General features: G+C 48.7%; 4 protein-coding genes and 1 non-coding gene across 24 annotated transcripts in view; 2 read left to right on the top strand and 3 right to left on the bottom strand.

Annotated features, from left to right (window-relative positions):
• Nucleotides 1–4,395: 4,395 nt before the first annotated feature.
• TRNAK-CUU (transfer RNA lysine (anticodon CUU)) lies at nucleotides 4,396–4,468 on the top strand. The gene has a single exon. It is a non-coding gene; the product is annotated as a tRNA-Lys (tRNA).
• A 16,610-nt stretch (nucleotides 4,469–21,078) lies between these two features.
• Nucleotides 21,079–43,564, top strand: SDCBP2 (syndecan binding protein 2). 9 transcript variants are annotated; one of them, XR_008289167.1, is made up of 10 exons: nucleotides 21,079–21,728; nucleotides 29,367–29,439; nucleotides 30,097–30,151; nucleotides 30,838–30,938; nucleotides 35,772–35,930; nucleotides 36,515–36,690; nucleotides 36,768–36,939; nucleotides 39,054–39,145; nucleotides 39,962–40,136; nucleotides 40,509–43,564. XR_008289167.1 is itself a non-coding variant. In XM_053200148.1 (9 exons), exons 2-9 carry the CDS (start codon nucleotides 29,386–29,388, stop codon nucleotides 39,999–40,001), a joined length of 849 nt encoding a protein of 282 aa, XP_053056123.1. In that variant the 5' UTR covers nucleotides 21,079–21,728; nucleotides 29,367–29,385; the 3' UTR covers nucleotides 40,002–43,564. The 9 variants fall into 9 exon arrangements, 8 of the variants coding, with proteins under 8 accessions (XP_053056123.1, XP_053056124.1, XP_053056126.1 ...); XM_053200148.1 differs by having other exon boundaries at nucleotides 39,962–43,564; XM_015084199.3 differs by lacking the exons at nucleotides 39,962–40,136; nucleotides 40,509–43,564 and adding an exon at nucleotides 39,385–39,594 and having other exon boundaries at nucleotides 21,098–21,728.
• Nucleotides 43,565–43,682: 118 nt separating this feature from the next.
• Nucleotides 43,683–76,474, bottom strand: SNPH (syntaphilin). Of its 7 annotated transcripts, none has more exons than XM_053200143.1 (7): nucleotides 76,332–76,474; nucleotides 75,979–76,086; nucleotides 75,418–75,549; nucleotides 52,266–52,362; nucleotides 51,457–51,663; nucleotides 47,885–48,034; nucleotides 43,683–44,857 (listed from the first exon to the last, which is right to left on the bottom strand). In XM_053200143.1, exons 4-7 carry the CDS (start codon nucleotides 52,313–52,315, stop codon nucleotides 43,687–43,689), a joined length of 1,578 nt encoding a protein of 525 aa, XP_053056118.1. In that variant the 5' UTR covers nucleotides 52,316–52,362; nucleotides 75,418–75,549; nucleotides 75,979–76,086; nucleotides 76,332–76,474; the 3' UTR covers nucleotides 43,683–43,686. The 7 variants fall into 7 exon arrangements, with proteins under 7 accessions (XP_053056118.1, XP_053056121.1, XP_026925545.2 ...); XM_053200146.1 differs by having other exon boundaries at nucleotides 51,457–51,564; XM_027069744.2 differs by lacking the exon at nucleotides 75,418–75,549 and having other exon boundaries at nucleotides 52,266–52,908.
• Nucleotides 76,475–84,476: 8,002 nt separating this feature from the next.
• On the bottom strand, nucleotides 84,477–111,159 carry RAD21L1 (RAD21 cohesin complex component like 1). 2 transcript variants are annotated; one of them, XM_053200141.1, is made up of 13 exons: nucleotides 110,562–111,155; nucleotides 108,835–108,964; nucleotides 107,035–107,128; nucleotides 104,695–104,801; nucleotides 100,884–101,054; nucleotides 99,359–99,454; nucleotides 98,068–98,175; nucleotides 96,289–96,515; nucleotides 95,951–96,050; nucleotides 94,978–95,102; nucleotides 92,480–92,575; nucleotides 90,097–90,174; nucleotides 84,477–86,371 (listed from the first exon to the last, which is right to left on the bottom strand). In XM_053200141.1, the coding sequence occupies exons 1-13, from the start codon at nucleotides 110,703–110,705 to the stop codon at nucleotides 86,183–86,185; spliced, it is 1,665 nt and encodes a 554-aa protein (XP_053056116.1). In that variant the 5' UTR covers nucleotides 110,706–111,155; the 3' UTR covers nucleotides 84,477–86,182. The 2 variants fall into 2 exon arrangements, with proteins under 2 accessions (XP_053056116.1, XP_014939664.3); XM_015084178.3 differs by having other exon boundaries at nucleotides 84,479–86,371; nucleotides 98,068–98,178; nucleotides 110,562–111,159.
• Nucleotides 111,160–122,749: 11,590 nt separating this feature from the next.
• The window catches only part of CA3H20orf202 (chromosome A3 C20orf202 homolog), an 18,554-nt gene continuing 11,034 nt past the window's right edge, over nucleotides 122,750–130,269 (bottom strand). For 2 of the 5 annotated variants that reach the window (XR_008289163.1, XR_008289165.1), the window contains 5 exons: nucleotides 128,375–129,164; nucleotides 127,356–127,874; nucleotides 126,759–126,872; nucleotides 123,832–124,733; nucleotides 122,750–123,694 (listed from right to left, as the gene is read on the bottom strand). Coding sequence is in view for 1 of the 5 variants with exons in the window: in XM_053200139.1 (XP_053056114.1) it covers nucleotides 124,500–124,727 (228 nt within the window). In the remaining 4 variants the exon portion in view is untranslated. Of the gene's footprint in view, nucleotides 125,614–126,758; nucleotides 126,873–127,355; nucleotides 127,875–128,374; nucleotides 129,165–130,269 lie in introns of those variants that run through there. The other 3 variants (XR_008289164.1, XM_053200139.1, XR_008289166.1) reach the window with 3 other exon arrangements.

Here is a 130,269-nt window from a genome sequence, read left to right as displayed (position 1 = left end):
CAGCGGATAACTGAAATGGGGGCAAGGGTGGAAACAGCACACCAGTGAGCCAGCTGTTGGAGTCGTTTAGGCCAGAGATGATGGAGACTGCTAGAAGTGAAGACAGTAAGTAGTTAGATTCAGGACACATTTTATCAGTGTAACTTTGAGGCTGGACTGTGAGAGAAAAGTCAGTAGAAAAGCAGTGTGGCTCCTTGCCTGGCTGTCCTAACTCCGGATGGCTCCCTAGAGACAACTATTTAAAACTCTTCCCTCTCTCTTTGACAATGAGGGCCATATTGCACCAACTGCTTATATTGGTTCGGGGAGGGTTGTTTTGTTTTGTTTAATTTTTTTATTTATTTTTGAGACAGAGAGAGACAGAGTGTGAGCAGGGGAGGGGCAGAGAGAGAGGGAGACACAGAATCCGAAGCAGGCTCCAGGCTCTGAGCTGCCAGCACAGAGCCCGACGCGGGGCTCGAACCCACGGACCGTGAGATCATGACCTGAGCTGAAGTCGGATGCCCAACCGGCTGAGCCACCCAAGCGCCCCTGTTTTTTGTTTTGTTTTTGAGAAAGAAAATAAGATCAGGTCTTTGAATTGAAAGAATCTTCTTTAAAAAAAAGACATCAACACAAAGGAAATTGAAAAAAGATTTTTTAAACGTTTATTTTTGAGAGAGACAAAGCAGAAGCGGGAGAGGGGCAGAGAGAGAGGAGGAGAATTCAAAGCAGGTCCAGGCTGTCAGCACAGAGCCCAATGCAAGGCTCGAACCCATGAACCACGAGATCATGACCTGAGCCAAAGTCGGATGCTTAACCGACTGAGCCACCCAGGGACCCCGAAGGAAATTATTAACAGATGTGACCACCTCGAAATGCAATAAAAAACCAAAGTTTCTCTACCCTGAAACACACCATAAACAAAAGATAAGCCATAATGAAGAGAAAATATTTGCAAAATATAAAATAATCTCCTGCCCTAAATACATAATAATATGCAAACAAGTATAATAAAACACATAAAGTAAATATATAAAATAAAGAATATATAAACAATTCTAAAGAAAAAGACAATAGAAACACCATGAACTTGCTCCAAGAATTTCACATCACACTGCTGTGTCTTGATGCCTCACTCTGAGATATTTTCTCATGTGGCCTCATCCTCCAGTAGATGTGCCCAGCTTTCACAGCATGGTGGTCTCAGTTCCATTGTGGTCTCTAATCCAGAAGATGAGAGGAGGTCACTTCAAGGTCACTCAAAGAAGATCGCTTTAACCTGGAAATGGGTCCTTTAGTCTGGAAGTTTTTCTTGCATTCTTTCTTGGAGAGCTAAATTTTCCACAAATATATTTTCTCCCAAAACATATTAGAAGGGTGGCATTTCTCTGTCTCAAAAATAAAATAAACATTAAAAAATTAAAAATAGGGGCGCCTGGGTGGCGCAGTCAGTTAAGCGTCCGACTTCAGCCAGGTCACGATCTCGCGGTCCGTGAGTTCGAGCCCCGCGTCAGGCTCTGGGCTGATGGCTCAGAGCCTGGAGCCTGTTTCCGATTCTGTGTCTCCGTCTCTCTCTGCCCCTCCCCCGTTCATGCTCTGTCTCTCTCTGTCCCAAAAATAAATAAAAAACGTTGGAAAAAAAATTTTTTTTAAATTAAAAATATTGCCAACCTTGCACTGGTAGAAAACAAAACTTGGCTCTGTATTCCTGTATCAAAACCACTTAGCCCGTCATTTGTGAGTCTGAATATAGAGTATGTGAAGATAGCAGTCAGAGAAATCATGAATCCACTTTGTACACGTAACTAACTAGCCAGGAGAGAATCTGTAAGGTCAGGTCACCCCCACCCTCCCCACCATAGCCAGCGTGTCACTTGCCATCACAAAGTGAATCAGCCACCTGGAGTACCAAATGTCTTCTACCGAGGATATGAGTGCATGGATTGGACAGAAGACATGAGGGTGTGGATAAGAGCATTGGTGAGGTACCCAACTCATCACAAGCCACCAGGAATTCAACACGGAGGGATGGCATTAGTTAGGCATCCCTGTGATCTGGTAGTTATTCTTGCATAAAATGGAGAGCACATTCATACTCCTATTACTAATTCAGAGGACACAGACAGCAATGTAAGACCGAAGTTAGAACCCCCTAAACTCTGCCAAGTGAGTGACTGTTTTCATGTACTTTGGTCTGAGCACGTGATGAGTAAGTACACGACAGATCGATGCAGGTAGATCCAGAAGAGACCATCCTTTTATTCTGAAATCGTATCCTACCCATGCCTTGAAGTAAGTACTAAGTGACGGATCTCGTCTTCCCTTGGATCAAAGAGAAGGAGCTCTGAGAGCAGAAAACACGGCAGGAGCTACTGCGGTCCATTGGCTCTTGGGGTTTGCCAGGTAAGGGCAGAACATGGCGACAGCCCAAACAAAAGCATACAAAAATATAATGGACTTCTCCTTAGCAATAAAAAGAATGAATTGCTGTTACACCTCGTGATAAGGATGAATCTCACAGACACACTGAACTAAAGAAGGCATCTCAAAACTAAATAAACATTTAAAAAAATGTAGGGGCTCCTGGGTGGCTAAGTTGGTTAAGCGTTCAACTCTTGGTTTCGGCTCAGGTCATGATCTCAAGGCTTCGTGGGTTTGAGCCCTGCATCGGGCTCTCCGTGGGCAGTGTGGAGACTGCTTGGGATTCTCTCTCCCTCTCTCTCTCTGCCCCGTCCCCACTCGTGCTGCCTCTGTCTCTCTCAAATAAATAAATAAACTTAAATAAATGTATAAGGGGGGTGGCACCTGGGTGGCTCAGTCGGTGAAGCATCCAGCTTCAGCTCAGGTCATAGTCTCGTGGTTCGTGGGTTCCAGCCCCGCGTCGGGCTCTGTGCTGACAGCTCAAAGCCTGGAGCCTGCTTCAGATTCTGTGTCTTCCTCTGTCTCTGCCCCTCACCCTCTTGCGCTCTGTCTCTCTCTCTCTCAAAAATAAACATTAAAAAAAAAATTTGTTTAAGGCAGACTTTTATCAAAGAATATGTTCTTTGACACGTTCGATTTTATCTGAAGCTCTGGAAAAGATAAGTGTAATCCATAGTGACATAGATCAGTAGTTGTCTGAGGCCTGGGATAGGGGAATTGATTGGGAAGGGGCACAAGGGAACCTTTTGGGGAGATGGGAATGTTCTATATTTTGACTGTGGTTACATGGGCACACACCTTTGTTAAAACTCATGGAAATGCACACTTCAAATGGAAACATTTTATTGCATGTAAATTATACTTCAAAAAGTTGACTTAAAAAAAATATGCAGGGCTTCCATTTCCAGACAAGATGAGTCAGTCGATTCCACCCTGTTGCTTCCACTTAAAACCCAAAACTTGACAATATATAGAAAGCAACTACCAGACTCCTTTGACGGTGGAAAAAAGGTGAACTGGCGAGACAACTTGGATCTCAAGGGATGACTTAGCTGGGAGTCCTCACGGGCTTTACTACTTCCTAGATCCCAGCCTGAGCACCAGAGAAGGTGAAACCGAAAACCATTACCAAGCACAAAGTCCCAACAAAAGCCCGCCTTCCGGAGTCAAAGGGCTGGGAGGGACAGCAATGAGAGACATTCCTTTTGACAATGTTTGCCTTTCTCCAGGTGAACACCATGAAATAAGCCACAGCCCTCCCTCTCCCAGCAGGCTTTGGGGAGACAGACTGGTGTGGGGCTTGTCCACCACCCCTGCTGTGCACTACCGGGTAGGTAGTCCTCTCTCTCCTTACCGGTGACGACTGTGATGTGGAGGTCCATCAGTCAGCCCCATTCTGCACAAATGTGATCAGCGAGGATCCCCTGCCCTCCTTCCCCGTCCCCAAGGGAGTGTTGTGACTGAAGGGTGGAACCCTGTTGCTATCCTTGCTTAGCACTAAGCAAAGCCAACAAAGAGACAGTATCCACCCCCACACAGCTAGATTGTGTGGGGCGGGTTTCAGAGAAGAGGGAGCTGTAGGAAGAGATCCTTTGAATTTGCGTCTGAGGTCCAGGGCATACCCACAAGTGAACCCCCCTCCCCCCAGAATTAGCAGCAAAAGCTTTGAGAACTGAATTACGATGTGGAATACTGTACAGTTCCAGATCGGCCTCTGGGTAGCACACAGCAGGACAGACCAAAATAGTGCCGATTCAAAACTACATTGGTATTACATTGACATTCAAGCTCACAGACCACAAGAGTGAGCAGTGGTGTTCATTCTGAACTTGAACAAGTTGAATGCGTACTAAAATAGATTCAAAAGGGAACCAGTGGGAACATAATACCCAAAAAGTCCAGGATAAAATAAAATATTATGCATCATACCAAAAGCCAGAAAAAGGCTGAACTGGAATGAGAAAGGGCAGTCAACAGATGCTAACATCAGGGGCCTGGCTGGCTCAGTCGGTAGAGCATGTGACTCTTGATCTCAGGGTCGTGAGTTTGAGCCCCATGTTGGGCGTAGAGCCTGTTTAATGAGAGCAAAACCAAAAACCAGATGCTGACATCAAGATGACACAGAAGTTGGGATTATCTGACAAGGATTTCAAAGTAGCTATCCCCAAAAAAGGAGAAGAAGAAAGGGAGAAAAAGAAAAGCTTCAGCAAGCAACCATGAGCATTCCAGAAACGGGAAAATAGAAAATTTCAGCAAAGAAAAAGAAGATATAAAGAAAAACCAGATGAAAATTGTAAAACTAAAAAATACAGTAACAGGACCAACAAACTTACTGATGGACACTGTGAGCCATCGGAGATGACAGAGGAAAGAAGCAGTGACCTTGAAGATAGAGCACTAAAACTTCTACAACTTGAGCAAGAAACCACGAATGAACAAAATGAACAGAACTTCAGGGGCCTGTGGGAAAATACCAACATCCGTGTATGTCACTGGAATCCCACAAGGAGAAGAGAAGGAGTGCGGTGTAGAAAATAGACTCAAATAATAGCTGAAAGCTTCCCACTTTGGGCAAAAGACATAAACCTACGGGTTTAAGAAGCTGCGTGAATCCCAAACCAGGAAGTCATAAAAATCCTAAAATAGTGTGCACTAACAGCCAAGTAGAGTCATAGAGACAGAGTTTCCAAGGTTGGGGGACGAAGGAAAACAGAGATATTTGGTCAAATGTTACAAACTTCCAGTTACAAGATGAGTAAGTTTGGGGGATCTAACCTACAGCATAGTGACTGTCGTTAACAATATACTGTATTGTGTACTTGAAAGCTGCTAAGAGAGTAGATCTTAAATGTTCTTTGCTAGCCAGAAAAAAAAAAGTAATTATGCAAAACGATGGAGATGTTTACTAACCCTATTGTTGGTAATCATTTTGCAATATATAAGTATGTCAAATCATCACACTGTACACGTTAAGGTTACACATTGTTACATGTCAATTATATCTCAGCAAAGCTGGACAAAAAAGTGAGGTGAAAAGTAAAAAGGTAAAAAAACCTAGAACAGAGTATCTAGGAACTGTGGGACATTTACAGAAGGTGTAACGTACACAAAACAGGAAAACTAGAAGAGAAAGCAGAAGACTGTAATGGCTTACGTTTTCCAAAATTAATGATAGATACCAGACCACAAATCCAGAAAGCTCAGAAAGTACCAAGCAGGGGCACCTGGGTGGCTCGCCGGTTAAGCGTCAGACTTCGGCTTGGGTCATGATCTCACAGTTCGTGGGTTCGAGCCCCGCGTTGGGCTCTGTGCTGACAGCTCAGAGCCTGGAGCCTGCTTTGAATTCTGTGTCACCCCCTCTCTCTGCCCCTCCCCCACTCACTCTGTCTCTTGCTCTCAAAAAATAAATAAAACATTTAAAAAATTAAAAAAAAAAAGAAAGTACCAAAAATCTACACCTAAGCATAGCATATTCAAATTTCAGGAAAAGAAGGGTGTGTGGCTGGCTCAGTCAGAAAAGCATGCAATTCTTGATCTCAAGGTCATGAGTTTGAGCCCCACATTGGGTGTGGAGACTCAGAAAAGTAAATGTTAAAAAAAGAAAAGAAAAGTCAAATTGCAGGAAAACAAAGAGAATATCTTGAAAGAAGCCAAAGTTGGGGGGGAAACGCACCTTACCTATTGAGGAACAAGGATGAGAATTACATTAGACTTCTCATCAGAAACCATGCAAGCAAGAACAGAGTGGAATGAAATATTTAAAGTGTTGAAAGAAAAACACCAGTCTAGGAGCACCTGGGTGGCTCAGTGGGTTAAGCGTCCAAACCTTGACTTTGGCTCAGGTCATGATCTCAGTTTGAGAGATCGAGCCCTGAGTCGGGCTCTGCGCTGACAGCCTGGAGCCTGCTTGGGATTCTTTCTCTCCCTGTCTTTCTATTCCTGCCCTACTCGTAGAGGATCTCTCTCTCTCTCTCTCTCTCTCTCTCTCTCTCAAAATAAACTTAAAAAAAAAAAGTAAAAACTTCAACTTCGTGAAAGAATGAATGTTCTTCATTCTTTCTTCATTCTGGTTCTTCATTCACCAGAAACAGCCAAAATGTTCCTCAATTGGTGAGTGGGTCAACAAACTTTGTTACAGGCAGACAATGGAGTATTATTCCCCAATAAAAAGAAACGAGCTATCCAGCCGCACAAAGACCTGGAGAATCCTTCAATGCCTCGTGAGCTTGGGGAAACAGAGATCTAGGTCATCGGAGGGCTGGAAACAGAGGTCCTGAAGCCTCAGGAACCAGGGGATTCAACTTCAGTAAACATTCCTTTTGAGGAACTGCCTACATGGTGATGTCCATTCTCCTGGAACGAATCCTGAGTACAAAAGACTTTCCGGCACAGCAAGAACTCGGCCTTTTTCCTCTGCTCTGGAAGGATCCTACCTACTCAGAGAAAGTAGCAACTGGGAGGCCCCACCAAGAACCCTAAGGAAAGGGCGAAGGGGGGCCACCACCTCCTGTGCCTGCTCTTCCCCTGGGGCCACCTTGCTTCCCCGAGATCTACCCTTAGCTGAATCTGTAGGAAATTAGGGTGTACGTTTGAGTCAGTGTGCTGTTCCAGGGGATCCGGTGTTCCCACAGCCCTGCGGCGGCGGGTTGGAGAGCCATCAGCTTGAAACTGGGAAGGGAGCAGAGGTTCCGGACAGGGAGTGACGCTGCTTTCCAACCAAGCTCTGCTGTAGCACAGCCCATCAGAAAGGAGACGTCTGAGTGACAGGCTTGAAAGATGTCACTTGGGGCCCCAGCCGGGGCTGTGGGGCCTCTGCAGCAGCTGGACATTAGGAAAGCATTTCTTAGAGGCCGGACACGGGGTGGCCACAGTGGCAAACACGAGGTAAGTCCAGTGGTGGGAGTCACTGGGAGTTGGGGGCGTCCAGAGTGCTGGAGTTGCGCCCCTTCGTGCGAGGGGCCCCTATGGAACATTCAAGGCCTAAGGAAAGCTAGGCAGCCGTAGCAGCAGGCGAGGTGGGTTTGACTCCTAAACAGGGGCCCAGGGTTGGGGCCAGCCATGCGTTTGTCACGTGCTTCTGCCTCTGGGCCTGACATCTCTATCCTCCGGGCTGAGTAAGGCTGGGGGAAGGATGTCCCATCTCATCTGAAGCCCAGAGAAGGTACAACTTCCCTAAGATACACAGCATGTTATACTGAGTTAGGCCTAGGACTCAGAAGGCATGGCTCCCTGTTCCAGGCTGCCTCCCTCCTTCCCTCCCTCATTCAACCCTTCCTGGGGATGCCCACTGGCTAAATCATTATACGACAGCTTGTCCTATGATACACACTGGGTTCCACACGGAAGTTAGTCCAGAAACCTCGTTCTACGCCTGGCTCCCAACACAGCCAGACTCCACGACAGGCATTTGCTTCCTTTTTACCAAAAAAAAAAAAAAAAAAAAAAATTAATGTGACTTAGCAGTATTAATTCATTACTGTTTTCCTATTTACAAAAGTATAATTTTGTAGCATTTAGTTTATTTTTTTTTTTTAATTTTTTCGTGTTCATTTATTTTTGAGAGAGAGACAGAGAGAAACAGAGCATGAGCAGGGGAGGGGCAGAGAGAGAGGGAGACACAGAGTCCGAAGCAGGCTCCAGGCTGCGAGCTGTCAGCACAGAGCCCGACGCGGGGCTCGAACTCACAAACTGTGAGATCATGACCTGAGCCCAAGTAGGTCGCTCAACCGACTGAGCCACCCAGGTGCCCCGCATTTAGTTTATTTTTGACTGCCACTATTATATATGTGTGAAGTCCAATAAAAAATGTCACAATCTGCTTTTTTTTTTTTTTTGCCCATTTCCCTTATTATTCATTTTATTTCGTGATTACTAAGGTCAATAATTATGTTGCATAGGGGCAAAGGAGGGAGGAAATGGCTGTTGCACAAAGGCTCTATGCCAGGTTGTGATCAGCCTTGACCTTTCCAGAAACTTCACGCTGACCCCATGAGATGGGCTTTTGTAGCCCGTTTTACAAGGGAGGACGCTAAATGGCAGAAGGGGGATTCAAACCCAAGGTCGGCCCGACTCCAAAGTGCACATCCAAAATGCCAGCAAATGTTGAGATCCTGCCGGAGCAAGGTGTAGGGAGGTGGGTGGTCAGGGACGGCTTCTCGGAGGATGTGGTGGCGGGAGAGATGCCCACAGGGGAGGGCAGTGAAGCATGAGGACATGTGAAGAGTCAGGGAACGGGCACTTCCAGCCTGAGCTGTGTCACTCCCTGGCTACATGGCCTTGGACAAGTCCTATCTCTTCCGAGGCCTTGGTGTTTTCTCTCTGGAGTTTTCAAAGGCCTAGGGTTCCACAAATCAGACCAAGACACTGCGTGGTCTGGGCAGTGAGCTTGGCTGGTGAGTGAGCTTGACATTACCCTGCCCCATGTCTAAGAACTGGGCCCCCAAGTCCCCCTGGCCCAGCCCAGCCTACACCCTTGGAGGTGACCTAGGACACGCCCCCTTCTTGCCTCTGATGTCAGGGTCCTAAACCACCAAGTAGGATTATCCTGTTGACCTCCAAGGGTAGTTGTGAGAACTAAAATATCAATAGCTGATACGTATCGGACAATCCTTATATGCCAACGCTGTGCTAAGAGTTTTACACTGATGTTTCTCAATAAATCTTCCCAGCACCTCTGTGAAGTTGTTATTCTCATTGACAGATGTGGCAACACAGAACCAGAGTGGTGATAGTACTTGCCCAAGGTCATATCTCTGTCCTGCTTAGCTTGGTGCCTGTCCCGCAGGAAATGGTAATTCCATCAGAACTAGTTCTGACACATGGGCCCCACGCTGGCATCTTAACATTTCTGGAATGAGGATGTTGCCCCACAACTGATGTCCGAGTAACATGTGAGTCAGCGGGCGGAGGGGGACCAGGGGACTTCGCTGTCTGCTGTCCGGTTGTTCAGGGAGCTGCAGTCAAGCCTGATGGAATTTTACCAGATTGGATCCTTAGATGTCACTTGACATGACTTCTAAATTGATGCCGCATGGAAATACAAGGCCATGAAGTATACAGAAGGCAATCGCCAGACAGGCAGTACAATTAGAAGTACAACGTGCCGAATGGACCCAAAGAAAGTTTAGACTCTGGATGTGAAGAACTTTGACCCGATCACCAAAGGAGACGATTTCATAAATAAAAACATACTACTGTCAGTCTTTGAAGGGCTTTGATACGCTTTTTTCATCAAAAAAGCTCTTATTTAAATGGGTATCCTATTTGCCTTGAAAAAATTATCTTCCTATTGATGGCGCCATAGAGTCAAGAAAAATCCAACAAAGCAGTCATGATGCTTCCAGTTGTGAGCAACAGAAAACCCACTTCAAACTGGCTGGAAGTGGCAAAGGCGTATTGGCTCCCGGTCACGAAAAGCCCAGGGCAGTTGGCTTCGGGCACAGCTGGACTGGCGGGAGGAAGCGAATGGCAGCAGGTAGATCTCTCGGCCCCCAAGCTCTGTCTTCTCTGCCTCGGCTCCAGTCCCCGTGGGGGCAGAACGGATGCCAGCGACGCCAGCCGCCAACCCTCCCAGGTTTTACGCTTCCAGACTCCTCAGCATTTGGGACCAAACCTGAACCTGACGCCGTTGGCTGGCATTGGGTCACATGACTACCCTGGACGGCTCAGGGAACGGAAGGTAGGCATTGCCCCGTCTGGTCACCTTCCTCCCAATGGACTCGGGCATGGAGTCCACTCCACTCACTGTACCTGGCCGAGGTGGAGGAGGGAGGCTCCTCCCAAGGAAACTTGGGGGCTGCTACCCTAAAGACGGGAAAGTGGATGCTGGGTGACCCCCGAGTAGCAGCCGTCCTTGGAAGGCAGTAATTACCGGTGAAAGGAAATTTCGGAGAGGTGACTTCTACCCGATCATCCCCCTGACAGCTCAGGTGACCCCGGAAAGAAAAAGCACCACTGCCAGAGCCCCCATCAGAGCGCGAAGAGCCCTTGGAGGTCCCTGCCGAGGTAGGATTGGGAAGCTAGAGGGGGGGAAGGACTGGTCCAAGGCCATAAGACGGCCCATAGTTGGGAATGAAACCAGAACACAAATCTCAGGTATCCTGGTTCCACACCCAGTGCTCCCAGCTGGCCTGTGAGGGCCAAAGGGGGCTCTGGAAGGGGACCTCAGCTGGTTCATCACTCTTGGATGAGAAGCCCCTCCACCTCTCCCGAGAGTTTCTCCCAGCAGCCTTAGTGGAGTGTCTTTAACAAGTCTCCTGGGGCACCTGGATGGCCAAGTCAGTTGAGCATCAGACTCTTGATCCCAGGGTCGTGAGATCGAGCCCTGAGTTGGGCTCTGTGCTGAGTGTGGAGCCTGCTTAAGATTCTCTCTCTCTCTCTCTCTCTCTCTCTCTCTCTCTCTCTCTCCCTCTGCCCTTCTTCCCCAACTCGTGCACACTCTCTCTCTAAAATAAAAATAACAGGGGCGCCTGGGTGGCTCAGTGAAGCATCCGACTTTGGCTCAGGTCATGATCTAGCGGTTGGTGGGTTCAGGCCCCACATCAGGCTCTGTGCTGACAGCTCAGAGCCTGGAGCCTGCTTCAGATTCCCTCTCTGCACCTCCCCTGTTTGTGCTCTGTGTCTCTCTGTCTCTCAACAATAAATAACTTTAAAAAATTAATAAAATAAAAATAATAATAAAAGTAAATGAAAAATAAATAAAAAGCCTCCTGCTCTCCCCCCACCCCCACGGCACTGGGGTCTCCTAGTCTGCCTCAGATGGAAGGGTGAGAAGTGCCCTAGATTTGCTCAGGCATTCTCAGTCATCGATGGTGCTGATCTAAGCCCTTGGTCTTACGTAAAATGCAGGAAGCACAGCCCCTCTTCCAGCTCCAGCTGTCCCATCCTTTCTGGAGCTTCTGGACCCCCCTGCCACCCAGCCAGGCTGGGCCTTTATGGGTTTTCCGTGGCCCTGGGCCGGACCCGATTCTAAGAAACCTTCAGTGTGTCCATATATTGTGTTCAAAGCAGGACACCTGGTGAGCATGAACCCACCAGCCAGGCTGTCTCCAGAACTCCTCTGGGGGAGGGGCTTGGGCGCAGCAATCTCATGTGGGTGCAGGAGGGGGCCTGCCTTTAAGCCTCCTTTGCATAATAAGCAACTTCTATCCAGAAGATGCATCTGTTTGGCTGGCAGAAGGGCTTTTCTGATGGACATGAGGAGGGGGTTAAGCACCCATCCGTCCACCCCTTGGTGCCACCACGGTCACCATCAATTTAGATTAGAGGAAGCCTACCTTAACTCGATGACAGGGTGCCAGTGGTGGGAATCCAAGTCCCTTAGTGGGTGGGGAAGATGGGGTGGGGCGGGGTACAGGACGAGATCTTCCCTAGCACGTCAGGACTTTGAACAAGGATCGCTGAGGGCTGTATTTATGACACAGAAAGCTGTCAATCATGTAAGTGAAAAGGAAAAATATGAGAAAGTATATATATACACATATATACACACATATGTATATATACATATATGTATATATACATACATATATGTATATGTGTATATATACATGTGTGTATATATGTATATACATGTATGTATATATACACATGTATATATACACATATATGTATATACACACATATATGTATATATACACACACATATATGTATATATGTGTATATATATATATATATATATATATACATACCATGAGTGTGGGTGTGGGTGTGTGGGTGGGTGTGTGTGGGTGTGGGTGCGTGCACGCGCGCGTAATAGCTAAGAGCTCAGGATCTGGAGCCAGATAGTCTAGGTTCAGATCTCACTTTCACCTCTTCCTTACCTTGGGCATTTTACTTAAAACTCTGTGCCTGCGTTGCTTCATCTGTAAACTGGGGCTAAATCATAGGGGTAAGAGGAGGATCCCATGAGATAAACCAGGTACGGTGGAGGCAGGTCCCGGAAGACCGTAAGGGCTCAGACGGTGGCATCCGATAATCTCGTTCGTCCCCTGAGCAGGGACCCCGTTCTCAGAGTGCCGGTGGCGGGGCGGGCCGCACCCTGGCTCCGGAACCGGGGCTCCCCGCCGCTGTCGGCCCCCCATTGTTGCGCCTTCCTGCTCTGCGGATCCGCCTCCGCCGGGGGCAGCTCGGGGCCGGGGCAGGGAAGCATCCGGCCCGGGCGCCCTCCCCGCGCCGTTCTGGGCGCTCCGCCAAGCCCCTCCCGCCGCCAGCGCCCGGGGACAGAGCACTGGACTGCGAGTCCTGGGGCCTCAGTCCTACTCGGCCCAGCGTCTCTGGCCACCCAGAAAACAGCGGAGAAGCCCACCCTCCAGGGCCGCCCGCGGGTTAAGTGAGATCGCGGGTGCACCGGGCCGGCACCTGGCCTGGCTCCCCACCTTGAGCACGTCTGTCCTCAGATACTGTCTTGCTCGCGTGCACTTTGAGAATGCTGCTCGCCCGCCCCCCGGGGTGCAAGGGGGACCGATGCAGCTCCTGGTGTCTGGGCCTGAGTGAATTTCTCAGAATATCCTGCCTCTGCTAACCCCGCTCAACCTCTCCCCGGCACAAGGCAAAAAGTGGGTGAAAGGGCTGGGCAGCTTTCCCAGGCTGGCAGCCGGCAGAGACCAGGATCTGGAGTCCTTGCATCCTGGCTCTGCTGCTGAATTGCTGTGTGACCTTGAGCAAGGCCTTCCCTCTCTGAGTCCCAGCCTCCCTCCTCTAATGGCACGGGAGGACAGGTGTGGCCCCTCACCCTGGCTGCCCCTCTGGCTGCCTGGGGCACCACGGGAAAGTAGTTTGATCCCCTGGGCTCAGTTTATCTTTTCTGCAAAATTGTTATGCCCACACAGATTCAGCAGGTAACACCTGATCTTGAGATGCCTCTTTCTGCTGCCCTCTGCCCCGTTTCTCTGCTCAGAAGGCGATTTGAGTCTTCCAAAGGGGAACCCCAGCCTCAGGATTGTCCCTCTGCACTGGGCAGGACCACATCTGGCTTTTGATATGGGTTCTCCCCACCCCCCGGCCCCAGGAGGCAGAGGGGCTTCTGTGGCCACAGGTTAGCTTTCAGTGCTGATGGTGCAGGAGTGAGCCACCCGTCAACAGAGGAAGTTTACTCGGGATTTAAGGAATGAGAAGGAATTGGGGCTTTCAAAACCTGTTCCTAGAGTACCCTCTTGCTGCCTTCCTTCCCCCTGCTCCCTTTTCTATCTGCCCCCTGGTCTTGTGGACTGCCACAGAAACCCCCAAACCCTCTCTGTTACGCTGAACGGTTGATCTGTTCCCAGTTTCTATGGGGCAGCGGGGGTTGCTTGGATACCCCCATAATCGCCGTCAACCCTTTCAAAGCCGTCCCAAATAAAGTCACTCCCAAAGAAATCTTAGGAATATATTGTGCTTTTGTAACTGCCCCCCAGAACGCCTCCCCCCAAGCCACTCTCAGCCGAGCTTCTGTTCTCACATTTACCCTAATTCATCAAAGGGCTTAGTAGGGCAAAAAGTTCTTCCACCAAAAAAGTATCACCTTCCAGGGACAGCCGCTGGGAGTACAAAGGCATATTTCCCCATGTGATCTTCACTAAAATTCCACCTTTTGGGAAATGCTGTTCCGATTTTTGCAGAAGTGGCTGGCACTGGAAGGTAGGACTGTCAGGCACCACAGCCCCGGGCTCTGGAACGTTGTGTCTTTCCTTCTCTCCAGCTCCCTCTCGCCCTAGGTAGGTTCGGCTGGGCTGTGTGCCGCACCCCAGGGCACAGCTGCTCCCCCTGCCCGAGCTCTGGTGGTCACAGCTGCCTGGCAGTCACCCCAGACGGAGGCCTGAGGTCCTTGTTAATGTCATTCTCCATACTCCTTCCCATGCTCTGCCCTTCATGCATGTGGTGGGACTACGCATTTCTGTCCCCTGAGATTAGGTGGGGTCATGTGACTAGCCATGGCCAAGGAAGCGTGAAAAGTGACATCTGTCACCTCAGGGTGGGACATTATTGCCAGGTGGAGACCCCGTGACTACTGACAGCTTTTGAGATGGTGGCTGCTCCATTGCCCTGGGCCCCGGAATGGGAAGCGGGTGAGAGCCCTCCAGCCCTATGTGGACATGCCATATGCATGAGAAATACTTAGTGTTAGGAGCCACTAGGATATGGGGCTGTTTGTTAGTGCAGTGTGACCCAGCCTACCGAGACTGGCAGAAATCTCCAGAAAGCAAAACCAAAGTGGAAGTGAGAAACAGTGTGGGGGGCATTCTGTCCTTAAAGACCTGTTTTGTGTTCTTTCACAAGATGGTCAGTCTGGTGAGAACACAGAGGAGACTTGTTATTTATTATTATTATTTTTTAAGTAATCTCTACACCGTGTGGGGCTCGAACTCACAACCCCAAGATCAAGAGTCGCACGCTCTCCCGACTGAGCCAGCCAGGCGCCCCAGAGGAGTTTCTAACACTCACAGGTCCTAGAGACAGGAGGCAGGAGGCACACAGGCCATGCAGGACCTCGTGGAAATACACCAGCGTAGGCGGGAGGCAGAAGACAGGAGGGGGTGTGGCTTGGGCCATGGCATTTATTGGGATTTCCGTGGGAAAGGCAAGACAGGGCAAGGCGGACAGTTTAGGATTGGCTAGTTTGAATGATTTCGGGGGGCTCTGAGCTGTATGGGTGGTCTCTGTTTGCCTGATAGCTGGCTCTGGGGTGATCGAGGAGACGAATACTGCCTCCTGGGGCTCACAGGCCTGAGAGAGGAGGTCTGGCGCGGGTCTAGAATACCAAATGCCCAAACCGACTCTACGTGGTGCCCCAGGACCGGCAGGGACCGGGGTGACACTGGGCTGGCCCTTTGTTGGATCTTAGCACGTTGGGCATGAGCGGCTGAGACGGATCGCTGCCCACCCAATATCCATGTTCCCCCTTTTCCTTCATAACAGAACCCCAGTGTTACCTGGCAGCGTGCCCAGCCTGCGGACTCCATTCCCAGATCCGCATGCAGCTGTGTGGCTGTGCGTCTAGAGTCTTGCCTAAGTAAGTTGAGGTCTGCTTCCAGGTGGGCTTCCTGTAGGAAGCTGACCCAGCGGGAGGTGTCGTTCTTGTCCCGCCCCCTCCCTCCTGCCGTCTGGACTGTAGCTGTCATGTCCGCAGCACTGGCCGCCATCCTGGACAGTCATACGCAGTGAGCGTGAGAATTGTGAAGGGCAGGGAGGCGTGGCATAGGATGAATGCTTCACAAAACATCCTATAAAAACGGACTCCCCGGGAAGGTGAGCCACATGTCTCACGTGGTTTGGGGCCCAGCTAGAGAAGGCCCGCGGTATCAGGTACGTCACAGAAGGGCCTTGACAAGAGGGATCTCTGGGCAGGTTGAGGGGACTGAGATCATTTTCTCCAGCCATGAAGGAGAGCAACTGGACAGCCCGGGGAGTGGGGCTCTGAACATGCCTTCTAGAACTTTCTTCACCTTCATTTCTGCCCCAGTCCCCCAGACCTCCACCCCACAGCCATCCCCAGGGCTACTGCTCTGCCAGGCCAACATTCGTTGTAGGGGGCGGTTTCCCCACCTGGGTTTCCATGCAGCCTGCAGACGGGCGGCCAGGATGTGAGGCAGAGAGAGCTGCCCAGTGGGGAGAGACCCCAGCTGTGCACTGACTCCACCGTGAGCCAGATAAGCACCCCAATTGTACTCAGGTTTCCCGTCTATAAAATGGGGCAATAATACCAGCCCCACGCCCCTCCCAGAGCACTGGGGGATCATCCTCCTCTGTGCGAGGAGGCAGGCTGGAGGCAGGGGTCAGGCAAGCGTGCAGTCGGGCTTTGTGGGCTAGTCTCAGTCCCAGGAGGCACAAGGCAATGACACATGCATGGGTGGTCAGGAGCCCTGGCCACGTGTCTGATGGACTTGGGGTCAATAGTGTGACCCACCACTCGCACGAGCCTGAGCTTTCTCACGTGTAAACCGGGCATTATTCCTGTAGACAGGGATTAAAGTAACGGATGTGAACCACTTAATGCAGTGGCTGGTGCACAGAAGCCCTCAATGACTGGTGGGTCAGCCCCACCCCTGGTCTTAGTGGACACCTGTCATTTTTATTGGCTGCCCTATTTTCAAAGTCCCTTCCCGTATCAGATGAGTCCCCCACCTAATGATGCTTCCAATAGAGGAGCCCCAGTGTACCAGCATGCTTTGCGGTGAGGGCCTGGGCACATGACCCAGGTGCGACCAGCCACAGTCCCCCGCACAGACCTTTGGAGGAATCCGTGACCCAAGCAGGCAGGGGCACATAGGCCCATTCTGGTGGTGCCTCCGTCCAGTTTCTGGAGTCATCAGGGACAGAGGTCTGCAGGGACTGACCACGGCTGGGTGTCAGCGGGATGGGCTGCCTGGTCAGTGCCCCACCCAGAGGGCCGAAGCCATGAGAACTCCAAGCTGGGCCCTCTGACTCTTCTAGCCCGTTGGCTCCCCAGTGGTGTTCGGTAAGTTCCTTTCCTGCTTAAGTAACCTGCGGCCGGTCTCTGCTGACCGCAACCACAAACCCCCGCTGGCTCTGCTCCCCGTGCCCAAGTACTGACCCTCCCTTTTGAGGCTCTTCCCTGAATTGCTGGCCTTCCCTTACCCCAAGCTCCCTGTGTGTTTGGTTGCTCTCTCTGTGCCTCCAGCCAGAGCCTGGCTGGAGCAAAACCAGCTTTTGCTGGGAAATCCCAAGAGGAGACCCAGGCCCAGATCTAGGGTTGGCACCAGCACCTTTGAGGATACACATTCGCAAGGGGAAAGCATGCAGGTTCTGGGTTCCAATCCCCATTCTGTGACTTCCCGACGGGGTGACCCTGGCTCCACGGCCTACTCCTGAGCCTTAGTTTCCTTTCCTGTTACAACACTCCGGAGGTCGCTTTTTGATAGGTTTGGGGGGTCAGAGGAGGTCGGGGAAGGGAAGCCCCGCACCCAGCGTGTTGTTGGCATGGGACTGAGAAGAAACTGGGTCAGGAAGACGTGGCAGAGGGTAGCGTTCGTGTAATTCATGTCAGAATCACCTGAGAGGGGAGTCAAAGGCAGATTCGTGGACCCCACTCCCACAGTTGGATGTGGTGAGGCTGAAGGGGCCCCCGGGATCTGTATTTTTAACACATGTCCCCCCCTAGAGGTCTGTGCTGCCGGTGGCGGGGGCCACTGCTCTTGGGAAGCAGAATGGAGGGTGGTGAGGGCCCATGTGGCTGAGCCAACACAGTAGTGGGGCCCCTGACATTGGTTTCACTCTCACCAGAAGCTTCTACAGTAACCTGCTCAGGCAGAGTCCAACTTGGACTTATGTTCCCGAAAGGATGCAGGGAGTTTCTGCAGGGTTCATCTTTGATCACATTTACAACAGTAATGGATCCTTTTCTCACTTCAGCAAGGCAGTAATCCGATAACATAGATACTAGAATAGTCCAAGTTTAGTTAGCCCTTCCCATGAGCCAGGCATTATGCAAGTACTCTATCTGTGCTAATAAATACAAGGTGAGATTTTTCTCCTCATCTCTCAGGTGGGGAAACCGAGGCCCAGAGAGGTAAAGTCACTTGTGTAAGGTCACGTGGCCCGAGTAGGGATTTAAATCCAGGCAGAGTGGGATTCCACATCCATACAATAAGATATCACCTTGGGGTAGTGTGAGGGCGTTAGAGGTTGGGGTCTCCGGCAGGTGCCTGTGTTTCCAGGAAAGGGGCTGAAATGGTGGGTGGGACCAATCGGGGTACAAGTGCGAGGGAGTGTGGGACATCAGCCCCCTGGGCCTCTGACTCCCTAGGGCCACCAGCTACCACCTCGAACATCTATGGCCAGTTGCTCAGGAATGGGAGACTCTGGGAGACCAGGCAGCTTTGTTCAGTTCACAGCCAAGGTCTGGCCTTACCACTCAGGCTGTGTGGCCCTGGGCAAGGTACTTCGCTCTCTAAATCTGGGGGCCGCTGGGAAGAATCAGAGATGCCCAACATGCAGAGGAGCTCCACAGACAGCTCTGGCAGCCAGCATTCAGTGGCGTGGGTGCAGCGGCGGGGCCCCGCCATCCGGAGTCCACGCAGAGGGTAGGGGCCCACAGCTGGTGCTTCTGTCTGCTCAGTAGCCATTCCTCCTTCTTCCAGGAAGAGAGAGCACCTGCCTTTTCACTTGAGCCAGATGACTTGTGTTCCGGTAACTTACAGACCGATTGTGTTCCGGTAACTTACAGACCGATCCCACGAGGAAGTCAGAAACTTAACATGTGCGGAGCGAGCTGGGTCTTAGGCTGGCAACATCTAACCCTCAGGATGAGCCTGTAAAGCAGGTACCGCTACTTCTATCGGTAGATGTGGAAACAGAAGCTGAGACAAGTGTACTACGTGCTCAATGTCACAGATCTGGGCCTCGGATCAGATGCCCCAAGGCAGCCCATCTGCTAAATAAGGGTGAGCCACTGCATTTGTAACTGATGGAGGGGGCATTCGTTCGTTCGGCAAATACTTCAAAGAGCCTACCGTGCGCCAGGCCCAGGGCTGGGCCCTAGGGACAAGAGCCCCACAGGCTGGGCCCCTGCCCTCCCGGAGTGCCCATTCCAGACGGCACAGAGGTTTCACCCCACAGGCTAAATCCAGGTGGCAGTGGCTGTCTGCGACGTCTAGGCTCCGCGGGAATGGCCGGCAGGGCGCTGTTAGGGGGTTTCTGAGCGTACCGCTGCGTATTGGGATACCCGTGTCTTAGACTTTTGAAGATTGTTCACACGCATGTGTAACAGCGGAACTGTATCCTGGCCGGAGCACAAGTTCCCATTTTTATCCTGAAAACAGCCGCTATAGATCTAGTAACTAGGCCCTGTCCTCAAGGAGCTTTGGGTTCAACTGGCAGCCTGACGTACACAGGAAGAGTCTGACCCGGAGCTCAGAGGCTGGGAAGGCCCCACGGATGCGGGTGACCAGGGTGCCCTCCTGGAAGAGGAGTGGTCTGGTGGGGCAGGGGAGGCGTTCCAGAAGTAGCAGGCAGGCACAGGTACAGACGTGTGAAGTGCACGTGAGACGGGGGGGGGGGGGGGGGGGGGTGGGGGAGGGATTCTGCCTGAAAAGGCAGTAACGGGACAGGCCGTGGAGGCCCCATGTCCGGTCTGGGAGTTCAGTCTTGACCCTTTGGTAGGGAGCCACTGAAGACTGTGGGCAGGGGCATGACCCTGAGAGATCCTCCTGGGTAGCTGGATGCGGGGAGACGTGGGAAAGGGGGGTGGCCAGAACACCGCGGAGCGGAACGAAGCCCCTGCATGCAGGTGGGGGTGAGAGGACCCGAGTTCTTGCCCCAGCTCTGTGCTGACGTGCTGTGTGACCACAGGCAAGTCCCTTACCCTCTGGGTTGGCTTCCTCTCAAAGACCCTTTCAGACTGTGACCGAGTGAACTGAGATGTGTGTGTGTGTGTGTGTGTGTGTGTGTGTGTTGGGGGGGGCGGTCACGTGGTTCATTTAGACCCGCTATTTCCTACTTTTCTTTGGCCTTGAAGACCTGGCCTGGTCCATCCCCCATGGCTTATTGCTTCAGACCCATATGGCTCGGCCCTCAGGTATGTCCACGCCTCAGCTTCAAGTGGCATTTGTCTCACTGAAAAGAAAACATGACCTTGGAGCCATTTTCCAGCTGTGTAACTTGAGAGGCACTTTGCCTGTCACACCTACTTAGCAGGGAGGATATGAGCCATTGAAACGATGCCTTTAAAACGCAGGGGCAGTAAGTGCTCGATTAGTGGCAACTGCCTTTCTTGCTCCGGTTCCTGTTCCGTTTCCTGTGTAGGACTCTTGGCTGTACGTCCCCCAGAGGCTGGCAGTGTCTCCTCCGTGGGGCTGAACACCAGCTGGGTCCCCAGTCAGGATGTGACGGACGCCCAAGGCTAGTGCAGCTCTGCCCAGGCCCGTCATGGGGACTGTGACGTGAGCCTGCCTGTCCTGTGAGCGGTCTCGATACTCACCCCACCCTGGGTGGGTGCCCTGCGTCATTCCTCACGGGACTGCCCAGCACGAAGGTCCCCAGGCCCTCTCCAGGCACCAAATGTGACAGGCACCTGTGTCCAACCAAACCCAATAGGACCTGAATTAATTTCCTCCCACTTTGCTATGTGATTTTATTTGACTGTTTGGGGGGATAGGTAATACAGTCGGATCTTTCCAAATTTAAGAGGTACCAAAGAGTGTACTAGAAAAAAATCCCCTCCCACCCCAGCACACGGCTTTTGTTGCTCTTTCTGCAGACAACCTATCTAAATTCCTTTTTATTTTTATTATTTTGAAAAGTTTATTTATTGTTTAAAAATGTTTTTCTTATGTTTATTCAGTTTTGACAGAGACAGAGCGCGAGCGAGAGAGGGGCAGAGAGAGAGGGAGACACAGAATCCGAAGCAGGTTCCAGGCTCTGAGCTGCCAGCACTGAGCCCGACGCAGGGCTTAAACCTGTGAACCTTGAGATCATGACCTGAGCTGAAGCTGGAGGCTTAACTGACTGAGCCACCCAGGCGTCCCTAAATACTTTTTTAAAAACAAACTTAATTTGCTCCCCGCCTTACAAAAATCATGAGCATTCAAAGCAAAAACTAACTTTAAAAGCAAACCCACCCCACCCTCAGCACCTTGGAACACATACCCCGCCATCCAGACTTTCTAGCATTTTAGTACATGTCCTCCCAGACTGTTGGCAACGCATATCCGCTTTTCAAAAAAAAAAAAAAAAAAAAAAAAAAAACCCGAAAACCAAACACAAGATCAGAATCACATTGATTTTTCAATATCTTGCCAGTGTCTCAGGAACATTTCCTTGCTGTCTTCCCTTAAAGGACATTAACAGCTTTGTGAGCTTCTGAAAGCATGGATGTGTTTAACCAGACCCCAGGGATGGGCATTTGGGATTTCTGGATTTCCCTGTGATAAGCAGTGTGGCGATGGGACCTCAATGCCTAGTTTATTATAACACATTCCTAGAGGGGAAACGCTGGGTCACAACTCATGGCCATATTTTAAGACCCCGGATACCCATCAAACCGTCCTCATGTTCAGCAGGACGGGACGTCCAATCCGATTCCGATTTCCTCAAGGCCCAGAAGTCTTGGTTCCTACCCCTCCCAACAGCAGCTGTGTGCCCCTGACCCCGCCTCCACATCTGCACTAAGGCCCAAGTCGTGCTCTGGGCCTTGTGACCTGCCTGGTTCACAGGCTCACGGGGCTCTTACCTGGGTCCGCCCGGCTGAGTCAGCTGACAGGGGGGCGGAGCGGGCACCACCCTTCCCAGAGCCAGAACCTGGCTGGGACAAGGGCCACCACCCTCCAGGGAGGGGAACAGACTCTTGGCAGTAGCCGGAAAAGGACGTTTGGCAGCATCTGGCCGGCAGGTAAGAGCGGGGGGGGGGGGGGGGGGGGGGGGGGGGGGGCCGTACTGACTGGGACCGACTCAGGCTCGCTCTCCCGCTATCCTGACCCTCCTGGGTTCCCAGGCAGCTTCCTTTCAAGGTGCCTCCCTCTGGGAGCACAGTGTGAATTGGCGTCTCCTTCTCTGACCCCAGCCCTGGGTCAGTTCGAGTGCCCAGTGATCTTTATCCATACACGGTAAGGGCTGCAGGCTCCTTCTGACGGCCTGCGCCAGTGTTCGAGAGATGGGACCCCCCCACCCCCCACTCTGTTCCTTGAAGTGCGCTTTTGGAAGGCCAGGCAAAGAGTGGGTTTCCACAAGGCACTGGGAGTGCAGGCCTCGGTTTCTGTTACTTGTTTTCTCTGTCTGAAGCGGTTTCTAGCAACTTCCCTACCACGGCAAGGAAAAAGCTGCTGGGGAGCTGGGCCAGTGGCCTGACCTTCTCAGAACTGGTTTCTTCCTGTGGAGACTGGGAACCCCCCACCCCCCACACCGTCGGGAGAATTGAATGAGCTCATGGCCGTGAGGGGAGAGTCTGTGCCCTCCGCACAGCACAGTCTCAGAAAATGGTGCTTCAGACGAGGCTGCCACACTGGCTCGTTACCTGGGGCGGCCCAAACTAAAACAATTCTTTTTTGTTTTCACCTAGTTTTTCTTTGTCTAAAAATGTTGATTTCCAAACCAGTAACGATTCTGACAGCACCATCGCTGCTTACCGGGGCTCCCTGCGTCCACCCCTGCCCCTCTGGTCTGTTCTCCAAACGTTGACAAGAGGGGGGCCTGTTAAAATTTAAGTTGGACCATGGCCCTCTGCTGCTCAACGTTCTCCAGTGGCTCCCATCTCAGCAGAGTAAATGCCAAATCCTGGGGGAACTGGCCTGCTCACTCCTCCTGTGACCTCTTCATCACTGCTCCCCCTCCGAACGACGGACTCCAGTCTCACCAGCCAGATGACCTCGAAACAACAGGCATGCCCACCTCAGGGCCGCTGCCGCAGTGGCCACACCCTCCACTTCGTCACTCTTCCTGCTCTTCCCTACCCCTTTAGGCTTTTACACAAGTCACTTGTCATCCCCACCTGGCAGTAAGGCCCTTCTGGACACTCCACCCTCCATCCTGCTTTATCTTTCTCCCCATCACTTCCTACCACAGCAAACACACTTATCCAGCTAGAAAGAAACCCTCCTCAAGGACAGATTTTCCTTTTGCTCCCTGCCTCAGTACCTAAAACAGCCCAAGGACGTAGCTACTCAGTAAAGGTCCTGAATGAATAGCTAATGATGACTGCATGCCCTTTACATGCCAAGTTGCACTCTATACAGATCTCTCTTTTTAAGGATCTTTAATTTTTTTTTTTTTTAACATTTATTTATTCTTGAGACAGAGCGCAAGCAGGGGAGGGGCAGAGAGAGAGAGGCAGACACAGAATCCGAAGCAGGCTCCAGGCCCCGAGCTGTCAGCACAGAGCCCGACGCGGGGCTCGAACTCACGGACAGCGAGATCATGACCTGAGCCGAAGTTGGGACGCTTAACCAACTGAGCCACCCAGGCGCCCCTCTTTTTAAGGACCTTTACGTCCCCACGACAACTCTGTGATGCAAGTACTGTCACCCTGTTACCTGTATCACAAAAGGACACTCAAAAGGGACTTGTCCGTGCTTATTTGCACCAGCGAGAGGCAGCAGTCTGAATCCAGTCCTGCCTGCCTCCCAGGATTTGCTCCTGCTCTGCCTCTCCGGGGGCCTGCATTCGGGAGCACCTGCATTCCCTGTAGACGTTCACAGCTTTTCTCCAGCAGGCGGTACAGCCCTGAGGGGGAGGAGGGTACCTGCTGGTGGCCTAGCAACAGCCTCTTCCTTTCTAACTCCCCACATCCCTGGGCTAATCTGGCCTTCTAGGAGCTATTCCTCTGACACTAACCCACGCTTCCCTCCCGCACACACTGTCTTCTGAAGGGTGGATGAGCTGTCCACAGGAACAAGTAGGAGTCCTGTAGTTTCAGCTGGTTGGAACAAGGTGTGCCAAAGGAGTGTTCTCATCCCAAAGTCCAAAGATGGAAGCTGACGCCCTTGTCAGCCCTCTTGATCTCCAAGGACCTGACTGCTGGACTGTTGTGGGTGGTGGTATTGCTTATATCCAAAAAAAGCACAGAAACTCAGGGATGGAAATTCTGTGAAGTGCAGGGGGAAGGAAAATTCCTTTGAGAGAGATGGGTTATTTTCCTTTCAGAGGAGCCAATTAATTGCAGGAAGCCGGTACTGAACTGAGCACTGTCAGATCGTAGGAGGCAGCCTTTCAATCTACCTCATCAGGGCACTGGTTTTTTTTGTTTTTTTTTTTTTGTTTTTTTTTTTTTAATTCCCTTTCTAGGCCCAGGGTTTCTCTTCAAAGGACTTTTTTGGGCTTTCTCTTCCCCCTCTGTCTTTTCCATTCCTTTAAGAAACAGTAGCTGGATGCCTGCTGTGTGCCAGGCACTGGGGAGGGAGATAGGCAAATACAGCACAGCACAAATCCAATCCAGGAGGGAGGGAGGAAAGAGGGAAGGGAGGGAGGTAGGAAGTTGGTTCAAGAGGGTGGAAGTGGAGTGTGCTACTCCAGGGATAGGGAGGCCCAGACCTGAGGGTCCAGCTGCCTTCCAGATCTTTACTACCTCATTTATTCCTAGCTTTGCTGCCCTCTACAGCTGGCTACCAAATCCACTTCGTGGCCTGAGCCAGAAATCTGGTGTGAGTTCACCTCAGCTTCTGCGCTTGAGAGCCATGCCCAACTCCTGCCCTCAGGATAAATCTCTAAATTTCAACGTGGAATTCACATCTCCATGACCTGACTCTTGGTACCATCTGTAGTCACACCTCCTCACTTTCCACACTCACCCTGCATTTCATTCATTCCAGACTGCCTTCTGATACTAAAACTCACTCTGCTAGTTCATGCCTCCATGCCTTCTCAGGTGCTGTTCCCTGTCTTGAATGCCATTCATGCCTTCTCCCTCCCCCTTGTTCCTCTGGTGAACTTCAATTCTAAACTTTCTGTTCCCTCAATTCTAAGCTTTCCCCCAAATCCCCCCACACGCACAGAATTAGGCAAACCTCTCTTCTCTAGACCACAGAATCTCATATTCACCTATTCATCATTCATTTCAAACCATCGGGCTTTGCTGGTTGCCTTAGCCTTTTGTCCTGCATCCCATAAGCCAAACTGCCCGAATCCCTTATAAGAAGCGGTGGGTCCAATTCGGCTGTGGGAAGTGATCTGCCCGGCCAAGCACAAACCCCTATCCTGGGTAGCGGGGCTCACTCAGCCACTATCGAGTGTGATCCCAGGGTGAATCTGCGTAGGGGTGGGGGGACACCTGCAGCTAAGCACCTGGTCAGAAGTCAGCGCCAGGCAAGGAAAAAACAAAACAAAACAAATAAACGGCGAGAGAAAGAGTGGGAGGGCCGACGATGTCACAACAGGTAGGAAATACTCGAGAACTGACTGCTTCGGCAGCCTTGGCGAACAAGAGGGACCTTCTCCAGCAACAGGCAGCGAGGAGCGGGGAGCGGGGAGCGCAGGAGTGTCTTTACCCTTTTCTCCCTTCCCACAGCTGCCTTAGAACAGAATCTTCTCAGCAGGAAACGGATCAACCGCCTCCTCCCTCCTCTGGAGGCCGTGAATGGCCCTCTGGGGTCAGCGGCGTGGGGTACGCGCGCTCCTTTTAAAAGCTCGATTTGAGCCGCGCAACCTCCAGTCCAGTAAAGAGGGGTCAAGGGGCCCGATCGAGCCTTCCCATCCCTTCCTCTGCAGCTTTACCTGATTTCTTTTTGTGGGTGCTGGCGCCAGCCATGAGCACCTGGATAAGGCGAGAGGCCGGCTGGATTCTAGCAAACCAGCCAGCTTACCACCCTCGCAGACAGAGGAGGCCGCCATTTTCCACCCCGCTACCGCGGGGCAATCTGGGAGCCATCGCGAGCGGCGCGCGGGCCTGGGTGGGTGAGGCGCATGCGTTCTAGAAGCCGCAGCGAGCCTTCGCGGCCTGGCGGGGTCTCTGCGCAGGCGCGTAGCCTACAGCGGCCGCGAGGCGTCGCTTCCGGCCCGGTTTGAAGCGAATGGTGCGGTCGCGTGGGAGTAGTTTGGAGATGTTTGAGCGGTGTGACAGATTGGGAAACTGAGGCTGGGGTGAAGAACAGTCCCTCGCGACCAGCGGGGCCTTCACCGGTCCCCAGTGCGTGGAGTTTGTGCCTACCTGCGGAAGTCGGGGAAATTGAGTCTGAGCGAGGAGGCGGATTCGTCAGGAACGGTGGTTCCCCGGGGGTGAAAAAAATCAGTATGATGCCCCGTATTTGTTATAAAGGCGACACATGGGCAGTGAAAGTAATTTATAGTAAAAGACTATGCACCTCACTTTGTAAAGGCTGGAACTGGATTACACCAGGTGATGTTTGTGTCTAACGTAAAATGAGTAAGTTTGGACTTGAATTTTGCCGACAGTTTGTATTTGACTTCTCGAGTCAAAGGCTAGATACTTGTATACAAATGTGTAATTCGGATGACAGCCACAATGCAGACACACATGGGCGTGTTCTGGTGACTCACCGGTGGTGACTGACACTGATTTTCCAAAATGGTGAACAAAACAGAGTACGACCTCCCTTGATTAGCCTGGTATATGCATTTCTGGATAACATATTGCATATTAAAACCAGGATAAACTCACTGTATTTTTTTTTAAGTTTTTATTTTTGAGACAGCAAGTGGGGGAAGGGCAGAGAGGGAGGGAGAGAGAGAGAATCCCAAGCAGGCTCTGCACTGTCAGCGTAAAGCCTGATGTGGGGCTTGAACTCACAAACCCTGAGATCATGACCTGAGCCGAAATCAAGAGTTGGTCACCTAACCAACTGAGCCACTCGGGCACGCCAAAACTCATCGTATCTGTATATAAGATAGGTTGCAAGCAGGCTTTTTTGCCCACATGAAGGTTTGGAAGGACACTGGGAAAATTACGCAGGATGGAGGACAGTTTTTTATGGTGAACCATTCTGTGCCTTACAAGAGGTCCAGGTGTCTGCTCGCTGTGTCTTAAATGTTATTAGTGTCCCCTCAGTCTTGTGACACCCCCAAATCCCCACACAAATTTCCAATCTGTTCTTGGAAAACCACTGAGTTATTCAAATAACCGTTTTTGCCACCATGCATGTGTGGTGGGGAGGCACAGTGTGGTGAACAGACACAGCCCCTGCCCTCACGAGGCGGGGTCTAGTATGAGAAAATACCCAGATGTTAATCGTGTAATATGATAAATAGCTTGATGATAGAGGCAGCACAGGTCAGGGTTAGGAACACATGGAGACCCAGCCAACTAGCAGGGGGTCCGATGGCCTGAAAAAGACAACCTAAGAAACAGCATTGGAGCTAAGCCTTTAAAGACCACCACATAGGAAAGGGTGGTGTGCCAAGCAGAGGGACCAGGACGACTAAAACAGGCCCAGGGTCCCCAGCACGCGGTAGATACCCAAATGCTGTCAGTGGATAGAGGGATGATTGAATGAGACACAGCCTATTTGCTGGCTAGGAGCCATTCCCCGCTGTATCATAAACTGTTAAAAGCTGGGGGAGTAGCTGCTTCTCGGTTCTGCCCAGAGCCCAAGACTGAGGTGGGGCTCGCAGAAGGTGGCAGTGGCAAAGGTCCCAGACGCAGAGAAAGTGTTGTGTGGTCCTGGCCTGGGGGTGACTTCCAGGAAGTGCATCTCCAATTCTGCTCTCCCAGAGGGCAGCCACTAAAAATATAACTGCTGTGCTGCTTCAGTGTTAGAAAAAGCAGGGCAGGGTTGGCCTCTTACTTTCCTATCTGCTCTTCATGCATGATCCTGGAAACAGTGACTTGTTTTTGACAGATGGTACCTGCTGAGGACTGTCCCAAGATAAAAATCTCCCCGAGTGTGTGCAGGGGAAGGCCACAGACAAAGGGGTCTGTTCCCCCAGTGGGTCTAAAGGGGTTCAGAGCCCGTCTCCCTCTCCCCCTGGGACAATCCCTGTTCCTTTTGGGGGTATCATTTCTGCTCCAAAGACTAGACTAGGGCAAGGGTCTGGAGCAGCCTGCCTTCAGGAGCCAAGCAGGAAGTGTAAATTGCCAGCTGGAAACTTTGGGAACCAAGAATACACAGGCAGCCCCGTCTAAGAGGCAGAGGTTGCAATGCGGCCTGGACTGGGCGTTGCCATGCACCATCTCTGCTCTCGCGTTGCCAGCTGTTTTTGATTTTTTTTTCAATACAAATTAGAAGTGAAGAATCTTATTTTCCCAGACTTTAAAAGGTCGGCCCTAGCTCAAACTTGAAAAAACAAAAAACGAGACTGAGAGGTGAGCGAAACATATTTGGGACCCCTGGTCTTCATGTCCATCCTAGGAAGGTGGTGTCATCAGGACATCAGAACAGCTGTACACAGTAAAGGGGTGCCTGGGGTGGTCACAGGAACTGAGCGGGCTGTGTGCCAGGGGAGATGGGACACCAGTCCCGCCTGCCCAGGTGCAAATCCTCTGGGCATCTTCCCTGAGTGACCCACAGGGGCCAAGGTCGTCCTCATCCATCACTGCTCCTTCTCCTTCTGCACCTGCTGCCTTGACCCTTCACGCACACCATTCCTTCTAATTTGCCTTCAAATCCCTTCTCTCCCACATCCCACCCCTAAGCCCCAGGCTGTTGTGCAGACCTCCCCACCTTCCCGCCTCTCCCCAGGGGCTACAACATCTGCCAGTGGGCCTTGCCTCCTCTCTGGTTGTTCTCCACATAGCAGCCAATAGGCCTTCTGCGTGAGCCTGGGATGTCTTACCCCTGCTTCAAGCCCCCTGGTGGCTCCCCACTGCTCTCAGTATCTAGCCCACATTCCCTGAAGTGGCCCACATGGACTTCTGATTCCTCCAGAGGTTGGAACTGGTAGCTCACAGGCCAGATGCAAACAGATTTTATTTGACCTTGCAGAGTAGTTCATACATTCAAATTGGGCTACTGCCTAAATGCAAAACTCAAGACACTGCATTTCATGAGATCAGAGGTTTACAAGGAGAAGAGTGGAAGCCCAGGCTAAGATCAAGGCTGGAAATGGGTGGTATACAGTAGGAGCTCAAATACCTAGAGGTGAAGAGGGGTGTGGAGGGTGGGGGAGGGATTCGCAAGGACCCTGTTGCCTTTCTGTTGTAACTAAGACCCCACCTACTTTAACACTGGACTGAATTCTGTGTAGCTGTGGGATGGTGTTGTGCACACCCCTAACAAAGGCCAGGTATGCAGAAGGTACTCACTATGAACCTGCCAGATTGAACTTGGATCCTGAGTGATCAGACCTCATAAGCCCGCCTGACCTTTGAGACATGACTGGGAAGGACTTGGCCCCTAGTCCTCCTCTTCCTGGCCCATATAGCCTAGAGTCAGGTGAACATGGTGGGATGGAATTTTGCAAGGGCGGCGATCACGGGCTTGGGAACAAAACAGACTTGGGTTCAAACTCAGCTCCCCCATCTCTAAAACGGGGACAATGCCTTCCCGATCATCTTTCTCATCCTGAGAGTCCTGAGTGTCACACATGGATGGGAGGTAGATGCCCATGCTTCCTGTCACCCCTCCTCACCCTCTGTGCCCTGTAGAGTGTTCCAAGGAGCAGCCATGTCCACGCTGTACCCATCTCTGGAGGACCTAAAGATGGACCAAGCCATTCAGGTAAGCCACCGGGCGTGTGTTAGCCTAGGCCCCCTGATGGGGCCTTTGTGACTGCCCCAAGGTAAGGAAGGGAGGCTTGCTTGTCTTGGAAGGCGTTGTGTGTTGAGGGCCCCTGGGCATGCAGGTCGCCACTGTAGGGCCTGCTGGTGGACAGGTGTCCAGAGGTTAAGGGAATGGAGTTACAGCAGGAATGGAAGAGTCCAAGCAGCTGTAGCAGACAGGCCTCTCTTGTGCCCACTCTGTCCCAGTGCTTCCTCCAATTGGGTACAGGTAGACTCCATACTGTAGACAGGCTTCCAGAGTAAACCCCAGGGGTCTGGCGTTTTGCCAGCTCATCCACAGAAGCTCCTCTTCTTTCTATCCACCTGTGGTTCCAGTGGGTTTTGGGAATTTGGGACTTCTTGACTGAGAATTTGGTTGGGAGGGGCCTCAGTTGTTCTGACTGTCCCAGGTAGTACTTGGGACCTGACAGTTGGCGGGTCACAGGCTGTGGGGAGAACCTCCCCCAGAAACAGGAACACCTAGAGAGACCGCATCTACATACCTCCCAGGTTCATGGACACCCCACCTTAGGCCCACCAGCATAACCAATGCCCTGACCCTCAGCCTCAGGGAGCCCCAGGCCACAGCTGACCAGTGCTCCCCACCTGTCCCCAGGCCCAGGCCAGAGCTGCGCCCAGGATGCCCGCCCTGCCAGTCTCCCAGCCTTCAGGTGAGTGAGCGGGGCAGGGGTGTTCCTGACTGACAGTGACCTCTTGTGGCCACTTCCAGGCACTTGCCTCTTGTCTGTCGCTGTGCTGTGGGCTTCCTGCACATTTACTCCCACCAGAACCCTTTGAGGGGGACCCATAGACCACTAACTCCCCTGATTTGGGGCTACCTTCTGTGGCCGAGTGAGGAGACCAAGATGTTTGTGGTGGTCCTTTGAGTTGGTGGAAGTCGTGATTTAGGTCCTGTAGCAGCTCAGTTGACTTCAGGCCACTCTCTCCCTCCTGGCCACTGTGCGGTTTCCCTGGAGCTGCCCTGGGGTCCCACACCGGCCTCCCACAGCCCCCACAGCCCGTGGATTTCCTAGAAGCTGGGGTGTCACAGCCCCAGCACCACCCCTGCGTCGGATGTCCAGCTAGTGCCAAAGGAAGTCCATTGAGTTGAACAGCAAAGTGATCTATGAGGGATTCTGTGTCCCAGGCTGCTCCTGGGGAGACCCCTGCCCCTCAGCCCTTCTAAGGGGAGAACCCACATCACCAGCAAGTGTTCTGTGCATTCTTGGAAGTAAAAAGCATCCCCAGGCCCTGTTTCTTAATACAAACGAGTGACCACATGGGAGCCAGGCAGGTGTGGCCAAGCTCACACTCTTGAGTAACACCTTTCCTCTTCCTTCCCTTCCTTTCCCGTCAGTTTTGTACCCAAGCCTGGCGGAATTGGAAAATTATATGGGTCTTTCCCTCTCCAGCCAAGAAGTCCAGCAGAACCTGCTTCAGATTCCAGAAGGTGCTAGTGTAGGTATTTGTCTCTTGCCTAATGTCGGCACAGAATCTCCCAACTCTTCCTCCTTGTTGGTCTGGCATTCAAACCAACTGGAATCTCCTCTTCCCCAGCATGCCTGTGGCTCTGTTTCTTGATAGCACTTTTCATTTTGAACCATTATTAAAAGTGCTGTGGGGTTTCCTGCAGACCTGGGTGCTAGAGGGCCACTGCCTGCCCTTTGACCTGTGGCTTCAGGCTGCTGGCCTGAGCCTGCTGGATGAGAAGGGAGGGCAGGGCATTAAACCCAGCCCAAGCCTGAAGGCTTCGAATGAAGGAGCTGCTTGTGCCTTGAGAGCAGGTGCATGGACGGCAGAGCCGAGGGGCAAGTAGCTGGTCACCCAGCTCCGGTCCCCAAATAAACCATAAGGCTTGCTTGATTCCTTCTCTCCATGGTTTTAGGGAGCAAGAGAAACCTTGACACAGAAATGTTCACTCCTGAAAATAGGTTCACTTGGAGACTCAGTCCTCACTGAAACCCCCTCCCAAGGAGCTCCAGCATCTCCTTGGGCCTTGGTCAGTGTGCTTGTCTGCTGTCCATCCCTGAACTGGTGAAAGTCAGTGGCAGAACCATGATGGGAACCGCTGCGGCCACACACACAGCCACTGGCGAATGAGGGCCTCATGGGAGAAAACCCATAAGGATGAGGGCGTGTGGGGCCCTGAGCAAAAGTGGTGACACCTGGGTGTTTCTGCCCAGTGACCCTTGACAGTCATGCTGTGAAGTACAGACATGAAGCAAGGAAAGTCATGTTCTATAAACTTCAGTTTGAAGCCTTTGATTTGATTCCTCTCTGTTACCAGTAATTAGGACACGAGTGTGTTTCACCTAAATATTGATAAAAATATGACAAATGAATTCATTTTTATAATTTTTTAAAACTTTTAATCTTTATTATTATTTTTATTTAAAAAAGGGTTTTTTTAATGTCTTTATTTATTTTTGAGACAGAGAGAGATGGAGCATGAGCAGGGGAGGGGCAGAGAGAGGGGGAGACACAGAATCTGAAGCAGGCTCCAGGCTCCGAGCTGTCAGCACAGAGCTCGAAGTGGGGCTCGAACTCACAGACTGTGAGATCATGACCTGAGCCGAAGTCAGACGCCCAACCGACTGAGCCACCCAGGCGCCCCTAAAACTTTGTATCTTTAAATAATCATAGATTCATGGGAAGTCACAAAGATAGCACAGAGAAGGGTACAGAAGATTGTACCCTCCCTCCAGTTTTCCCAGTGGTTATGTGGGAAGTGGCTGCATAACTACAGGATAAAGAAAGGGGGTCTTTTGTGTTGCTACAGTGAGTGTCTGCAGTGGGATGTCACTGTTACCACCTGCATAGATAGACTCACGTAAGTACCAGTGCAGCCGAGGCACAGACTATTTCATCATCACAAAGGTCTCCCTTGGGCTGACCCTTCATAATCATGCCCACCTTCTCCCCCTCACCATCCCTCATCCCTGGCTGCCACTAGTCTGTTTTCTGCCTCGATAATTTTGTTTCAGAATGTTATATAAATGGAATCCTTTCCAGATTGGTTTTTTCCACTCAGTATAATGCCCTTGAAATGTTTCCAGGTTATTGACTGTATTAATAGCTCATCCCATTTTACTTATTTGTTTTTATTTCTTTATTTCTTTTAATTTTTTTAATGTTTATTTATTTTTGAGAGACAAAGACAGAGCACAAGCAGGGGAGGGGCAGAAGGAGAGAGGGAGATACAGAGTCCGAAGCAGGCTCCAGGCTCTGAGCTGTCAGCACAGATCCCAATGCCGAGCTCGAACCCATGAACTATGAGATCATGACCTGAGCCGAAGTCGGATGCTTAACCGACTGAGCCACCCAGACGCCCGTGTTTTTATTTTTTAAAATGTTTGTTTATTTTGAGAGAGAGAGCGCATGTATGTGTGTATGAGCAGAGGAGGGGCAGAGAGGGAGAGGGAGAGAGAGAATCCTAAGCAGGCTCTGAGTTGTCAGCATGGAGCCCCACATGGCTCACAAATCTGTGAGATCATGACCTGTGCTGAAGTCAAGAGTCAGATGCTTAACTGACTGAGCCACCCAGGCTCCCTGTTTGCTTTTATTTCATTTCATTTCATTTCATTTTAATTCCAGTGTAGTTAACTTACAGCGTGATATTAGTTCTAGGTATACAGTACAGTGATTCAGCAGGCAGTTCCATATACATCACCCTGTGCTCATCACGACAAGTGTACTCCTTCGTCCCCATCACCTATACCCCTGCCCCCCACCCACCTCCCCTAGTTCACCCCATTTTGTTACTGAGTAGTATTCCACGGTATGGAGGTACTGAGGTTTGTTTAACCCACTGAGGGTCGTTTTAGTGGTTTCCAGTTTGGGGCTATTACAGACTAAGTTATCGTGGGTATTTGTATACAGTGTTTTGTGCAGACATACGTTTTCATTTCTCTGGGATAAATGTCTGGCAGTGCAGTTGCTAGGGTATGTGATAAGTGCATGTTTACATTAAAAAAATTTTTTTTTTTTTTACTGTTTATTCATTTTTGAAAGAGACAGAGCACAAGCAGGGGTGGGGGTGGAGAGAGAGGGGGACACAGAATCCAAAGCAGGTTCCAGGCTCTGAGCTGTCAGCACAGAGCCCGACATGGGGCTTAGAACTCACGAGCCGTGAGATCATGACCTGAGCCAAAGCCGGACGCTTAGCCGACTGAGCCACCCAGGCACCCCTATAAGTGCATGTTTACATTTTTTAAATTTATTTATTTATTTATTTATTTATTTATTTATTTAATTTATTTTTTTTTTACGTTTATTTATTTTTGAGACAGAGAGAGAGCATGAATGGGGTAGGGTCAGAAAGAGGGAGACACAGAACCTGAAACAGCCCGACACGGGGCTTAGAACTCACGAGCCGTGAGATCATGACCTGAGCGGAAGCCGGACGCTCAACTGACTGAGCCACCCAGGTGCCCCTATAAGTGCATGTTTACATTTTTATTTATTTATTTAATTTTTTTTTTAACGTTCATTTATTTTTGAGACAGAGAGAGACAGAGCATGAATGGGGTAGGGTCAGAAAGAGGGAGACACAGAACCTGAAACAGGCTCCAGGCTCTGAGCTGTCAGCACAGAGCCCGACGCGGGGCTCGAACTCATGGACCGCGAGATCGTGACCTGAGCCGAAGTCGGCCGCTTAACCCACTGAGCCACCCAGGCGCCCCATGTTTACATTTTTAAAAGAAACTTCTAAACTATCTTGAGAGTGACCGTAGTGGCTGTACCATTTTATTTTCCTGCCAGCAACACGTGTCACTCCGGCTCTTCCTCACCAGCATCATCACTAATTTTAGCTGTTATGACAGGTGTGCAGTGATGTCTCATCACGGTCTTAGTTTGCATTTCCTTGATGGCTCGTGATGCTCAACATCTTTTCCTGTGCTGTTTACAAGCCGTAAATTCTTTTCAGTAAAATGCTGTTCGTAGGTTTTGTTCACTTTTCTCAAAGGATTGTTCATTTTTTTAAGTCACGTTTGGAGAGCGCTTTATTCTAGAGTCTTTCATCAGACATGTCGTTTGTAACAATTTTCTCTCAAATGTAGCTTCTCTTTTCAAGCTATTAGAAGGATCTCTAGCAGAACAAAAGTTTTTTAATTTTGATGATGTTCAATTTATGGATTTTTTCTTTCGTTGATCAGGCCTTTCTGGTCTATCTAAATTTGAGTTAATTTTTGTGTAAGGTGTGAGGCTTAGGTCAGGGTTTATTTTTGTTCTTCTGATCCATGAATAGAAAATACCTTTCCATTTATTTAGATCTGCTTTGATATGTTTTATCAGTCATTTCTTGGTTTTTGTTTTCGGTATACAGTTCTTACATATGTTTTGTTGGATCTGCTCCTGTTTTTTATTTTTGAGTGATTATAGTTGGTATTGTACTTTTTAAAAAGTTTTTATTTATTTTGAGAGAGAGACTGCATGAGTGGGGGAGGGGCAGGGAGAGAGGGAGATAGAGAGAAACCCAAGCCCTGATATGGGGCTCGAACTCATGAAACTGTGAGATCATGACCTGAGCCAAAACCAAGAGTTAGACACTCAACCGACTGAACCACCTGGGCAGCCCGGTATTGAACTTTTAATTTGAGTTTCCATGTGTTCACTGTTAGTATATAAAAAATATAGTTGATTTTTGTGTGTTGATCTCATATCCTGTGACTTTTCTGAACTCAGTGATGGGTTCTAGGAGTTTATTTGTAGATTCCTGGGAATTTCCTAGTAGACCAACATAGCATTTGCAAATAGGGACCATTTTATTTCTTTTCCAATATGTATGCCTTCATTTCCTTTTCTTGCCTTATTCTTCTGGCCAGTTGTTCGAGTACCGTATTTAACAGTAGTGGTGAGAGTGGGCATCCGGCCTGGTTCTGGGCATAGGGGGAAAGCGTTCATTTTTTATACTTTTTGCTTAAATGTTTTTCAAGACAAAAACCAAATTGAGCCTTCCCCCCCCCCCCCAGTTGCTCACTGTTTGCTGTGAAATTTTCTTTTATTTTTAGGTGGATTTTAAAGGGGTCCTCTCCTGATGCCAATGTACCTTGCAAAATGAGGGTCCCCTTTCTGTATACTCATCCTCTCTCTCTCTCCTCATTTCCCTGGCTGTTTTTCAGCGGTGTAGACTTTGATGCCCCCTAGTGGCTTCATGGAGCCATGTCCCCTAGCGGCCCCCACAGAGGAGTGTGGTCTGGGGATAGGATAGGGCCCAGGGACCACTACATCTTCTTTTCCCCATCCTTACGAGGCCCCAGGGGCCGGCTGACCCCACCCTGGTGTGTGCAGATGGTGGGCTCTGGCCCCTTGCTGGGCCAGCTGGTGGCACCGGTGTCTGGGAACAGCCAAGGTACGCGGCGTGCAGAGATCAAGCCTGGAATGCGCGAGATCCACCTGTGCAAGGACGAGTGTGGCAAGACGGGCCTGCGGCTAAGGGCCATCGACCAGGTAGGGCTGGGGTCTGGGCAGGAGAGAAGGGGGCATCCCCGAATGCATCAGCCACCGGCCCAAGATGGGGCAGCGCGGGGCCCTGTCCGCGGTAAGGAAGGTACAGAGCAGGCAGGGGAGCCGAGGTGCACCCAACCCCAAGCCCAGGCTCTTCCTCTCAGTCTCCATCCTGCAAGGCCCTAGGGCTGACGCTGGGTTCCAGCAGCAGGGACCCTCCACCCCCCCCTCCTGGGCTCCTGCTGCTCAGAGCCTCCCGCCCGCCCTTCCCTCCATCACAGGGATCTGGCTTCCAGGCAGCTGTCTGTAGACCGTAGAAGCCAGGGGTGCCGATGCCATCACAAGAAGCCATGCAGTCCGGGGGTTGGGGGTAGAGCCTCCAGCCAGGGTTGAAAGCTGCTCCCTGGCTACGTGGCCTGGAGCGTTTCTTCCCCAGGAAAGTGTTTCCCCAGGAAAATTGCTGCCCTGCCCACGCAGAGCTGTGGTCCCCGTGCCCCGTAGTTCCTAGGCGGTCGGGAGAAGAGCAGCACAGGGACCTGGGCACAGACTGGGCCAGGGAGCTGACCGTGGAGCCCCGCCTCCCCCAGGGGCTCTTTGTGCAGCTGGTGAAGGCCAACAGCCCTGCGTCTCTTGTGGGGCTGCGCTTTGGAGATCAGATCCTGCAGATTGACGGGTGTGACTGTGCCGGCTGGAGCACAGACAGAGCCCACCGGGTGTTGAAGAGGGCATCGGCTGAGAAGATCGTCATGGCCGTTCGGGACAGGTGAGTGGCCTGGCCCCCGGAGCCTCTCTGTCTGCCCCCAGCCACGTCCCAGGCAGCTCATTGTCTCTGCCCGCCAGGCCGTTCCAGCGGACCGTCACCATGCACAAGGACAGCACGGGCCACGTTGGCTTCGTCATCAAGAAGGGAAAGGTCGTCTCTGTGGTCAGAGGGAGCTCCGCAGCCCGCAACGGGCTCCTCACCAACCACTCCGTGTGCGAGGTGAACGGGCAGAACGTCATCGGGCTGAAGGTGGGCCACACGGGACTGGAGGGGCTGGGAGGTTGCCGGGTGGAGGGGAGGCTTGTGTCTGTGGGCCGGCTGCTGCCCCGTCCGAGCCTCCGTTTCCTCATCCTGAGGCTGCTGCGACGGTTCAGTAAGACAAGGAAGGTAGAGGTCTGAGCACAGTGCCAGGCACGGGCTAAGTGCTCAGTAAATATTCCTATTGTCACTACCACGTGGAGGCCAGAGGAGAGGCCGAAGGAGGGGCGAGAGGGCAAGAGGGCACGTGCAGGACAGGACGCCGGGCTGGGCAGCTGCTTGCGTGGGCACCTCCCTCCTCGGCACTTCTACTTGTACACTGGCTCACGGTCAGTAATAGGAATGCTTTAGAAAATGACTGTTCGGAAGTACACTCTGACCTCTGTTCATCTTTTGAGGGTATGTGTGGTGAGTTTCATCTTTAAAAAGCAAGAAGGAGGGGTGCCTGGCTGCCTCTGTCGGTTAAGTGTCTGACTCTTGATTTCGATTGAGGTCATGATCTCACGGTTTGCAGGATTGAGCCTGGGTTGGGCTCTGCACTGGCAGGATGGAGCCTGCTTGGGATGCGTTCTTGTTCGTTCTTTCTCTCTCTCTCTCTCCCCCTCTCTCCCCCTTCCCCCACTTGTACTCTCTTTTTCTCTCTAAAAAAATCACTTTAAAAAGCAAGGAGCAGGGGTCTAGGGTCTGGTGGACACGGACTGAGGGGTGGGCACCTTCGGGGAACAGACCACAGAGATGGTGTGAGTCATGTGGCTTGAACAGGTCACCCTGAATAGTGGTTTGATCCTGACTCACTGCACCTCGACTGAGAGCAGTTCTGTCGCAGGTGTGATTTAGAGTGAGGGTCCCTTCCTCACCCGAGGCCAGAGCTCCAACCTCCCCAAGCCCCCACCCCCGGCAGAAGTGGCCTGAGCAGCGGCTTCTCACTCCACAGCGGGCACAAGCTTTTCAGCCCGTTCTTGGCCCCCATCAAGGGCCGTCGTCAGGCCATCCCGTCCCTTATGTGCTTTCCACGCTTGACAGTCTCCCCCGTTCTTTGGAGGCTTGCTCTCTTGGCTCATAAGCATGTGGCCAGGAAGTTCTTCCTGATGTGGGTCTAAGATGCCCCCCACTGCGTATTCTCCCCTCCCTTGGGGGTCAGGCCTTATGCCCCCAAAATTGACTACACCAGTAAGGATTGCGAGTGGCCGTTGCTCTCGGGTCCACTCCTTTCCAGGCCTTCCAGTTCTTTGATCTTCACTGTTCTGGAGAATAGTCAGTCTAAAATGTGCGGCAAATTCTTCCTCGCCAGAGGCTCAAGGCATCGTCATGAACTTGTTAGTTATCCTGGCAGACCATGGTGCTGGTTGCTCTGAGGACTGGGTCTGTCTGTTTCCTGAAGGGCCCCAGGTCGCTATGCTTTTTGAGATGGTTTGCTTCTCAAAGCTGAGCTAGTTCCACCCTGTCGCTGTCACCAGTCCGATCTCACACGTCTTCTCCACTTGTCCCGCGACAACTAAGTGCACAGCCAGGTTCGATGTATGTGAAAGGTCAGCGGTCTCAGAGTAAGAGCCGAAGCTCTTCTGTGGCCGTAGCTTTAGAGTTTGATCTATCTGGCCCGCTTTGCATGGAGGCTTGTCCTTTCTTGTTCTCCATGGTCTGAATGGTATCTGTAGGCCTTTCTCTTTTTACTGGTCAACGGGAGGTAAGAGGAAGAGGTCCCTCGAGGGCTCGGCTCAGCTGGCTGGCCACCAGGAGCCCACTGGGTGGACGGGTGCACCTAATGGTCCCCGCGCATGGTAATTTTCCTTGTGCTTTGGGGCCAGAACCTGAGTGTGACTGAGTCAGGGAGATGGGATAGAAAATGTGGGCTCTGGGAGCTCTCTGGTGGGAGGGGCGAGCAGTGCTGATACCCTGGTATGTTCAGGCCCACAGGACTGGCCTTCAGGGTGAGGGTGGGCAGGGGTCCTCAGGTCAGTGGGCCTCAGGTCAGCAGGCCTCAGTCACCGGGCCTGTCCTGGGTGTCTGCCTGGGAGTCTTACCTAGAGGCAGCAGGTCCTCCGGCTGGGGCGGCGCTGACCCCTCCTCTGCCCCCGGGGGTGACTGCTCACTCACCTCCTCCCCAGGACAAAGAGGTCACAGAGATTCTGGCCACGGCCGGGAGCGTTGTCACCTTGACCATCATCCCCACCGTGATCTACGAGCACATGGTCAAAAAGTAAGGCTGCCCCCCTCCTGCCTGCCCCCTCACCCCCCTGCCCACAGCCACACCAACCTCCTCAGCCTCCTCAAGGCTCCCGGCCTGCCCTCCCCTGCCCTCCCTTCCAGGGGGCTGGTGGCTTCTGGCGATTTGAAAGTCTCAGAAATGGAAATGAAGGACCCCATGGGGGATGTATGGGCTAGTGGGGAGGAGAAGGTGCTGCCGGTTTGGGCGACTGTCATTGTTGCTGTATCTAGGTTGTCCCCGACCCTGCTCCACCACACCATGGACCACTCGATCCCAGATGCCTGACACCAAGGGAGGGCAGCGCAGCCCTCCCACCCTCCTGCAGGGGAGAGCAGCGTCCTTCGTCCTCCGGGTTCCAGGGGCCTGCTGCCGGGGGCGGGGCCGTCTGGAGGGGACGTGTTCCACGCAGGGTCACGTGGGGCGGCCACCCATATCAGGGGCCTCCGCAGAGCCTCCGACTCAGAGCTGGACTGAGGCCCACAGGCGGGGATCCTCTGTGCGGGTTTAGATGCCGCACACGTAGGCAGGTCGAAGCAACACTTCTTAAAGTTGCAGCTGGGGCCCTTGCAAGATTTTCGCCTCCACCAGAGACACAGTTCCATGTTTTGAGAGAACAGAACTACATTCTTTGAGAGGATTTTTTCTTTTTCCTATACTTGCGGTGTGTCACAAACTGGCCAGAGTCCTAATCCTTCACTTCTTTTGAATAAAGATTTGATTTTAAACAGAAGCCCTTCTTCAAAAGTAATTGAAAATCCCAGAATCCTTGGTCCCATGACCCACCAGGCCTGGTTTTCTTCTAAGCAGTGGTGAGACCGCCGCTTTTTCAAGACACACTGTTCTCTGAGAGCCTGCCACCGTCACGTGCTGCCTGCGGGCCAAGGCAGGGGTGACTGGAGCCAGGGAGCGGTGCGGGGCTCTGGAGGAGGGGCACCGGCTTCGGAGCACCCCTGCTCAGCCTGTGTCTGCATCTGCCGAGCAGGTACGAGATCCACTTTGGGAGGGGCCGCAGGGGAGGGGACGGGGTGCATTTACAGGCCCCGCCAAGTCTGACCCTGAGGCAGGCTGGGGGACGCCCGTCTGGATCCTTCACCTGAGCCGGGAGGGGAGTGATCCCAGCTGCCGCGACAGATGCGTGGCTGCACTGAACCTGCACGCGGCTCTCTGCTTCCCTCCAGCTCAGAAAGGATCTCTTTCTGCTCAGCTTTTCCCAGCATGCACCCTGGGACTCCCAGGTTGGCAGGGACGGTTCGAGTCCCCTTCACCCCTCCTCAGAAAACAGACACGACATAAAGAAAACAGGCCGAGGGTCTTGCTGCGTTTTCATGCTTTAATTCAGAGCTGTCTGCGGCAGGTACAACTCTGTCTGAACAGGACAAAGGAGACAAAGTGAAGACCCTCCCCACCTCCCCCCTTCCCGTGTCCCCTAAATTCTCTGTCGAGGGGATGGCCGAATGGAAGAGTACGCCATGACATGTTTGCATTGTCCCCCTAGGTCAGAGTGGGGGTCATGAGTTCCCTGGGCTCAGGCCCTCAGTGGGCCCTGGTCCCAGAACTTTGTCAATGCCTGCCCCTCCCCAGGGTGCTGTCAGTTCCCCGGTGCTAGTGACGACTGGGAAGGGTGTTCAGTGAAAAGCTTAAGTTATCCCCTTGGGAGATGCTCGGAATAAACTCCGCCGGAGGCCAGCTCTCTGTGCAGAGTCCCAGCCCCAGCTCTGATTCCTGCCTGAGCCTGGACCAGAAGAGCAGCAGGGAGGCCCAGGCCCGGGCCCTCCAACTAAGCTGAAGCCACTTCCGGCTACTGGGCTCTAAGGGACCAGCAGTTCCAGGAGGTGGTTCCTGGGAAAATGTCCCTTAGGATCCAATCGGCTCCAGCTGGAGGCTGGGGAGAGGGGAGGCCCCCACGATTTCTGCTCCAGAAGCCGAGGGCAGGAGGGGAAGGCCACAGCCCAGCAGGAGGAGGTATTAAGCAAGAAGGAAAAGGGGAGCTTTGGAGGAGGAGCACTGTGCGGGCGGCCCGGGCCCCTGGCCTTGCCCTCCGGCCCCACGCTCTGTGCCCTGCGTCACCAGGGCTGGGAGCCCGAGCCGGCAGGCCGCTGTGCCTCCGGCGCCCGGAGCTGCACACGCAGCGCTGCCCCTCTTGCATAGATGCAGACACTGAGCACACACACGCACACACGGAGGGCCGGGCCCGGGCCCGGGCCGCCAGCCAGGGGGCCCCCCAGGGTCCGTCCCAGGGCCACCGCCTCCGTTGACGCGGAGAAGTAGTAAAGCCCCTCAGAGGCCCCAAAAGAGAAGACCCTCAACGCTGTGGGCGGGGCCCGGCAACCCGGAGCAGCAACAGATGGGGGCAGCGGCCCCACTCACCTCATGCGCCGCCCTTGGCGAGGGCCTTCTCCAGCAGCACAGAGCGGGCTCCGGCCCCAGCCCGGACCACGTCCACCAAAACACAAGACAGGACGGGAAGGCCACAGATAGCAAGACACAGACGAGAGCAGAGGGGCTACGCGGCTCGACTAGATTCCAGTGGTGAAAAATATATAGATTTTATGTTGTCAAATATAGTCATACATTTATTTTCTCGGCAAAGCTTTGACTGTTTCTAAGGAGACGCTACGCAGCTTCGTGAGTACACGGCACAGGAGGCTGGGTCCACGGCCAGTCCCGGCTTGGCTTTGGATTGGGTTTGTCCACTGCCCCTCCATGTCACGACCCCAGTGTCTGTGGGGCAGCCCCAGCCGGGCCCCAGGAGTTCAGGTGCGGCTTGGCTGGGGTAAGGGTGCTCCACAAAGGATGGCTGGTCTGAGGCCCCCAACCGGTGGGGGGAGCTTTGGAGGCACAAAGCATGTGGCAGAGGGGGCTGTCGCCCCCATGGCTGGGCTGGCTGCCCACGTCCAGTGCATGCAGGTGCCCCCCCCACCCCGCCCCCGAGTGGAGGGCGCAGAGAGGAAAGGCGGAGCCCATAGGTCAGGCAACGGCTGTCGGAGCGGCTGGGGTGGGCAAGCAGCCTTGGCAGAGAACCAGAGGGGCCCCTGGACCGGAGGGATGAGTAAGACACGGGGTCCCACCAACCCCTCCCAAATGCGGGGCCCAACCTCTGAAGGAGGGGCGACCAGATGGGTGTAAGCCCCACCAGGGAGAAGGAGCGGTTTACTTTGTAAAATAACAGTGGTGGTAAAAGGTCAGCAGCTTTGCCGGGGGACCAGATGTCCCAGGGAAGGAGGGGGGCAGGCCAGGGAAGCTCCCAGGCCAACTGGCCTCAGGCTGTGAGTGGGGAGGCTCAGGGCACCCCCGCTTGCCCCGCCCCATCCCTGCCTGGGAGACATCCCAGGGCACCCTGCTTTGGCCTGGACGAACATCATGGCTTCAGTATCCCATCTTGCCATCCATCCTGCTGGAATTCCTTCCAGAGGCAGATAGGTCTAAGTTTAGGAACCCTCGCCCTCGAAGGCAAACAGCCCCTCAGTGGAGACGCTGGGGTGCGTGAGAACCGAGCCCCAAAGTGAACATAGTGCAAAGCAGAAGTTGGGCCTGAAGCCCCCAGAGCAAGTCGGGGTGAGCTCCAGGGGCGGTCGTGGCCTGTGGCTTCTCAAACCAGCTGAGGACTGCCCCCACGGTGGCGGGGCCTCATCTCGGAAGGCTGGAGGAGCCCCCTGGAGCCGCCGGCCCCTGCCTCCTCCTCGCGTGCTGGCAGAGGCTCGGGACGGGATGGGAGCCGGGCTCAGGTGCGCGCTCTGGGCCCCGGCGCTGGCCTGTCTGGCTCGGCTGTCGTGGGAGGAATGATCTGCGCCGAGAGGGGACCGGATCCCGGGGAAGGTCTAGGACGAACAAACACAGAGAACCCACGCTGCGCTCTGCCACCTCCTGCCCGTCGCGGTCTTTCCTCCGGCCCGTGCCCACGGCCTGGATGACGCTTCTGAATCCCAGCGCCGGGAGCGGCCTGAAGACGCCAGACCCGGTGGCTGCAGACACGGCTCCGAGTCCTGGGCCAGCTGCCTGTACTCTGGGAGGTGGCTGCCTCCTCGTGAGGAGATGATGCTGGCCCAGGAGGCTGGACCCAGGGCAAGGGGCCTGAGAGAGAAGGCGTGGGCGGGAGGCCACCAGACAGGACGTGGGGGTGGGGGGCAGGGAGGCTCGGGCATCTCAGGCCCGGCCTCCCCAGATCAACACACCAGAGACCCTGTGGGCCGGGGCCGCCCCGCGGGAAGGTCCAGGAGGACAGGGCCGGGCCGGGGGGACCTCGCTACCTCCTCTGTCTGCAGTTCGTACAATCGGCGTGCCTCCCTGCCTTCGGTCTCTCTTTCCTTGTCTCCCGTCAAAGTTTTGGGACGCCTTCCCCCCCACCCCGACTCTCAGCCCCTGACACGGTTCACATCCTGAAAAAAAAACAAAAAAACAAAAAAAACAAAACCACTTCCAAACCCGAGACCAAACAAGTAAGATGCTGCCCTCCGGGAACGAGCGAGAGGGAGAGCGGCACCCCTACAATCAGTGGTCGGGCCGCTGGAGCCGCTGGCGGGGACGCGGACCCCTCACAGCTGGGAGCCGCCGCCCGGCCCGCCCGGGCCCTGCTGGCTCAGCGAGCGGCAGCTGATCCTGCGGATGGAGTGCAAGGCCACCGTGCAGCAGCCCCGCAGCAGGGAGCTGATGTTGTAAATGGGCTGGCCCTGGCGTCGCTGCGAGCGGCACAGCCAGGCCACCGTGGGCACGGCCGGCACCACCACGGCCAGCAGATCCACGATGTAGTGGCGGCTCCAGTAGCTCTTGGGCTCCTTCTCGGCCGCGGCCACCTCCTCCTCGTCTTCCACGGGGCACGCCACGCTCACCGACGGGTTGGGGTCGGCACCGGGCCGGTGAGGGCTCGGCCCTCGGGTGACGGGCTCGGGGGCCTCGAGCTCGTCACCCACCGTCACCACCACGGCCGAGTCGGGGTCTTTGGGCCCCGGGGGGCGGGGCTCCGGCTCCGGGCACCCGTGCCCCGATTCGGGGACCGCCCCGCAGACCTGGGCCCTGGTCACTTTCTCCAGGATGGTGTCCAGGTCCGGCTGGTACTGCACGAAGTCTGTCTGGATGGCACGCTCCTGCACGCAGCTGGCCTGCACGCCGGCCTCCGTGCCACACAGCAGCTTCTCGTAGGTGTTGCTGGCAGGGAAGCGGGGTCCCAGGCTGAAGCCGCCGTGCAGCGAGCCCTCCTCGGGGCCGCAGTCCACGCCCGACGACAGCAGGCTGCTGGCCTCCAGCGCGTCCGTCCGGCTCAGCGTGTCGTCGGTCACCGCGAAGCCACTGTCAGCCCCGTCCTCGCCCGAAGCCCCGGGCTGCTCGCCGGGGGGCCGGTCCCCGCACACGGCCGGGTCACTCAGCTTGGTGTAGGTGGAGCTGCGGGTGAGGGAGCGGGCGGGGGACCCGCCGGCCGACTCCCCGGCGCCATCCTCCTTGGCCATGCCGTCCTGGGCCACCTCCATGCTGTGCAGCAGCGTCTCCAGCTTCTTGTTCTGGATGTTGATGTCCACGAAGTACTTCTGCAGCCCCTTGTCCTTGTCAATGAGGTTGTTCTTGACCGTGTCAATGACCTGCTTGAGCTGCTTGATCTCCTTGCGGGCCTCCTTCAAGGCCAGCTGGGCCTCCACGCGGTGGCACTCCTCCTCGATCCAGTCCTCCTGCATGCGCGACAGCTGTGTCTTCAGGTCATCAATCTCCGTGTCCCTGCGAGCAGATGACACACACACGCTCACTGCCTGGCCCGTCACCACCACCAAGGGCAAGCAAGGAAGGGGCTGTCACTAAGGACAGAGGGCCGGAACACACAAGGCCTGACTCAGTGCCTCCTCCTTGCTCCACGGGGGGGAAGGGGGCGGCCAAGGGGGCCTCCTCTTGGGGGGGAGAAGACACGTTCGGGCCCCTCTGCATCCCCAGCCCTGGAGGCCATAATGCAGACGACTGTCCCCATTTAAATCCATCACCTACAGAAGAGATTAGACAAGAAAAACGCTCAGTGTATACATATATGCTGCTGCTATAAAAACCAAACACATCCACTTTAAAATCTTAACGCGCGACAATAAAAACTAAACCTAAAATCTCCGCTCTAGGGGAAGGAACACGGCCCCCTATGAAATCCGGTGCTGAAAACTGTCCGCGGAGGGACACCCGGCCGGGGACGCGGGGGCAGGCCGTGGGCCGCTTTGCTTTGCTGAGGGATGTTCCAGTCGCCATGTGGGGGGAGGCTGCCGATTTCACACCTTCCCTCAAGTGGGGGGATGAAGAGTGGTGGGTGGAACAGAGGAAAGTGATGACAACAGATGGCCCTCTTTTAGTCACACTTAATGTCTCTGCTGTGTATCTACTATGAAGAGGGTGGGCCCAAAAGATGGACAAAAAGGCACGGGCCACTCCCAAGAGGCGAGGCACGTGCCAGGCACACCAGACACAGGCGTCTGAAACCCCCGAGTCACAGATGAATCCGGGGTGCGGGGGACGGAGGCGAGTTAGATAAACATCCTATCAAGTCTGGAGGTAAAGGCAGCGCGAGATCGGACAGGACGCAGTGAAAGCGGTGAGGACGGAGGAAAGCCATTCCTGAGACGGGAAGTCCTGTCGGGGGGTGCCCACCGCAGCATCCCTCCCAGCCATGCGGCCCACGTGCCCCGAATTCACGGAAATGCAATCCACGCATGGCTAGACCACCACTCTGAGGGTGAGGAGTCCACCAGGGACATCATTCCAGATCAAGCGCCACGCGCTTTTCAGAGTCAGATGGAATGTGCAGCTCAGGAAATGAGGCCAGGACTCATGGTCACAGGGACTGGGATGAGGGGCTGTGGTGGCCGTGAAGGTCGGCAATGGCATTATCTGGAAAGCAGCGGACTGGACCACCCAAAGGGAAACAACTCCGTGACGGAGCTACTCAGAGTGGCAATACTAGATGTACCAGCAGGCACGGGGGACCCTAACTGGGACTCACTCTACGGATACCCTCTGCACTGGCGCTGTGTCCTGGGAGGGAGAGTGAGCTTGGAGGAAGGGACTGGGCATGCTCAGTGTGGCCGGGCCCTTCCCCTCTCTCCTTGGAGCCAGTAGGACCCCAGGCCAGGGAGCTGTGGCTTCCCCACCCCGACTAGGACGTTACATTTGAACCGAGCCTCGAAGGACGAGTTCGCCAAGGAAGCAGGACGGGGGCAAGGCCATCTCGGGATGTGGGGACACGGCAAACAAAAGCACAGAGTCTAGAAGCTTCTTTAAGGAGAAGGTAGGTGACTGCAGGAGGCAGGTATCAAAGCAAACACACGGAGAGTGGGCCGTGTGGCGGGGGGGGGGCAAGCAAAGAGCCACCGCAGGTTCCCGCAAGCGTGGCCAGGGATTTGAGGTGTCGGCATGTCCATGCCAGGGCATCGTGCCCAAATGACACAGGGCAGACGTCTGCTCCAGCCGCTGGACCAGCCCCAGAAAGGAAGCGACGTGATGGGCTGTCTGCTTCCTGAGGACATAAGTGCAAATGGCCAGGCAGAGCCAGGGCATCACTGAGAAGATGATGGGAGCTAAAAATAGAAATCCCAACTCTACAGACGAGGAGGCCCACAGAATGCCACCTGTAACTTCCTGTGGTTCAAAACCACAACGAACCCAAACCGGATTGGCTACTTGGCAGAGCACTGGTCACGGAAGGGGTGCTCACGCATGGCGTATGCTTCTCTTTATATGCCGTGTCCAGGATAGACAAATCCAGAGAGACAGAAAAGATTAGCGGTAACCGGGAGCCTGGGCTGTGGCTGTGGTTGTGAATGGCGTTTGTTTCTGGGGTGATGGGAATAGTCTGGAATTATATACCAGTGATGGGGGCACGATTCTGTGACTATACTAACCATCACTGAATTGTACACTTTGGATAGGGAAACTGTAGGGTTTCTTAAAAAGAGGAAAGAAGCTATACTCGCGGTGGCCTGCCCCGGCCCTCAGTGCCCGGCACAGCGTGGGATCCAGCTCCCAGCGGCTGCGGATTTGAACTGACACAGCGCAGAGGAAATGATTAAGGTGATGAAGAGATCAGAGGGCAGTCCTGAAGCTTCAGTCATAAAGATTGAAGCCGCTGGCCCAGAAAGGTAGCAGCTGAGAGGGTCATGGTCTGCCCTCAGGTGTGGAGAATGAGCTCAGATGGGACCGTGGGGGGCGGGCTGGGGTTCCCTGGGCTGGGTAGGAGCTCAGGAAAGGTTTCTCAGGATCTCACATCGTCTGTAAGTAGATGAGCAGAAAGGCTTATGGGGCCTGAACTGGTGGGCCCAGAGCCCCCACCCCCCCACTGGTGACTCCTTGGGTGGAAACAAATAGGGGCTGAGGGGGTGTCCCACCCCCAACAGGGAAGGTGAGCCAGGAAGGATGCCCTGTGCCCCTGCTCCCCAGGTGGAAAGGAGCCAGGGGGTAAGAAGTGGCCAAATGGGGCTGCCAGGGCCAAAGTGGGAGAGCACCACCTTGGGGTGTGGGGAGGACTGGCCAGCTGTCAGGGGAAGCTGCCTGCAGTCAGGGAGAGCAGCTGAGGGGAGCATAGGGGCGGCTGAGGGCTCTGGAAAGGGGCTCCCCCAGGGCTTTGCCGGAAGGAAAGGGCAGGCTGGGTGCCGGGAAGCCCTCAGCAGCTCCTTCCTCCCGGAAGTGCCCCAGGGCCCTGGGTCTCCAGGCCAGGGGGTCTCCAGGGCTGCCCAGGGCTGCCCACCCACCCCCAGCCCTCCGCCAGCGGCTCACCGGTCCTGGAGCCGGTCCTGCGTGTCCTTCAGCCGCGCCTTCAGGTGCCGGATGCACACCTCCTTCTGCTGCAGTGGGGTCAGGTACTGCTCTGGGGTGGGGGGCTTGACGCCGTGGTTGTCGCTGCACAGCGTGTACTTCATGGAGCGCCTGCGTGGGGACACATGTCAGCGCGGAGGGTGGAAGAGGTCCCCAACCATCACCAGACAGCTCCGGGCCAGGCTTTCCCCCAGGAGCCCGGGTGGGCATGAGAATACCCAGACCTTCCGGAAGGTAGGTTCTGTTAAAGCTCTTCTGGGGGCACCTGGGTGGCTCAGCCGGTGAAGCATCTGACTTCCCCTTAGGTCGTGATCTTGCGGTCGGTGAGTTTGAGCCCCGTGTCAGGCTCTGAGCTGACAGCTCAGAGCCTGGAGCCTGCTTCGGATTCTGTGTCTCCCTCTCTCTCTCTGCCCCTCCCCTGCCCATGCTTTGTCTTTCTCGGTCTCTCAAAAATGAATAAATGTTAAAAAAATAAAAACTCTTCTGCGTGAAGACCACAGTGGGGAGCTCGGGGGTCCTCTAGTTGGGGTGGGGACACACGACAGCACGCGCACAGCCTGGCACCGTGTTCTGTGCCCTCTTGATGCTATTGGTCAGCTCAGTCCCAGTGGCGATCCCAGAACTCATGTGTCCAGGCTCCTAACCCAGAGAATGCGTTTGGGGGCCAGAGGCCGGTGTGGTCCCCCTCCCTGTGTCATTCCCCCAGGGCCTGCATGGCGGCAAGGACTGCCCCCCCCCCCCCCCCCCCGCCGTGCAGGAGCAAACACCCCCCAGAGCCGAGAGCCGTCACCGCCTGGCCTGCAGGACCGTGGGGGAAACAGCGGGTACAGACACGTGTGCACGCACGGCGGTCTCCAAACACACTCTGACACCCTGCTTGCCATCCTCACGGACACACGAGTTTGCACGGCCATGCACACGTATTTCCTTGGAGTACACATCTGAGTACGATTACCCCGGTCCGTCTGTGTCTGCGCGCCCACCTGCGTGTGCGCACACACGTGCCCGTGCGTCCTGCCACCCCGCAGCCACCCTCGGGGGCCACTCACGCGTCCTAGGACGCTGGCCCACACGCGGGTTCACGCAGATGCACGCAGACCCTTGCCACCCGCATACGCGCTCGTGCTCTGAGGGCACACGCAAACGCACGTGTGATCGCTCACCAGCTCGGGGCTTCTCCTCGTTAACGGCTGAACCCTGAGCTGGCAGCAAGCCGGGTGCCACATGCAACCTGGCCTCGGGTGGCACAGATGTGTGTGTGTGTGTGTGTGTGTGTGTGTGTGTGTGTGTGTGTGTGGTGAGCACGCCCTGGACCCAGCTCAGCAAAGGTGGAGGGATTCCCACCCAGTGGAGGACGGAGGGCCAAGGCTTGCACCCAGCGGAGAGCACCCGATTTCACCAACACACGCAGCCCAGCCGCCTCGACTCACAGCTTCCTGCCTGCGGGTTGTTCTGTTCACGAGGAAACCTCCTTGGGTCTTGTCTTAAAAGCCTGGGCACATTCTCACACAGCCTGGCAGAGGCCTTGTGGCCGTCCGACTCCTGCTCCTTTAGGGGCCGGCCACCCCCGCGTCTAGGGAGGGGCAGTGACATCGCCAGGTCTGACCCTGGTTCGCAGAAGCAGCCACCCCGGAGGGAATGTGAACGGCTCTGTGGGAGCCGGCTAATGTTTATGGAGGAAAGAAGTCTTTCTAAACCGTCAGCCATCGAAGAGAATGTGTAGACAGAGGCGGAGAGAAAGAGAAATGATTCTCCTCTACTTCCTCACCTCGTGGTCCCTAGGTTTAACTCAGGTCACATCACACGCTGGCCTGTTTTTCCGCGTGACAAGGGGCAGAGGGGTGGCGTGGGTCGCGAGCCGGGGACTCCCCCTCTGCGGACTCTAAGAATCTCCTTCCGAGAGAGAAAGCAGCCAGCGGGGGCCAGGGCCCCACGCTGCGGACATCCCAGCGGCTGCCACGCAGGGACTCCAGCTAGAGGGGCGCCGGTCTGTGCCGAGTGACAAGGGGCTTCTCGCGGGGCCCCGGGCTCCAGGATCAGTTAAGCCAGCGCAGTTGAGAATTACAGAACAAGCAGCCATTCTCACGCTTCCTATGCGCTTTCATGGGTTTTTCTCTAATGTGCTTTTTTGCTCTAATGTAACACTTAACACTCATACGTTCTTAGTCACTAGCTCTATCCTTGAAGGGGAAAAAATATGTTTATATATAACCGAGAAGAAGAATACACCGTGATTCATGGCTCTCCACTATTCACGCCCCGGAACACCTGGCTGTTTGCACCAAGGCCCCGCTGCTCACCCACAGCTGACATTGTCCACATGGGCAAGGAGACCCTCTCACGGGATTTCTCAGCCTCGGGGCTGGGGCCGCCCCCGTGGACTGCCATGATGACACGCGTTGCAAAAATCTGCTGTGAAGAAGTATTAAAGTTGCCCGTCATATACTTTTCGAAGTGAACGCATCCCTCAGTGCCACTCACACCTGCTGCGCGCCACCCCAAGCTGGGGTTGCAGCCAGGAGGCTGAGGCGTGGGTCCTGCACACGCGTGTCACCCGTCACGCGTGTCGTGGCAGAAAACTCTGAGAACAGCCGTCTCGGCCTGATCTGAGCATCACTTCGCACCAATGACACCGTCTCTGCCGGAAGGCCAAGGCCAGCCTTCGCCAGCCTGGCGGCCCAGGACCCCCAGGTGGGACCAAAGTCCTCACGAGGGCAGTGGCCAGTACGGGCCACCTGCAGACATCAACCCACAGAGACCTGTGGGATGTTGGCCCCTCTTTACAGATAAGGGAATGGAGACTCAGAGACGGGAAGTACGAACGCCAAGGCCGCGCTCCCCCGGCTCCACTGGGGAACGAGGATGGGCCGCCATTACGGCTGTCCCTCCCTGGTTTTCAAGGACGCACAGCTTCCCTTCACCTGTCTCCCCAGCCGATCCTGCTGTTCCCGTTACATTCCGCCATTCCCTGAGGGTACAGCCTGGCAGGTGCCACGCTGTGACACACTCCGTTCTCCTGACCAGCTCCACCTCGGTCTCTCTCACAGGGGCCCCTCAGGAGAGCGGGATGGCAGATGCCGCGAGTGGCTTGTCCCTACCTATCTTGCCCGGCACCACCTGCCCTGCAGCCATGGCCAGTGCCAGCTGGCAAGGCGGAGACAGAAGTCCCGGGGAAGGTGTCCCTTCTCAGGAGGCAGGAGCCCCTTGCGCTGGGTCCTTGTTCCTTCTGGACCCGATGCTGGCCTGATGCCTGGAGGGGTAGGAGCCTCTTGGAATGGCAAGGACAAAACCGTACCCCAAGGACGGCGGGGCAGGAAGACGGGACGGGGTCCGGACACTTCCGGGCCCTCGCTCTGAGAGCATCACAGGGTGATGTGCGGCTGGCGGTGTCACATCCCTCCCTCAAACAGGAGGAGCTGAGGCTCTGGGACAGTGACCCGCACAGCCAGTGACGCTGGAGTCCTACAGCCCCAGCCCGCCCAGGGCGCCCAAGTGCGCAGCCAGCAGGAGACCAGGCACAGGGGAGGCCTTACCTGGGCGTGGGGCTGCTGTCGCTGCCCTTGCAGGAGCCCGAGTTGCTGCTGCTGCTGAGAGAGGAGGTGCCGTAGGCGTCCCGCACGCTCACTGGCGGAGAGGTGCGCCTGGAGGCAGGGAGAAGAGGCAGGTGCTCGTTCTGGCTGGCGGGCAGCTGCGGACACTGGGCGAACACCGCCAGGCCGCTGCGGCCCAAAGGGCCCCCGCTGCGGGGTCGCCACCGGGGAGAGAAGCAGAGGGGAGAGGGGGACGCACAGACAGGGGTGACAGAACAGACAGCGCAAATCAAGATGGAAAACCAGGAGCAGGCCGGTCCTCCTGGCTCCCCAGGACAGGAATGGAGGCTGGGCAGGGCCAAGGGCGGGGGGGCGGGGTTCCCATCTGTCTCGCCAGGGGTCCTCAACTTTCAGGGTCCCCCAACCCCAGAGGAGGGCCCTGAGTGGGCCGAGACAGGTGGGGCAGAGCAGGGCAGGCCGGGGTAGGGACAAAGGTCAAAGTCAAGGGGGCAGGGGGGCCCGAGTGAGCCAGAGTGGATGACGGCGTGAGTCCCCTCCGGTAACTGTGAAGCCTAACAACAGCAGTGGTGATGGTAGGAATCCAGTGGTTTGATTCTTCAGAGAACTTTTATATCCACTGCGTCATTTGAGCCCTTAAATAGTTCCAGGAGGAGGTGAGTGTTGGCGAGCCCCGTTTTAAAGCTGGGAAAACTGGGGAAATGACGTGCTCACGGGCACCCTGCATGTTGGTGGCAGAGTGAGGACGGAGACCCTCCCTCCTCCCGCCCTCTGAGGCCAAGGGGGAGACTCACCTGCGGGATCCAGCAGAGGCCCGTCTACTGCCCGGCAGGGACATGGCCATGAGGCTGCGGGTCCGGGTGAGGGGTGGGATGGGCGGTGTCCCCGGGGCTGAGGAAAGAGGGCGCGTTGGGGGGGCCGTGGGGAGGGCCGGACCAGGCCATGTCATCCTCTCGTTGGGGCCGCTGCCTGGCATGGCTCTCCTCTCACCCTTCAGCAGGACACCCCAGGACCGAGCGAGGGCCCAGCCGCCAGGCTCTGGCCACAGCTCCCTCCACCAACGAAGTTAGCACACTCCTGCCACCTGACTTAAAATCTCGAACGTCAGGGCCTCGGGGGCAGCCGGAAATCAGAGATCCGACTCTGTGTTCTCCAGATGATCGAATGTGGACAGCGAGCTCGAAGGCCTGGCCCAAGGTCACACGGGCTTCGGGGCAGGGCTCCTGACTCAGCACAGCACTGAGTTCTCTACACTACAAGCCGGGACCCCCGATCCCTGACTCGGACCCCACCCCACGGTAGACAGTCCTCCCTCCTCGGCGGGGGCTGCAGGCTGGAGGACTCCTGGAGCAGGACCAGGAACCCCAAATTAGGCTGGGCTAGTCGTGACGTCACCTTCCCAGGGCGCCCGCTGGCGTGTGGCTCAGGGCTTCCTGTCTATAGGGGAGACAAGACAGACCAACATACCAGCACACGTGTAGAAAGACATACGGATACACACAAATGTGAGAAGGTACTAGGTCCCTGCCATTCTAAGGCAGGCCACACACATCTCAGTGAACATGCTCGGGGCCCGCCCACAATGCAGCACGTGCAGCCAGGCCACCTCCCCGCCCCCCCCCCCCCCACGCATGCTACACACAGGCAGGCCTGCACCCATTCATGCAATCACGCATGCTGATTCGGGCATGCGTCAGGACCTCAGAGCACAGGCTCAAAGCAGATGAGGAAGGGGGGTGAATGGGTACAGAAGCCCTCCTCTGGTGGGGGTGGGGGGGTGCTTGGCGGGCTGGACCTAGTAGGAAGTGACCAGGCCTGTAGGGACCCTTCCTTGGCACTCTTGACAAGTGGGTAGGGGCTTAGGCTCCAAGGGCAGCCCTAGAAGGGTCTAAGGAGGGGAGAAGCCCCATGGCAGGCTGAGCGTTGGCTGTTGTCGGGAGGCCTCTGGCACTGGGCGTCACCCCAGACCCCTGGAGTCCGAGGCGGGCGGGCCTGGGCTCTTTGCGCCAACCTGCTAGTCCTAGGCCAGCTCCAGAGACCCCAGTTCCCTCCTTCTTCCGTGCTCAGAGCAGGGACTGAGGCCAGCAGCCTGGGTTCCTGGAGACCTGGCCAAGGACACCATGCCCCAACCTTCCCCCATGCTGGAGAGCAGCTTTCACCGAGCCCCGCTGCGCGTAGACCCCGTGCCAAGCACGTTACGTACAGTGTGCCATTGACTCCTCCCAAAACCCTATGAGGAAGTGCTGTGATTAGTCCCCTCACAGATGAGGAATCCGAGCCTCCCAGAGGAGGGACTTGCCCCAGTCACGCCCCCAGAGTGTGGGCAGGGCCAACATCGGAACCAGGCCAACACCAGGCGCCCGAGGGCCTGGGTCTCAGACTCCGGAGTCCCCTGGCTGGCCCCACCCCTGGTCACACGGGCCTCCCACGTCCACGTCCTCCCGGGAGCCTGGTCAACCTGCCCGGTGGCGGGGCTGCCTCCTGAGAGGACAAAGGCGCTGCTCAGGTGGCCTGTTTCCTGGCCGTGACACAGAACGTGGCCTGTCCCCCCGGAGGGCCTGGACACAGCCAGCATTGTCTGCCCGGAGGTGTCGGGTGCCGGAGCTGCCGACACCATGCCCGTCACCTGAGCTGCTCACCCCAGCTCCCACCCATCATGCCCCAATCAGGCAGGGCCTCCAGGCAATGTAGGGCCGACCCCTGAAGGAGGAGCCACGGGACCGAAGACAGTGCTCCCCACACTTGTCAGGAAGGCTACCAAGGGCTCCGGGCCTCCTGGGCACAGCTTGGGGCCGACAGGGGGGTGACGCGTTATCACACGTGGGCCCCAGCTCGCAGAGCCGCAGGGCCCGGCAGACCCTGGCTTCTCGTCCCAGGCAGCCCGGCTGCCCCAGCCACCCTCCCGGCCTCACCCCCTTCCCTTGTCGCTTTTGGGGGGATGCCCTGAAGAGGCTGTGCCTTCAGGAGGACTTTTCAGCAGAGGCAGGACTCAGCAGAACTCAGATCCGAGGACAGGCCTCACTCTCCCAGGCCAGCTTGGGTAAAGGTTGCTAAGGAGCGAGGAAAGTCCAGGCGGAGTCCCGGGCCTCTGTCCTGGGAGGCAGGCAAGTTGCCTGGTTTGCCTTGGAGCTGAGTGTGGCCTCAGTACAATGACAGCTTTGTCTCCTCTGTCCCTGCTCCTACCTGCTCGGCAACCCCACACCTCCCTCCTCCTGTGCTCCCTCTTCCTTCCTCCCTGGCCCAGGGGGCGGGAAGAAGACAGTGTTTGTACCTGGATGGACCTGCTGGTCTCCTGGGAGGCCAGAGCCAGCCATTCATTCAGGACAGGGGTGGAAGAGGCATTTCCCCTGCTGGGACAGGACCTTGCAGGCGGGGGGGACGGGGGATCCCTCAGGGGAGGGCAGAAGCCACCCAGGCCCAAAGGGAGCCACCTCTCCAGGATCCTACTCAGAAGCCTCGGTGCGCCCCGTGTGCTCTCTCAGGTCCTTCCTCCCCCTCCAGGCCCCAGAGAGGAGGCGGGTTGCCATGGCGTCTGTCTGCATGCCGCCTGCCAGCTCCCCGGAGTCCCACAGCCCTGTCCCCTGGCAGCCAGAGGCTGCCACTTGGAATGAAAGGTGGAAAGGAAACCCTTCACCATGGGGCGCCGGACTGAGAGTCTCTTCTCGCCTCAACACCAGAGTAAACCCAGGCCCTCACTCCGGCCTCCCTCCACGTCCCCAACCTGCCCACATCATGACCACGCTGCTGCGCCCCCCCGCTTTGATCCGTCCCTCCCACACCCAACGGTCTCCCAAAGGCCTACAATGGGGATCCAGGGAATACAGCAGGATCCAGGGAACAGGAGACAGAAGGACGTAGAAACAGAGTCAGACAGATCTGGGCTCAAATCCCAGCTCTGTCAGCCTCCACACGCATGCCTCGGGTGAGCCACACCACCTCTCTGAGCCTTTGCTTCCTCATCTGTGAGTGGGGCCGTCGTGGGGTGCACCTCACGTGGTTACTGTGGCAGGATAATGCATGCCTGGGGCTCAGCCCAGTGCCCGCCACACAACACACGCTTGCAAGTGGGAACTGCCAGTATAGATAAGTGCAACGCAGTGCGGGCTTCAAAACAGAGACCCATTCGAGGCATCACATGGCCTCACGAGGGTCAGAGACAGCTCCTCCAAGAGGAAATTTACGCTGGGTCTTGAAGGATGAATAGGAGTTCGGCAGCAGGAGGAAGCGGGTGGGAAGGAAGGAGAAGGCTGGGCAAAGGCAGTGAGTTGTTCAACGCATGGCATGGCTGGAAGCTGCTGAGGAAACTAGGGGGTCTGGTGAGGTCAGAGGCCCAGTTTAGACTTGCAGTTTAGAAAGCCCCCCGGGGTAGGGGGCCTTTGTGGAGCGTGGCTGGGAAGGGACAGGAATACAGGCAGAGGACCAGTCAGGAGGTTATCACGAACTTCCAAGTGGGAAATCAGAAGAGTCTGGGTCAGGGCTGCAGGAGCAATGGAGAAGAGCATCTGGACCCTTGAGAGGCATCAGGGGCCCCCGATTAAGTAAAAATTGGGCACGGCTCTTGATTCTGGCATTCAAGGCCCGCTTATCTCTACCCTTGCCAACATTCAAGGCCCGCTCACCCATACCCTTGCCAACGTGCTGTCAGCGGCCTGCTGACCCCCAGGAAAGCCCCATCAGTCACTCTGGCACCTCCACGTGGGCTGTTGGTCCAGCCTGCAGCACCCTCCCTGCCCTGTTCTCATGCACGCATCACACGCCTCCTGCAAGGCTCTGACCTGCACGGCTTTCCCCCTGGACTTTCCCATCACTTGCTGTCATGACCACTTAGCATGCCATGCCTTGGGTTGAACCTCAGGGACCACCACCCTCTGGGGGACTTCATAAAAAACAAACACAACCAATGCACAACTGTTAGCAACACAATGGTCTGAGCATGTCTGGTAGGCCAAGGGGTTGGCTTAGATGGTCTCTAAGACACTTCTGGATCCAACCTTCCGTGATCCTGAGCTGTTAAGGAAATGACGGACTTACAGTGAAAGCCTCATTCTCCCTCAATGCCTAGGGCTCCTGGGTTTCAGTTTCCACCTCGGTAACACGAGGAAGCTGCATTTCTCCGAAGAGACACTATGGCAGTTTACTCAATCAGTGAGTCGTTGGGGGGAGAGACCAAGCACTTGGGTTAATCCAATATTCTGGCTAAGTGAAAGTCCCTGTATGTACTATCAATGAGTTTTTGCAACGACTCGGCCATCAGTAAGAGAAGAAAGCCATCCTAAAACCCCAGGGAACAGAACAATCTGTCTCTGATGACTCAGGCCTCTGACAGCTGCGGAAAGCAGAGGACGCAACCGACAGAACAGAGCTTGGGAGGGGTCGTCTCTCTGCCAAGGCAACACGAGAATGCCGAACAGTGCTCCCAGCAAACAGCAGAGCGTCTGGTGCTCCTCGAATGCCAGTATGGTGCAAGCCTGGGCTGGGAGCGTGCCAGCAGCCGTACTCCGAGTCCCGGAGGATTAGCGCTCCGGGGGCTATCCGCAGCAGGGGAGCTCAGTAAACCTTCCGCTGGCTTCGTGACCCCGGCTACTGTGGGTGTCCAGCCCCCGAGAAACGGATGGCCTTTCTTCCTGAACCTGGGAAGGCATTTCTCCAGCTCGCTTCCTCCGTCCTGCGCAAGCCACCCTCAGCGCTGGAGCCACAGGTGGGGGCCATCGGACTCCTTCTTCTCGCTGCGACAGCCCCAGCACAGCGGCTGGACGGACCCCCAACCCAGACGCAGGGGTGGGAGAGGGGTGCTGCCCCAGGCAAGCAGGCCGGCGCTGGGGGCTGCGACGGCCGCCACGCCACAATCTTCAGCGACTAGACTCAGATTCCCGACCTGGGTGAGCGTGGAGCCTGGGTTGGTCTTCAGACCCCCCAGAGGATTTGCCTCTGGGCCTGCTGAGCAGTGGGCTCAGGCCTCCTCGTCACCTGCAGAGGCTCCCCTTGTATCTGTTCCACATACGGAAGGCCCTGCCATGAGACTGCTTCTCTATCTGAAAAAGGTTTTACAGGCTTAACCGGGTACTATGTATTTTCCACAATGAGCTACTTCGCGTCTAGTGGGAAGGCTATCATCAGACAGACCAAGATGAGCGTGGGCGAGGCTGTGGAGGAACTGGAGTTCTCACGCACTGCTGGTGGGAAGGTAAAGTGGTGCAGCCGCCGGGGAAAGCAGCACGGCAGCTCCTTGGAACGTTAAGCGTAGGGTTAACGTGTGACCTGTCAATTTCCTTGCTAGGTCAATATCACCCGGAGCATAGGAAACCGGGGTGCAAACAAGAACTGGTTCAGCAATGTTCGTAGCCACAGCGTTCCGCACGGAGGGAAACAACCCAAATGCCTGCCAGTGTCCAACGAATGCATAAATAACATGAGGGATAGGTAGGTAACGGAATATCACTGAGTCAAAAAAAAAAAAAAAAAGGCAGGAGGTACGGACACCTGCTACAACATGGATGAACCTCGGAAGACGCTAACCGAAAGAAGCCAGATGCAAAAGGCCACACGTTATATGATTTCATTTATATGAAATGTCCTTGGCAGGCAAATCTATAGAGACCGAAAGCAGACGAGGGGTTGCCAAGGGCTGGGGGAAGGAGGAGCAGGCGAGGACCGCTGGCAGGAGTCTCTTTTGGGGATGATGACAATGTTCTGGAATTAGACAGTGGTGATGGATACACGCCTCTCTGGGTATACTAACCCTCCCTGGACTGTACATTTTAAAAGGGGGGATTTTATGGTGTGTGAATTATTATCACAATAAAAAGCACATTTTTAAACTGCCATAATACAGATTTTAAGCTATTTTTTTAATGCCTGTTTTTGAGGGAGCGAGCGTGAGTGGGGGAGGGGCAGAGAGAGAGGGGGACAGAGGATCCCAAGCTGGCTCTGTGCTGACAGTGCAGAGCCCCGAACTCACGAACCGTGAGATGGCCTGAGCTGAAGTCAGATGCTCAACCGACTGAGCCACCCTGGCACCGCCACATAATATGTATTTTACGTGAACAGTTGTAAAAGGACAGGGATGGTCCAAAGAGGGGAAGGGAATCACTGAGATGGCTCAGCCAGTTGTTGTGGGGTGGGAATAGAAGCAGCCCTCCGCCCTCCACCTGACTCAGGCAGCCGGGCCCGGGGGGCTCCCTGGTGCTCCTGACCCTGGGTCAGCCCAGAGGAGACAGGAGACTGTGGCTGCCCCTTTGGAAGCTTTGCATATCCACCAGCCCGTCTGCGCCTCACCCGTCCCCTGCGCAGGGAGGCCCGGTGGAGACGGTTCCTACTGACACATGGGAAACCTGAAGCCACAAAGGTGGCAAGATTGCCCAAGGTCACACCTTGGCCTTCCAGGTCGTAGGTGCCTGCATTTCTACAGCATCATGAAGGTCTCATCACACAATAGAACTGGGACACATATCGTTATGCTGCAGAAAACCACTTTCCCAGGAGACCCTGAGGCCGTGGTGTTGATGCGGGGGACACCACCGAAACGGGAGGCAAGCAGAGCAAGGATGAGCGTTGAAAAAGAAATTCCTCCTGTGCCTCTCCCCAGCCAGCACCTCCAAGACCCCAGGCCATGTGCTCTCCTGTATGGGGAGGGGGCGGCAGGGGAACACTGGGTTCCATCCCCCCTGCCTGCCTGCACACACCCATGGGGAGGCGGGGGGACCGAGGGGCTCTGGTGCTGGCCCCAGCTCGGTGGCTGCCTGGCAAGGGGACTCTGGCAGATGGAGACCCTCAGCGACCTTGGCCGCAGCATATGCTTTCCTGGGCTTCCTGGCTGATAGAGCTGTCAAGCCTGAGCCTGGCTCCTCTCCCTGCCTCCTCCTCCTCCTCCTGAACTTCCAGCTCTCCAGCACCAGAGGAAGAAAAGATGGTGGGGCCGCCACATCTAGGGACTCTGCCTTTTGTCCAGGTCCCTGCCTTGCCCCCTCCCCCACTCCCACATTTGTCCCCAGGTACCAACGAGGCCAACCCACTCTCAGAATTCCAGGATGGAAGGGGTCTTGGCCAGACTTCGTCACAACCCATCATTGTACGGAGAGAAAATGAAACCCAGAGGCTGTGATCTCCAGTGATGAGGCTTCTGCACTGCGGCCCATTGCCCCCCCTTCCCCATCCTCCTTTGAATCCAGGCAGAAGTTCTATAAAATAAGAACAAGAGGGGCAGCTTAAGTAAAACAGTCATGGAAGGAAGCCTAGGGGTGAGACAGAACAAGTCCCACCCCCCACCAAGAGCAGCTCACAAATGACCTGTAGTAAAATAGACGCCAAGAGCGAGGCCGGGGAAGAAGGGAACGAACGCAGCCTGACCACGAACAGCAAACACGGCGGCAATAACGAGGCTCAGAGTCAACTCTGGGCCTCCTGGCTGCCATTGCGATAAAGGAAACCATGCCCAGTGTTCTTGTTCTCATGGTTAAGGGAGAGCAAGAGGCAGACCAGTTCTTCCCGGAGAAATAAAGATCTTAAAACAGAGGCTACAAGAGACATTGTTGCATGGGATTTGCTGTTGGGGGAGGAAGACTAGGGAACCAGCAGGGAGAGTCCTAAGACAGAGGAGAGCCAGTATCCTCTTACCCAAGGTGCCTTGTGTGTGTTGTGCCTTGCTGATGAGAGACTGAAGGACACGAGGAGCACAAAGACCAGAGGCCTAAAGGGATGTAGACATGTCCTCCGATCTGCCGGGGACCACAGTCCCTTTCTGCAGGGACAGCGCCCTCCTAATCTGAGATCAGAGCGCTTCCTGGGAGGCACATAAACTCATGCTGCCTCTGGCTCCCCCTCCCTCCCTCTCTTCCCCTCTCTTCCAACACAACAAGGCATGACAATCTAGTCCTGACAATCTAGTCTAGTCAATGACAATCTAGCCCCCCCGGAGGAGCTGCCCAACCCCTTCATTTACTGAAAATGAGGCTTTAAAAACACTTTGAAAAGGAACTTCTGTAAACATCTATGTTCTATTTTAAAAGTCCTTCGGAAGAGGTTAAGAGGCTTAATCTAAACGAAAGAAACCATGGCTTTGGGCTCAAATATACCTGGATTTGAATTCCAAACTCCACCATCCGCTATATGACTGTAGGACTTTACTTCTCTGAGCCTTAGTCTATCTGTAAAATGGGGCTACTTACAGTGTGCATGAGTATGGTTATGGTTAGCAATGACGCAAGCGAAACACCTAGCAAGAATCCAGCATACAGAAAGCATTCCACACATGGTGGAAATTATTTACTAACCGAAATCTATTCTCGCTTTTAATCATATATATTAAACCTTTATCCCAGTCCAGAATCTAATCTGAAGTGTTATATAATAGCTGGTATCTCCGGGGTGCCTGACCACAGAATCATTTACACACACGTAGGTCTAATGGCCAAAATAAAGAAGGAAAAGGAAAAAAAAAAAAATCACAAACCAATCATTGCCTACCAAACGGCAGAATTTCAGGACATCGTCACTTTGATCCGACAGAATGTCTTAAAAATGAACGTGTCCAAAGTAGGAGTTCCTGATGGGAATGTGACGCCTCTGAGGGCCTCCCTGCTCCCTCTCTGGCCCCAGCCACCATCTCTTCTGGGGGGCTGCAACAGTCTCAGCCCTACAACTTCGGCACAGCGGCCAGAGGATCCTTTTAGAGTGTGAAATCTGGTCATGTCTCTCCTCCGCTCGAAACCTTTCCTGATGGTCCCATCTTGGAATAGAAGCTTTGGCTTCTCGTACTTACTCTGGCTGAGGCTGAGCCCTGCATCCCGCCCCACCCTCCACCCCTCTCTGACCTCACCTCTTGCTCCCCTCACGCATGGCTGTTCTGTCCACACTCGCACTCAGGGCCTTTGCACATGCTGTTCCCTCCCAGCTCTCTCCCCCCTGCAGGTCTTTACTCCAAGGTCACCTTCTCAGTGAACCTGCCTTGACCCCTTTATTTAAAATACAACTGGGGCATCTGGGTGGCTCAGTCGGTTAAGCATCCGACTTTGGCTCAGGTCATGAGCTCATGGTTTATGGGTTTGAGCCCTGCGTCGGGCTCTGTGCTGACAGAACCTGGAGCCTGTTTCAGATTCTGTGTCTCCCTCTCTCTCTCTCTCTTTCAAGAATAAACATTAATTTTTTTTTAAAATACAACCCTCCCTCCCCTCTTTTCTGTTCATGCTCTATTTTCTCCACAGTCCTTATGTGAAGACATTTATGCATTTACTTTGTTATCTTTGGAATAGAAGCTGCAGGGAGGTAAGGATATTTGTGCATTTTATTCTTTATCTAATTTGAAGCACCTAGACCAGTACACCTAGTACATCATAGGCCCTCGATAAATATTTGCTGAATAAGAGTGTCTGCGTGCACTTGGGTTGAGGTCACCACCCAAGTAAGTGCAGGTTTCTGAGCAAATGAAAACAGGGGCAAAAAAAAAAAAAAAAAAAGCTCTATGGCACTTTGTTTGCATCATGACAGTCCTTTCTACACACGGTGTCTTCTTTAGGGGCTGGTCTCTTCTACTAGAATCATCTGAATCTTCAGTAGGTAGCAGGCACTGGAGTGCAACCCACTTAGTAACTGCATCTTCGGGGAAAGGATGAAAGCGGTTATTTAACTGGCATCTTGCCAGGCACCCAGGATTATTCTCTCAATTCACGCGTATGTGTCCCCCACAGGTTGGGGTGCGTTCCCTCCATTTTACCACCAGGGACGCTTAGGTTCCGGGGGCCAACTCACATGTATGAGAAAAGTGTGACAAAGTTAGGACTCAGGACTGGTTGCAGCTGCCCCTCCAAATCACATCTCCACACCACAAAATCCAGTTCGTTGTCTCAACTACTCCTAATCCTGACAGCAGCCCCCGGAGAAAGATGAAGGAAACAGGACTATAGTTGATCCTCATTATCTGCGGATTCTGTATTTGCAAATTCACCTACTCGCTAAAAATGATTTGTAACACCCACAGTCAACACCCACAGTTCTTTTCCGGGAGGGGTGGAAAATGTCAGTTTCCTTGATGTGTAACTTCCCAGCTGGGGTGGAAGGCAACCTTGTTTCACTTCTTATACTGCAAACAAGTGTCCTCTTTGTGCCACATTTTTCACATTTTGGGGCTTTTTGTTGGTGACTTTGCTGTTTAAAATGAAAACAGTGTAGTGCTGAAAAACCGTCTAGTGTTCCTGGGCACAAGAAGGCTGTGATGTGCCTTTTGGGAAAATACGTGTGTCAGATGAGCTTTGATCAGTATGAATTACAGCGCTGTCCGCATGAGTTCGATGTGCATGAAATCAACAGCTGACACTAAAGAAGGTGTCTTTAGACAGAAACACACACAAAATGAGGTTCAGTATTGATCTGTTGATGAAAACGGTGTGACCGGAGGCTCGCAGGAGCCTCGCCCTGTGTTCTCCCTCAGGAACAATGGTTCAGTATTCACTAATTCAGGGTTTGCAGCGGCTTCACAGAACATACTACTGCAAATAACAAGAGTTGACTATACTAAGCCCAGCCATCCAGTGCACAGTCCTGCACACAATAGGTCTAGCTGTGGCTATGCACAAGCATGTACACGCAGACCCACTCGTGTGTGTGTGCTCCGCTCCATGTCCTAAACACTGCCATTAGCACCAGCACTGGCAGGTCCCCTCTGAGGGGTGTAATGACCGCATTCAGGAGCTCGGGAGGTAGAACCAGATGCTCCCGGATCCAAATCCCAGGGCAGCTGGGAGTTGTGTGCCTTCATGCTGGTCACACCCAACTTCCTTGTAGATACGGGAGGTTAATCAGTGTCCTGATGATAAAGAGAGGTTGTGCGGGACAACTGCCAAGCACATAAGCCACAGCTGGGATACAGTATCCAGCAGGCAGCTGGGCAGAGCCTTTTAAAGCCCATGTATTTGCCTAGGGCAGGTAAGGGGGCCCAGGAGAGCCACTTAGGGCCACCTCCTCCTGAGCAGAATGGCCTTCCTCCTCTTACAGACCTGGATATCATTCTGCCTAGTATGATCTCCAGGAGCATTTGTAGACTAGGAGTCCAGGAGTCAGAGGGTCAAAGCCAGAAGGTACCCAGGGACAGGGGACTCCAGAGGTCCCAGACTGGCAGCCCAAAGGCCATACCATGCCTGTGGACCACTTTCCCTCAGCCTGCACGTGTATGTATTTTAATCTGAGTCAACATTAATAAATCGAGACATTTCATATTTTAAAAAATCCGGATCTCTGTCTTGTCTTATACCACCCAAAAGATCTTGCCTCTCTGTGTCTGCATTCCTGCACGGCACTGACCGGCTGGGGCTGGGAGGTGGCTCCTTTTTGCTAGTGTTCGTATCAGTGCCCTTGTACTTACACCTGGACTGTTTTTTGCTTGTTAGCTGCCTAGCACTGGAGTTTGGAACCTCTGGTCTAGTCCAATCTCACTTGACAGGATCTGAACTCAAGGGTGGGTGGTACTTGCCCAAGCCCCCAGGTAAATCAGTGGTGGTGCTGGGACTTGAACCCTAGACCTGCAGCTCTGAATCCAGGGCACTGAGATGCCCAAGGAGGCTGGGGACGTGGAACGGGGAACTGGAGTGAGGGGGAAAGGAAAAGGCTGCTGGGGCCAGAGGGGTAAGGCAGAGAACACCAGCTCTGGCTGCAGTCGGCAGAAAATTCTCATCTTCCCACCTGCTGGCAAACACTGACCTTCCCTGCCCTGTAAGATAAACTCCTGCACGGGCTCTGTTGACACAGTGTTCTCAGGTGTCCCTCTACCTGTCCTGTCCCAGCCCCCAGCTCCCCCACCCCTGCCTCAAAGGCAAAGATTTTCATAGTCATGGGGGGGGGGGCGGGGGGGCATGTGGAGCCAGAGGTGGGTGGGGGAGTGCTTTGTCCTAGGGCAAAACCTAGTTCTTAGCAAAGGACTGACCGTGAGCTTTAGCTTCCTTATCTGTAAAATGGGGGTTTCAATTGTGAAGATTTAATTAGATAATGCACAGGAAGAGTCTGGCGCATACCTCCCAGTGAACATTCGCTTCTTTCCCCTATTTTATAAACCAAGGGCCTGGAGACAAGTGAATGATTCATTCCAAGAAGGTCACAAAATGAAAAGGGACTCCCTTAGCTCCCATGGGGTAATTTTAAAAGGTTAGATATAGTTACATTTGTGAAAATATTTATTATAGCTATAAAAGTAGCACACACTTAAAAAAAAAAAAACCCTCTAGTTTTGTTGTTCAAAGACGAGCCCCTGATTAGTTTCACTGCTGCTTCTTCCAGTCTTTTTCTTTTTTCTTTTTTTCTTTTTTAATTTTTTTTTTAACATTTATCTATTTTTGAGACAGAGAGAGAGCATGAACAGGGGAGAGTCAGAGAGAGAGGGAGACACAGAATATGAAACAGGCTCCAGGCTCTGAGCTGTCAGCACAGAGCCCGACGCGGGGCTCGAACCCACGGACCGCGAGATCATGACCTGAGCCAGAGTTGGACGCTTAACCAACTGAGCCACCCAGGCGCCCCTCTTCCGGTCTTTTTCTAAGCAGAGGGGAAAAAATGTCTTTTAGGGGAGGTGGGGGTTATTTTTATATAGTTATAACCCTGGTGTGTATGCACCTTTGTATCTTTTAAAAATTTAACATAGCTTAAGAATTGCCTGTGCCATGGCATATTCTTAATAAAAAGTTCTGTTTTTAAAATATTTTCTTTTTTTTAAAGTAATCTCTACACTCAATGTGGGGCTCAAACTCACAACCCTGAGATTAAGAGTCACACGCTCCCCCCACTGAGCCCGCTGGGTGCCCCTATAAAGAGTATTTTATGGGCTGCATGATTTTCCATTTCATGGGTCATCATGGTTAACTTCTTCCCTTGTTGAATATTTAGTCTTTCTCACTACCAAAAAGAATGCTCCAACGGATACCTTTGTGCATAATTGTTTTTCTGTATTTTGAACTACTTCCTCAGGATAGACCCCCAGTGGTGGGTTTATAGCGTCAACGGATACGCTGCCAAACTGCTTTCCTAACGGGCTGAGTTACCAGATGATTCTCCCACCCATAACACATGCGCATTGGCTGTGCTTCCCATTTGACAAAACCACTGGCACTGAGCTCTGTCTCCTAAAAGGCAAGGCGTTCAAGCTCAAACACGGGAATTATCCAGGGTGATTCTTCTGAGTCTCTTCGGCTTTGGGGCAAGTAGGGTCACCCCCAGTGGCAAGGGGGTGGGGTTAACTCCCGGAGAGACGTAGCTCAAAAGTAGCCTAGCTCCAAGCAGGACTGAAAGCAAGTCCCCCAGAGCCTCTCCCATGTCCCAAGCACAGCACCCCTTACCCGTGTGGCAGCTCTGGCAGGCCCCTTTAGTCAGTGTCCACCTAGCACCTGCCTGCTGTGTGCTGGGTCCTTGAATGGTCCCAGCACTCAGATCCTGTCGGTGAAGGGCTGGGCTCAGGAGGGAGTAAGTCCCTCTCCAGAACTCAGGAGGAGGTACCTGTGAGCAGGGCTCTGAAGGATGGATGAGCTGCCTGTGCAGGAGCATTCCGGATGCAGTGCGGGGTGGGGGCCAGCATTATGGAGGCGTGGAGGAGGTGGTGGTGAAGGAGGAGATAATGGTAGAGGAGGGGGAAGAGGAGGAGAGGGGAGAGGGGAGAGGAGGAAGAGGAGGAGGAAGAGGAGGAGAAGAGCTACAGGGGTAGGGGCCCAGGGGAGTAGAGAGGGAGGCTGGGTGCTGGGGGAGGGCCTTTCATGCCTCTGGGATCTGAGCAGAGGAATGACAAGGCTGGGATTATTTTACGGAAGCTAATGCTGTACCAGCTCTGCGGGGAATGGGGTAGAAAGAGGAGGAGAGGCACCAGGAGACCCTAGATGGACGCAGGGGAGAGGGAATGAGAGAGGCAAAGATGGCTTCCAGAGAAACTGAGGACAGAGACTCCTCGAGGCCCAGAAGGGAGGGGCTGTGGGGAACGAGGGCGAGGGGAGAAAAGTGATGGCGCCCAGGCATCTGGGAAGGTCAGGGGCGATAGACACTAATCCTGCCTACCCAGTGTTCAGTCTCCCCCTCAGTCACAGAACCCTGTTGTGGTTCCGGGGTGGTGGTACACCCAACTTAACCCGCACAAGCCTGGAGGGTGGCAGGGGCAGTTCTGGGAGCGGCAGCACCTGGCCTGGGCTTGCGAATGCGGCTGCGGTCGCTTAGCCCTCAAGGGCCCAGAGACAAGCAGGCATCATGCCTCCAGTGGCTCGGGTCTTCCCAGATGCCAGGAGCAGAGTGGACTCCGAATCGAGGCCTAGCAGACACGTGCTGAAGGAAGTCAGGCCAGGCCGCCAAATAGATGACCCAGAAGTCCTGAGAACCCCATGAGGTCGGTCAGTCTGGGTACAGGGAAAATGGCCTGAGAGGGCTCCATGGTCCATCTCTCCTGGGACACAGCCTGGCACAGAGTCGGGAGCCAGGACATGCAGCTCTGCCACCGACTGAGTCACAAACCTAAGGGCACGGCTCTCTTGACCCCTTGGGACCTCAGTCTCCCCATCCACAAAATGGCGATAATACCCCCTCCCTGATGGAGCTGCTGTGATGTCCCAGGATCTGCCTTCCTTGTCGGCCTGCTTCCCATCACATCTTCTTCCTAACCATCTCCCCTGAGCTCACCCTGTGAGCTCATGCTTTCGCTTATGCGGTGCCCTCGGCCTAGAAAACCCTTCCAAGCTCTCCGCCTACTTGTCTTCCAAGTTCAATTCAAGCATGGATGTCTGTGTGTAACTTCATGGGAGACAGGGTTCATGCTCCCTCCTGGGTGGTCCCTTGCACACGCTCCCTTCAGAGCCCTTCTTCCACCAACAGGACACAGGCTATTTGCACACATGGTCACCTGTGGACCACAATCTTCCGTTTTTTGAGGGTTTCTAAGAGCCCCCACCCCCCCAGCCACAGGCATCTGGCATAAGCAGCATGTGGGCTGCCGGCGAGTGGTCAGAGGGCTCTGGCACAAGAGGCGACGATGCCCTCAACCAGGCACCACCCAGCCCCGAGCAGAGCAGGAAAGGTCGCCCAGCACAGCTCCAGCCCACACATGCCCACACCTGGCCCAGTGTGAGGTCAGCAAACCTTCCTCCTCCTCTGCCTCCCAAAGGCCTTTGGATGGCAACAGACGGTGCTAACACTGCTCTGTGTCCTTGGAGTTGGGACGGTCAGCTAGAGAACTCAACTGGCCTCTTGCTCACGAGCTGTGTCCACCTTATAGACAGCTGAGGGATGCTCAGAATTAGCTGACTTGCCTAGGGTCAAGGAACAAGAGGCATAAAGTACCGCACTGTGGGCCCTCTTCCTCTTGAGATCAGATGCCACACCCCATGGGATCTCAGGGACTGAGAAGCTGTTGAGATGTGTGACCTTTAAGAACCTCTAGGAGCCGTCCTTCTGGATTCTCCATACAGTGCAGAAGACAAGAATCCTTCAGAAGTAGGGGACTCACAGGAAGCCAGTCTCCCTGTGAGTCCCTCTCCCTCCCTCCCTCCCTCCCTCTCTCTCTCTCTCTCTCTCTCTCTCTCTCTCTCTCTCTCCCCCACATGTGCACATGCACACCGAGTCTGAAACCCCTACTGGGCCCTCTAGGGCAAGACACAAATTGGGAGAAAATATTGGCAGAATATGTATTTGACAAAGAACTTACGTCCAGAACAGATGAAGAACTCTCACAGCTCAGTAATAAGACCAACAACCAAATGATTAAATCTTTAACCGTGGGCCAAACGTCTGAACAGAAACTTCACCAAAGAAGATGCCCGGATGGCAGATAAGCACACAAAAAGATGTTCAACATCATTGGTCATTAGGAAAATGCAAATTAAATCCATAAAGAGAGACCACTGCACACCTATTAGAATGGTTAAAATTTAAAAGACTGATCATACCAGGGTGCCTGGGTGGCTCAGTTGGTTAAGTGTCCAACTTCGGCTCAGGTCATGATCTCACAGTTCATGGGTTCGAGCCCTGCGTCGGGCTCTGTGCCGACAGCTCAGAGCCTGGAGCCTGCTTCGGATTCTGTGTCTCCCTCTCTCTCTCTGCCCCTCCCCTGCTCACACTCTGTCTCTCCCTCTCTCTCAAAAATAAATAAACGTTAAAAAAAATTGTTTTTAAAGACTGATCATACCAAGTGCTGGTGAGAATGTGGAACTGAAACTTTCATACACTGATGGTGGGATTGTAAACCCAGAGTGGGGGTATAACCACTCTGGAAACACTTGGGAAGTTTCTTAAAGAGTTAAATATATATTTGCCAAACGATCCAGCCATTCTACTTCACTCCTAGGCATTATCCATACAAAGACTTACATGCAAATGTTCACAGCAGCTTTGTTTGTAATAGCAAAAAACTGGGAAAAAAAAACCAAACAATTGTCCATCAGCAGATGAAGGGATAAACTAATCGTGTTTTTTCCTTTATCCATATACTTGAATACTACTCAGCAATAAAAAGGAATATATTGATATGCAAAACATCATGAATCCTAAAATAATTATGCTGAGTGAAAAAGTCAGACCCCTCCCCCCCCAAATCACATACTGTATGATCCCATTTATATAAAATTCTAGAAAATGCAAAGTCATCTATAGTGATAGAAAGCATATCAGGGGTTGTTGGGGGATGGGGGAGGTATGAGAGGGAGGAATATTACAAAGGGGCAGGAGGAACCTTTTCAGGATGATGGGTTTATTCATTATGTTAATTGCGATGATGATTTTAGGGGTTACACGATGTCAAAACCTACCAAATTGTAGACTTTAAATACATGCAGTTTGGGGCTCTGTGCTGACAGCTCAGAGCCTGGAGCCTCCTTCAGATTCTGTGTCTCCCCCTCTCTCTGCCCCTCCCCTGCTCATGCTCTGTCTCTCAATAATAAATAAACGTTAAAAAAAATTTTTTTTTAAATATGTGCAGTTCGTTGCATGCTGCCTTCAATAAAGTTGGAAGAAGGAGAGAGGGGAAGGGGCCGGGGAAAGAGGAGGAGCACACGGGAGTCTTTCTTAGGATGCCAGGCACACGCACGGACACACACACGCAGACACTGAGTATGAAACTGCTGCTTGGCCTCTAAGAGTCTCTCAACCCAGGATTCCATCTAAAAGCTACTTGTCATTTGCTCAATGTTTTTCCAGAGTCCTCCCCGTGTGCCTGGCTTGAGCTGGGCACCGGGGGTTCAGAGATGAAGCAAATCCAGTACTTGCTCTAGGAAGTTCATTCTTTGCTCGAGGAAGTCCATTCTGGAGCAGATTTCCCAGAATTCAACCCACACACTTAGCCACACGCCTCAAGCACACCAGCCGGGTTCCCTTCACACCTCCCCTGAGGTCTTTCTCTGCTCTAGGCTTCCTCCACAAGCAGAGGCCAGCTTTTCCTCTGTGCTGGCCAGGCGGCAGGGCTGTCTGTAGAGACACCGCTCGATGTCTAGACCTCAGCACAGCCCAAGCAGAAAGCGGCAGACCTGGGCTGCAGGGCTGGTGTGACTTCCGCAGAACGGTACCTGCCCCTCCCTCTGAGGGGCTGCCAGAAGCCTCTCCTGACGCTTGTCTCTCTAGGGTGGCTTCTGTGCCAGGCCTCACAGGCCGTCAGCCAAGTCCCCTCCTTCTGAGGCTGCACACCAAGCTTCCAGAGACCCTGTGGCTGGGAGGCCTGGCCAGCGCCAGCTTCAAGGGGGCAGTCTGGAGGCCTCAGGCCCTAGAGACGCGATCCTGACAGAGCTGCTGAAAGGGACACAGTTATGGCCTTTGAAGCTGTGGGCCCAGAAGCAGATCACAAACTGCCAAAGTTAAGGACGCCATATGCCCTGACCCAGGCCTGCTGTTCCAGCCTTGTTTCCCCTCTTTGCCCTCACTCTGGAACTTTACATGAGAGGCGCAGAGGGACAGCCTGCTGCAGACACATTTTAATATGCGCACTTAAAAATGTTGCCTGGTTGGCCACATTTTAAAAACAAGGGAGATCACAAACATCCCATTTCTAGCTTATAAATCGAAGGCCTGCAAACACCAGACCCACTCTCTTGCCTGGGAAGGGTGGCAGGAGCAGGCCAGCAGCCACCCTCTGCCAAACAAGCACTCTCCAGTTTGCTGCAGTCTCTGAACAGCCCAACGGACCTGTTTTGCCTCTGTCGATAACTGCCTTCGAGGCCCCTTGCCTCACACATTTGATTCTGGCATACAGGCCTCCTAATGACCTTATGAGGTAGACGGCATCATGTCCCCATTTTACAGAATAGGAAACAGAGCAGCGTGGCTCCAAAGCCAAACACAAGAACACTGGTCGGTGACTAAATGAGTGAACCATGGACCGTACTCTTTTTAATAAAGCAAAATGTATTTACTTTGAAGGCATACCCTTTTTTCCCCCCTGATATTATATAGTCTCCTTACTCTGGGGACAGAGGTGTTAAAATGCTCCTTCTTTCACTCTATGGCAGCGATAGTAAACAGAAATCTCTGTAAGTGTCACTTGAACGGCCTTGATCTTTGAAATCTAAGTGTGAGAAGCACTCCTCTGCTATATAGCCTGCTTCTGCCATTTCTCCTGGTTCAAAAAAAAAAGAAGAAGAAGAAAGAAAAAGCAAAAAACCCACCTCTATCGGCATCTCATCCTATCTTTGAAGAGTTGGCTTTTGAACTGAGCATTCCCCAAACCTTCTCTGTCCAGCAAACCCACAGAGCATTTGTTCATGCCTCTTGTTATATTTATCTCATTCTTCCTCAAGTTACGGTTATCTATATCCTACCCACTCTTGCACCCCCTAAAGCAGTGACAGAACAGAAGAAACTGCTGAATTGTTGGCCAGTCAGCGCTTCAAGAGAACCCCACCTCTGCCTGGCATTTTGTAGGTGGGGAAGAGCAAAGGGCGTGGCCTCAGGCCACCCAGGGAGTTGACAGCAGAGCCCAGGTGAGGACGGGAGTCTCCCGATGCCTTGGTGCTGGCTTTCTTTCCACTTCTTTCCACTTCACCAGGCTGCTTCCCAGAAATTCCCTTCTGCTTGGCTCAGCACCTCAATTCAGAGGACACTGCTGAGCATGTGACAAACACTTCATGAATCTCTGTCCATTAGGAGGTGCAAAGCAGCCAGGAGAACACAGGCCTCCTCCTCTCCAAGGGCTCTCAGCTCTAGCTTCATATCACCTGCATCAAGCCTTCACTCAGCGTGAGCTGCCCATCAGATGAAGAAATGGCCCTCTGGCCCCTGGTGACCTGGATGTAGAAAGACCCCATATGGCTCAGGAATACAGTCCCAATTAGGCCAGAGTTATGATCCCAGCCCTGCTGAGTAACCTTGGGGAAATGCCTTCACCTCTCCAGGTGTCAGGTGCTCCAGACAGGTGGAAGGCTGAGAATAGATATGAAGAATTCCCCAAGCCTACTGGCTTGGTTATTCAGCACTAGACAGGCTTTCCAAGGGTAATTTCAGAGTCCTTTCTCTAGAGTGTCTTAAGGACAGGAAAGGTTCTCGTCCACCTGGGACAAATAGATTATTCCATTAGAGCTGTGCCAGAGTGAGCTTGAATGGCTCCCCCCTGCCCCCAGACTTTGTGGCCACTTTTTGTGTTGCTGGGGTCAAAAGCCAACATATCTTTTTCTTTTTTTATGTTTTATTTATTTTTGAGAGCAAGAGAGACAGAGCATGAGCAGGGAGGGGCAGAGAGAGAGAGAGAGAGAGACAGAATCCCAAGCAGGCTCCAGGCTCCGAGCTGTCAGCACAGAGCCTGATGAGGGGCTCGAACTCACAGACTGAGAGATCATGGCCCGAGCTGCAGTCGGATGCTTAACTGACTGAGTCACCCAGGCGCCCCAAAAGCCAACATATCTTTAAAACAGTTCGGAACTGCCCTAAAGCTGGATGGATGAGGATGATGCGGATTCACAAACTCAATTCAGAAAACAAGGACACGACGACGGCATCATCTCTATAAAGCCTTCCTGATCCACTGAACAGGAAAGATCATCTCCCCTCTCTGACACCCCTCTATATACCATTATCAGTCCACAACCCAGCTCCTAGACGGTTTATCACACCTACATGTTTAGATGTTTGTCTCCTACTTAGACATCGGTTTCTTGAAATGAGGGATCACCTCTTCCTCTTTCCTGTACCCCATGCACTTAGCCCAGGGCCTGGCTAAGAAACCATAAACGAACGCTGAGCCATGTTTAGCTAGACAAGGAAGCCCTCCCACCTCTATTCTGGGACAAGGTGGCATTTAGTTCTTTTAGAGCCCACAGATGCATCCAGTCCATCTGCAGGATGGGAACGCCGATTTTCAGAGGGACACTGGCTTACCCAAAGTTATTCAGTTAACGAGAGGGCTCAGACTCGAAGCAACCCTGTTGACTCTCAGTACGGTGCGCTTCCCGCTCTTTCTCGGCCTCTCCAACACATTAGCTGTGTAACTCTGGGCAAGGCTCTTTGTCTCTCTGCCCTGGCTTTCTCTTTGTGAAATGGGTAAAAACCATAATGGGATTGTCTCAGGGATAAAACAGAGCACAGCACACAGGGAGCACTCAAAAAGCGTGTCTGTTGTGACTGTCATTCATGACCAGCCCTTCTCCTCAGGGAAAGGGCACACACCACCCATCAGCAGAGCAGAGCTCAAGGTGAAGGGAAGTCTTCCCAGCCCTGACCTATACACAAGTTCAAGCAGCAAGTTCCCTGCAGTCATCAGTTTGGGGAAGGGCCTGATCACCGCCCAAGAGCACACACAACTCACAGGGATGGCGGCAAGGTATGTATGTGGAGGCAGCGAAACCTTTGGAAGAGCATGCTCTTCCGGGTCAGACAGACCTGGTGTCAGGTAACAGGCTGCCCTTCCTGGCTGTGCCATCTTGGCAGTCACTCTCTCTAAGCCTTGGGCTCCTCGTCCTTCAAATAGGTATAATTTGTTATGAGGATCACCTGAGGTAGGTAATGGCCTGGTACTCCATAGATGATACTAAGAGTAATAATACTTGTCCCATTTTTATTTAACCAAATGCACGCGATAAAATGTCCAAACCACAAAGGGCCTTAAGGATCCAGGAGCCCAGTCCTGTCATGTTATAGCCGGGGACCCAGAGGTCGTGGTTGGCCAAGGTCACACAATGGGGCGGTGGTGGAGTGAGAGCCAGGGCTGGGGTCTCCGGATTTTCTACCGCATGTCCATTTTGGCCCACTCGATTCTCCTCATCTGTTCCTCCCATCCCTCCCCGCCCCCCACCCCCCAGCACAGCGAGGGAAGAGTCGCGTTCTTTCCAACCCTCCTCCTTTCACACTCATCTGAGACCAGCCAGCGCTATCTGTTTGCCAACGTCACAATTCTCCCAGGCACACGGGGCCCCTTCCAGCCTTGAGGAGAAGGTAAAACAATTGCTGGCTACTGGCAATAGCAATAATAACAGTATTAGTCATTAACAGTGATAATAATGGCAACCAACAACCTGCACAGTGCCCTGTGCTTAACAGTGTTTTTCCTACAAACGTCAGCACATTCCAGTTTCTCCCTAACCTCGTTGGCTTAGGGGCATAACTGCCTCAAACTTATTCAACACTTCCTGAGCACCTACTTTGTACCTAGCCACAGGCTAGAGGTTAGAGAGGACAAAGATGAGGCCTCTGTTGGGAGGAGTTCACGATCTAACGGGGATTTAGGGCAGGTGGGGACATAACTTCACTTGGCCCAAATGATGCAGCCACAAAATGCCCTGCCCCAGCCTATGGGGAGCCTTCTTTATCACGCTGCCAAGGGGCACAGTGTATCTGTGGAATAAATGGGAGCAAGAAAGGGTGAGGCCTAGGCTGAAAAGGACAGCAGGAGGAAAAACAAAGAATAGAAAGTCCAGACACCAAACACTCGATTGCCTGTCTCAGAGGGTTCTAGTGGGAGACTCCAGGGAGGGCAAGGGAGCAGCAAGAGCACCCGTATGGAATCAGGAGGCCTCGGCCCCTGACCCCTGCCAGCACACAAGATTCTGATGCTTCTTGTCCCTTAGGGACTTTGCCCTCAGATGCCAAGATTTTCCAAACCCAGTGCTGGAGTATATATGCCTCCTTGGGACCATCATTCGCTAGAATGATGTCACAGCCCTTGCAGTGGAAATGTTTGTACCTCCTGGTTGCTTCCTAGGCCCTCAGCCCAACACACTCCAGCATTCATTATCCCCTGGCAGGGACGCCATCCGCAGGGATGTGGAAGAGATTGGCAGGGTGGGGGAGGGGGAGAGAAGAGGCTAAAAGCAGCCACCCCTCCCCTCTTCCTCCAGTCTATCTCTCAAGTCCTGAGTCCCTGAAAACCTACTATGTGCCAGGCACAGGCACTATTTTAGGTGCTTTCATATACATCTCATTTCATCATCCCATCGACCTACTCAGGCATGTATGCCTCTTCCCAGGTGTGCAGATGAGGAAACTGAAGCTTGGGGGTGGGAAGTAACTCGAGGAAGGTCACCCCAGTGACGGCGTAGGGATATCAATATAGGACTGTCTGATGCCTCCGGTTCTACGAGGCTCACAAGGTCATGTTTCACTGGAGAAGTCCACAGTTGAAAGAGACCAATTGAGGAAACCCCAATTATTTCATAAACCCAAGTTTAAATTCTGGGTTGCTCTGGTAGAGAGATCCCTGACATGTCAGAGCTACCTGAGTGGCACGTGACAACCACACAGACCATCTAATCCAACTCCTGCATTTAACAGATGAACAGACAGACACCCACGCCTAAAGAATTTTAAGATGGCTACTGGTGGCCTACTAGCAAGCTAAGGGACTACAACCCGAATCTCTGGCACTTTCCCTACACCACCCTGCCTGCAGAGATCACCTTTTCCTGATAAGCTCCTGCAGCCCATCCCACACCGCCAGATGGGCAGAGAAGGCAGAGGAAACAGGCAGCTGTGTGACCAGGCCTCTCCTCAGTCTGTCTGCAGGGTTGAGGAAGAGAATCTGGGGCTTACCAGGCTAGTAGGTGTTCTGCTGAGCGGAAGGAGAGAGCATCCTACCCCATGGAGGGTCCAGAGAGACAGACTCAGATCTCCTGCTTCAGGGGTCATGGGCATGTTTTCCAGACCTACTGCAGGGCCCTGACGCTTCTCAGGGGGGAATGTGGTAAAGAAGCAGTCGTTGGCACTTGACCTTGGGTTGGGTGTGGGGTTCCACCCGTCTCCCACCCCTAGGTACCCTTGCTCCTCCTCAAAAAAGGAAAGGGGCTTAAATATTTGCCAAATGCTGAAAGAGTAAGGCATTTAGGAACGGGGCGGTCCCTAGACCTCTCCTAATCGCCCACCTTGGGCATCTTCCCCGCTGCAACCAGCATCCTGTAATTAGTGATTTTCACGGGTTTGGGGCGGGGTGGTGGGGGGGGGGAATGAAGGGAGGGTAAGAATGAGTCACAGTTAACCCCTCCTCGGCCGATGCCCTCTGAGGGATTCTACCGCAGCGGGCGGTCGCCAGCGGCCCCCGCCCGCCCGCCGGGTGCAGCGAAGGGCCCCCTCCGGGCTCGGCCGCGGCCTCCTCACCTGAGTCCGCTGGAGCTCCGCAGCCCCCGCCGGCTCGCACCGCTCCGGCCCCGCTTGGCGCAGCGCCTCTGCAGTCGCGGCTGCAGCTGTCTGGCCCGGATCAGCAACCTGCGGCGGAGGGGGGAAAACGCACAGACAGGGGCGGGTGAACGCGGGCGGGGACACCCGAGCCCCCCGCAGCTGACAGCTGGGCCGCCGCAGCCAGAAAGCCTGGAGGGCAGGCTGCCTGCCGGGCGCTCGGTCCTGTCTGCTCCCCGGCGCGGCCCGCGCCTCCCCTCCCCCCACCCACACTCGGCACTCGGTGGGAGCAGCTGGGCGGTGGGCCCCGAGGTCCCCGGGGTCGCTGTCATCACCTGCCGAGGCTTCCATGGCTTCGGCTGCCCTGCCCAGGCCGCCGACCTGCTCTCCGGAGCCCCTGCTGGAGGCGGCTCTCCAGGGCTGGGGCTGCCGGGAGGGAGGAAAGGGGAGGGTGAGGTGGATGGAAGGGACCAGCCAGTGGGCGGCTCGCTGGCAGCTGCGTAAGCGGCCCGTCTTCACTTTCCTTCTTAAAGAGATAGTTTGCATCTTGCCTCAGAGGGTGCGGGAGTGGGGGCGCGAGCACGCACGGGGTGGGGTCCTGTCCCACCTACTGTGTACAGCCAGCCTGTGTTTAGAGTTGGGCATTGCGGCCGAGAGGAAAGCACATTGTCTGTCCACTGACAGGCTGTGTGATCCTGGGCAAGTCCCTGCACGTCCCTGGTCCTCAGTTTCCTCACCTGCAACATGGATTGATGATACCGATCTCACTTCCAGGCACGCTGCCGGCTTATGCTAAATAGTAATGTCATCTGGATTCCATTCGGAACATTTTTCACTCCCTCATTTTTCACATCTGAGTACCAGGTTGCTTATTTAATGCGAACAGCATTTGGGCTATGAAGAAAAATGATGGCAAGAATCTTAAATATCTGAAAAGTCACGTTTGTCTTTGAAGTATTAAGATGGTGAATCTTTGAAAACATGGAAAGATAATCACAACCTAAATTAAACGTTCATTATACACCTTGTCCCTCTGTGTTCCATCTGCTATTGTAAGGGAGACAAGGGGACCACAGGAGACAAAGGGACCTTGAGCACCCTACATGACATAGTGATTTCCTCCTCTCCTACTCCCTTTGCCCTAGTTTTGCTGTATTTCCAGCTAACATATTGTATACATACCATTTGTCATTGTCACCCCCACTAGAACGTACCTGCCATGATGGAAGGAACCCTGCTATATTCCCAGTGCCTAACACATAATCAGGTGCTCAGTAAATATGGACTAAATGAGAGCGAGAGCAAGCATACATTGTGCCAGGGCCCCGTCTTCCCTAAGAACACTAGGCCTGATGCCATCCTGGTCTCCTAAAACTCTTATATCCTTAAATCTCTGTCTACTCTTGGTGAGGCTGAACTTGGTACCCTCTACCTAAGCTGATGGAGAAGCATTTGTATAGTGATTTTACCAATTTTATATCATGACTCTGCAGGACTGGCCTGGTGAGAAATAGTTAATATTTATAATGTACATGAAAAAAAACAGTTGCTTTAAATTTAGTGTTACTTTTCAAAGTTAAACCTTTTTCTGGAGCTCAAATTTGGGGTAAATCCACCACTCTATAACAATGCCTATAATTTTGAAACATATGCCTATAAATTTTTTTGGCTCTATTTCCCCCTCTATTCCATTAAATTGAATTTTCCTATCAGATGGCCACCATTATATTATGCTTTGTGGAAAAATATGGCAGAGCAATTGTAGCAGGAATAGGAAATTGTAGTTGAAAAAGCCATGTGAAATAAGGTCTGCTGTCTAAACAAAACAAAAACAAAAAACAAAAAAACTAATGCTGTATTAGCAAGTTAATGCATAAATTTTATCTGCCCTAAGGCCCACTTAAATTATGTAAGTGACTTCTTTACATTTAAAGCAAAACCAAAGAAAGCCATGCAATTAGTTTGCTTGTCAAGAGATAATTTCTAAGATCCTTATTAAAAAATTATTGTCTGTCCCCATGTTTTTTGTTTGTTTTGTGTGGGGTTTTTGGTGGGGGGAGGTGGTGGCTTGGTACTTAGAAGACTACATTTCCCAGAAACCTCCACAAGGAACTTCCCCAATCAAGAAAGCACCTCCACCCACATTACTTCCACGTGGGATGGTGTTATCTAGTGAAGAATTCTCTCCTTAGCATGTGATGGAGAAGAGAGCCAGTAGTTAGTCATAATGTAAATTACAACAAATGAGGGTTTCAAGCATAAACAAATTATTCTAAAGAAATTAGTAGTTTTGTTTGATACTATTTGGGAAATATTTAAATTTGCTGTTTCAAAAGCAATTTTGGTTCCAGTTCTGGGTAAACACACTGCTCCTACGGAATGCAGCGATAAAACCTGAATGAGTAGCAGCTACTTGTGGATTCTGACGAGAAGACACTACCGGGCAAATTGGGGAAGAAGGCCAGAATTTTCTGTACCAGTGAACTAGTAAATTTATCATTTTTGTTTCCTCTGGTATCCCCTGGCCTAATCTCGAGACAGCCCAAATCTGGAATTGGGAAATCAACACAGAGAGAGCTCCCAAAGAATCTCTCTAGTCCTGACCTGAGGATCAGGAGAGGAGACCCCTTAAGTTCAACGTGAGTGATGGAAAACAAGTTTTCTTTTCTTTTTTAATCTTTTCTCCATTGTCTCATGATCCATCTCCCAGGCAATCTTGCAGTGGGGACTGGGCCAACAGGGACCTATATGCCTCAAATTCTGAGGGAGGAGACTTCTCCAATCAGAGTAACTATGGTCTTGAGAGAGGGTGAGGCAAGATGTTTCTTGCCTCCTTCAGTCGTCCCATCATTTAGCTCCAGTTGTGGGAGGTGCAATTGTGGGAGGAAGCCAAAAAAACAGAGAAGAGTCCATAAAACTCCAGCTTTCCAGTGAAACCCAAAGAGGAGAAACCAAGGGGCACCTGGGTGTCTCAGTCGGTTAAGCGTCCGGCTTCGGCTCAGGTCATGATCTCGCGGTTTGTGAGTTTGAGCCCCGCGTCAGGCTCTGTGCTGACAGCTCAGAGCCTGGCGCCTGCTTCTGATTCTGTGTCTCCCTCTCTCTCTGCCCCTCCCCTGCTCACTCTCTGTCTCTCAATAACAAATAAACATTAAAAAAATTTCTGCAAAGAGGAGAAACCAAATAATAACAACAATAATAATAATAAAATAATAATTTTCAGTTACTATTGAAAACTTAAGGAAAAAATCTTGAAAGCAATCAGAGAAAAATGATGTATTAATTATACAGAAAGAATGATTTAAATAACTGGATTTTTCAACCAAAACCATAGGTGGCAAGAAAAAAAAAATGGAACAAAATGTTTAAATTGTGGAAAGAAAAGATCAGCCAACCAGGATTCTATATCCAGCAAAAGTATCCTTCAGGAATAAAGGTGATATAGATATTCTCAGATAAAGGAAAACTAAAAGAATTCATTGTCATCAGACCTGCTCTGAAGGAACTGCTGAAGAAAATTCTTCAGACAGAAGGGAAATGATATTAGAAGGAAGTGTGGACTATAAGGAAGGAAAGGACAATAAAAATGGTAAAGATCTGGGTAAATTTAGTAGACTATTTTTCCCTTCTTGAATTATTTGAAATAAGTTTGACAGTTGAAAAAAAATTGTAACATAGTCTGATGGGGGCTTCAATATATGTAGACAAGATAATTACAGTATAAAGGAGGGAGTGGAAGGGAACTTCTGTGATGGTAAAATACGAATTCTAAGTAGAATGTGGAAAGTTAAGTATATATTTCGTAATCCTTGAGATCCTTAAAAATACCTATAACAAAAGATACAGTAAAAAAACAGATAAATTAAAATGGAATTCTAAAAATATGTTCAAATATTCCAAAATAAAACAAGAAGGGGGGGGGACAGAGAAATGAAAAATAGGGGGAATAAATAGTAAACAAATAATAAAATGGTAGATCTGTGTCCAAACATATCAATCTTTACATTAAAAATAAATGTTTTAGGGGCACCTCGGTTTCTCAGGTGGTTAAGCAGCTCACTCTTGATCTCAACTCAGGTCTTGATCTCAGGGTCGTGAGTTTAAGCCCCGTGTTGGGGTCTGTGCTAGGTGTGAAGCTTACTTAAAAAAAAAAAAAATGGTTTAGGTACATCAATTAAAAGAGATAATCAGAATGGATTAAAAAATGACTTAAATAGATGCTGTCTATAAAAAACTCACTTTAAATATAATGATATAGGTGCGGTGCCTGGGTGGCTCAGTTAGTTAAGCGTCCGACTTCGGCTCAGGTCATGATCTCACAGTCCGTGAGTTTGAGCCCCACGTCGGGCTCTGTGCTGACAGCTCAGAGCCTGGAGCCTGTTTCAGATTCTGTGTCTTCCTCTCTCTCTGACCCTCCCCCGTTTATGCTCTCTCTCTGTCTCAAAAATAAATAAACGTTAAAAAAAATTTAAATAGAATGATATAGGTAGATTAAAAGTAAAAGACAGAAAAATACATACCATGCAATCACTAATCAAGAGAAAGCTGGAATGAATGATTTAAGATGAGAAAAAGTAGACTTAAGATAAGCAAAGAAAATTACCATAGATAAAGAGAATCATTATACAAAAATAAAAGGGTCACTTACCAGGAAGATATAATAATTGTAAATGTGTATGCACCTAATAAAAGAGCTTTAAAATACATGAAACAAAAACTGTCAGAACTGAGAGGAGAAAAATACAGATTCACAATTACAGCTGCAGAGTTGAATACTCTTTTCTCAGTAATCAGTAGAACGAGTAGGCAGAAAATAAGCAAGGCTAAGGAGAAGTAAACAGCACTATCAATCAATTAGGCCCAATCAACATTTATATAACACTTCATCTAACAACTGCAGAATATATTCTTTTCAAGTGCCACGGAACATTGACCAAGACAGACCCTATGCTGGGTCATACAACAAATTTTAACAAATTTAAAAGACTCAAATTCATTTAAAGTATGTTCTCTGACCAAAATGATGCATACTAGGAATGAATTACAGAAAGATAACAGGCAAATCTCCCTTGGAAATTAAACAATATCCTTTTAAATAATCTACAAGGTCAAAGAGGAAGTCTCAAAAGAAATTAAAAAATATATCAAAATTTGTGCAATGCAGCTAAAGCAGTACTTGGAGGGAAATACATAGCATTAAGGTTTAAATTAGAAAAGAAAAGACCATTTGCAACTACGTAGATGGAACTAGAGGGTATTATGCTAAGTGAAATTAGTCAGAGAAAGACAAGTATCATACAACTTCACTCATATGAAGACTTTAAGACACAGAACAGATGAACACAAGGGAAGGGCAGCAAAAATAATATAAAAACAAGGAAGGGGACAGAACATAAGAGACTCTTAAATATGGAGAACAAACAGAGGGTTACTGGAAGAGTTGTGGGAGGGGGGATGGGCTAAATGAGTAAAAGGCATTAAGGAATCCATTCCTGAAATCATTGTTGCACTATATGCTAGCTAACTTGGATGTAAATTAAAAAATTAAATTAAAAAGAAAAAAAAAAGAGGGGCGCCTGGATGACTCAGTCGCTTAAGCATCTGACTTCAGCTCAGGTCATGATCTCACGATTCATGAGTTTGAGCCCTGCATCAGGCTCTGTGCTGACAGCTCAGAGCCTGGAGCCTGCTTTGGATTCTGTGTCTCCCTCTCACTCTGCCCCTCTCCCACTCATGCTCTGTCTCTCTCTGTCTCTCAAAAATAAATAAATGTTAAAAAGAAAAAAAAAGAAAGAAAAGTCTCAAATCGATTACGCTTCCACCTTAGCAAAATAAACTCAAAGCAAGCCAAAGGAAGGAAATAATAAATATCAGAGCAGAAATTAATGAAATTGAAAAAATAAAAACAAAGGAGAAAATCAATGAAACCAAAAGCTGGTTCTTTGAAAAGACCAATAAAATTAATAAGTCTCTAGTGTGACTGAAAAGAAAAAAGAGAAAAGACACAAATTACAGTGTCTGGAACAAAAGAGGTGTTATTACCATGGACCCTGCAGACATTAACAGGATAATAAGGGAATACTCCAAACAACTCTCTCTATATAATCACCAATTTAGATGAAATGGAACAAATTCCTTGAAAACTGGAAACTAACAAAAGTCACCCAAAATGAAACAGATAATACCTCACAACTATTTTTAAAATTGAATTCATAAACATTCCTAAATATAAATCTTCAGATCCGTATCACAATTCATTTGGTGAATTCTACTAAACTTTTAAAAAAGAAATAACACTAATTCTACATATTCTTTTCCAGAAAAATAGAAAAGAGGAGGAAACACTTTCCAAGTGATTTTATAAAGCCAGTATTACCCTGATACCCAAACGAGAAAAAGACAGTTTAAAACAATTTTTTGAACATTTATTTATTATTGAGAGACAGAGCATGAACAGGGGAGGGGCAGAGAGAGAGGGAGACAGAATCTGAAGCAGGTTCCAGGCTCCGGGCTGTAAGCACAGAGCCTGACGCGTGGCTCAAACTCACAAACCACAAGATCATGACCTGAGCCGAAGTCGGACGCTCAACCGACTGAGCCACCCAGGTGCCCTGAGAAAAAGACAGTTTAAGAAAAAACAAGTACCCTCATGAACACAAATGCAAAAATCTTAAATAAAACACTAGCAAATCCATATGAAAGCATGCTCAACATCATTAGTTATTAGGGAAATGCAAATCAAAACCATAAGATATCATTTCACATTCACTAAGATAGCTGTAATTAAAACAAAAAAGATAATAACAAGCAAGAACGAGGATTTAAAGAAATTGGAGCTCTCACACATTGCTGATAGAAATGTAAAATGGTGCAACTACTTTGGAAGACAGCTTGACGGTTCCTCAAAAAGTTAAACATAGAGTTATCATATGACCCAGCAATTCCACTCTTAGGTATACATCCAAGAAAGATGAAAACACAGATACACAAAAAACTTATATGCTAATGTTCACAGCAGCACTATTCATAATAGTCAAAAAGTGGGAACCACATATCTACCAACTAATGAATGGATAAACAAAATGTATATCCATATAATGGATTTGGCCATTAAACAGAATTAGGTACAGATACATCCTACAATGTGGATAAACCTTGAAAACTTTATGCTAAATGAACAAAGCCAGATGCAAAAGACCATACACTGTCTGAGAGTTAAAAAGTGCATTAGTGGTTTCCAGGAGTTGTGGGGAAAGAAAGAATGGGGAGTGACTGTAATAAGTATGGGGTTTCTTTTTGAGTTTTGAAAATGTTCTAAAATTAGATAATGGTAATAGCTGCATTCTTGAATATACTAAAAATCATGAAATGAACACCTTAAGAGGGATGAATTCTATGGTATGTAAATTATGTCTCAATAAAGCTGTTAAAATAAATTAGCAAATTGAATCCAGAGATATATCATAGCTAAGGAGAGTTAACCTGGAAATGCAAACCTGTTTAAAAATTCAAAAATCAGTTGGTGTAATTCACCATATTAACGGTCTAAAGAAAAACCTCATCAACCAATCAATCAATTCAGAAAAAGTGTTTAACAAAATTCAACATCAATTCACACATGCACACACACACACACACACACACACACACACACAAACCCAACTCTCAGCAAACTAAGAATAGAAAAAATAGAAAGAATAGAAAGGAATATCCTCAACCCGATAAAAATTATTCGTCTCTCCCAAAACCAGTTATAGCTAACATCATACAGAATGGTGAAAGTGAATGCCTTCTTCCTCACACTGGAAACAGACTGACAAGGAAGAAATGAAACTGTCCTTATTTGTATACAGCATGATTGTCCATGTAGAAAATCCCAAGGAATCTATAAAAGACCAACTCCTAAAACTAATTTTTTAAGTTTAGCAAAGTCACATGAGTGACAAAATTATGGAGATAGAGAACAGATTAGTAGTTGTCAGAAACGAGGGTGGAAGGTAGGGAAGCAGGTGGCTGTGGCTTCAAAAGGGTACGAACAAGTGATCCTTGTGATGGAATTATTCTGTTTCTTGACTGTGGTGGTGGTCACATGAAGCTACATATGTATTAAAGTACATAGAACTAGGGGCGCCTGGGTGGCTCAGTCGGTTAGGCGTCCGACTTCAGCTCAGGTCACGATCTCACGGTCCATGAGTTCGAGCCCCGCGTCCGGCTCTGGGCTGATGGCTCAGAGCCTGGAGCCTGCCTCCGATTCTGTGTCTCCCTCTCTCTCTGCCCCTCCCCCGTTCATGCTCTGTCTCTCTCTGTCTCAAAATTAAATAAAACGTTAAAAAAAAATAAAAAAGTACATAGAACTAAATACACACAAATAGTGCATGTAAAACTGGTGAAGTATGAATAAGGTGAATGGACTGTATCAGTGTCAGTTTCCTATGATAGTGTACTAAAATTATGCAAAAATTGGGGGAACTGGGTAAAGGTTATACAAGTCTTTCTGTATTATTTTTTACAACCACAATTATGTCAAAATAAAAGGTAGCAAAGGGTCAATTGTAAATCTCATACTGCTAGTGTGAGTCCAAAAAGGTACATCCACTCTGGAAAACAACTTGATAATTTCTTATCAAGTTAAACATGCGCTTACCATATGACCCAGCAATTTCACTGCTAGATATTTATCCAGAGAAATACACTTATGTTCACACAAAAACTGTACAAGAGTATATTAAGCAGCTCCATTCATAATTGCCAAAAACTGAAAACAACTTCAATGTCTTCCAGGGGGTAAATGGATAAATAAACTGCTATATCCAGACACCAGAATACTACCCAGCAACAAACAGTACCAAACCACTGATACATGCAACCGCTTGGAGAACTCTCAAAGGCATTATATTGAACGAAAGTTTCAAAAAGGTTACATATTATAGGATTCCATTTATATAACATTAAAAAAACCCCAAAACTATAGTCATGTAAACGAGTGGTTGCAGGAGTTAGGATGCGGGAAGGCAGTGATTACAAAGGGATAACACAAGGGAATTTTTTGGGTGATGTTACTGTTGGTATCCTGATTGTAGTGGTGGTTACAGGAATCTGGACATGTGTTAAAATTCACAGAACTATGTGCCAAAATGAGAAAGTCAGTTTTTCTATATGTTAATTTAAAAAATAAAAGACTTTTTTTTTTGGATTTTAAATCATGTATCTTTAGAAGAATAAAAGACATTTTTTAAATATTTTAAATTTTTAAAGGTTTAAATTTTGACATTTCAATATTATAATTAATACATTCAAAGAGGCCATTTAGGATTTCATTTGCAGGAAGATAACTCTAGATACAAGGAGATTTAAGAGAGTACTATCAGCTTCACTTCATAGAACACTATGGAGCTCACAGAGCATTATATGAAAATTCCCTAACTCAAACTTGAACTAAGAAAAAAGAAAAACAATGGTTTTAATGTAAAAAATGCTCAGTAAACACCAAGTAAAAGAACATTTATTTTAACGACCTTTACTTGAATTGTAGCTGCAGACAACGTGCTGAATAAGTGTCTGCTAATTTTTTCAACGTAAGAAGAGATTTAGTTTTGCTGACACACGAATGGTAGTTATAATAATCATTAAATAGTAAATAAAATGTTAAATAACCCATAAATAGACTAAAAGTCATTCAGATAATTTAAGACAAAGATGAATTTTAGAACTTTTAAATTAAGATATTAGATTAAAAAATATGGCATTAGGTCAAATCAAGGGTGATTTGCATTAGAATCAAATAAATTACCGCCTGTGGGGAAACAAAATATTAATTACTCCCATAAAACTTAAGTAAATAATCCAATATAAAATAGCTTTAAAAATATCCTTAAATATTTCTTGAAGGCACATAGTATTTTAAAAATATATTCTAAATGCAATATTCAAGTCAGGGAAATGGTAAATACTATACATTCAAGTTAGCTAAGTTAAAAATGTTACTTAGCTACAATTCAGTATTTCTGTGAGCAAACAGGTTTCCAATTCTGGCTATGGTTATTCTGACTTTACAAACATAAAATAGGCAGTTGGCTAATATATGAAATGGATCAGACCTTCAGCTGCTTCCAGACAGCTTCTGCATTAAAGTGAACCATCTACACAGAAATTCCAAATATGACATAAATCTGCATGTTCTGGATTTCCTTCACATTTTATGGAACATTGGTCCCACTGTAGCTATGATATCTGCATAGGGAGCACTCTGGCTCAGCTCAATAGCCCGCTGTTTTTTTAGGACAAGAAAGCTATAAAATTTGGCAGCAGCTTGTTTTCGGTCACTGTGTCTGCAGAGCTTCATCAGACTAAAGTACTGCATTCCCATCTTGTTGGATTCCTGGAAAAATAATTAGAAAAGAAGAAAGGAAAGAGAAACAACATCATTAAAAGTCCAGCAGGCTGTGGATGCATGATGAATAAAATATTGATATTTTTGATAAGGGAGTGTGAAATCCTTAAATGCAAATGACTCATTAGTAAACTTAAAAAAAATCATAGGTCACTGAATACAAGCTTGGCTCATTGAGAAAATGCATGCAAAAGAACTTTTAAAGTGTTATGCAAATTTCTAACGTGTTATACAAATGTTAGGTCTTTTAAAATTTTGATGTTAACGTAAATAAAGGGCCCTCGTGGAAGGTGCAATTAGTTTAGACTTGTAGGCAGAAAACAACCCACAGGACTTTGGGAGGCTTCAAATACAATGAAAATTATCAGCCTCATCAGGCTTCTTTTCCTTAAAGGTACTGGGGGGTGGGGGTGACTATAAACAACTATAGTGATAAATGTAAAATTATATTTATATATCTTAGTGGCAGAGGAATATGGCTTTATAAACACCTCCCAGTTTCTTGACACAGATCAAAAAGATATCGGAGTCACCATAGGGCACCTATGAACCTACCAGAAAAAGTTGAGCTACAATAAAGCATTTAATTATGGATGAAGATAACGCCTTTTAGGAAGACTAGTACTTGGAATCAGATTTCTAGAATAGAAGTACAGATGAGGATGATTATTGAAAAAAAACCCACATTAGTGGGTTGCTTGGAGGTGTGGGAGGAGGACCAGTGGGAGAGATGGGACAAAGAATTATCAAGAGGCACAAGGAAACTTTTTGGGGTTATGGATACATACGTTCACTATCTTGATTGTGGTGATGGTTTCACAGGTATATACATATGTCAAAATTGTTCTACTGTATTTTAAATAGGTATGATTTATTGTATGTTAGTAATACCTCAATAAAGCTGTTTAAAAAAGTAAATAAATAAATGAAATATAAGGATGCTACAAAACAAACGATAATTAATAACTAAGAAAAATTCCTGGAAAACAAAAAACGTGAAAGCAGAAATAAAATTCAATAAAGACTAGAAGATAAAGTTGAAGAAATTTTCTAGAGGATAGGAAAAAAAGCAAAACAAAGGGAATTGATATAAGGGATAAAAGATTCTTTAAAATTTAAAGGTGCAATTCAGGGGATCAAACATCTGATCCACAGGCAATTCAGAAAGATAGAAGAGATTAACAAGGAGGCAATTCAAGAAATACAATAAAATTTCCTAGAATTCAAGGACATGAACTTTCAGAATAAAGAAACCACTACATGGTCAGCACAATAAATGAAAAAAGACCCATATCAAAACACATCATCCTGAAATTTCAGACCACTAGGAGTAAAGAAAAGATCTAAAAGTTTCCAGAGAGAAAATAAAGGATTGCCAACCAAGCAGCATCTAGCTTTTCAGTAACAGCACAAGAAGCCTACACATGTTACAAAGCCTTCAACATCTGAAAGATACTATTTTCAAACTAGGTTCAGAGACATACAATCAAGTTAAAGGTAAAATAAAGAAATTTTCAGACTTGTATATAGGGTGTATATCTCCTATGCACTCTTTCTCTCAGAAATTATGAGAGGATGTTAACCACCAAAAAGTTCAAAGTAAAGGAAGACCAAAGCATCGAGAACTAGAGAAACTAATATAGGAAAGAGACAAAGGAATTCCCATGTTATGATAAAGGAATGTCCCAAGACAAAAACTATAGAAAAGACCTAGAGAGCAGCTAGTCCAATTAGAATAAAAGGATGATGAGCTCTGGAAAGAGTATCTTCAAGAAAAAAAAAAATGGAACTGATGAATCAATTGATATATTTGCCCATACTAAACAGGGTTTCATTATATGTCAGAGAATTTTTAAAAAGAATTAAGGATGAGTATATAGACACTAAGCAAATGGGGGGAAATGAGGCAATGATTAACTAAAAAAAAGCACTATAAAATTGACAAGAAAAGAAATGCAATGACAATAATTTTTACATAGTCTTTGGGGTTTTTTTATTAAAATTTTTTTTAACATTTATTCATTTTTGAGAAACAGAGAGAGACACGACGTGAGTGGAGGAGAGGCAGAGAGAGAGGGAGACACAGAACCTGGAGTAGGCTCCAGGCTCTGAGCTGTCAGCACAGAGCCTGACACGGGGCTTGAACCCATAAACCACGAGATCATGACCTGAGCAGAAGTTGGACGCTTAACTGACTGAGCCACTCAGGTGCCCCTCCATAGTAACAGTAACTGCTGATTGTCTCTTACTATCCATTCCTGTCTTCCATAGGAATAGAATTACTAGCTGAGCCCAAAGCTACCAGACAAAGGACTACATTTCCCAGCTAGATGTGGCAAGGTGACTAAGTCCTAGGCAATGAAATGTGGGAAGTGATACACACAATCTCTGTTGTATACTTAAAGAAATTTTTGCTGCTGAACAGAATGTAGACATGATGGGTACTTAGCCATTTTTGATCCTGGGAATAAAGGAAATGAGATAAAGGTAACCTAGGTCTCTGATATTTTGTGAGCAGAGCAGCCATACCAGGTCATACTTTATCTTTTTAAACCACTGGTATTTTGGCTCTTAGTCAAAATCAAATCTGCATCGTAACTGTTACAATTATTGTAAACACTGAATATTGTGCTAAAAACAGACTGGGGTTAGGGGAGATATAACTCAGCGAAATATTCATTTTATGTTGAAAGAAGTTAACAGGTAAAATTTAAAGCTGAAATATCAAGAAAGAACAGTAAGAACATATGATTAGAAATATAGATATAAATGCTAAAAGAAACAGCTGAACATAGTTGCCTCTGGTGAGCAGGACTTAGAGATAAGGAGGAGTAGACAAAAATCTTCTGTGTTTCCTTTTCATTCTTATAGCATAGAACTATGTAACTTTTAAAATTATATACATGTATTATTTTGATAAAAATATAAGTTAAATTTAAAATTATCAGTTTTACTCTTATACCATTTTTTTTTAAGAGAGAGAGAGAACGCACCCGAGTGGGGAAGAGGAGCAGAGGGGGGCAGAGAGAGAGAATCTTAAGCAGGCTCCATGCTCCTCATGGAGCCTGACACAGGGCTCGATTCCACGACTGTGGGATCACAACCCTGGGATTATGAGCAAAGCCGAAATCAAGAGTCAGACACTCAATCTACTGACTTATCCAGGTGCCCCACTCTTATGTTATTATAAACTTAGTTCCATATAGAGAATTGGTTGATAGCCTCCTAAACCCAAGAACGGGAAATACACTAGATGTCTAGAGTTCTGAGTATAGGTAAGAAGTTGCTTAGAATATGCAGGCACCAAAAGCAAACTCTCATAGTTAGCCCTGGGTATACTGCTCAAAATCATTTCATTCTAGTGGAATTTGGTCTCAACAAAAAAATAATGAAAATGATTTTTTTTAAGTTTATTTATTGAGAAAGAGACAGAGATAGCACATGCAATTCAGGGAGGGGCAGAGAGTGAGAGGTAGAGAAAGAATCCCAAGCAGGCTCCACACTGGCAGCATGCCTGCATGCCCGACGGAGGGGCTTGAATTCACGAACTGTGAGATCATGACTTGAGCCAAAACCCAGAGTCGGACACTTAACTGACTGAGCCACCCAGGCACTTCAAAAATGATTTCATTTTTATTAATGTCTAGAAGATTGAAGTCAACATTTTATTTATTTTGAAAAAAAAATAGGATTGACAAACCCTATCACCTTACCTGCAAGCTATTTAACATCTTAAGAATTCTTCCATTCCACCTCTCTGCCTCAAAATTTTGTTGATTCCCCAATGACTCCTGTTTGAATGAATAATAAAATACCTCAATGAAACAAATTTTACTGAATGCTACTATTTGCTAAGCACAGTGTTAGCTGCTACAAGAAACCCAACCATAACACTGGGTCCTGCTAAATAAAGGAGCTTATAGTCTGACGACAGAATAGGAAACATACAACTTTAGATCAGTCTTTGTAGGGTTATATCTATGCTCCCTAGGTGATGAGGGGCTCCAGAGTAGGAGATTCTGCAGTCTTTACTGGTAATGCATACCAGGGCACTGTGATCTTACTTCCAAAAGTTAAGTCAGCCATGACTTTTGGTTAGGACTATCCCAGCTCTGGTCAATTTGAACTGAGTTGACAGGGTAAACATAAACCTATAGAAAAACTGCATTGTAAAGGCCTTTATCTGAACTTCCCTGGTGATACAGAAGCTCTAATTAATAAATGATGTTTAGCAATTTGTGTACAATTGGGTTAGAACCTTTTGGATTTCAAGGGTAACCTGTCCAAAAGAGATCAACTCACTTCCTGTCATATTATCTGAATAGATTAGTTCTTTTCAGTCTTTAAAGCTTAGCCACCTTCAGAAACACCTCAATATTTAAAAACAGTCAAGTTGAAATCCCTTCACAGGAACTCACTCTAAGCTCTTATCACCTAACACTTTATGAGCTAGGAACAGAACTGGGCATAGGAAAGGTGCTGATGAATCTGACAAAAGAGCAAGCCTACAAAGTGCAGGGGCGGGGGGTGGCAGGGACGAAGGTGGCACAGATCTGAACTACTTTCTAATTTTTCCCAGGCTAGCTCTGACCATGCAACCCAATACCTTCTGTGTCATCCTTATCAGAGGTGCAATGTTTGTCAAGCCTTCATGTGTACCTTTGAAGCCAAGACACTTCCCACAGTGTTTTCAATTTCACAGACTCCAAGATGATTTCAGAAAGTTCCAGAATATTCTGGATAGTATTTTAAATCACTTAAAGCTAAGGGGACTGCCGAGTCCTCATTCCTACTAGCTATGCTGGCTTCCTGGTCCTGATTGTATAGCATCCTTCCTTATGCTCCAAAAGGGGTGATCTGAAAATATGGTCACTTCATTCTGAAGAGTTTTCCGAATCTCTCCAGGTACAATTTATTTTTATTTCTTTCTGGTCTGCCCTGGGATAAATGAATTCACCCAATTGCTAACGTTTATTATATTGTTAAATACACAAATGCTGTTTTTCATATATAAAAAGCAGTGGCCCAACTCTTTGGTAAAGATCCATGAGATTGCAGCTTCACCTATATCGCACGACTAAACTAACCAGGAAAAGGCTCAGAAAAAATAGTCTATGCACTTTGCTGAAGCCTGTCTACTTGATCTATCTGGACACCCTACAGCTGAATCCATTGTGTGGAAAGCCCAGTGGATTATTAAAAACAGCTGAACTTGTGCTGTGTTGTGGTTTGCTTGACCACGTATGAAAATAACCTGTGTCTACAGAAGCAAAGAGAAAGGCGAAAATTAACCAACCCTCTTCTGGCTTAGCTGTTTGGATATTTCAGGTAGAAAATTCAGGTATCTTTCCCGTCTTAGATTATCCAGAGAATGCAGTGTTCTCCACATATGAAAAAACAATCTAATAGTCTCAGAACTCATTATAAAGATTATTTCTTTAAGAACAACTTATTTATGGCATTAATAGCTATTTTGATATTATTTAATAGGAATTCATTACAATCTTAAAAATGCCTTCAGCACTGTGGTACAAGGACTAGAGAAAGAAGACAGTAATACACATGAAGTCAGGTAAGTCCATGTTACTTCTCGCTTTGCTATTTAATTGTGACCCTTTGAGCAGACCATTTTCTCTTTCTGATCTCTAAAAATCTCGGACAGTATAGGCCTTGAGCCATATAATGTTTTGGATAAAAATTGTTTTGTTTTTTGTTTTTTTATTCGTAAATGAAGTAAAATTTCAAATGCCATAGGATGTACCTCTAATATAGCTCTGTTTCTTTAAAGCTGTTACAAGAATGACTCAACAGTGATTCTCAATATTTTTAACCTATGACTACCTTTGATAATATAAAAATCCCATAGTTTTATTTAAAATTATTTGAAGTTTCAAAATAAATTAAAGAAAGAAGAAAGGTCAAAGCAATTCTGAGTGTGTTTTATCAAACTACCGACACATCTCTTTGTTGAGATCACTAAATAATAATTCTAGAAAGCAACATGATCGCTCTAAAACCAACTTTTAGGTAAATAAAGTGTTAACTATTTAAGAACAAAGTTTTTAAGAAAATTTTCAAGACTATGAATATATTTACCAATTCAACTGGACTATTTTCAATTTCTTGTGCTAAGACAGCATTCGTTAAGGAAGATTCCTCAGTAGCTGAAGATACCACTTCAACAACATCCTCCTAAAGCAAATTAGGGAGATACAGGTAGGTCATCACAGTAGTAGTAGTTTTCATAGGAACAATTTTATTTTGCTAAATGCTTTCATCACATGAATGCTCATTTCTAAAACTGATTTATATATTTATTTTAAATTTTATTTATTTATTTTGAGAGAGGTAGAGCACAAGCAGCAGAGGGGCAGAGAGAAGGAGAGACAGAATCCCAAGCAGGCTCTGTGTCATCAGTACACAGCCAAAAGCGGGGCTCAAACTTACGAAATGTGAGATGATGACCTGAGCGGAGATTAAGAGTTGGACATTTAACCAGCTGCGCCACCCAGGCACCCCTCTGAAACTAGTTTAAAATACCACCTGCATTCGCAAAATATTATTCCTGAAATATCCCAGGTAGGCAGCCCCTGTTCTCCATAAGCCTCCCACTGATGAAGAACTGGCACATTCCTGCCCTCTTTGTTGCCTATCTTTTCTAGTCCTGTTTTCTCCACCACTGCAGACCCCACATCAAACATATTTTTGGCTGAGTGGCTGAGACCACTTTCCTTTGAAGCATTTTGTCCAGCTCCAGCCCCAGCCCCTGCCTCTATCCTCATGCCAGTACCAGGTGGCAGAGGAAGACGCACTGTAAGCAGAGGGGGTGAAAATGGGGGAAGCGATATTAACATCTTTACCTAGGGCCATGACACGATTCTTGCCACCACTGCTGGAGCTGTCGCTGGCAAAAGGGAAGAAAAACTATGTCCTCTGAAAGAGGAGCAAAGGCACAGAGAAGAAGGAAAAAGAGAGAGCCAGAAATTCTCCATTCCTTATCACCTCCTTTTTTCATTGCTATAGAAGCTGTTGGGCCCCGTTTTCATCTTTAACCAGTCTTCAGGTAGGAGCTTCCTTCAACAAAGCTTCCTTGATTTTTCATTGCAGCTTTCAGAATGTTTAGTGAGTATCAGGAGTTGCATTTTATTCTTTAACATGCATGTTTGTGGAGACTTATGTCTTTTCCCTTTTAATCTCTATGAATATTCTACATTTTAGATACTCTCAATTTTGCAGTTACTTTACATAAAAAATGCTTTATAAAGATTTGAAAATGACTAATCAGAATCAATACTTTTCTGTCCTGTCAATGTGCTCCCATTCCTGACTGTATTTCACATCTGTTCACCGTTTTTGGAAGCAGAATAAAAATGGAATTGAAGGCTAAAGCATAAGTTAGGGCAGAGGAGCTAAATGGTTCAAGAGAACTCATACATCAATCTCTTCAAGCATGAGGGAAAATCTGTTTTGTTAATATGTTAAAAAATCATGAACTAAACAAGCTTGCCTGATCATAATTTTCAGTAGGTGCACTCTAAGAAATGCCTAAGCCCAAATAAGGAAGATACTGGCAACCTAATAATTCAATATCTAGTATACTATCAAATATTTAGTAAAATACATTCTGTGTTAGTGCGTTGTGAAATTGTCTTTCCTTCCAAGAGCATTCAGTTTCAATGTGGACTGACTTTGAATTCCCTGAGTGGTTATCAAAATGCAGTGACGATGGAGCAAACCAGAAGAGCACTGGTTTCTTTTTATCTGGTGTGGCTATATCTGTACAATCACTAAAGTGACAATAGGAAAAATATATTTAAAAAAATTTTTTTTAACGTTTATTTATTTTTGACACAGAGAGAGACAGAGCATGAACGGGGGAGGGTCAGAGAGAGGGAAACACAGAATCCGAAACAGGCTCCAGGCTCTGAGCTGTCAGCACAGAGCCCGACGAGGGGCTCAAACTCACAGACCGTGAGATCATGACCTGAGCCAAAGTCAGCCGCTTAACCGACTGAGCCACCCAGGTGCCCCAGGAAAAATATTTTAAAGCACACTGTTTCCAACTATGTTTTTAAATAACGTTTTTTGAATAAAAATTATGTCTTCAAATAAAATTTTTAAAAAATTTTTCTTTGGTCATGGATCTTCAGATAGTCTCTTGGATTCAAGGCTAGGGTAATTATAGGTCTAAAACATATTCTTAGAGGTGGGAAGAGTGACTTTCTGATCAGACACAAAACATGGGTGTATTGTCTAGAGTCCTAAAAACATTCCATGATATACTGAATGTGGGGCCTAAGAGGATTTTCAGGATATAACTGGATTCAAGTACAATCACTTATTTGATTACCATGCAAATTATTTCAGCATGAAACTACTATCTTCTTATTTACTCTCTTAAACTTCTAGAAAATACTGTTCTACAGATGAAAATCATGCTTTACATACCACTGCCCCTTACCAAACAAATTATGGACTAACATATGACTAAATATAAACTCTAAATGTAAGAAGACATGTCAGAGTCTCAAGTTTCCTTCACTGTATCTGTGTCAGAAAAATAATGCTTTTATGATTCTCTTTGGTTAACTTACCTCAGAATTAATATTTTTATTGGTATCCTCATGAGAGCTACACTTAGGTCCATTGATCACATCCTTCCAAGTTTTGGGTTGACTTAAGTCTTGCCGAGAATTTGGCTCTTCCATCACGGAGGTCTCTGAATTAGTAAGTAGAGAAGATTTCACCAAACTATCTTTCAAACTTAAATTGTGATATGGTTGTTACAAAAGAAAACTTCTGACAGAAAACTTGGAATCTAAGAATTTAAGCAAAGTGTACACAAACTTTCTTATAGTTTCCCAAGTTTCACATATTTATCTTCCCTTGTGCCTTGTCTGCTTCTTATCACCTCCCTCCCCATGGTCCACCTACTATCTCCTCCACACTCACTCCCAAACACGCACTCACAAGATAACATGGATAGTTCAAGCCCATCTTGGTGTATTGTGTGGCAGATTTTAATGCCTTCAGGACAGGTGATCACGAAGCAGAGATTCACTCGTTACATAAGCTGGTTTTATTATTCCTTTAGAATAGTCACAATAATAATCAGCAATTATCAATACTCCAAGTAGCTTCTGGGTGGATGGAAATTTCTACATCTCAGATTCATTGTACTGTTGAAATGCTATTCTTATCACTAGGTGACTTTTCCTTTTAGTTGTCTTAAAGTGAAACACTATCCTACAAGATAAAATAATTTTATCTGTTGAAGTTTTGTGAGTACTGCCTGTAGGGATGAGGGAGGTAGGAAGGAGTGAGATTAGGAGGAATCCACATAGTATATATACTTCATCTTTTTAGTGTACTTGTTGAACAAAAATTAATCTGCAAAGAAAAAAGGCAATGCTGATGTAACAATTTCTCTTAAGCTGAAATATTCTTCTAGAGATAGCAGTTATACTTGGGAATATGGAATTGGATCCCATCTTCATTTTGAAAATATAAAATGACACTTTTGTTTCTATAACAATCCCCTCAACACCAACAGTTAGGATGTCTCACCTATTATGTTTTCATTTCCCACTTCTTCCCTTACTGATTCCTTCTGTATCAATTTCCTTCCAAGTTTAAAGCCAGAGGACAGAAAGCACTTTGTAAACAACTGTAAAAATATACACTCCTATTACTTGCTTTTGTACAAGCAAAGCAATTCAATAAAATACAAGCACATATGCTAAAAAGTGAAAACTATAATTCAGGCACACACATCAAGCAAATTAATTCAAAAGTAAGGGAGTATTTTTCACCAGTTTACATTCTGTTGTATACATGAACGTAAATATGCATTTATTTATTTATAACCAAGCACTGCAACTATGTAAAAAGATGGAAACTATTACCATTTTCAGTTCCGCATGAGTCATATCCTGGGCAGGACTTGACAGAAGTATGTCCACTCCTCCCTTCTTCTTCCACATCATCAGTCTTCGGGTAGGAGGTGCAAGTTCCAAAACCATGAGTGTGTCCGTAAAGGAAGTAAGCTGTTTATGCATAATTTTGCTACTGATCTCCTTGACTGGATCTATGAGCAATTTCCTCTTTTTGCCTTTTCTTTTCTCAGCAAGGTCTAAATATAAGAAATAGACACAAATGGGATTGGTTGTATAGCTTTGTAAAATGATATTCTAGACACTGCATACCTAAGAAATGTCTACCACAATGCAACCTACAGAGTTGCCATGGGAAGAATATCCCTTTCTCTCTACTGAAAATTATGCTTCACGAGACTTTTGCACAGCTAGAGTATCTGAGCAGCCAATAGTTGATGCAGTTTATACCGTGTTCCTTCAAAGTGCTTAGGAGGGACTCTGTTGACCTACCAGGTAGATTAACTCAGGAAATGTGGAGCAGAGAACATAATGGGAGGGAAGTTGCTCAATTTTGAAGTTCCCTAAGATATCTATATAACAGGATATTCTGAAACATTAATTTGTCAAGTATATTTTTCCCTCCTCCATTGAAATTCATACACAAATTCCAAGTATGCAAAAGGGGAGGGTTAGATTTCCCAGAATGGATGAAGATCTGAGATCAGATGGAACCAGAAGGAACAGTAACCTGCTTGCTAACGTGCCTTAGTAAAATCCTGGGAACATGACAAGATCCAGAAGGGCTGGTTGTGTGATGACCCCAGAGGCTATATGGGCTGGGACAGTAGATACCACAAACTGTTGTGGTTGATGACCAAAGTTTCCCTTCCACCTGCCACACTCCTCTCCCAAATTTTGATACCACATGGCTTAGGATAGATAGGGGAGCTATACAGATTGAAACTTTTGCCAACCCAGTGGGATAGAGGCTCAGAGTTGAATGTGGTAAATAAAAAAACTTCAATGCTTTATTCCTTGCATGCCTGAGTTTATAACTGAAATTCATATCAATTATACTACTTGAAACCAGGATGTTCTTACAAGGTCAAGTTATATATTATATTCATATTTATTTTTTATTCCTAAAAATATGCTTCAGGTTAAATGTTAGAGGGCACAGACCTCTCTTCTGATCCTTTTATTCTGCCTTATTTTATATGCATGTGCATGTTTATTTATCTTTCCAATAAGACTACAAGCTTCTTAAAAGCAGGTACTATTGTTGGTACCTGGGTGGCTCAGTCATTGAGCATCCGATGCTTTGATTTCAGTTCAGGTCATGATCTCATGGTTTGTGAATTCAAGCCCCTCATTGGGCTCTACGCTGACACTGTGGTGTCTGCTTGGGATTCTCTCTCCCTCTCTCTGTGCCCCTTCCTGGCTTGCACACACGCTCTCTCTCTCTCTCAAAATAAATAAATAAACATTAAAAAACAAAAACAAAAAAAGCAGGTACTATGTCTTCTTAACTCCTGTGCCCAACAGAGAGTAATGGTTCAATAACTACTGGCATTGAACTGAGTTTTATATTTTCCAATTTCCCAAACTGGGTGTATGGTTTGGCCAGGACTGACTATAATGAAAGAATCACCTCAAATTTCCTCCACACTCTTTCCCTACCCTTTCCCTATTGTATTGCAAATGTTATTACTAGGTTGGCTACTTCCTATAATATTTCACAGATTATCTCACAGTAAATAAGATAGTAGCGTAACAAAAATAAAAAACAAAACCATGAATGACGCTGACCTGAAACATCAATTGGGTCAAGGGTAAATCCATGTTCTTCATTTGATAATGTGATTTCATCCATTTTTTCATTTTCAGGTAGACATATACACTCCGAATTATCTGGTTCTACTAATAACATCACCATAAAAAGAATTATTAGAAAAATAACAGTTATGTTTAATCTAGATGTTTATATGAGAATGAAAGCAAAAGATAAAGCCAAAACTGGAGCCAAAACTGATTTTTAGAATCATGTACTTAAGAGAGTTGAAGAGACACAGAGATTATATGGTCTGGGGCCCAGTGTCTAGGTGAGTCATGCATCGTCACCTTCTTCTGCACATGTGACATCTAAGGCTGGACTTAGTAGAAACAGTGGTAGCAACCACAGTAAATGACTGACATAAATTTGATTGTGTCTGCTAAAAAAAATTTGTATTCTGGGGGTGACTGGGTAGCTCAGTCGGTTAAGCAACCGATTTCGGCTCAGGTCATGATCTTGCAGTCTGTGGGTTCAAGCCCTGCATCAGGCTCTGTACTGGCAGCTCAGAGCCTGGAGCCTGCTTCATATTCTGTCTCTGTCTCTCTCTCTCTGCCCCTCCCCTGCTCATGCTCTGTCTCTCTCAAAAGTAAATAAATGTTAAAAAAAATTTTTTTTTAATTTGTATTCTGTTAATACTTAATTATTAGTTGACCCATAAAGGACCATAAATAAATTTATATCATCTCTCTTTTTCACATTTTAAATTTCTACTATGTGTTAGGAAGCAAATGTAACATAAGAAAGAATGAGGAATCAAAATGGGGCTATTTGTACTTTCAATTCTTAAGAAAAATCATACAAAAATACTTCAAATGATCTGAGGTACCTTCACATGAATTTCAAGTAGAAAATATCCCCACATTTGTAATTTCTCTCAAATTGTATACAGATTGTCCAGTTATATTAATGTCAATATGGTATTAATATTAATAATTAATAATCATAGCAATGTCAAATATTAATGATGTTTCTAACATGTAACACATATTATTTTAATGACTCAAAGGCATAGTATTTTGCCAGAGTATTTAGATGTGCTCTCATATCAAATAAACCCAATCCTGGTTAAATACCACTGTTGTACCTTTCTCGGAACCTAGTTTCCTATTCCATATTGTCTACAGTCAGACTCAAAAGAGTTTGAGGGACAACATTCTTTATTATTTTTCACTATATTATATTGCTACTTAAACCGAGCAAGTTGTAAGGTTTAATTTGAACATCAGTATCTGTTCACTTTCTACACAAAAGATAATTTCATCATACCCACTATAGTATCAGGAGGCTCAGGAGGCAGGGAAATTTCTCTGTTCAAATGCATGTCTTCTAACAGGATATTTTGGTCATCTTGCAATAGATTGTCTTGAAAAACACAATAAATACTTCTGTCACAGAATTGAATCTGTCATTTTTTCACTAAACGTTTAATTGACATTTTTGTATATAAGGATTATAAACAGATACAAAAATGAATCAACCTTACTTAAGTAGATTTGATTGGCTACATAGACTATCATATTTCATGCAGGATAATATAGAACTTTATATATTTTATTTCCTTTCCCTTATTAAATAGATGTTTAATTTCAGGAGATATTTACTAAACTAATACTATGATAGTAATCTTGTTACAAAGCCATGTTTAAACTCCAAATCAAGAAGTGAAAGCTTTCAAACTTCTTTGGTAGATACCTAAGGTAGAACCACTATTTTTTCATAATTTTGAAATTTCAAAAAGTTTGCCACAACCAGTCCTTTAAAGTAAACTAGAGAATCTAAAAAAGACTTGTTATATAACCATCACTATCTTTAAAATACAGGTATGTGTATTCAGATTTCCCAGTTTTTGTCTACTCCATTTCTATGATTCTTTTATAGTAACATCATGATATAAATATAAAATTACAATATAAAATGTTGGACAGATCCTTAGAATAGCTGTTTCACAATTTCTCTTAAAGGAAACAATGATTCCAATATACGATCTAATATATCTTGTGAGGAAATATACTAACTTCATTCCTTCCCCTCTAAAAATTAAGAATTTGTAAAAATAAAAACAAGTAGTATTTTATAACCTTTAGGGAAAATGTGTGTAAATAGATGCCTATTTACTTAGATCTAGCCTAAATGTTTAAATACACCACAGACTTTGAAAATGTATGTAAAAAATGTATTGACTAAAAAAAAAAAAGTATTTATTTAGGGGCCCTTGGGTGGCTCAGTTGGTTGATTTCAGCTTGGGTCATGATCTCACGGTTCACGGAATAGAGCTCCACATCAGGCTCTGTGCTGGCAATGTGGAGCCTATTTGGGATTCTCTCTCTCTCTTTCTCTCTGCCCTTGACCCTCTTGCACATGCACGCGTGTGCTCTCTCTCTCTCTCAAAATAAATAAACTTTATTTTTTTTAATGTTTATTTATTTTTGAGAGACAGAGACAGAGAGAGACAGAGTATGAGGAGGAGAAGGGCAGAGTGAGAGAGAAAGGGAGACACAGAATCCAAAGCAGGATCCAGGCTCTGAGCTGTCAGCACAGAGCCTGACGCGGAGCTTGAACCCACAAACCGCGAGATCATGACCTGAGCCGAAGTCTGATGCTTATCCAACTGAGCCACCCAAGTGCCCCTAAATAAATAAACTTTTAAAAAATGCATTGATTTATATGACACGGGGCATACCTGACATTTTAGTTTAATATAATAAGCCTATTAATACATTCTTAGCATGACTGAAATAAATATCCAATTTCTTTTTTTAATATCCAATTTCTATATAACCAGACAACATACCAATCATCTCTCCTGCAGCCCCTTCATCTCCAAATCCATCTCCACTGTCATAGAACAGAGATTTTTCTCCAATGAGGCTTTCGGAACTATGTTCAACTAAAGGACCACTGGAATCCAGCAATATGTTGTCATCAAAAAAGCTATGTCTTCTGAGAATTTCAGATTCTTCCCCTAAATAAATACATATCATTAATACTGAGTTAGCCATAGAAACATAGAGTTTTAGGGTTAGATGGAAATTCAGATATCTTCTTGTACAGACCATCCCATTTTACAGATAAGAAAAATGAGAGCTAAACTTATTTGCATAGTCAACTGAAGTCATTCAGTTAATCAGTAGAGGCTGGATTTCTAGCCTAACGCTTTTCCCAAAACAATAGGGAAAAAACATTAGGATAGAGTCTTTAGTTGTGGTTCAGTTTAATAATTTCCCAGAATGATTTCTTCTACTTTAGATAGTCATGTCCTGCTTGATCAAGTATTATTTCATGTTATTTCAAGTACAATTGCTTGCATTGTTTATCCACAGTGGGGATTTGGAAAATAAGGAGCACATCTGCCTTCTTGGGAATGGAAAGGTAGATAAAATATTAAATAATGGGCTTACAACATTCATTCAATAAGTATTTAATGAATGGGTATTAGGCAATCTGCTAGGTATTAGAGATACAGTGATAAAAAAGACAAAACCCAATCAGCTAACATTAACCGAGTACTTAGTATGTGCATTATATTACATAATAGAAGATACTATTATAATCCTAAATTTAGACAAGGGAACATGTCCATAGAAAGGTTTTATAATTTGCACACAGTCATACCCTAATAAATGACAAAGCCAGGATCTGAACCCAGCGGAGACAGTGATAGTTAAAACTTACACTGGTAAAATATTTTGCAAAATGGAGACTTATGAGAGCAAACTCTTAAGACACTGACAGTAGCAGGTAGAATGAACTCCCGGCTTCAAACTGACTTGTTTCCAGATTGGTTGCCAGCACATATATATTCTTAATATTCTTTCCCTTCCATGGGTTTGAATCTCTAGGTCCAGGAGTCTGAAACCCCAGAGATCAGACAGAGGTTGTCGTTCTCCTCCCTTTCTCACAACTCATGTTAGTGCTAACCCATGTTAGCATGTTTGTTAGTGCTCACAAAATCATGCAGTATCACTTATATTAAAATTCTTCTATAGGCTTTTATCTTGTAGAAAGGAAGAGTTGAAAAAGGCAAGCTTCATTGTACTGGATTAAAGATTTGCTCAACAGAAAAGGCTAAAAAATAAAAAATAAAAGTAAACTAAAACTATGTTCATATCTTCCAGGAGCAGCTTGAAAGCTCTCAAAAGAAAAACTAGCCTTGGTCAGTAAGATAGTAACATTTTTGAACAGACACTATATTCGGAGCACTGAGCATCACAAGAACCTGAGATTATTCAAATAAATTAAAGAAATGATCATTGCTTTCAATCTTACATTGTAGTTCAGAATAGGATGGATTAACATTAAACATTTCTTAGAAGACATTAGGTTTGAGCTAGTTTTTGAAAGAGAGAAAAATCACCTATTGGTGAAAAGAACTGAAGGAGGGAATGAGGGAAGTAACTCTGTGATGCGGCTAGTCGTATCTCAATTTTACAAATAGGGTAGTAAGTCTCAGAGAAGCTAGGTGATTTGCCCAGTATCACACAACAAGGCTGATGCAAACTCAGATCTGTTCGTACACTGAGAAAATGCTCTTCCCCCTTTTTGAATTGTAGGAGACACAGACTGAGAACAACTAAAGTATTGGCTGGTAATATGTTTTCTTAACTAGAGCAAAAAGTCTGTATCAAGAGTAAAACAAATAAAGTTGATAAAATACAGAAGGTGATAAATTGATAGAAGCCCTTGAGGATAGGCAGGGTGTCTAAAATAAGTCATAAGGACCCAAGGTATTTAAGTAGAGGAATGTGATACAAAAAGAAAAAATGGAATTTAAGGACAATTGCTCTTGCAGAGCTACATAAAATGTGGGAAGAGACTGTGAGATGTGTAGGAGGGTATTACTCCAGGTCTTTAGTACTGGTGAACTATACTGGTGGCTAGAGAAATAGAAGACCTAAGAGACATGTCCAATTTTGTTGTTGTTGTTGTTGTTAATCAGCACTGGTATAAAGCTTACAGAAAGTGTAGTTAAAAGTGATCCTAGGGGCGCCTAGGTGGCTCAGTCGGTTAAGTGTCCGACTTTGGCTCAGGTCATGATCTCACAGTTTGTGAGTTCGAGCCCTGCGTCGGGCTCTGTGCTGACAGTTTGGAGCCTGGAGCCTGCTTCAGATTCTGTGTGTCTCTCTCTCTCTGCCCTTCCCCCGCTCATGCTCTGTCTCTTTCTCTCAAAAAAAAAAAAAAAGCGATCCTAAAGTTTTAGGCCTAAAGAACAGCAGTAGTGTTTATAGGGAAATGTGTAAAGAGTGTCTTGGCAGTAGGAAATATGATTAACTCTTTGCCAATGTATTACATTTTAAGGCCTGGGATTACAGAGAGTGAGAGATCCAGGCTACTCAAAATATGGTCTGTGGGTTGGTGCTTGTCCATGATAGAGTAAATACACAGACTAGAGGTGAATGTTTAAAAAACTTGATAGCAATTTCACAGAGTAATTTTATATATGTTGAATTTAATAAGAAAAATTGAAGCATATGTTTTGATTTTTAAACTTTCAATTTTTCTGGATTTTACAAAAGCATCATTCCATGACAGACTGGAAATTAACAAAAATTCTAAAATTTGTCCCACACCACAGATCATTTAAGAACACAGCTGTAGATTGGAAGAGTTACAGGAGAAGAGTAAGGATGAAAAATGGAGGTTGGAGATGTAGTTCAAGCATTACTGGCTTGACCACCCTCCCCCACGGAACACAGAGTTAAGCCACCCTTCTTCTACACTCACTGCTTCGGGCACTATAAGAGAACCAAACGTGAATACGACACAGATTTTATCCTCATGGAGTTTTCAGATCAATACAGGACGTACATAATATAATGGTTCAAGACAGAGGTAAATGCCATAAAAAGAACAGCTTAATTATAAAATATACTCAACAGTTTGTTTTATAATCAATGAGTATATATTTAGCATGTGTTATTTCCTCCTCAGTCCCAAGCCATGCTAAACTTTTTCATTTTACAATGGATATCATCATATATTGGAGAAATTTTCATACTTTGAAGGCACGATATACAGCACACACGTAAAACACTATATACACACACACACACACACACACACATATATATATATACAGTGTTAGGGTTATATGTAATATATGTGTATTATGTAATATATATGTATTTATACACATATATTACTATATATGTGTGTATATATATATATATATATATATATATATATGTTTATTTGCATATCTCTCTCCCAGCCTGAAGCTCCTTGTGGGCAGGAAGTGCTTCTGCAAACTTTGTACTGCCTATGCCTATGATAGAACATGACATATAGTAAGTATTCAATAAAGGACTGCAGACTAAGAAGGGAAGTTTATAGCCTAAGGCTGAGTCTTGGTATTAACACCTATTTAGAACAAGGTAAAGATAAACTTACTGAGAGTTGCATTTAGACATCAAGAGATCCATTCTAAAGATAGCTATTTCTATTGACATGGTTTCAATACAAAAATGCATATTTATTTTATAAGTTATTTTGCAATTATGCTTCTATTTTATAAATAATTTTGCAATTATTTTATAATTGCAAAAATGCAATTATATTTTATAATTGATTATAGCTTGTGATTTTAATTTCTCAAAGAGTCTCACCAAAGCTCCCAGCTTGGAACAGTAGATCATTATTGTAATATTCTCTAAGTGTGATTTCTTCTGGTCTGCTTTGGTTCTGAGTAACGTGTTCTGAAACATCAATAGCACTATGGAGAAACATAAGATTGAGAAAATTGAGAAAAATATGCCAACAGAACACAAGCATTTTGCAGTATACTGAAAAAAAGCCCAAAACTCTAAAACAAAAAACAGCTTTTATTATAAAAAATAAACACTTTTATTTCCTCAATAGTATTATTTATACACACTAGTTGATTACACATGTATATATAACAAATGGTCTCTGGGTTGCTGAACCCAGGGGTCAATTCTCAGTCCTTGTCTTACTTATTCTAACCAACTGCATCTGAAACAGATGTTCACTCCCTCATGGAAGGTATTCTTCTCTTCACCTCCAGGATACTACTTTCTCTTGAGTTTTTCCTTACCTCATTGGCTGCTCCTTTTCTTTCATTAGTCCTTCCTCATCTCCCAGACTACCAGCTATTAGGAATGACCCAACACTCTGTTCTCAGATCTCTCTCTTTTAAAATAATTACGCTCACTCTCTGGGGGTTGAAATTCCATCTATATACTCACAACTCCTAAATTTATCTATCCCATCCAGACCTCCTTCCTGAATTTCAGACCCAGATATTCAACTACTTGCCTACTCCCCTTGGATGTGTAACAATCATCTCAAAACTTATGTCTAAAGCCTAATTTATCTGTGACTATAGGATGACTGTAGTCATCCTTCCTTTCTCTTTTCCTTAAAGCCATATCCAATTCTTCAGCAAATTCTGTTGGCTCTGTCTTCAAAATATATTCATAATTTGTTACCACCTTGATAACATGAAGACTGAGAAGTGATTACAGACACTGTCATTCCTCACCTGGACTTCCCTTTTTTTTTGGCAGGGATAGCACCATTTATTAAGGAAGATCAAGACAAAGACCACAGGAGGGTCCCTTCGAGGACACAGAGGCCTGGCATCCTGATCCCACGTCTGTGGGCTGCTGGTGGGAAAGGCGCGTGCCCCTAGTTGGGCCCTCAGGCTCCCACAGATAGGGCAGGGCTGTCATGTCCCCTTCCTGTCCCTCCCAGCCATGAATCCTGGCATCCCCCACTCAAGGCATTAACTGTTTTCACTGCCCTTCTCCCCCCATGTACCCTGGGCCTTCACTTCCAGATCAACGGGGCTGGGTGATAGGCCTGGTGTGAGGGGGGAGACCCTTTCAGTGCTGGGCTCTGCCTGCAGCAGCTCCTGGTAAGAGGTGGGGTGGAGTTTCCCTTGCAGCCCTGAGTAGGTGTTGGGTGGGAGGGTCATCTGGACTTCTTACTGAAATAATTTTCTCATAGGCTCTCTGCTTCCTCCCTTTCCCCTTTATACTAAGTAAAGGGGAAGAAGCATGTTGAAATCAAGTCAGATCTGTCACTCTCCTATTCAAAACCCTCCTGTGCTCCCTATCTGAATAAAATTAAAGTCCTTACTGTGGCCTGCAACACTCAACATCATTTGCACCCTCAACTACCTCTCATTTCCTACCACTCAGACCGTCATTTACAGCACAGTCTCACTTGCCTCCTTGCTGTTCCCAGAAAAGGTCCAATGTGTTCTGCCTTAGGGCCTTCTCACTTGCTCTACATGGAACATTCTTCCCCACATTACTGAATGATTTGTTCCTATACCTCCCTCAGGTTTCAGTTCTGACCTTATTAGAAAACCCTTTCTTGAGAATCCTATCATTTTTTTCTTTATTTTCTGTTTCTTTTCATATTGCTGATCATTTTCTGGCAAAGTGTATATTTCTTTGCTTATTGTCTGTCTAAAATGTAAGATTCATGCACACAGAAGCTGTTGCTCAATGTCCTCAGTGTCTAGAGCAGTGCCTGGCATATGGAAGGAACCCAATACATATTTACCGAATGAATGGAAGAACATACTGTTAGTATCGCAAATTACATTCAGCAAATATGATGATACATTTTTGGTGTTATATTTCAAAATTTCACACCAAACTTAAGTCTTCTCAACTGCATGTGTATTTCAGTTCTTAACTAGAGTCCACTTGTATTCATGAAATCTGAAGGTGAAAGCAAGAAAATCAAATTGAGGGTCGCCAGCATGGCTCAGTCGCTTATGCTTCCAACTCTTGATTTTAGCTCAGGTCATGATCTCAGTTAGTGGGCTTGAGCCCCTGCTTGGCATTCTCTCTCTCCCTCTCTCTCTGCCCCTGCCTCACTCGCGTTCCCTCTCTCCCTCTCTCTCTCAAAATCAATAAATAAACTTTTTTTAAAAGAAAATTAAATTGAAGGAAAATGAAAAAATAATTTACTTCACATTGTGGGTGTCAAAATCATGAAACTCTTCTGGCAATGTGATAGCATTGTAAGCAGCTTCAAAATTCTCTTTTGGAAGGTCAACCAGCCCTGAAAAGAATAAAAAACCACATCCAATGAGCAATAATGCTATAAAAGAAACTCCCAATTCTTGCCCCTCTTCGGTCCCATTCTCTACAAACAGCCAGAGTGGTATTTAAAAATATTTAAAGAGCAATCAGCTCAGCTCATTCCCATGCTTAAAGTGATTCAGTGACTTCCCCAGTGTATTAAATAAAATTCAAATGTCTAATCAGAACCTCTGCAGCTGTACAAACCTGTCAGCATCATCGAAGGATCTTTCCCTCACTCACTAGACTCTAGCTATACTGGCCTTTTTGTTACCTGAACAAATTAAGCATTTTTCCCCCTCAAGACCTTTGCTCTGACAGTTCCCCTCTGCCCGGAATGCTATTCCCTCAGGGACTTTTTACATGGCTGGGTACTTCTCATTCTTCAAGTTTGAGCTTAAACTCTACCCTTTCTAGAAAGGCTTTTTCTAATTAGCCTAATGCAAGTAAAGTTTTCTGCTATTTTTTGTTGTAATACTCTGCTTAGACTCCTGCATAGCACAATCATTATCTACAATTATTATAATAATTTTAAAAAACTTTTTTATTATCTGATATCCTCTCCAAACTGAAAGGGACCTTATTTGCCTTATTTGTCCTTGTATCCCAGAGCCTTAAAATAGTGTTTGGCACAAAGTATGGCATCAATAAATATTTGTGGATCGCATAAATGAAATAATGGACAAATGAACCATATTTGATAGGAGTATAAGTCTACGTAGAGAATTTACAAATATTTTAAATAAAGAAAAACAACCTGTCAACCCTGATTCAGTAAATATTAATTGAGGGAACAGTATGTTCAAGACACTGAGACAAGTACTATAAGAGATTTAGAAAATATCACAACAAAGATATTGCCTTCAAGGAACTTACAAACTAGTGTGAGAGACAAGGCCTGTACCTAAATAACCATAACACAAGGTGGAAATGATGAAGGTCTTAACATTAAGTTAAAATTTGAAGCCATCATATTTATGACACATGTAAATCTCTAGCACTCTGGAAGGTCTAGAGATTTTCTACAATATTTTGGGGCGCCTGGGTGTCTCAGTAGGTTAAACGTCTGACTTCACCTCAGGTCATGATCTCAAGGCTGGAAAGTCTGAGCCCCAGGTCAGGCTCTGTGCTGACAGCTCAGAGCCTAGAGCCTGCTTCAGATTCTGTGTCTCTCTCTCTCTCTTTCTGACCCTCCTCCACTCACATTCTGTCTCTCTGTCAAAAATAAATAAACGTTAAAATTTTTTTATGTTTCATAAATAGTAAGAACAACCTAAGCTACTTAGAGTCTTGAGAATTCTGAAAACAATGACAATTATGATATCTAGGCTTTGTCAGTTACACTATTTCTAATTTATCTCATACAGGCAAAAATAAATGTGGTAAATTAAGCAATCCCTTAAAACTGAATATCAGAATTTCTTACATAAGTAGATTTCTTATGTAAATATGCGGGAACTTTACACGTGTTTGAAAGCACAAGCTTTTCTTGCAAACACAGGTAAAGAGCAAGGGAAAGAGTATAATTTGTCCTTAACCACGGAAACTTAGAATCAGTGAAAAGGAAGTTTATATTCACATATACACGCTGGAATTACGGAGTGCCACCAATTAAAAGAGCCCACCCAAAATAAAAATGCAAAAGAGAAACAAGGTGAGTGAGACAAATCAATGTTGCAAGTATACCTGGGCAAAATGTCATCTTCATTTTGAGCAATGCTTCGTTGCAATCTGCCAAAAGATATTTTGCCTTCCTATTATAGACTCGCACAACTCCCAAAAGAAGGTGTCCTGAAGTTCGAAGTGCAATTTTCACCTTTCAAGAATTTTTAAAGCATTAGAATATTGAGAATTAGATTCATAAACCCTGTTTGAAAATTATAAAATCACAGAATTCCCTCTCTTTAAAAAGAAGACATTTTGTACTCTTTTATTGATTTATTTTTTTAATGTTTATTTATTTCTGAGACAGAGAGAGACAGAGCATAAGCAGGTAAGGGGCAGAGAGAGAGGGAGACACAGAATCCGAAGCAGGCTCCAGGCTCTGAGCTGTCAGCACAGACCGTGAGCTGAAGCCGGTTGCTCAACCGACTGAGACACTCAGGGGCCCCTTGTATTCTTATTTAGAGTGAATCATTTGGAATGCCTGTGTGGCTCAGTTGGTTAAGCGTCCCACTTCAGCTCAGGTCATGATCTCACGGTCCGTGAGTTGGAGCCGCACGTCAGGCTCTGTGCTGACGGCTCAGAGCCTGGAGCCTGCTTCGGATTCTGTGTCTCCTTCTCTTTCTGCCCCTCCTCCCCCACCTGCACTCTGTCTCTCTCTCTCAAAAATAAACATCAAAAAAAAAAAAAAGTGAATCACTTAACTTCTACCTCATCTTGTAAAATGATTAACCTTTGTTCTTACTCAATGAAGATAATCTAATGTGCCATCTAAGTGAAATATGTGATTATTAGTTTCACGGAAGAATATAAACTCTACAGTCAGACAGACTTGGGTTCAAGTTTTGGCCTAGTTGCTGAGACTTGAAGTTCAATCTTCTTGAACTTCAATTTATTAATAATGGTTACACTTATTATATACTTATTTTGTGCCAGGAATTGTCCTAAGAGCTCTACATGTATTACTTAATTTTGATATGAACCTCTGTTTACAGAAGAAAAAAGCCTGAGATTCAGATATGGTAAGTAGCATGCCCAAAGTCAGAACACTACCAAGAAATGGAGCAGGAATTAAGTTTGACTAACTCAAAAGTTCATGCTCTTAACTATCACACTTCACTGAGGCTCAAAGAAGCCCATCTCACAGGGTTGATGTGAAGATTAAATGATCTAATGAATGTAAAGTCTAGCCCAGTGCCTGACACATGGAAAGTTTTCAATTATTATTCATCCTTCTTGCAAGCAGAAAAAATACTTAACTTCTAAAAATATTAAAATATTTTAATGCAAATTCTAGTATCTTACAGTATTTTATTATGAACATAGTACTGTATGAAGTGTTTTCATATATATTTTGATTTATACTCATTCTTTTTTTCTATTCTCCATATTCATTCACTCACTATTTTTTTAAGAAATACTTATTTGGTACCTACTGTGTCTACAGTATTTTGCTAAGGGAATAAGAAAGGATTACAAAACATGTACAAAGTATGACCTTCCTCCTTCAGGGTCTAATCTATTTATGATAAACATATGAAAACAGTTAATTACCCACAGAAATTGACATACGTTTGTGCTCAGGTAATAAATGTTGTGGGAATTAAAGACCATTTCAAAAGTAAAACTTCCCAAAAAAACACAAAAGTAAAACTTCCTTGGAGATGCATTTTCTGATAGAACATATTTTAGTTCCTTTCCTCTCCATAAATCATGCCAAATACATATTATAATTTGAGTCAAGAACATACCTTAGGTGAAATAATTCTTTCAATGGTTATCTCTAGATTGCATTCAAATACATGAGCCTTTGTGAGTTTCTTCTCCCAGTGAGCTGCAAGCCAGATTTTGGCCAACGGCCCTCGCTTACTCATAAGCACATGTGTGTAGAACATGTTGCCTGTATTCCTTAGGGGTATTTAACAAACCAGAGAGAACATTAAAAAATATTTAAATTTTGATTACAAAAACATTTCAGTGCTGTTTCTTAGCAAAAGCACTTTTTATCATTTCTGTAACAGATTATCTTCCAATTGAAGCTATTATTCGATTCAGTTTCTTGTAAAGAAGCCATTACGTAAAATACAAAATTATAAACTAATGAGAACTCTATTAGATTGTGAACCACACCCGGTTTACATGTGTTCTGATCACTGATGGTTTCCTACAGTCTACTTACTTTTTCCTACAAAGAATTTAAGTTCTCTTATTAATAAGGTCAAATAAGTAGAGGCGGAGGCCTGGGAAAAATAGGATGGAAATAGGGAAAAAGAACAGGAAAAGGCACACAAAAACTAAGAAAAGCGAACACATGTCACCTCTTTTCTAAAACTTAGGAATTTGAGAAATGTTGGACTATTGATTTATAACCAGGTGTTGAATTTCTTTCTTTTCTTCAAGATACTCTGGTTTAGTCAGCAATTTATTAACTTCTGAAGTTAAAATAATGGAATTCCAAAGGACTATAAAGTGGAAAAATGAAGGAAACAGAAACTAAAGGAAAAGAATCGAAAGGCAAGAAAGAAAACAAGAATGGTGAAAAAAAAACTTCACCTAGAACTAAAACAGTTTATGCACATTTCTACAAATTGTAGTATTTTTGAGAATATCATAAGGCTCCTCTAAGCAAAGGGATATTATAATACTTTGACTTCTAGTGAAGAATCAGATTATTGCTCATATAAGAAATCTTAAGCTTCCACTATAAAAGCCTTTTTGCTTCTTTTCTACTTGAATTTCTGACTAAAAGAGAAAATTGAGACAAAATGAACACAAAAACAAAATCAGCCACAGAATTCAAGATTTAGGTGAATTTTGATCAATGCACAATTTCCACCCCAAAAATCAAATCACTGGGCCCAAAATGAAAAGTTAGACAATCTGCAAAACCACATTCCCCAATGGTAGAGCTGGAGATTTTAATGCTTATGGCCTGTGCCTGCCTTGGTTTCACTTTATTCTTTTTACTGTTTGGTATCTTGGAATACATTCCAGTTTATCTTATAAAATTGCTCCCAGGTATATGGTTATTGACGTATTTTAAGGAAAAACAACTCTGCTTTTCAATCTGAGATATTGATTTCTCCCGAGTACATATTCTACCCTCCCCAACGACCCCCCCCCCCCCAACCTTCCTGCCACCCCTACTCTCCAAGGTTTATTTCTGGATTGGACTAGCTTGGAGCAAGGCAGAGCTGGCGAGAACCAGAGAACCGGGAACTGGGAGCCAGGGACAGGCCGCTGCTGAGAGAGGGCCCTGAGCACTGAGGGGGATGGGGGGAAGGGGGGGATGGGGGTGGGGAGGGGGAGGGTGGGAAGAGGGGGAGGGTGGGAAGAGACGGAGGAAGGGGGAGGGGGACAGAGGGGAGGGGGAGGAGGGGGAAAGGGGTGGAGGGGACAAGGAGGGGGGAGGGGGAAGGAGGGGAGGAGGGGGGAAGGAGGGGAGGAGGGGGGAGGAGGGGGAAGGAGGGGAGGAGGGGGGAGGAGGGGGAAGGAGGGGAGGAGGGGGGAGGAGGGGGAAGGAGCGGAGGGGAAGGGAGAGGGCGGCCGCCCGCAGGAGGGGGTGAGGGGCGCAAGCGGAGGGGACGCTCCGGGACAGGGGCGTGGGGAGGGCCAGAGGGCGAGCTCCTTCATGGGGACAAAACGGGGTGCGTGGCAAGGAAGGGGAAGGCGCTGGAGGCAAGGTGAGGGCGCCCACGGCTGCGAGGGAAGGACGGCGAGCGCCAGGGCGAGGGACGCCAAAGGCTTCCTCCACAAACGTCTCCTCAGACTTCAAGGCCGGCTAGTCAGAGAGAGCAACTGAGGCCAGAGAGGTGACCCCAGGCGCCCGGTCCTCCCCGCGAGGGGAAGAAGCGCCAGGTCACGCCTCCAGGTCACGCCTCCAGCCCGAAAGGGCTGCAGGCGACGGCGTTTCTCTCTCAGGCGCGGTCCGCGGGGCTCACGCGGCTGAGGAGCCGGCGGGGCGCGCGTGTCGGGGTGCGGGTGGCCGTGGCCCCCGTCACTCAGCCCGCCTTCAGCCCGCGGCTCCCTCCCGGCCCCTCAGACTGCGCCCTACTTTCGGCGCCGGTTCTGAGGAGTGGTGCGCCCACGCTGGGGCTAGAGGACGAGTCGCCGGGGTCCGCGCGTCGAGTCGGAGACGCCACGCTGCGGGAGCTGGCGGGCTTCAGGGAGGGCGCGGCGGAGCGATGGGCGGGGTGGCAAAGGACGGGCGGGGTGATGGGCGGGGATATGGGCGGGGCGGTAAGGGGCGATAGGCGGGGCAGTTGGCAGAGATGGGGTGGGGCGAGGAGATGGGGCGGGGAGAGGGGCGGAGACGGGCCGGACGACGCAGGCCTGACTGGCAGTCTCTGGCTTGGTACCTCCAGTCAAGAGTTCTAACCTAGGACAGCACCAGTGCGGGGGGGGGGGCGGGGAGGATGACAGGGGCGGGGCCGGGCCTTACAGAACAATTCTGAAAGGTGATCTGACCCCTCTGCCAGGTCTCCCAAGGATGGACTCCCCTCTCTTTCACTTACTACCTAAGGGGTCCCTGGAGAAGTTATTTAATCACTTGAACCTCAGGTTTTCTTATCTGTAAAATGGAAATGATGATAATAAAAGTACCTGTGCCATAGATATTGTAAGAGATAAATGAGACAAAGCATGTAAAGAACCTGATAGTAATACATGCTCACGGAATATTAGCTATTATTACTGTTGTTATTAAAAAGATCAATCACATTGACCCGCCCTTTGGGGACAGCAATTATTTTCTTGCCTGGGGACATCACTGCTTTCAATAGCCAAAGCCAATTGCTAGAACCTAATAAAAATCATGCCACAGAATAAGGATCCAAGGCTGGTTTCCTCCCTTGAGATTCATAGTAAATACTAATAAATCTTGGAACAACAATGGCATTCAACATATAGGTTATTTATAAGATCCCAGGCTTCTCCTGATAGGTTGTCTCATTTACTCTTGTTAAATAACACAAATTCAACCAAGTACATTTTAAAGATCTAACTGGCTTTATTAAATGATTCGTGAGTCAGGCTGCACTCCATCTAGCAAGTAGAAGGAAAAGTACTAAACAGGTTTTGGAAGAGCAGTGTGGCAAGAAAGTTAGCAAAAGAAAAGGATTGCTTCAGGCAAGCTCGCTTTCCTTTAGGGGCAAGAGGGAGCGGTATTGATGTGCCCTCATCTTTTTGGGGGGAGGGGGTGGAGAGGGCCCCTGCGGCACACTCAGGGGCACCCGTCAGAAAATTCCTGACTGACCAGTTAAGACTACGTTTCTGGGGGAGCCCTGGTTTGGGGACTTGGCCTCAGCGACGTCATTTTAGGCCTATGGAAAGGGTCTCTTCGAGCAACCTCACAAGGTAGATGTTAGTTTTCCTCCTTTTGCAATGAGGAAATGGCCCAGAGAGAAGTGACCTGTCCTGGGTAACGTAGCTGGCAATGGTAGAGACAGGATTCCAACAGGTCGAACAGACAGGTCCATCCAGCTCCCATTTTCCCACCTCAGGGGGTGGGGTCGCAGCAACCATTCAAGGAGATACCTAGGAGACACTTTTTTTTTTTTTTTTTTTAGTTTTTGTTTATTGATTTTGCGAGACAGAGAGAGAGCAAGAGGGGGAGGAGCAGAGAGAGAGGAAGAATCTCAAGAAGGATCTGTGTTATCTGCACAGAGCTGGATGCTGGCTTTGAACTCATGGGCCATGAGATCACGACCTGAGCTGAAACCAAGAGTCAGATGCTTAACCGACTGAGCCACCCACACGCCCCTGGGAGACCCTCTTGATGCCCACCTCACCTCTACTGAATTTGAGTCAGCCCCCAAAATAACCTTCAAACCACTACCTCTACCCATCCCACCCTAGTCTAAGCCATCTCTCTCCTGGGGAAGGCCCACCAGCCACCTTAGCAGTCCTCAGCAATGTCACCTGCCTCCCTGAAGCCCAGCGTCCACGCCGAAACCGGAGCAGTCTTTGAGAAATATAAATCAAATCATGTAACCCCCGTCCTCGTCTATTAAAGCCCTTTAAGTTTTCCTGTTGCTCTTAGAATCGAGTCCTAACTCCCTCCTAACAACTGCAGGGGCCTGCCTAGTGTCCTCCTTACTTATTTTCTAGCTTCATTTCATAGGGTAGATTTATCTCGACAATAGTGAAGCCTCAGGTTCGGGACCCTTGCTTGCAGGGGCCCTGGAGGAGACATAGCACCTGGGTGTATGTTCTTGTAAATGTTGTAGAAGTAAGATATTTAACTGTAATCCTTTAAGATTGATGTCTCTTTCCACTCCGGCTCTCCATCCAGTGGCAGTGGAGTACCTGAAGGATGTAGCTGTTAACCTTAAAAATAAAAACTGCCAGTTATTCCACCAGCAAAAGACTGGTTTATTTGGGAATAAAAGAGAATCACAACCTGGGACAAATAAGTTGTAGCAGAACTGTAGGCATGCCTGGGGAACAAGTGAGAGGCATGCGGTTTTTTGTTGGTTGGTTGGTTGGTTGGTTTTTTTTTTTGAGAGAGAGAGACAGCAGGGGAGAGGGGCAGAGAGAGAGAGAGAGAGAGAGAGAGAGAGAGAGACTCCCTTGCAGGTTCCATGTTCAGTGCGGAGCCCTGACAACACCGAGATCATGACCTGAGCCAAAATCAAGAGTCAGACGCTTATCCGACTGAGCCACTCGGGCGCCCCACGGCACACTTTTTTAAGGAGAAAGGGGGTAAGAAAGGAGAAGGCGGTTATGAACTAAAAGTCCATTGGAGTAAACTGGGAGTTTGAAGTATGGTGGCTTTTTATGGGCTGAGCTGTTGCTGGGGGATAAGGAAAGGGTCTCTTCATCCAGCTGGAATAGTAGAGTAGTATCCACGTCCAAGGTCAAGTCCATGGCTCTTCCTGCGGGGTCTGCAATTGACTACAAGTAGTAGGGCGTGAGAGCTCCCCTTGCCCAAACCTCTCAACTCCATTTTAGCGAGGTTTCCCGTTATTAATTTTCACACAGCTAAGGCAGAGTTGTGTCAGGCATGCATTCAATTTTGGTTCAGAGATATTTTGGACTGAATGTTTGTGTCTCCCCCATCCCAAATTCATATGTTGAAATCCTCACCCCCAATGTGACGGTATGAAGAGGTGGGGCTCTGGGAGGTGATTAGGCCATGACGATGGAACTCTCATGAATGAGATTAGTGCCCTTACAAAAGAGATCCTGTAGAGCTCCCTCACCCCTGCGGCCACGTGAGGACACAGCAAGAAGAGGTGTCTGTGAACCAGGAAGCAGGGTCTTGCCAGACCCAGAATGTATTAGCACCTTAATCTTGGACTTCCCAGCCTCCAGAACTGTAAGAAACAAATGTTTGCTTTTTAAGCCACCCGGCCTGTGGTTAGTTTGTTACAGCAGCCCGAAAAAGACAAGAGGGATCTGTTTATGTGGTTCACAGTTGCCTTCATCTACAGCAAGGTCAGGAAAACTCCTCCTGGCCACTGCGGACTCATCCTACACTGTGACACGAGGTGCAAGCCTTCCGACATCTGAGGGCCCAGCATCAAGAATATGTACAGAGTGGGTGGGACGCGAGATTTGAAACATAACAGAGCCAGAAGCTAGGCTACAAAAAACTCTCCCAATCATCAGACATACTAAACTATAAGCAAAGATTCTTGTTCTCAGCTGAGTCTCGTTAAAACAGAAGTTCTTTATCCTGTCAGAAATATATTGGGCAGTGAAGCCTATGTGATTAAACATGCACGGAGTGGTTTCCCTTCCCTTCTAGTAAGAATGGCAGAAACTAGAAATAGCAGAGTCCTGGGTTTATAGGTCGTGTGTCAAACACGTAGCAGTATTATAAATAGCTAGCACATCCTTGTGGGAAATTGGATGTTTCATGACCTCGCTGTATGGGGTCCTGTCGTCCTTAGCATTTCTGCCCTAGCGATGTCTGGAGCTTATCGATGAAATGGCCTGCAGATCATAATAAAAGTAGTAATTCGTTGAGAGGAATAGGTACAACCATACACCAAATGTTACCTCGCTTGAATTTAAATAAATACATTAAAAAAAAAAAAAAGAAGAATTAGGTACATTTTAAATCAAAGTACTGAATAGACTTGGATTGTTTAATAATCTAGTTAATTGAAAGGAGTGAATTACAAAATTCACTGGAAAAAGATTAAAACGTCTCACTTATTTGACGTGAAATACTGACAAGGATAAAGATTTCTTTTTGTGGCGGGGCGGGGGGAGGGTGATATTGACAAACTGGTTAGGGTGCTTTCAACTCAGAGTATTTAAAATTAGGCACTAACTGGGGCCCCTGCATGGCTCTGACTCTTGATTTCCACTCAGGTCATGATCTCACAGTTTGTGAGATTGCATATCGGGCTCTGCACTGACAATGTGGAACCAGCTTGGCAATCTTTGTCTTCCTCTCTCTCTCTGCCCCTACCCTGCTCATGCATGCAGTCAAGGGCATGCTCGGTCTCTCTCTCTCTCTCAAAAATATACAAATGAACATTAAAAAAAATTAGCCACGACTGTACCTAAGAAGACTCCCAGCTCATACCTAAGAGAAATTTATGTATGACAAATATGACAATAATCTGAAATTGTTACCTGGCATTAAGCTCTACAACTTAAAGAAAATTGTTGAAATTGTCCCCCCAAAAGTTAATGAATCCTGTAAAGACCGAATTATCTTCCTTGTCTTTACAGAAAGACAAAAAAAAAAAAAAATCGCTGCTTTATGACTGGGTGATCAAAGAATACACAGCAAAAAATGTAGAGAAAAATTATTATAGAACTATATCATGCAGCTAATTAATAAAAATATTATTCAATGTCTCTAGAATGTATGATGCTATTGGTCAGCTTTATAAACTCTGTAATTTGTTATTTGTTCTGTCATTCTCTTAAAAATTCCCTCTCTAACCTAGTTCTGTATTTATGACTTGTATTCTGTTTCTTTAAGAAAAAAGTATCCGAGATCTTTTATAAAAGCTTCAGGCCCCACAAAACCTGGTCCTATCCCTGATCAACCCTGTTCCCCTTGCTTCCTATATTCTAGCCACATTGGATTCCCTCTGTGCGCACTGCTTAAGAAAGTGCTTGGCACATAGTAATACCAGAAAAATATTTGTAGACGGATGAATGACTCAGAAACTGGAATGCTAGAATGTTAAGTCCATGAAAATATACATTTGGTCTGTTTGAGTCATTGCTACATTCCCACATCCAGAATACTGCCTGGCTTACAGCAGGTGCACAATTCATATTTTTAAAAACGAATCCAGGCCTATTCGACTGCAGATAATGCCTCTTTCCATTGCCTCCAATTATTCCCAGCTTACAAAGCACTTTCTCAAGATCCTCTCCATAGCTCAGAGAGGTGTAATTTGTCATTTCAGAGTTAAGGTTAAAGGGAGGATCAGAGGAGGAGAAGGGACTTGCCCCAGGCCACTCAATCAGTGGCAGAACTGAAATTCAAACCCAGACTTCAAGGACAGAGGGCCTCATCCTCTGAGGCCCTCCCAATAAGATGTCCCACAACAGGAAAACGGACGATGAAGGAGCCTGTCCTATAACCCAGAGCGGGCAGGTTCCGGAGGAATTACTCGGCATGGACACCAGGTGGCGCCCATGTATAGAGTGGTTACCCCAGGCTGATGGCCCTTGAGAAGGAACGCAAAACGTTTGTCAAAAGTCAAACTTTAAACAGCCCGTTTAATTTGTTCTCAACTGTCCTGCTTTTGCTTCCTTGGCCATTGCTCTTTGGACCTGACTAGAAAAAGTCTTTTCCTCCTGGGTAGGGAAGCACCCAGTTCTCCACACCTCCTGTGTGTTTCTCCTTTATTTAGGTATAGAACACTTCCGGCACTTCCGGTTACCAAATGTGTGGTTTCCCTCCACCCCCCACCCCCCACTCCAAACAATTCTCCATGACACCAGCTGGGTGGCCTACAGTTTAACTAAGTTTGACCCTATGTGCCGGGAGATCCCACAGGCGAAGGGCTCGATTGTGCCCACCCCACTTCGCACGATCATGTTGACTCATTTCATTCGCTCAATAGCCCTACGAGATCATTTCTGTTACGATCCCCACTTGATAGAGGAGCAAACAAAGCAAGAAGAGTTATTTGCCTAAAGTCACAGAGTTAGTAAGTAGCAGGCCTGGGATTCAAAGCCCTCACTCCTAATCACTTTATTACCCCTATGTATCGATGGGGATGATGAATAAGAAAGAGACGTGGTAGGAGGAGGCAGAGGAGGAGGAGGAGAAAAGAAAGCTCCCTGACGCTAACAACCTCCAACGTGTCCAGGGGTCAAAATCTGAGCGGACCAATCAGATTCCCTCTGTGCAGACTCTGCCGTAGAGAAATAGCGGAGGGCGTAATCTTTTGCCGTTGGAGTGGAGACCGAAAAGATGCAAAGACCAGAAAGTAAAGCCCAGGCATAGTTACGGGAAGCTGAAGCCACAAGGTAGGTCAGAACAATCCCGAGACCCCCACCCAGAAGCTCTGATTCAGCAGGCTGGGTGGGACCCAGGTGTCAGCATTTCTAATGGGTGCCTGGGGACCTTCCCACGAGGGACTGACGGGACCCACTCTGACAAGGCGAGAGTAGCAGGTCTGTGGAAGGAGAACGAACTGGTGTTTGATGGGGTGGTACTCCCTCCCCTATGCTTCCCACATTTCCCAGCCTTTTGCTGGGGGCAGACCGCATGATTAATTCTGGCCAATGGGCTGTGGGCAGAAGGGACATACATCAATCACGTCTTGGCTAAAGTATCAAAGAGCCAGTGTGCGGGTCTCCAAATGTATCTTCCCTGCCGTGGCATCGGGTGACCTTCCAGTCGGCTAGGTCCCCTGACCACCCTACACATGAGACGGGTGGGGTGAGCAAGAAGCAAACCTCGGTTGGGTTGAGGCCCTGAGATCTCAAGGTTTGCCTGTCACAGCCGCAGAGCTGAGCCCACCCGTCAGTACCACACTGTGACACCGCCGTGCTGGAGCCACAGAATGAACTCTTGCACATCCAGACCTGTCCTTCACCTCCGAGCGTCCCTGCCCTTGGGCGGTGATGACATCCGACCTCTCCTATCATGCCACGTGTCTTTACTATAAGCCCCACCTGAGTTAGTGCCTCTGCCTGGCAGCCAGTGTGCCCAACCAGAAGACCCCCAGCCTTCCTGGTGTGGTGGCTTTAAGACATGTCTCCGGACTCGTCGACACCCTCCCACCAAGAGGTGGAGTGTAATTCTCTTCCTCTTGAGTAGGAGCTGGTCTTAGTGTCTGGGTCCTACCGCACAGAATGCAGTGCATATGACACCGTGTGACTTCCAGAGCTACAGCAGAAAGGCTAGAGAGCTTCCCTCTTGGCTCCGTTTGGATGCTTGTTCTTGAAACCAGCTACCATGCTGGGAGGCCGTAGGGAGAGGTACCACGTAGGTATCTCAGCTGATAGCCCCCGCGAAGGTCCTAGGCAACAGCCAGCATCTGCTGCCAGACCCATGCCTTTGAGGTGAATGGGGCCACAGCCACCATGCGACAGCAACCACTTGAGGGACCGACAGCAAGAGTCGCCAGCTGAGCCCAGTCAATCCCCAGGAACATGGGAAACGCGATCTACCGTGATCATGACGGGTTGTTGCAATGAGAAAATGATTGTTGTTGTTTTACATTAGGGGGCAGGTTAGTACCCAACAGTATGCAGCCACCACACCCGGGTTCTGCAAGGTGTCACCCCTGGCCCAGGACTGGAAGCTCTGGCGTCACCGTAAAGGTGAGCCTCTGGCCATTTCTCATTCGTCGCAGTGTAAGTCCCGGGCTGCCTGCCCTAAGCCACTCTGGCTGTCACATCTTCAATGGCTCTTCTCCCCGCTCCTCATTTTTTGGCTTCCAACCTCATCATCCTTTTTCACATTACCTCCTCTCCTCCCCCTTGGACGCGAGGCTTGGGTGTTGGCTGCGTTAGCCGGGAAAACCCTGGATTTTCCTTTCTGAGACCAGGATCCACATGCCTCCTCTGATGCCTACCGTCTGTTTTGGAATATGTGATTTCCAGCCCAGCCCTCTAGGAGCCCACGCCGAAGACGCCACTTCCAGTCCAAGCCCTGATGCCCCAGCCACTGGGCTCAGTCAGGCTTTGCTCTGCCCGGGGATCAGGAACTGAACGTCGGTTCCAGATGCGGGGTCTTGGAGAGCAACCAATACCCCAGCAGAGGGCGAGGCTCAGGGGCTCCAGGTCTGTCTTCCTCGACTGGTGGAGGGGCGGTTGCCAGGGGGTTTTGGTCTGGGGGCCCAGCTGTGGGAAGCCAGGAGAGGCAGAGGGCGCTGGTGGTTGGCCCTGGGCATGGCAGACCAGAGTCTTTCTACTTTAGAAAGACACACAGCCAGGCAGGTATCTCGCTTGATGATGCTTGCTAACAGGCTTGTCTCTCTGTGATAGTCAGAGTTTCACAAATCAGGACACAATCACACAACAGTAATGACAAGCTGCCGTTTACTAGCAGTGAGAACACTGCTGGGTACAGCGATTTCTGTGCATTATCTCATTTAGTCTGACAACCATCCTATGAGGTAGATACTATTATCGTCCCTTCTTTCTTTCAGATGAGGTAACTGAGGCTCAGAGAGGTTGAGTAACTAACTGAAAAAAGCAAGCCAATCGTGGAGCTGGAATGAGAACCCGGGTTAACACCCACATATGGAACCAGGAGCATGCAAGTTAAGATCCCAATGCCATACCATTTTGCACCCATTCTACTGACAGCGATGAAGAAGGTTGACAATACCAAGTGTTGGTGACAATGTGGAGCAACAGGGACTCTCAGACACTGCTGTGGGAGTGTGAGTGGCCCCCACGGTGGAAAACACGTGTCTCATACCGAACCTCCAATTCAACCCTCCATTACACGCCCTGGAGAAACTCTCGTTCCCGTGGACCGAGGGACGTGAACACCAGTGATCCCAGCAGCACTGATGGGAATAGCCGGAACTGCGACAGCCAGAGCCAGGCAGGAGACAGAAGCCACCCCAGTTATTTTAAGGGAGAGATTTTTATATAGGGAATTGCTAACTAGGTATAAAGTTGTTAACTGGGTGACTAAAGGGTTATAAAAAGAACTCTAAGATATAATGAAGGTAGCGCTTGCAGGAAGCGTTTGCCTCCCCCAGGGCTGAGGGTAAAAAGAGAAGAGACTGAAATTATTAAAATATAGAAACAGAGGAGGAGCCCTGGGGAGTAAACTTCAGATATTTGAGAAGGGAGCTCTGCTCAGCTGGGGCTCATGTCTGGCACAGAAGGTTCAGATGAGGCAGGAACTCAGCTTTAGGGAAGGAGGCTCCGGGCCATCCGGAGCTGGTGTCTCTGGCTCTGGGGACAGGGCCCCCCGCCCCCCCCGCCCCCAGGGCCGGGCTCTAGAGCCTTGAGAAGGGAATCTGTGTAGTGAGATAAATAAGCACTTCTGGCTGGGTAGTGCTCCCTGGAGCTGGGGCCCACAGGCAGCTACAGAGAACAGAGATGAAAAAGTAAGCTTTTTCTCTGTGCTCTAGCCCTGCAGTGTCTCTCCAGGCTCACCCTGCTTGCCGGCAAAGTCTAACAAAGTCCAACCCGGAGCGGCTGGTAACGCAGAGATGTGGTTTTCGGGGCCCCACCCCCAGCATCACAGAACAGGGTTTTTTTTTTTTAAGTATTTCTTTTTAGGGGCGCCTGGGTGATTTAAGCATCTGACTCTTGATTTCGGCTCAGCTCATGATCTTACGGGTCATGGGTTTGAGCCCCACATGGAGCATGGAGCCTGCTTGGGATTCTCTCTCTCTCTCTCTCTCTCTCTCTCTCTCTCTCTCTCTCCCCCCTCTCTCTCTGCCCCTACCCTGCTCACACTCTATCTCTCTCAAAGTAAATAAATACACTTAAAAAAATTTTTTTTAAGTATTTATTTTCAGTTGTGGTAAAATATAACATAAAAGTTGCCATTTTAACCATTTTTCAGGGTGCTGCTCGGTGACATCAAGTATATTCACAGTGTTATGGCCCCGCCACCACCACCATCCAACCATAGAACTTTTCTCATCTTGCAAAACTGAAACCGTGGACCCTTTAAACAATAACTCCCCGCTGTCCCTTCCCTAAGCTCCTGGCAGCCAATCTTCTACTCCCTGCCTCTATGGATTGACTATGCAAGGTGCCTCATACAAATGGGATCATACAGTGTCCTTCTGTGACTGGCTCATTTCACTTAGCATCATGTCTTCAAGGTTCACCCATGTTGTAGGACGTGCCAGAATCTCCTTCCTTTTCAAGGCTGATGGATATTCGATTTTAAGTACATACCACATTTTGTTTATCCTCTCAGCTGTGGGATAGAGAAGTATTTTTTTTTATATTATCAAACACTGTATTGTATTAAAATCCCAGGTTAGTCTGACTGTAAGCATTGTACATACAACACATCCCCCTTTGCCTCTGTATACAATGGCTTTACTTTTCCAAAGCCAGAAAAACAATATTCTAACAACATGCAAGTCGATTCTCAAAAATAAAAAGTCTGACCAATCATTGGACCATCGTAACACAAGGCCTTTTACATTTTCGCCTGTCTTATTTTTAAAGTCTTTCTTATAGGCAGATAGAACCTGTCAAAGTTATGACCCCAGCACCGCATACGACAGAGCGTTCTGTCACAGCCCAAACCTCATCGTCTGAGGTTCCAGGACTGTTGCTGCCAACGCCGAGTGCGCAAAATGCCCTTTTCTTTAGCGTTTCTCGTTGCTTCTTTGAACATCTGGGTTGTATTCTTCAGGATCGTTTGGGTTGCACGTGAGGGCAGCCCTACTCAAGTCAGCTTAAGCAGAAACAAATCGGGTGTGCGTGGTGGAGGATGTGGTGGTGGAATTTCCTGGTTGTGTCACTGGAAAGAATGGAAGAGTAACTCACACAATCAGGGACTAAAAAGAGCCAGCGCCCTTCCTCTCTGTCCATCTGTCCTGTGGCTCTTCCTCTACCCCCCCCCCTTTTTTTTTCCTACTGAGGTCAAGTTTTCTTCACCTGGTAGGGAGAGCACATGGCCATTTGCCGCACTCCCCCGCCTTGCAACCGCAGTGGCAAGAACATCCAGATAGCGATCCCAGAGAAGGACTGTGATTGGCTCTGTTGAGTCACATGCCCTCCCGTTGGGCCAATCATGTTATTAGGGTGGTTATGAATTATTATTGGCCAGGCCTGGCCATAGGCCCATCCCTGTGGCTGGAGTGGTGACTGGGCCTGTTGCTTTCCGAGGGAGGAATCTGAAGGCCCTCTGGGAAGACAGAAAACAACTATGGAGTCACTGTGGGGTGGGGGAGGGGGCACTAATTTTCGCCAGGGCAACAGCAAACATCCTCTGCGTGGAGATCTTCCTTTGTCTTGACAATCGCCTTATGAGAAATGCCCAAGGGTAGGATTACTGCTTGCCAGAGGCCACGAATCCACTGGTGTTCACACCCGATATCTTATTTGTGCCTCACCAAAAACCCTGATGAGCCACTGAAAAGGAACCAATGACACGGAGAAGTTGAGTGATGGGTTCAAGGACGCATAGCGGATGAGGGCAGAGAGGAACCCAGAGCCCTGGCTCCCCGACTCCCATTCCAGTGCTCTCTTCCAGCAACATCACAGTCAAAAGCTTGGACAAGCAGGGGGAGAGTTCAAGCCCGGCCTCAGGCCTGGTCAGTTAGTCAAGGGAGGGAGCTTCGCCGGCTGTCTGCCCCTTGGAGGAGCTGGGCCAACGCCTTGGAGGAGATGGAGGGGCAGCCCCGGCTTTCAGAGCCCGCTCGAGCTCTGATGGGGGACGTCCCTCTGCTGGACGTGGCATCGTCCCAGTGAGCACTCTTAGCACGCAGTTCCTCCAGGACCCTGTGAAGATGCCTCAGTGTGAGCAGCAGTCTCTGGTCCTGAACCTGCATCTCAGCCTAGGAGAGAGAATGAGGGTGAGGGGGCTGGGCAGTCCCCAGAAAGCCTGTTCCTGTCGCTGGCTGCCTGGACACAAACCCACAACCTCACAGGAGCCCTGTCCACCAAAGCCTCAGTTTCTTCATCTGCAAAGTGGAAGGCATTCGCTTCCCTTTCAAGGCTCTCAGGAGGACTGAATGCGTTTGCCTGTGCTCTAAAATACAACGTGCTCAACTACCAAGCTCTGTGAGAACCTTCATCATCATCATGGTTAAAAAAAAAATTTTTTTTTAACGTTTATTTATTTTTGAGAGAGAGAGCATGAGTGGGGGAGGAGCAGAGAGAGAGAGAGGGAGGCACAGAATCGGAAGCAGGCTCCAGGCTCTGAGCTGTCAGCCCAGAGCCCGACACGGGGCTCGAACTCACCAGCTGTGAGATCATGACCTGAGCTGAAGTCGGATGCTCAACTGACTGAGCCACCCAGGCGCCCCAAATTTTATTCTTATTCACAGCCCCACTCTATGCCTTAATCCTCACTGCAACAAACAAAGCACTTTATAGGCATTAAAGTGAAAGCGACTTCGTGTTAAAACAAAGTAGAGTATACCTTGCAAGCAGGCGGGAGGAGCCCTTTGAAACAGCGATTCTCAACATAAGGTCCAGGGAAAGCCTGGGTCCCCAAAAACCCTTTCAGGGGTCAGGGAGGTCAAAACTACTTTCACTACAATCCTAACACATGATTTGCCCTTTCCCTTTCATCTTCTTACGAACATAGAGTGGTGTTTTCCAGAAGGTACATGACACATGATATGGCATTTGATGGCATGCATAAGCGGTAAGAGAATCCAGCAAATCTCTATTGTAATGAGCATACTATTGTTTGGGTTTTTTAAGTTTTATTTAGTTTGAGAGAGAGAGAGAGAGCATGAGTGGGAGAGAGGCAGAGAGACAGAGGATCCCAAGCGGGCTCCACACGCCCAGCGTGGAGCCCGAGGTGGGGGTTTGAAGTCACGAACCCTGAGATCCTGACCTGAGCTGAAGTCGGTCGCCCAACCAACCGATCCACCCAGGTGCCCCTACGATCGCTTTTGTGTGTGTGTGTGTGTGTGTGTGTGTGTGTGTGTGTGTGTGTGTGTGTTTAATGCATTAAGTAAACACTTGGCATTTCTCAGTTTGGGCTTCTCATTCTGTCAACACTGCTCAGCGTAACTCACATGATAAGATGTTAAAACTTCACTTTTCTGACTGCGTAATTCTTACACACGATACAAAATTGCAAAGCCACAAAGGGGCATGTGGTGTAAAGTTTCCCCCACGTGCTCCCACCCCATGCTGCACTTCAGTCTGCTCCCCCAAAAGGCACCCCGGGGAATGGCGTCCCTACTGTCTGTCTGTCCGTCTGTCTGTCCCTCCAAGAGGTAATTATTAACATTACTTCTCCATTAGGGGAGTATTTTCTTGTCATGACAAATTACGTCACCAATGTGAATGGAAAGCCACCACAGGCGAGCAGCAGTGGTCCCAACAGAGTAGAGAGAAAACCACCTTCTGAGAACACGGGGGCTCCCCAGGGCCACCTCTTCCTTGATGTTGGGGAAAACCTGAAGTCTGTGTGTTTTTGTTTTTGTTTTTTTTAATTGTAGGGTTTTCCTGATACACGTTGTCATCCAATCTTTGGCACCAGCTTCAAGCACGGGCTCCTGAGAACGCAGTCAGGCACGCGGCATGGCAGCAGTGTTAGGGGAGGTGGGAGACTCAGTGCCTTTGGACTTGGCCGGAAACCCTGAGCAAACCGGCTTCAACAGGAGGTGGAGGTCCCACTCACCGGGTGAGAGGTCCTGGGGGCTGGAGCTCTGCACTGAAAGCTCTTTCCTGCCTCTGAAATGAATGCCCCTTAGTCATCCGACTGGTTTGCTTTGGCACAGTTCTCTCTCTCCCCTCTTTCAGGTCCCACCAGGTGTTTGGGGCTTCCGTGATCCCCATCACGTAAGGGCCAGGGGAGGCAGGAGGGCCCTGGACTTTTCGTCTATGGTAGCGAGTGTTACCACTCTGCTCCCTCTGACGCGCCAAGTCACTGTCCAGGGCTGATCCCTCCCTGCTGGTCAAGTGAAGCCTCTTGGCTGGGCTCCAGGGGTGTCGTTATGGAGTTATGCGACTCCCTGTGATAGAAGACAAAATCGGCTTGACGGGGCAATTTACAAGACCGTGATCGGCAGGTGGAGACTCAAGGCTCCCATCTCTTGGCATCATGTGGAGTGAGGTGCTTGGGCCTGGGAGGCTTCCCCCAGCCCTGCCTTGTTTTTCCTCTTTATGTGGTGAGAGAGAGGTACCTTAGCAGGTGGAAATCGGACTTTGGGTTCAGGCACCAAGCCGACTCAGCGTGGGTGCCCGGGGTTCAGGGGAGCGTAGGGAAGGCCCCTGCCCAGCCTCTGGATCCCTGGGGACTGTGAGAAGCTGCAGCTCCCACTGATGGAGTCCCCCCGCCCCCACCATGAGAAGCCCTACTGGGTCAGCCCCTCCCACTGGGGTGAGGACAGGGTTGGGTCCCAGCTGGCCTGTTACCTGGCAACCGAGAAGGTCATTTTTGGACAATCCCACCTGTCCCTCCCCTGACTAAAAAGCTGGGCTATTGGGATCCAAACCTTGGGTGCCTTCTGAGATTCCCTGAACCACTTCTTTCTCTCTCTTGACCAGTGTCCTCATGAGCTCTGGGGCATCCCTCTGTTTTTGGACTTGGAGAAAACAGCACGAAGAGAGGCATACGGCCTGGCTTCCGGAGCAGCCAGCAAGGAACCAAGTAACGTAATCCATGAATTCAGGAGGGGTAATGCCCAGGGGGTGGACCTTTACCCACAGGAAACAGGAGACAGGAGTGAGCTGGGCAAGTACAGTTTCTCCTCTGTCCCCCTCCCCCAGGGTGCAGATTCCCCTTTAACCCCTGCATCCTGCAGAGAACATTGCAGCCAGGAAAACCGGCTGCGGAGAGAGCACTGGGCCTCTTGAGGTTCCTTCCGAAGTGGTGGCCTGCTTGGTGACACAGTGCATCGCCTCACATGGCATCACCCTTTGCCACCACCCCCTCTTTCCCTCGTTCTCACCTCTCTAGGCTGCGCCTCCAAATATATCGTTCATATCCCAATCCTTATGCAGGTTTCTTCTCTCTAGAGGGCCCAGGCTAGGACAGTGGGTGTGCCCAACCTCCCCCTACCCTCCACCCCCGGGGCGAGGCTTGTGATAGCCAAGCAGACACTAAGGGAATTACACCTGCCTCCTTACCAAACTATGACAGCAACCCCAGCAATGTTGGTTCTATTGCCATCCCATTTTTATGGTAAGGAAATTGAGGTTTACAGGGGTCAAGTCATTTGCTGGAGGCCACACAGCAGCAGAGCTGGGCGCGCTCCCAGGACTCCGTGTAATTCTAAGGCCAGTCTGGCCAGCACTGCACCCAGAGCCTCCTCCTATGTAGGCCACGACCTACTTATCCCAGCACCTGAGACGGCGATTGTGTGCTTCATGGCTGGTATCAGAGGGGAACCTGCGGGGCCTATCCCCTGGTTCCAGGCTCTGCCCCCCCAACAAGGGGCCCTAGGAGGGGGGCCCAGGGAACCTAGGAAGATATGGGTGGAGTCGTCAGGTAAAAGGAAATGAGAGGTCTTACCAGCTCCTTTCTCAGCCACTCCAGGGTCTGCCCAAGACTTGGGGTTGGCTCTTCTGCTGTTTCCATCCCAGTGTCCTTGGAGGAGACCTTGATACTGACCCGGTGATGGGCCCGAGGGGCCTTTGATTTGTACAGTCTCCTACCTGCTTCAAGCAGGGAGCAGGGTCTGCCTCAGTCACTGAGGATGGAGTTAATGAGAGCAGGAAGTGGCTTACGTTGGAAAATGTGGCTGGGTTTTTTTTTTTTTTTTTTAAAGGGCTTCAGTGCTCTGAACGGTATAAGGAGGGAAGGAAGGAGACCACTGGGGTATGGGCACCTCAGTGCCCAGTGGTTCCGGAATCCAAGGTCTGACGCCAAGAGGATCATAGTGACTGTAAAGCTTTAAATAATGACAATTATTACTATATGATTAATGATTAATTAATAATTATGAGACTAGGTGGCTCTTTCTGAAGGCTGGGTTTGCTCTGAGTGCTTTATATATATCTGATCCCATTTGGGGCAGATAGTGCATCCATGTCCCTAATCCCCTCCCTCCGTCCTCACCTCTCCACAGAGTCTCGATAAAGGGACATCTTCACTTTCCAGGTCCCCTTGCTCCTGGGGTGTCCTTGCCCCCATTTCTAGAAAAGGAGATCAAAGCGGAAATTTGCTGTTAGACTTCTAAGAAAACTTATCTTCCCGATAAAAGGAAAAATGTCAATGAAGCTCCCCCTTTACTCCTACTGTCTTCTTCCTTCAGCCTGGAATGTGGATGTGATGCCTGGAGCTACGGGAATCGTCTTGATACCTAAGACAGAGACCAAAAAAATCGTGGAGACATTAGAAACCACTGAGCCACAGAATCACCAACAGCATCTGCCTATTATGTGAGATGATAAAACCTCCTTTTTAATTGGGCAAACACAGGCCAACAGATACACCATTTATTCTTCACAACATACTGTGAAGTGGGTATACTTTAGTTGTTTCTTTCAACAAACACGTATTGACATTACTACATGCCAAGTTCTGCTCTCGGCTTTGGGGATATGTCCCCGAATCAAATGTCCTGGAGGACATCATAGTGGATAGAGAAAACAGTGATCACATTGATATTATGATGAAAATACACAGGATCTATGCCTACATAGAGTTTAAAATAACTTATTCTGTCCACATGAATGAGGTACCCCAAACTAAGAATTAACATGGCAGTCCCAGATAAAGAGCAGAGGGGACCAGCGAAACTCATTTCAGGGGGACTTGTCCTCAAGCCAGGCTGCACAATCTGTCCACAAAGCTTCCCTCCAGAGGACTTCAGAATTCAGAATTATGAGACGCACAAGGAAACCATCAACCATAAGTGAGAGTCAGCAGACGCCATCGACAGCAGGGTTAGGCCCCTCTTTTCTGAGCAACTTCAAAGGAAGACAACGACAAAGTATTTTGCAAGGAATTAAATTTGTACAAGAAAGAATAAAAACATAAGGGAAAAACACCTTTAAAAAGGCAGACTCGGGGCACCTGGGTGGCTCAGTTGGTTAAGTGTCCGACTCTTGATTTTGGCTCAGGTCATGAGCCAAATGAATAAACATTAAAAATAAATAAACATTTTTTTAAAAAGGCAGATTCAAAAAAGAACTAAATAGAATTTATAGAAGCAAAAATGAAAGCAAATGTGTATAAATGAAAGAAAAAAAGAGTGTACCTTTGGAGTAGTCCCAGAAGACAGAGCGAGGGTAGTGAGTACAGGACCTAGGGAGGCAGCCTGGGACTCCGTGGGAGGAAACTTCTGCACAGAATTCTGCCAAGCTGGCATTCAGTGGAGTGCCCAGGGCAGCCTGGATGCTGAGGGAAGGGGAGGAGCTCCACTGGCTTGGAGGCGGGACCTGGGGCTCCTTCCAAGCATGAGA

The sequence above is a fragment of the Acinonyx jubatus genome, chromosome A3 (genome assembly GCF_027475565.1).
Source record: "Acinonyx jubatus isolate Ajub_Pintada_27869175 chromosome A3, VMU_Ajub_asm_v1.0, whole genome shotgun sequence".
NCBI lineage: Eukaryota > Metazoa > Chordata > Mammalia > Carnivora > Felidae > Acinonyx > Acinonyx jubatus.
This window is presented reverse-complemented; position numbering and strand designations above follow the sequence as displayed.

Excerpts from the sequence above, each read along its gene's own strand:
- SNPH (XM_027069744.2), bottom strand. The coding sequence starts at position 52,447 with ATGCCAGGCAGCGGCCCCAACGAGAGGATGACATGGCCTGGTCCGGCC. Across the intron at positions 48,035-51,456 it reads GACAGCAGCCCCACGCCCAG|GCGCTCCATGAAGTACACGC; the intron begins GTAAGGCCTCCC and ends GTCCCCACGCAG. Across the intron at positions 44,858-47,884 it reads CAGGACCGGCTCCAGGACCG|GGACACGGAGATTGATGACC; the intron begins GTGAGCCGCTGG and ends ATCTGCTCGCAG.
- SDCBP2 (XM_015084199.3), top strand. The coding sequence starts at position 29,386 with ATGTCCACGCTGTACCCATCTCTGGAGGACCTAAAGATGGACCAAGCC. Across the intron at positions 29,440-30,096 it reads AGATGGACCAAGCCATTCAG|GCCCAGGCCAGAGCTGCGCC; the intron begins GTAAGCCACCGG and ends ACCTGTCCCCAG. Across the intron at positions 39,146-39,384 it reads TACGAGCACATGGTCAAAAA|GTTGTCCCCGACCCTGCTCC; the intron begins GTAAGGCTGCCC and ends TGCTGTATCTAG.
- RAD21L1 (XM_015084178.3), bottom strand. The coding sequence starts at position 110,705 with ATGTTCTACACACATGTGCTTATGAGTAAGCGAGGGCCGTTGGCCAAA. Across the intron at positions 101,055-104,694 it reads GTTCCAAGCTGGGAGCTTTG|GGGAAGAATCTGAAATTCTC; the intron begins GTGAGACTCTTT and ends GTATTTATTTAG. Across the intron at positions 96,516-98,067 it reads TGACCCAATTGATGTTTCAG|ACCTTGCTGAGAAAAGAAAA; the intron begins GTCAGCGTCATT and ends TCTTATATTTAG.